The 144179-nt window shown below is 50.3% G+C and overlaps 1 protein-coding gene across 1 annotated transcript; it reads left to right on the forward strand.

Moving 5' to 3' along the window:
• The first annotated feature begins 35997 nt into the window (after window positions 1-35997).
• Window positions 35998-91665, forward strand: PLPP2 (phospholipid phosphatase 2). Its single transcript, XM_085639325.1, has 6 exons — window positions 35998-36832; window positions 83383-83534; window positions 85074-85348; window positions 86570-86627; window positions 87786-87962; window positions 88483-91665. The coding sequence occupies exons 1-6, from the start codon at window positions 36775-36777 to the stop codon at window positions 88615-88617; spliced, it is 855 nt and encodes a 284-aa protein (XP_085495451.1). The 5' UTR covers window positions 35998-36774; the 3' UTR covers window positions 88618-91665.
• Window positions 91666-144179: the final 52514 nt, after the last annotated feature.

Below are 144179 nucleotides of genomic sequence, written 5' to 3' on the forward strand. Positions count from 1 at the left end.
CACCTGTACCTGTAACTGTGGGCAAAGAGCCACGCGCCTCACTTGTACCTCTAACTGTGGGCTAAAAGCCATGCGCCTCACCTGTACCTCTAACTGTGGGCTAAGAGCCACGTGCCTCAACTGTACCTTTTACAGTGGGCTAAAAGCCACCCACCTCACCTGTACCTTTAACTATGGGCTAAGAGCCACGCGCCTCACCTGTACCTCTTAAAGTGAGCTAAGAGCCATGCGCCTCACCTGTACCTGTAACTGTGGGCTAAGAGCAACGCACCTCACCTTCAACTCTAACTGTAGGGTAAGAGCCAAATGCCTCACATGTACCTCTTACAGTGAGCTAAGAGACACGCGCCTCGCCTGTACCGCTAGCTGTGGGCTAAGAGCCATGCGCCTCACCTGTACCTTTTACTGTAGGTCTTAGAGCCATGCTCCTCACCTGTACGTTTTACAGTGGGGTACAAGCCACGTGCCTCACCTGTACCTCTAACTGTGGGCTAAGAGCCATGCACCTCACCTGTACCTCAAACCATGGGCTAAGAGACACACGCCTCAACTGTACCTCTTACTGCGGGATAAGAGCCACGCACCTCACCTGTACCTGTAACTGTGGGTTAGGAGACACGCGCCTCACTTGTACCTCTAACTGTGGGCTGAGAGACGCGCCTCACCTGTACCTCTAACTCTGGGCTAAGAGACACACTCCTCACCTGTACCTCTTTCTGTGGGCTAAGAGCCATCCACCTCACCTGTACCTCTTACTGCGGGGTACAAGCCACGTGCCTCACCTGTACCTCTGACTGTGGGCTAAGAGCCATGCGCCTCAGCTGTACCTCTAATTGTCAGCTGAGAGCTACGTGCCTCACTTGTACCTGGAACTGTAAGATAAGAGCCACACGCCTCACCTTTACCTCTTACTGTGGGGTACAAGCCATGCGCCTCATCTGTACCTCTAACTGTGGGCTAAGAGCCATGCACCTCACTTGTACCTCTAACTGTGGGCTGTGAGCCACGTGTCTCACTTGTACCTGTAACTGTAAGATAAGAGCCACGTGCCTGTACCTCTTACTGTGGGGTACAAGCCATGCACCTCACCTGTACCTCTTACTGCGGGGTACAAGGCACACGCCTCACCTGTACCTCTTACTGTGGGCGAAGAGCAATGTACCTCACCTGTACCTCTAACTGTGGGCTAAGAGGCATGCACCTCACCTGTACCTCTCACTGTGGGCTAAGAGCCATGCACCTGACCTGTACCTCTAACTGTGGGCTAAGAGACATGCGTCTCACCTGAACCTCTTACTTGTGGGCTAAGAGCCACGCACCTCACCTGTACCTCATACAGTGGAGTACAAGCCACGCACCTCACATGTACCTCTTACAGTGGAGTACAAGCCACGCGCCTCACCTATACCTCTTACAGTGGAGTGTGGGGTACAAGCCATGTGCCTCACCTGTACCTGTAACTGTTGGCTAAGAGCCATGCACCTCACCTGTACCTGTAACTGTGGGCTAAGAGCCACGCGCCTCACCTGTACCTCTAACTGTGGCCTGGGAGCCACATGCCCCATCTGTACCTCTTAGTGTGGGTCTAGAGCCATGCACCTCTCCTATACACGTCTCTGTGGGCTAAGAGACACGTGCCTCACCTGTACCTCTTACTGTGGGCTGCGAGCCACACACCTCACTTGTACCTCCTACTGTGGGCTAAGAGACACACATCTCACCTGTATCTCTAACTGTGGCCTAGGGGCCTCACGTCCCATCTGTACCTCTTACAGTGGGCTAAGAGCCACGTGCCTCACCTGCACCTCTTACAGTGGGCTAAAAGCCACGTGCCTCACCTGTAACTATGGGCTAAGACCCCGCGCCTCACTTGTACCTCTAACAGTGGGCTAAGAGGCACGCACCACGCCTGTACCTCTAACAGTGGGCTAAGAGACACACGTCTCACCTGTACCTGTAACTGTGGCTAAGGGACAAGCGCCTCACCTGTACCTCTAACAGTGGGCTAAGAGACACGCGCCTCACCTGTACCTGTAACTGTGGGCTAAGAGACACGCACCTCACCTGTAACTCTAGATGAGGGCTAAGAGCCATGTGTCCCACCTGTACCTCTTCCTGTGGGCTGAGAGCCAGGCACCTCACCTGTATCTTTAACTGTAGGTTAAGAGACACACGCCTCACCTGTACCTCTAACTGTGAGATAAGTGGCACGTGCTTCACCTGTACCTCTTACTGTGGGCTGAGAGCCACGCACCTCACCTGTACCTGTAACTGTGGGTTAAGAGACACGCGCCTCACCTGTACCTCTAACTGTGGGCTTAGAGCCACATGCCTCACATGTACCTCCTACAGTGGGCTAAGAGACACGCGCCTCACCTATACCTCTAACTCTGGGCTAAGAGAGACGCGCCTCACCTGTACCTCTAACTGTGGGCTAAGAGCCACGCATCTCACCTATACTTCTAACTGTAGGCTAAGAGCCTTGCACCTCACCTGTACCTCTTACAGTGGACTAAGAGCCACACACCTCACCTGTACCTCTTAATGTCTGCTAAGAGCCACGCACCTCACCTGTACCTGTAACTGTGGGCTAAGAGCCACGTGCCTCACTTGTACCTCTAACTGTGGGCTAAGAACCACATGCCTCAACTGTACCTTTTACAGTGGGCTAAGAGCCACGCACCTCACCTGTACCTTTAACTATGGGCTAAGAGCCACGCACCTCACCTGTACCTCTTATAGTGAGCTAAGAGCCACACACCTCACCTGTACCTGTAACTGTGGGCTAAGAGCCACGTGCCTCACCTGCAACTCTAACTGTAGGGTAAGAACCAAGTGCCTCACCTGTACCTCTTACAGTGGACTAAGAGACACGCACCTCGACGGTACCTCTAACTCTGGGCTAAGAGACACACTCCTCACCTGTACCTCTTTCTGTGGGCTAAGAGCCATCCACCTCACCTGTACCTCTTACTGCGGGGTACAAGCCACGTGCCTCACCTGTACCTCTGACTGTGGGCTAAGAGCCATGCGCCTCAGCTGTACCTCTAATTGTCAGCTGAGAGCTACGTGCCTCACTTGTACCTGGAACTGTAAGATAAGAGCCACACGCCTCACCTTTACCTCTTACTGTGGGGTACAAGCCATGCGCCTCATCTGTACCTCTAACTGTGGGCTAAGAGCCATGCACCTCACTTGTACCTCTAACTGTGGGCTGTGAGCCACGTGTCTCACTTGTACCTGTAACTGTAAGATAAGAGCCACGTGCCTGTACCTCTTACTGTGGGGTACAAGCCATGCACCTCACCTGTACCTCTTACTGCGGGGTACAAGGCACACGCCTCACCTGTACCTCTTACTGTGGGCGAAGAGCAATGTACCTCACCTGTACCTCTAACTGTGGGCTAAGAGGCATGCACCTCACCTGTACCTCTCACTGTGGGCTAAGAGCCATGCACCTGACCTGTACCTCTAACTGTGGGCTAAGAGACATGCGTCTCACCTGAACCTCTTACTTGTGGGCTAAGAGCCACGCACCTCACCTGTGCCTCATACAGTGGAGTACAAGCCACGCACCTCACATGTACCTCTTACAGTGGAGTACAAGCCACGCGCCTCACCTATACCTCTTACAGTGGAGTGTGGGGTACAAGCCATGTGCCTCACCTGTACCTGTAACTGTTGGCTAAGAGCCATGCACCTCACCTGTACCTGTAACTGTGGGCTAAGAGCCACGCGCCTCACCTGTACCTCTAACTGTGGCCTGGGAGCCACATGCCCCATCTGTACCTCTTAGTGTGGGTCTAGAGCCATGCACCTCTCCTATACACGTCTCTGTGGGCTAAGAGACACGTGCCTCACCTGTACCTCTTACTGTGGGCTGCGAGCCACACACCTCACTTGTACCTCCTACTGTGGGCTAAGAGACACACATCTCACCTGTATCTCTAACTGTGGCCTAGGGGCCTCACGTCCCATCTGTACCTCTTACAGTGGGCTAAGAGCCACGTGCCTCACCTGCACCTCTTACAGTGGGCTAAAAGCCACGTGCCTCACCTGTAACTATGGGCTAAGACCCCGCGCCTCACTTGTACCTCTAACAGTGGGCTAAGAGGCACGCACCACGCCTGTACCTCTAACAGTGGGCTAAGAGACACACGTCTCACCTGTACCTGTAACTGTGGCTAAGGGACAAGCGCCTCACCTGTACCTCTAACAGTGGGCTAAGAGACACGCGCCTCACCTGTACCTGTAACTGTGGGCTAAGAGACACGCACCTCACCTGTAACTCTAGATGAGGGCTAAGAGCCATGTGTCCCACCTGTACCTCTTCCTGTGGGCTGAGAGCCAGGCACCTCACCTGTATCTTTAACTGTAGGTTAAGAGACACACGCCTCACCTGTACCTCTAACTGTGAGATAAGTGGCACGTGCTTCACCTGTACCTCTTACTGTGGGCTGAGAGCCACGCACCTCACCTGTACCTGTAACTGTGGGTTAAGAGACACGCGCCTCACCTGTACCTCTAACTGTGGGCTTAGAGCCACATGCCTCACATGTACCTCCTACAGTGGGCTAAGAGACACGCGCCTCACCTATACCTCTAACTCTGGGCTAAGAGAGACGCGCCTCACCTGTACCTCTAACTGTGGGCTAAGAGCCACGCATCTCACCTATACTTCTAACTGTAGGCTAAGAGCCTTGCACCTCACCTGTACCTCTTACAGTGGACTAAGAGCCACACACCTCACCTGTACCTCTTAATGTCTGCTAAGAGCCACGCACCTCACCTGTACCTGTAACTGTGGGCTAAGAGCCACGTGCCTCACTTGTACCTCTAACTGTGGGCTAAGAACCACATGCCTCAACTGTACCTTTTACAGTGGGCTAAGAGCCACGCACCTCACCTGTACCTTTAACTATGGGCTAAGAGCCACGCACCTCACCTGTACCTCTTATAGTGAGCTAAGAGCCACACACCTCACCTGTACCTGTAACTGTGGGCTAAGAGCCACGTGCCTCACCTGCAACTCTAACTGTAGGGTAAGAACCAAGTGCCTCACCTGTACCTCTTACAGTGGACTAAGAGACACGCACCTCGACGGTACCTCTAACTGTGGGCTAAGAGCCATGCGCCTCACCTGTACCTCTTACAGTGGACTAAGAGCCACACACCTCACCTGTACCTCTTAATGTCTGCTAAGAGCCACGCACCTCACCTGTACCTGTAACTGTGGGCTAAGAGCCACGTGCCTCACTTGTACCTCTAACTGTGGGCTAAGAGCCACATGCCTCAACTGTACCTTTTACAGTGGGCTAAGAGCCACGCACCTGACCTGTACCTTTAACTATGGGCTAAGAGCCACGCACCTCACCTGTACCTCTTATAGTGAGCTAAGAGCCACACGCCTCACCTGTACCTGTAACTGTGGGCTAAGAGCCACGTGCCTCACCTGCAACTCTAACTGTAGGGTAAGAGCCAAGTGCCTCACCTGTACCTCTTACAGTGGACTAAGAGACACACACCTCGCCTGTACCTCTAACTGTGGGCTAAGAGCCATGCACCTCACCTGTACCTTTTACTGTGGGCTGAGAGCCACGCTCCTCACCTGTACATTTTACACTGGGGTACAAGCAACGTGCCTCACCTGTACCTTTAACTGTCGGGAACAAGCCACCTGCCTCACCTGTACTTGTAACTGTGGGCTAAGAGCCATGCGCTTCAGCTGTACTTCTGACTGTGGGCTAAGAGCCATGCGGCTCACCTGTACCTCAAACCGTGGGCTAAGAGACACACGCCTCAACTGTACCTCTTACTGTGGGCTAAGAGCCACGCACCTCACCTGTACCTGTAACTGTGGGTTAAGAGACACGCGCCTCAAGTGTACCTCTAACTGTGGGCTGAGAGACACACCTCACCTGTACCTCTAACTCTGGGCTAAGAGCCATCCGCCTCACCTGTACCTCTTTCTGTGGGCTAAGAGCCACCCGCCTCACCTGTACCTCTTACTGCGGGGTACAAGCCACGTGCCTCACCTGTACCTCTAACTGTGGGCTAAGAGCCATGCGCCTCACCTGTAACTCTAATTGTCAGCTGAGAGCTATGTGCCTCACTTGTACCTATAACTGTAAGATAAGAGCCACACGCCTCACCTCTACCTCTTACTGTGGGGTACAAGCCATGCCCTTCATCTGTTCCTCTAACTGTGGGCTAAGAGCCATGCGCCTCACTTGTACCTCTAACTGTGGGCTGCGAGCCACGCGTCTCTCTTGTACATGGAACTGTAAGATAAGAGCCACATGCCTTACCTGTACCTCTTACTGTGGGGTACAAGCCATGCACCTCACCTGTACCTCTTACTGCGGGGTACAAGCCACACGCCTCACCTGTACCTCTTACTGTGGGCTAAGAGCAATGTACCTCACCTGTACCTCTAACTGTGGGCTAAGAGGCATGCGCCTCACCTGTACCTCTTACTGTGGGCTAAAAGCCACACGCCTCACCTGTACCTCTCACTTTGGGCTAGGAGCCACACGCCTCACCTGAACCTGTAACTGTGGGGTACAAGCCATGTGCCTCACCTGTACCTCTAACTGTGGGCTAAGAGCCATGCGCCTCAGCTGTACCTTTAACTGTGGGCTAAGAGCCACGCGCCTCACTTGTATGTTTTACAGTGGTGTACAAGCCACGTGTCTCACCTGTACCTCTAACTGTCGGGTACAAGCCACGCACCTCACCTGTACCTGTAACTGTGGGCTAAGAGCTATGCGCCTCACCTGTACCTCTAACTGTGGCCTAAGAGACACACGCCTCACTTGTACCTCTAACTGTGGGCTAAGAGACATGCACCTCCCCTGTACCTTTAACTGAGGGGTAAGAGCCATGTGCTTCACCTGTACCTCTAACTGTGGGCTAAGGGACACATGCTGCACCTGTACCTCTAACTGTGGATTAAGAGACATGCGCCTTACTTGTACCGCTAACTGTGATCTAAGAAACGCACCTCACCTGTATCTCTAACTCTGGGCTAAGAGACACGCGCCTCACCTGTTCCTCCGACTGCGGTGTACAAGCCATATGCCTCACCTGTACCTCTAACTGTGGGCTAAGAGTCATGCGCCTCACCTGTACCTCTAATTGTGGGCTGAGAGCTATGTGCCTCACTTGTACCTGTAACTGTAAGATAAGAGCCAAACGCCTCACCTCTACCTTTTACTGTGGGGTGCAAGCCACGCACCTCACCTGTACATCTTACTGTGGGTTAAGGGCCACGTGCCTCACATGCATCCCTTACTATGGGATAAGAGCCACACATCTAACCTGTACCTCATGCTATGCGCTAAAGGGCACATGCCTCACTGTATCTCTTACTGCAGGGTACAAGCCACGCACCTCACCTGTACATCTTGCTGTTGTTATATTTCATATCGGTGCCCTAATATAGGTTTAGAGAACATCGTACTATTTCCCTACATCATCTCTCCTTCATTTCATACGTACGAGCCTTATAAGGACATAACTCCAAATAAGGACAAAATGCCTTATAGGAGCTGAATGCCTTATAAGGACTGACGCCTTTTAAGGATTAAACCTTTCACCTAGTTCCATGCGTAGGGTGGGTTTTTCCAATTGATATTGCCAAGATGTAATCCTTAGCACATATGAATAATTTATGAGAACACTCTCCAGGGGGTATACTTCACCTCTCCTATCTATGCACAAAGATTTAATCCCCAACGTCATCCTCATACTGAACAATGGCTAACACACGCACATAGACTGTATAAATACAGCACCTCTTGCTATCAGTTGTCAGGAGGGACCAAGACTTCAAGGCCGACACATTGACCAGAGACGCTGCGGCTCGGCATGCCATCGCTCCAGCTGACAGTGGTGTAACCATCCCTTGCGGGGTGTCCAACTCAAGTCCAGGACGAAGTCCCACATTCTCACTATTCAGGTAATGGGGTTCGACTAGATCCTAGTGGGATTCTTGACTCTTAGACTCTTAGGCGATTCGACTATTGGGCTCTTAGGCTTAGTAGCTCTTTCTCACCCCCTCACATGCTAGGTACAAGTAGGTACATCTAGACAGGCATCTTAGGAGTATGCACTTTATTTCATGTATGCATTTTATATTCATGTATATGTTCATAACTATTGAAAAATGATAGAACAATACTATTCCTTTTTATTCACTGTACAGAACTATATCTCTGCTACTGTGTTACAGTTGTAGCAGCACATTTGTTTTACATGAGAAGAACAACGGTACAATAAATTCTTATTGTAAAAACGCCCAACTGTTTCTTCTGTGTATCATTCTGAGAGAAAACGAGCAAGCACGATTGACTGGGTGAAAAGTAGTATATTGTTTCCACGAGTCTGAGGAATCAGGGCTTATTGTGTTCTGAGGTTGCCAAGAACTAATCTCTCTGATAGAAGGAGATTCTAGTAGCACTACGAGCTAGCTAATGCAAAAGCATAGGCTAACATACTCGGCGGGGGTGCACAGAGTCAGTCTGCCACCAGACCCACAGTTTATGTTATACGTAAACAGCGCAGGTCCTACACTGTGGGCTAAAGGCCACGTGCCTCACCTGTACCTCCTAATGTGGGCTAACAGCCCTGTGCCTCACCTGTACCGCTTACTGTGAGCTAAGAGTCACGCACCTCACCTGTATCTCTTACTGTGGGGTGCGAGCCACATGCCGCACCTGTACTACCCGGCGGATGTGCTAAGAGCCACGTGCCTCCCCTGTACCCTTAACTGTGGGCTAAGGGCCACGCACCTCACCTGTACCTCTTACTGTGTGCTAAGAGCCACACATCTCACCTGACCACCCGGAGGATGTGCTAAGAGCCACGTGCCTCCCCTGTACCTCTTACTGTGTGCTAAGAGCCACGTGCCTCTCCTGTACCTCTTACAGTGGCCTAAGAGCCACACACCTGTACCTCTTACTGTGGGCTAAGAGCCACACACCTCACTTGTGCCACCCAGAGAATGTGCTAAGAGCCTCACGCTTCACCTGTATCTCTTACTGTGGACTACAAGTCATAAAGTTCACTGGGGCTCCTGTTAAACCAACCTAGATTGCGGGGATGGCGCTGGTGGCTGAGTAGGTAATCGATGGAGGTGGCAGTGCTTGAATGATCCCCGGGGGTTGGTGTTCAGTGTTGAGAGAGCGATGATGCTGTGTGCTGCGTCACCGATGATGCTGTGTGCTACGTCGCTGGAGTGCTCTATTGAAAGTGAGTACGTTCTATGAGCAGAGAGTGGACGCCATACCAGGAATTATGTGACTGCTAATTTACCTTTATATTGTAACTAAAATAAATAGCCTTTTAATACCTGTGTCCAATGAGGTCACATTGTCACCTTGTGGAAGGATCTTACTCAATACTGACACTACAGACCGCACCGGGAGGCTATGAGAAGGACAAGAGGGTGCAAGTGCTGGGAATGCCTTGGAATGAGCGTGGGGGCCAGGCAGGTGTGTGCCATCGAGGAGGAACCTGCAGGGGGCAGCAAAGGCCTGTTGGTGTCGACACAAAGCCTGCTGAAGGCAACAAGAGGCCTGCTGGTGAGACAAGGAACCCACTGGAGGAGACAAGGAACCCACTGGAGGTGATAAGGAACCCACTGGAGGTGGCAAGGACCCCACTGGAGGTGACGAGGAACCCACTGGAGGTGACGAGGAATCCACTGGAGGTGACGAGGAACCCATTTGAGGTGACAAGACACCTGCTAGTGTGACAAGACTTTCCAAGATTGGTGTTGAAGGCAAAGCCCTTGGCTGATAAAGAATTTCCTCAGCAATCGTACTCAAATCATTAACCTAGGCCCTTTCAAATCCTGAGTCATGATACCAGACGAAGGGGTACCTCGGGGCTCCTCACTGAGCCCCACGCTCTTTACCATATATGTTGCTCAACTTGCTCAAGTAGTAGGGTCCTGCGGCCTCAAGGTCATCTTATGTGCAGGTGACACACAATTCATCATTTTCATGGACCCAAACTCTGAATCCACAAAACCCAAATTCTGGGAATGCATGAGGAAAATTGCATCCGGGATGTCCCAGAACTCCCTCCAGCTCAACGGCGATAAAACGAAGAAAGTGCTGTTTGGCAAGGCCACAACTACTGGTCAGATGACTGGTGGCCATCCGAACTAGGCACCGCACCTCATCCCAAAAAGATGGTAAAAATCTTGGCATCTTAATTGATGACAATCTCACAATGAGAGAGCAGGTCGGCTCCACATACGGCACCTGCTTTGGTATTGTGCGCATGCCGAGAAGAGTGTTTCTGTGGCTGCCTCTCCACACAAGAATCTTACGCAGGCTCTTGTGGTCAGCTGCTAAGACTATGCAAACACTCTAATAGTAACAGCCAATGAACCGCTCTGATCGAAACTACAGGTGGTTCAGAACACAGCGGCTCACCTTGTTCTCAAACTTCCTCCCCGCACTCCCTTAGAGCTTACTCTAAGATCACTGCAGTGACTTCCCATTAGGAAACGAGCCATTTTCAAGTTACTATGCCTGGTACACACATCCCTATCAGGAAAAGGCCCGGCGTACCTCCATATCAAACTCCTCCCCTATCTACCCACCAGAAATGTCAGATCCAAGGATCAACTCTTGCCACGCCCACCTTGTATCCGCACAGCCAGACACAGCAGGCCATCCTTTTCCTATATTGGCCCACATTGCTGGAACAGACTTCCACTATATATCCGCACATGCTCTAAATTTGTTTGTTTAAAAAAACTTCTAAAAACCTGACTTTCTAACTTGTGGAAGGGGTGTGGTGCAGCGACCAGGGCAACTGACTCTGGAACCTGGGGGCTCAAGGTTCTATCCCCGGCACCGGCGGCAGATCAGCTCAGCACCATGTGACTCTAGGCAATAGCTCGCTTAATCTTCCAAACGGCCCCCAGCGCCTTGACACCTTCGGGTAATTGTTCGTGCTTTACAATTACTGGACATTTATGTGAGAAGGTGGCCTGATATATGCTGTTCACTAGTTCTAGTGGGCACCTTGTATCAGTCCAAACAACCCCTTACGGTGATAGGTAAAAGACAACCTTTATTGAAAGCTATCCTAGTGGTAGCTATGGAGAGCAGCCTTCAGGCTAAGTCTTGAAGGAATGTAAAGCAGCTTGTTTTACCAGTCTATAATCTCTTGAATGATCAAATGAAAGGACAACCACACCAGGTATATATTCAAAATATATGTATTTAAGATAAAACACACCCCTCTAGTCTCTTTATGAGACTGGAGTTCGAAGTACTTAGTTTACAAGTCAGCAATTATCAGTAATAGAACAATTACACGTTTGGGCCCTAGGGGCGTACCAAACCATATACCACAAAAGTGGTATAAGAACCACGACTGGAATAGACACAAGGCCTAGAGCCTGTAGAATCGCTGGGACCCCAAGGAACCACCCAAGGTAGTGACACAGGGGACCCACGGGGACTGTTTGCAGTGTGTTGACACAACCGTTTACAGATTAGGGACATTTCTAATCGAGTCAGGACCAAACCCTTTTGGACTTAAGAAGTTCTAGGGCTAGCACCCACAAGAGCACCGGAGTACTCAAGTTACCTCACCCAGGGAAGCCGGGTGCATAGGTGTCTTTTGGTGTCTGGTCGCGTCGTCGATTTCAATGGAAGCCTGCAAAGAACTGCTGCTGCCGTGAAGAGGAGAAGTGTCCGAAGAGATCCAAGGCCGGATCTAGGATGGAAGGAACCTGAAAGCAGAAGGGACAGAGTCTGGGTCCCTTGCCAGTGACCGAGGGCAGGATGGACCAAAGCCCACAGATGTCGGGTGATTCAGGTGAGGTGATGGGTGTCTTGACTCTTCAGCCACGCGGTCTAGGAGGCATCGATGAAGTCCACGAGCCAGATTCGAGTTGTGCCACAACGTCTGTCGAGTACTGCGGTGTCGGCAACCAGAATGGACCCAACAAGCCTTGGCAACGGCAAGTCACAGGAATTCAGAGAAAGGACTGCGGTGCAGACCAGCAAGGTCTGAGGGACTCACCCAGCGAGGGTAAGTCAGGGCCCGTCTGGAGCAACCAGGAAAGCCCAATCAGAAGAAGAGTTGCCTTTGTGGGGACCTGCTAGTCAACGGGATAGGGATTGCGAAGGAGCCTCAAGCGGTCGCACTTGAAGCTGGCCCACGGGTCGCTTGTGGAGTGGAGGCCAACAATCTTTGGTGCAGGAGGTGCTCAAGGCTGGGGCTACTCGAAGCCCAAAGCACAACTTCGAGGAGGAACAGGAAGATAGTGTTGCTGCAAAAGTTCTCGGTGTCCAGGGGTCACAGTTCCATGTCACCCACGAAAACCACGGGTCTCAGCTTTGCTGTGGACTCAGGGTAGCCTCTGGGAAGTCTGGAAATCCACCTCTGGTGATGCAAAGACTTCAGCCTCTGGCGGGATCTTCAGCGATGCAGACTGGTCAGTTGCTTCTTTGGTGCCTGCCAAGCAGGGGAGTCACTCCTTGACCCCAAGGGAGATTTCTTCAGTCTTCTAGTTAAAGTAGAACATCGAAGGTCCAGGATATATGTAGCAGAGTTTTGTCCAGGGTAATCTAAAGTCCTAGGTACTGGATTCCTATACTTATAGTAGGTTTAGGGGATGGACTAACTCTAAGGCCCCACCTATGGGTGGGCTTGGAAAGAAGGGTGGTTACACCCATTTCCTTTGTCTAGTTTCACGCCAGAGCAGGGGCAGGTAGCCCCTGCAACCGGTTTGAACTGGACTATGCATAGGGACAGCAAATGTGCCCCCAGTGCAGGACTTCAAAGCACCAGAGAGTGCTCCCGCCCAGCCCCAATACACATCTGCCTGTCTGGGGAGGTGGTCACACCTCCCTTCGACAGGAAACCTATTGTCCAGGCAGCCCCTGCCGGAGTTTCGATCAGCAGCAGGAGGCCAGACCTGTGTCTGTGGCAGAGGCATCCATTTTGTAATGCCAGGGCTCAGGAAAGTCCTCCCGGGTTTAGCCAGTGTGAACATGTCTTTCCCTCTAAAAGGGTGGAATGCTACCCCCGCCGCCAGAACTGGTGGGGGGTAGTATTCCAAAGCGTTTGACACCAAACACGACATGTTTTGATGCAGCCATTCCAAAGTTAGCATTTACCTCGAGGTTATAATGCACTTAAGAGTATATGGTATGGCTGTATCACAGAACAGCCATAAGGAAGTATTTCCGAAAGCAGCAGAGGGGCTCAGCTCATACTTGGGCACCCTCTCACATAAAACCAAGCACTCTGCCTTCAGGATTGTCAAGGCCTGCCATAGGAGTGGCTGATAGGTTTATATGTGTCTGTATATATGTGTGGATATAGGTAGCCTATACCACTGTAAGGGGTGCAAGCTCATCCTTACCCAGGCAGCAGTAGCAGACCTGTGGTGCCATTTTGGAGTGCTTCCCAGGGGTGGCATAATACATGCTGCATCCCCTGGTAGGCCTCTGAGGTACCTATGCCCTAGGTACATAGGATACCATATACTAGGGGCTTATAAGGCACTCCAGAATCCAATTAGATATGTACCTAATGTACATGCAAACCATTTTAGAGAGGAAGCAGCTAGGCTGTGGTCCGGATTAGCAGGGTCACAGCCAGACTAAGGTCGAAAAACATTGAAACACCAGCAAAAAGTGGGGGTACCCATGTGAAGCAGATCCTACTCTCCTACAATTTACCACTCCTCTTTCCCGTTCTTCCTTTCTCTGAGTCTGCGCTCGAGCGCCGAGATACACCTTTGGGGGTGATTTGTCACGCTCCAGCAAGTATAAATAACATACCAAGGAACATACTGGGGGAGATCAGTGACCCGCTTGAGGTGACAAGAAGACCTGCTTGGGGTGAGACAACGTCTGCTTGTGTGACAAGGAGCCTGCCGGTGGGACAAAGAAACTGCTGGGGTAAGCATCAGTTGCTGAAAAAAACAGCACCCAGGGTCATGGTATTCAGTTTAACACTTGCAGCCATTTATGTGGGACCATTGCATGGAGGGGGTTGCATTGTACTGTATTGTAATTGCCTTTATATAGCAGTTACTACCCCCTGGTGAGGCACTGAAGCACATTTTGGTGAGTAGCATGCTACTCCGTAACCCAAAGTTAGTAGTTAATCCAGAGGTGTATTAATTATTGTTGTAAATTTGTAGGTTATTGGGTTTGCGTTGTGCTCTTAGGAAACTGAAGTATTTTCTTCAGTTTTTGTCGGTGGTGGATTAAGTTAACAGGAGTTTGGTGTAAGTATTAGAGTGAGTTCACAAAAGTGGAAAAAGGAGATCCGTAAATAAGGTGGAGGGGCTTAGATAGTGTGAGATTGCAAAGATGGTTTAAACAGAAGGAGAATCTGTGATTTCTGAGAGGAACGGTTAGATTACAGCTGGATAGCAGAGAGTAAGGCAGCAGGCATGTGACAGAGTAAGGTACACTGGAAGGAAGTAAGGCAGCAGGCATGTGACAGAGTAAGGGACACTGGGAGGAAGTAAGGCAGCAGGCATGTGGCAGAGTAAGGGACACTGGGAGGAAGTAAGGCAGCAGGCATGTGGCAGAGTGAGGTACACTGGAAGGAAGTAAGGCAGCAGGCATGTGACAGAGTAAGGGACACTGGGAGGAAGTAAGGCAGCAGGCATGTGGCAGAGTAAGGGACACTGGGAGGAAGTAAGGCAGCAGGCATGTGGCAGAGTGAGGTACACTGGGAGGAAGTAAGGCAGCAGGCATGTGGCAGAGTAAGGGACACTGGGAGGAAGTAAGGCAGCAGGCATGTGGCCGAGTGAGGTACACTGGGAGGAAGTCAGGCAGCAGAGGTGGGAGTGTGAGGTGAGTGCCATTCAAATGGAAAGGTGGGAGAGAGAATAACACCTTGTTATATATTAGGTCAATTTTCATGTAGGATATTTTTAATATTCAGATAGGATTCAATCTTGGGAAGTATAAAGAGTAGAAAAGAAAGGTTGAAAGTTGATGTTTTTGCTATAAGCCATTACTTATCATCCTGATTTCTAATCCGTCGGACCACCTAGAAAGGAAATGAGATGATCCTTGGAGAACTGTGATGGTGTTAACTGTAGGAGCTCTAACGTCCATGCACCTGGAAGCAACAAAGGCATCTGTGAGCTCCAAGCGCCTGGCAGATGAAACATGAGAGAAGGTGGCCTGGTATATGCTGTCCACTAGTTAAAGTGGGCACCCTGTACCAGTCCATATGACCCTTATGATGTATGAGGTCAAAGATAACCTTCAAAAAGATATCCTAGTGGTAGCTATGGAGAGCAGCCTTCAGGCTTAACCTTGAAGGAATATAAAGCAGCTTGTTTCACCAGAACAGAACCTCCTGAGTGATCAAATGAAAAGAGAACCACACAGTAGTTATATAAAAATATGTATTTATTAATATAACACTCTCTACTAGTCTCTATATGAGACTAGGGCACAAAGTACACAATACTGAATCAATAGAACATTCGTAAATAGCAAAATACACAGCAGGTTCCAGGGGGAGACTGAACCATATACTAAAAAAATGGTATAACAACAACAACTTGACTAGACACTGTGCCTAGAGCACGTAGAATCACTGGGACCCCAAGAAACCACCCAGAGGAGTAACACAGAGAGCCCACGGAGGACGGGTGCAGTGTGGGAACACAGATGTGTGTTCCGTACAACTCTATGGGAAAGTCGCGGTTGTAATTTTACAAGTTAAGGACACTTCTGAGAGGACTTCGAGCAAACCCTTTGGAACTTATGAGGTTCTAAGGCCAACCCACCAGTCAGTACTGAAGTACCCGAGTTACCTATCCCAGAGGAGCCGGGTGCATAGGGGTCAAGTGGTGTCGGAAACCTTCGTTATTTTCAATGGAGAGTTGCAAAGAAGTGCTGCTGCCAGGAGGGCGAAGAGTGTCCGGTGGAATCCAAGCCTGGGTTCGAGGTGAGAAAAACCTGAAAGCAGAGGGGGACAGAGTCTGGGTCACTTCAGGTGACCAGGGGTTTGGTAGTCGGATGCCCACCGATGTCGAGTGCTTCAGGAGTGAAGAAGGGTTGCTTGACTCTGCAGCCACGGGGATCAGGAGATGTCGAGGACGACCAGGGTCCAGAGGTGAGCTGTCCCACAAAGGATGTCGAGTGCTGAGGGGTCGATGTCCGGCTGAAGCACCAACAAACCTTGGCAAATGCAACCCCCACGGTCAAAGGATCCGGTTACGGTGTGAACCAGCAAGGTGCAGGGGACTCTCCAAGCAAGGTAGAGTCAGGGCACGTCTGGAGCAACTAGGTAAGCCCAAGAACAAACAAGGTGACCGTTGCCAGGACCCACAGGCCAACGGACCAGGGATCGCGAGGAGACCTCAAGCAAGTTTGCAAAGTACCAGCCCACAGGACACTCAAGGAGTGGAGGCCAGACATCTTCAGTGCAAATACTGCTCGGGGTCAGGACTACACGGAGTCCAATGCACAAGCTCGGGAATTGTCACTAAGCATATGCAACTGCAAATGTATGTGGCGCACAGGAGTTCGGGTTGCACGGTCCCCACTAGGGATACTGGTCTCAGAATTGCTGAGAGGGCAGATCGACCTCAGAGACCTTAAGGAACCTACCTCCTGTGTTGTTGAACTCTTCAGAGTCCTCAGGAGCTTGGGAGAAGCAAACTGGTCAGATGCATTTAGGTGCCTGCTTTTGTAGAGGAGTAACTCCTTTACTCCAAGGGAGATTCTTCAGTCATCCAGCATCGTGCAGGCAGTCGAAGAACTTGGTTTCTTCTTAGCAGAATCTTGTCCAGGTAAAATCTAAAGTCCTGTAGCCAGGTTACCCACTTTATACCCATAGGAAGGGGTTGGAAAGATTCTGTGGAGCCTCCTAAGGGAGGAGCAGGACAGAGGGGTGGCTACACCCATGTTCTTTGTCCTGTTTCGCGCCATAGCAGGAGCAAATGGCACCCAGAACTGGTTTGAGCTGGACTATGCACAGGGACACCAAATGTGCACCCAGTGCAGACTTTCTGGCACTCTCAGAGTGCACCCACCCAGCCCCAATACACTAAACCTTGTCTGGGAGGTGGTCACACCTCCCTGTGACAGGATGCCTATTGTCATGCCTTCCTCTGTTCAAGCTTGGCTCAGTAGCAGGAGAGCAGAATCATGTCTTTGGCTGGCAGCATCCATTTTGTGCTGCCCAGGTCGAGAAAGCTGGTTTTGGGTAGACCGGTGACCCACGTATGTCCCTTTGGAAGGTTGGAATCATACCTCCCACACCAGTTACTGGTGTGGAGGTATGATTCCAAGGTGTTTGACACTAAACACAACATGTTTATAAGCAGCCGTTTTAAAGTTAGCATTTACTACGAGGTTATAATGCACTTAAACATATATGTCTGGCTGCATCACAGACAAGCCCAGAGAATGGCCTCCGATAGATTCAGAGGGGCTCTGCTAATGCAGGGGCACCCTCTCACATAAACCCCAGCACCCTGCCTTTAGGAATGTTAAGGTCTGCCATAGGGGTGACTGATAGGTATTTAAGTGTAGTGATTTAGATAGATATAGTGAACCTATATCTTAAGTAAGTGGTGCAAGCACCAGCTTACACAGTCTGCTATAGCAGGCTTGTTGTGTCAATTTGAATGGCCTCTCGGGGGTGGCATAATACATGCTTCAGCCCATGGGAGGCCTCTGGGGTACCTATGCCCTGGTACATGGTATACCATATACTAGGGACTGATAAGGGTACTCCAGAATCCAATCAGGAGTGTGCCTAAAGTACATGCATTGCAATATAAGGGAGAAAGCAGCTAGGCTGGGGTCCTGAATAGCAGGATCCCAGTTGGACTAGGCCAAAACCAGTGCGAAATCAGCAAAAAGTGGGGGTAACCATAAGAAGCAGATCCTACTTTCCTACAAGACATTTAAGGCGAAAGGACTGGGCTACCTTCTGTAGGATCACTGAGACTCTTGCATCGCTCTAGGGACTGGCTCAGTCATCATAGTGTGGGTTAACCTTGTCACAACCAGACAAACACTTTCTTTGTGAGCAGCGGTGCGTTGTGGGGACAGGTCGGCGTAGTGTGTTTAGGTACTTTCAAACTAGTGTATCAAAAAACTAAAAGCGCAGTTAGATTTGCTTCGGTCCGCTTTATAACCTACGCTCCATTCAAAGAGCACGTGGAGTTTGAATAGTAAATACACACTTCATTACTGTTAATGGCCAGTGCTCATCATAATATGTGTGTGTGTGCACGTGCATGCGTGCGTGTGTGTGTGTACAACGTCTGTGTGTTAGACTGTCCGTCGACGTTATTTTGTAGCGCAGTGAGGACCGGCGTGATAGGCACTGCTCCCTTTCTGTGTGTAAGCTGTGTGTGGTTTTCAGATGCTGTTTCCTCTGCAGAGGGATGTTTTCCTGGTGGTGTTGCATGTCTGTGCTTGCTGAGCTGCTGATCATAGCCCTGCGTTGCTCTGTGGAGGTGTGCTCTTCTTATCTAAGCTTGTAGGAGCTGCACACTAAGGGAGTGCGGGCTCTGCCTGCTCACGTGCTGTTTTTAACTGGTTTTCCTGTGCGAAGAAGGATTTCCAGCCTGTAGTTGTTCCTTCCTGTAGAGGACGAGAGTAGGGGCATGATGTCTTCTCTGGCTGTGCATCTGTGTGTCTAAGCATCATTGCACTAGTGTGTGTATGATCCTGTGAAGCGGTGTTGCTTGTCAGTGTTTCATGTGTTGTTCTTTGGTGCTGCTGTGGTTGCAAGGAGTGTGACACGCTGCCCTTGTGTCTGAATGAGAGAAGTATATGTGAGCTGTGATGTGCTGGCATGTGGAAGGTATCACAACAGTATGTTTTTACTAGATGAGGACAATCATACAGGGCTCCATGCACCCTACGGCTCACTTCAGTGCGCTTGAAGTACTAATTCCCGGAGAGCAAGTTGTGTGGATAAGAGTCATTCATGTGCTAAGATGTCCTGGGCTGGAGACACGTCCTTCCTAGAGGATGGCTCTCACCTGGTGCCGCAGGCGTGTGTGGGTTATGGAGGTCGCCGGCTTGTGGAGGCTGAGGGTTGAGGTGCCACCAATCACAGTTGCATGCACGTCTGAAAGAGAAGGTTTTAGCCTCAGAAGACCTTCCAAGCTTGTCTCCATTATACTTTGCATGTTTCATCCATGTTTCCTTCCCTTGAACCTCTGCCTGACCAGGCTGACCCAGTGCTGACATGGGAGTAGTGGGTAGCAAGAGTTTCCAGGTAGGTGGTCCTGGCCCTCAGAGGGCCCTGCTCTTGGCCTGGTGTGCTGAAGTCCTTGGAGCAGTGTGCAGTAGTCCAGCATGGATGAAATCTGGACTCTCACAATGTGTGGTCCATGGCCAGGCCACAGTTGAGGGAGTACCGCTGCAAGCGTGTGCGGTTGGTGGTGCTTTCGGAGAAGGGTTGGACGGGCTTCAGCCGTGAGATATCCTACTACGGTTTAGCTATTATGGGGCCACGGCAGCACTCAAAGCCAACACAGCCTCCTACAGAAGACATTACACACTACTCTTGGCCCCAACTCTTGGTGGCTAAGTGATTGTCACTTCAGCGGTACATCCGTTCACATATATCCACGCCCCCGTGTACGTGGAACCGCATAAAAGCCACGTAATAGGCAAATGTGGAAAGAAACGTAAGAAGCTGAGACAAACGGCGGACAACGGTACACCCCAGCAGAAGGAAACACACTGGAGCCTCCTCTGCACACACCTACACACACCTAACACACCACACAGACCCGAACAATGCACAACGGTACACCCCAGCAGAAGGAAACACACTGGAGCCTCCTCTGCACACACCTACACACACCTAACACACCACACAGACCCGAACAATGCACAACGGTACACCCCAGCAGCAGTGGCGTAGCTGGGGGGGGCGGAGGGGGGCGGTCCTCCCCAGGCGGCACTATTTTGGGGGAGGACAAAGGCATTCAAATAATGCTCGGCTTGCTTTCGTGGACGCTCGGAGACGGGCAGAGAAGGAATACGACTCGTGCAATGTCCTCTTCTTTTTGTGCTGGCAGCTGTCCCCCGTCTCCTCCTCTTATTCCCTCTCTTGCTGTCTTGCTCCTCACTTACTGAAAACCGTCACTTGAAGAAACGGTTCACAACCTCTCTTTCCTTCTTTCATTTAGTTGCTTCCCTGTGAAATGGATCCAAAAAAGAAAAACACTCTTGCGGGAAATGCCCTTTTTCTGACATTTTTCTATTCCAAAGTGCAGCAGGATGGAGAGAAATAGAAGGTTTTAAATATGAAAAATAAATACATAACTAAATAAAGCAAGACAGAGTGGTTGCAAAGTGGCCAGATTGGTTTTATTTACATCCAAATACATCAGCAATACTTTACAGAGTTTGCCAGTGAAGCGCTACTTTCGTTTTCTCGTCTTTCTTTGAACAGCATTTTTGTCCCCAGGTGGGGAAGTGCACCATTCCTGGAGGGACTGCAATACCTGGTTGATGGGTGGATTGGAAAACAAAATGTGTACCATGGCTCTGTTTATGGATGTGGTCTTTTTAAACCATACTGCTTACGTTTATTAAGGATATAAGCAATGGACATTGAAACAGTTCCTTTCAGGGCCCTGTAGTCATGTCCTTAACTTTTCAGGTAAAACCACTCGCTGATTTCTGAATAGTGAGTGAGAGATCGTTAAGGTAACCATGTTGTTTCTGCTTACATTTCACATGCTTTACTTAATCTTGCACTCCCTAGGAGTGGTTGCTTTTACTTTTTTTTTTAGGCAGCATATTACTCTTATCAAGTGCATAATTTGAATTGAGCCACATCCAAGTGTTTATAGCAGGCACAATTAGGTTGTAGCTGATGGCAGTGCGAGCTTCTCTCAGTGAGGCAGTATGGTGTTTGTTAGACTTGGCCCTTCTGGCAAGTTCACCCCTAGAACTTTTTGCATTATCCTAGCCTTTTTCCTGTGTTTTACTAGTGGTTTTAGGCCTCTAGGCGCTTTCACACTGTGTCCCAGAGGAAAGCGCGTGCGCTCTGTGTATGGTTTAGTGAGACTGACCTGTCCTCCCATAAGAATGCATGGGGGAATGTATGAGTCCCTGGTAGTTCCTGATGCATGGGGAGTGCAGGTGCGAGTTTGGTATGTGCGGACTCGTGTGATGAAATGCTGCGCGATGATGTGTGCGGCGTTACTGTAGCTAGTGTAGAAATGCCACTTCTAGACACTGGCATAAATGTGCAGTGACTGCCTGGCGTGTGATTGGCTGGTGTGCCTGGCCCCCCAGGAGTCAGGATGGGTCTGCCCCAGTGGTGGGTGGAGGGAGCTGCATGTTGCTGAGTGGGAGGGGTATACCTGGGACCTGAATAGGGCTGGGCTTTCCCCCACACAATGCTGGCTCCACCCCCTGTGGTGCGTCTGATGTCCCTGGCCTGTCCTGTGAATAGGGAGAGGGGCTGAGCAAAACAAAGTGCTCAGGAACCAGTTGCATCTGGTTCGCCCCTTCCCTGCACCCTTGAGAACAAAGGATTTGGTGTATAAAAGAGGGGCTGTGACCCCATGAAAATGTTCTTGTGCTTAACTTGAAACAACCAGGGGCGTGCTGCTGCTGGGGCCCAGGGGAAGGCTTGCCTCCCTGGGCCCTGCCCAGCCCCTGGATGCCTGATGGACTTTGTGGGACCTTTTGTTCTGTTGTGGATCTTGACAGAGCGGGGCTTGCTGCTGGTGGGGTCCAGGGGGGACCGCCATGGGGGCTGCCTCCCTGCTGGAGGGCCCTGTGAGCTGGCCCCTGGGCCCTGCATTGCCCCTGGATACTTCAGGACTTTTGTGACTCCTTTGTGCTTTTCTGGCTAAAGGCCATGACTTTGCCAATGCTTCTTGCACCTTAGGAGCGCCACATTCGAATCATGGCCCCAGAAGAGAGGGAGGAGCTGACGGCGTGCAGCGCGCCGCTGCCGGGAACCGAGGTAATCCCGATGTGGGGATTCCCCCCGTGATGCCTGCATTTATCGTTGTTTCGCGGGTGCCCACCCCGCTTTTGTAATGCGGAAGCATTAAGCAGGTGCCCACCCTGCGTCTTCGCTTAATTTTAATTCATGCGTGGGTGCCCACCCCACGTCTTTACTTTTATTGTTTGAGCGGGTGCCCACCCCGCTTTATAGTCTTAATGAAGAGGGAGCCTACCCCTCATGGTGCAAGGAGAACCGCGATCACCGCTGCGGCCCAAGTCGCGGCAAAAGCGGAAGTCAGGCGAGAATGTGCCTGGCGGCGGGCGGTACTTCCGGTTTTGCAGAGGAAGTCCCGCGCATACCCCGGCAGCCTGAGGAGATGTCTGGAGCCCCGTAGGCTGCATGCTGAAGTCCCAATCCCAGGAGAGGGACTGGGCGAAGAGCGGAGTGCCAGCGCTGGGGGGCCACGAGGAGGCCCAGAGGAGTTTGGCACCAGGAGTGAGGCGGGGCTCCCAAGGGAGAGCCCCGCGTTGCCGGCAGAAGGGAGAAGAAGTCCCGGGCCCATGGAAGAGGCCCGGGTGAAGAGGAGAGCCCAGTGGAGACTCCGGTGAGTGGGGGCTGGGTTAGGAGCTCCCGTAGAGCTCCTCCGTATCCTTTGTACCCTTCGCCTTGTTCTTTCAGCTGCCCCACTTGCAGAGGGCAGCTGCACCGAGGGAGCAAGTTCTTTTGGGGGCATGTTTAGTTTTAAGCGCCAGTGCGCTCTACGTTTCAGGGGGCCATTTGATATTTAGCAGTCCCTGAGTGGGACTTGGGGGCATTTGTCGTTAAGAGCCCAGAGAGGCTCCAACGCTTGGGCACCATTATTCTAAGAGCCCCGTGGCTCCAGCATGGGCATAGTGATCTCCAGAGCCTGTGCGTGGCTCCCATGACATGTGCACCAGTGTCTTTAGAGCCTAGGTGGCTCCAACGTTTTGGACATTATTTCCAGGGCCATTGAGAGCCCATGCCTCCTTTTTGCCTTCCACAGCTGCGCAGCACTTAGTGCCAGCTGCAGCGTTTAGGCCCTGTTCTTGTCACCAGCTAGTGGGCAGCTGCTACGTTTAGGTTCTGGCGCAACCTGGACTCCAATGTGATTTATGTGCTAACGTGATTGGGTGTTAGGAAATGTACTGTGTATAGCATGTTTTGCGCACCCTGTGTTTTATACCTCTACATAGGATTTCTGTCTAGGAGGTTGTTCTACCTGTTTAGGTTGATATTAGGGAGATAATGCTTCCCTGTGTGATGTACGCCCCTAGTGTAGTTATACTTAGGTGACTAGGTCTAGTGCGTTAGACTAATGAGAAATTGCATAATGTGTTTATGCCCCTATGATGGATGCAGGATAGGTTTTATACCTGATGCTAGTGTGATGACGCTAAGGTCATTATTGCGCCAGTAATTATTGGTTGTGCTCTACCGTGCTAATTTGTGTTACAGTTAGTATATGTTCTACATGTAGAATTGGTGATTTGTTCTGATTCTGACAGTGGTCCATGTGGCCCTGGCCCGTGTAAATAGTACCTTGTAAAATTCTGCCCAGTGCCAGTTGGCACAGTGTAAATTGTGTGAATATTATCTAATGTGTTTTGGTATAATACAAAAGCTATTTTTATATAATACCTTGTGTGGAGTTTCTTTTGTGGTGGGCCTTGGGTGTTGTTGCTGGGTGCGCGCGCAAACGCTTTACACATTGCCTCCGGGATAAGCCTGACTGCTCGTGCCAAGCTACCAAGGGGGTGAGCAGGGGTTATCTTTGGCGTGTAACTCCCCAGCCCTGACTAGAGTGGTGGTTTCTGCCTGGCTTTGGCGCAAGCCCTAGCCAACCAGAAATCCCATTTCTAACATTGGTGATCAGCGGTGGGATTAGGACTTGCGTTTTCGCAGTACCACAGCGACAGCTGGCTGCACTACAAAACTCTGCATTTAGATAGTCACATGGAAAGGGATTATTGTTCTAAGTTGTTTTAAGTGCCATTTCTGTGGAAATGTGTTTCTGGATTCACCAGTAAGGGTGGGATCCAGTGGTGGCAGCAGATGTGTGTCCAGTGCATGTATTCCCATTCCCAGTTCCCGGGGTAATGGTACCTGTGTCACGTGGTGGTCAGGTTGAGAAATCAGGGGCGGTAGAAACTGTCTTACCAGTCTGGGAGGTGTGTGTGTGGATGAATGGTGTGAGTTCTCTGAAATAAGGAGCTTGCTGAATACTTTGGTGTAAGTTCTATGAAATAAGGAGCTTGCTGGTTGATTGGGTGTGAGTTCTCTGAGATAAGGAGCTTGCTGGTTGATTGGGTGTGAGTTCTCTGGGATAGGGAACTTGCATTGGGGAGTGATTCCAAAAGGAGGGGCTGAGGTGTCTTCCAGCCCAGCGTGGTGGAAGAGGTTCAGAGGAGCCCAGCTAGGTCTCACGTCCTATCTCTGCGGAGAAGGAGTGGGTGGGACTGCGTGTCTCCAGGTGCCCGAAACCCAGTCTCAGGGCCTGGATGGTTTCTTTAGGGAACATCAGGTCGGGGCCTAGGCTGTACCAATAGGTCATTTGAGGGGGATCTCCCAGTGTCTAGAGGACGTGGAGTGTCTGTAATCAGTGCTACAGTAGTCCTGGTGTCTGGTGGTACCACTCCAGTTGGGAGGGTGCGGAAGTCCAGAGGGAGGGGTGAGAGGGGGAGGGATTCCCCAGTAGGAACCAGTAGGTCAGGGACCAGCCGGGAGGGCTGAGTCGCCACTGAGTGACCGTGGTTTCTTCACTTCTCTGTACTGCTGCAGTACTTTTAACGGGAGAGTACCAGCACTTCTCAGCACTACTGAAGAACTTTTAAAGGGAAAGTACCAGCACTTCTCAGCACTGCTGCAGTACTTTTAACGGGAGAGAACCGGCACTTCTCTACACTGCTGCAGTACTTTTAATGGGAGAGGACTGACACTTCTAAGCACTGCTGCAATGTACTTAATGGGAGGGAACTGGCACTTCTCAGCACTTATGCAATACATTTAACGGGCGAGCACCAGCACTTCTCAGCACTGCTGCAAAACATTTAAAGAAAGAGTACTGTCTGGGACTCCTCAGCACTGCTGCAGTACTTTTACGGGAGAGTGCTGGCATTTCTCAGCACTGCTGCAGTGCCTTTAACGAGAGAGTACCAACACTTCTCAGCACTGCTGCAGTACTTATAACGGGAGAGTACCCGCACTTCTCAGCACTGCTGCAGTACTTTTAACGGGACAGTACCGGCACTTCCCATCACTGTTGCAGTACTTTTAACACGAGAGTACCAGCACTTCTCAGCACTGCGGCAAAACATTTAATAATAGAGTACCGGCACTTCTCAGCACTGCTGCAGTACTTTTAACGGGAGAGTACCGGCACTTTTCAGCACTGCTGCAGTACTTTTAACGGGAGAGGACCGGCACTTTTTAGCACTGCTGCAGTACTTTCAACAGGAGAGTACCGGCTCTTCTCAGCACTGCTGCAGTACTTTTAACGGGAGAGTACTAGCACTTCTTGGCACTCCTGCAGTACTTTTAACGAGCGAGTACCGTCACTTCTCAGCACTGCTGCAGTACTTTTAACAGGAGAGTACCGGCACTTCTCAGCACTGCTGCAGTACTTTTAACGGGAGAGTTCCGGCACTTATCAGCACTGCTGCAATACATTTAATAGGAAAGTACTGGCACTTCTCAGCACTGCAGCAATACATTTAACGGGAGAGCACAGGCACTTCTCAGCACTGCTGAAATACATTTAACTGGAGAGTACCGGCACTTCTCAGCACTGCTGCAAAACATTTATGAGAGAGTACCGGCACTTCTCAGCACTGCTGCAGTACTTTTAACGGGAGAGGACCGGCACTTCTCAGGACTGCTGCAATACATTTAATGGGAGGGTACTGGCACTTCTCAGCACTGCTGCAGTACTTTTAACGGGAGAGTACCAGCACTGCTGAAGTACTTTTAACAGAAAAGTACCAGGACGTCTCGGCACTGCTGCAGTACTTGTAACGGGAGATTACTGGCCCTTCTCTACACTGCTGCAGTACTTTTAATGGGAGAGGATTGGCACTTCTCAGCATTGCTTCAATGCACTTAATGAGAGAGAACTGGCACTTCTCAGCACTGATGCAATACATTTAACGGGAGAGCACCGGCACTTCTCAGCACTGCTGCAATACATTTAACGGGAGAGTTCCGGCACTTCTCAGCACTGCTGCAGTACTTTTAATGGGAGAGTACCGGCACTTCTCAGCACTGCTGAAGTACTTCTAACGGGAGAGGACCGGCACTTCTCAGCACTGCTGCAGTACTTTTTATGGGAGAGTTCTGGCACTTCTGAGCACTGCTGCAATACATTTAACGAGAGAGTACCAGCGCTTCTCAGCACTGCTGCAAAATATTTAATGATAGAGTACTGGCACTTCCCAGTATTGCTGCAGCACATTTAATGGGAGAGAACCGGCACTTCTCATCAGTGCTGCAATACATTTAATGAGAGAGTACCGGCACTTCTCAGCACTGCTGCAGTACTTTTAATGGGAGAGTACCGGCACTTCTTGGCACTCCTGCAGTACTTTTAACGAGCAGGTACTGGCACTTCTCAGCACTGCTGCAGTACCTTTAAATAGAGAGTTCCGGCACTTCTCAGCACTGCTGCAATACATTTAATGGGAGAGTACTGGCACTTCTCAGCACTGCTGCAGTGCATTTAACGGGAGAGGAAAGGCAGTTCTCAGCACTGATGCAATACATTTAATGGGAGAGTACCGTCACTTCTCAGCACTGCTGCAATACATTTAACAGGAGAATACCAGCACTTCTCAGCACTGCTGCAGTACATTTAATGGAAGAGTACCAGCACTTCTCAGCACTGCTGCAATATGTTTAATGGGAGAGGACTGGCACTTCTCAGCACTGCTGCAGTACTTTGAACGGGAAAGTACTGGCACTTTTCAGCACTGCTGCAGTACTTTAAACAGGAGAGTACCAGCACTTCTCAGCACTGCTGAAATACATTTAATGGGAGAGTATTGGCACTTCTCAGCACTGCTGCAGTACTTTAAACAATAGAGTACCAGCACTTCTCAGTACTGCTGTAATACATTTAATGGGAGTGTACTTGCACTTCTCAGCACTGCTGCAATAAATTTAACGGGAGAGTACCAGCACTTCTCAGCACTGCTGCAAAACATTTAATAAGAGAGAACCGGCACTTCTCAGCACTGCTGCAGTACTTTTAACTGGAGAGTACCGCCACTTCTCAGCACTGCTGCAGTACTTCGAACTGGAGAGTACCGACACTTCTCAGCACTGCTGCAGTACTTTTAAGGGGAGAGGACCGGCACTTTTGAGCACTGCTGCAGTACTTTTAACGGGAGAGTATTGGCACTTCTCAGCACTGCTGCAGTACTTTTTACGGGAGAGTTCTGGCACTTCTGAGCATGGCTGCAATACATTTAACGAGTGAGTACCAGAGCTTCTCAGCACTGCTGCAAAACATTTAATGAGAGAGTACTGGCACTTCCCAGTACTGCTGCAGCACATTTAATAGGAGAGAACCGGCACTTCTCAGCAGTGCTGCAATACATTTGATGGGAGAGTCCCGGCACTTCTCAGCACTGCTGCAATACTTCTAGCGGGAAAGGACCGGCACTTCTCAGCACTGCTGCAGTACTTTTAACGGGAGAGGACCGGCACTTTTTAGCACTGCTGCAGTACTTTTAACGGGAGAGTACCGGCACTTCTCAGCACTGTTGCAGTACTTTTTATGGGAGAGTTACGGCACTTCTGAGCACCGCTGCAATACATTTAACGAGTGAGTACCAGCGCTTCTCAGCACTGCTGCAAAACATTTAATGAGAGAGTACTGGCACTTCCCAGTACTGCTGCAGCACATTTAATGGGAGAGAACCGGCACTTCTCAGCAGTGCTGCAATACATTTGATGGGAGAGTACCGGCACTTCTCAGCACTGCTGCAGTACTTCTAGCGGGAGAGGACCGGCACTTCTCAGCACTGCTGCAGTACTTTTAACGGGAGAGGACCGGCACTTTTTAGCACTGCTGCAGTACTTTTAACGGGAGAGTACCGGCACTTCTCAGCACTGTTGCAGTACTTTTTATGGGAGAGTTACGGCACTTCTGAGCACCGCTGCAATACATTTAACGAGTGAGTACCAGCGCTTCTCAGCACTGCTGTAAAACATTTAATGAGAGAGTACTGGCACTTCCCAGTACTGCTGCAGCACATTTAATGGGAGAGAACCGGCACTTCTCAGCAGTGCTGCAATACATTTGATGGGAGAGTACCGGCACTTCTCAGCACTGCTGCAGTACTTCTAGCGGGAGAGGACCGGCACTTCTCAGCACTGCTGCAGTACTTTTAACGGGAGAGGACCGGCACTTTTAGCACTGCTGCAGTACTTTTAATGGGAGAGTACCGGCACTTCTCAGCACTGTTGCAGTACTTTTTATGGGAGAGTTCCGGCACTTCTGAGCACTGCTGCAATACATTTAACGAGAGAGTACCAGCGCTTCTCAGCACTGCTGCAAAACATTTAATGAGAGAGTACTGGCACTTCCCAGTATTGCTGCAGCACATTTAATGGGAGAGAACCAGCACTTCTCAGCAGTGCTGCAATACATTTAATGAGAGAGTACCGGCACTTCTCAGCACTGCTGCAGTACTTTTAATGGGAGAGTACCGGCACTTCTTGGCACTCCTGCAGTACTTTTAAAGAGCGAGTACTGTCACTTCTCAGCACTGCTGCAGTACTTTTAACTGAAGAGTTCCGGCACTTCTCAGCACTGCTGCAATACATTTAATGGGAGAGTACTGGCACTTCTCAGCACTGCTGCAGTGCATTTAACGGGAGAGGAAAGGCAGTTCTCCGTACTGATGCAATACATTTAAGGGGAGAGTACCGGCACTTCTCAGCCCTGCTGCAATACATTTAACAAGAGAATACCAGCACTTCTCAGCACTGCCGCAGTACATTTAATAGGAGAGTACCAGCACTTCTCAGCACTGCTGCAATATGTTTAATGGGAGAGTACTGGCACTTCTCAGCACTACTGCAGTACTTTCAACGGGAAGGTACTGGCACTTTTCAGCACTGCTGCAGTACTTTAAACAGGAGAGTACCAGCACTTCTCAGCACTGCTGAAATACATTTAATGGGAGAGTACCGGCACTTCTTGGCACTCCTGCAGTACTTTTAACGAGCGAGTACTGTCACTTCTCAGCACTGCTGCAGTACTTTTAACTGGAGAGTTCCGGCACTTCTCAGCACTGCTGAGTATTGGCACTTCTCAGCACTGCTGCAGTACTTTAAACAAGAGAGTACCAGCACTTCTCAGCACTGCTGCAATACATTTAATGGGAGAGTACTAGCACTTCTCTGCACTGCTGTAATACATTTAATGGGAGCGTACTTGCACTTCTCAGCACTGCTGCAATAAATTTTACGGGAGAGTACCAGCACTTCTCAGCACTGCTGCAAAACATTTAATAAGAGAGAAACGACACTTCTCAGCACTGCTGCAGTACTTTTAACGGGAGAGTACCGGCACTTCTCAGCACTGCTTCAGTACTTCGAACGGGAGAGTACCGGCACTTCTCAGCACTGCTGCAGTACTTTTAAGGGGAGAGGACCGGAACTTTTGAGCACTGCTGCAGTACTTTTAACGGGAGAGTATTGGCACTTCTCAGCACTGCTGCAGTACTTTTTACGGGAGAGTTCCGGCACTTCTGAGCACTGCTGCAATACATTTAACGAGTGAGTATCAGCGCTTCTCAGCACTGCTGCAAAACATTTAATGAGAGAGTACTGGCACTTCCCAGTACTGCTGCAGCACATTTAATGGGAGAGAACCGGCACTTCTCAGCAGTGCTGCAATACATTTGATGGGAGAGTACCGGCACTTCTCAGCACTGCTGCAGTACTTCTAACGGGAGAGGACCGGCACTTCTCAGCACTGCTGCAGTACTTTTAACAGGAGAGGACCGGCACTTTTTAGCACTGCTGCAGTACTTTTAACGGGAGAGTACCGGCACTTCTCAGCACTGTTGCAGTACTTTTTATGGGAGAGTTCCGGCACTTCTGAGCACCGCTGCAATACATTTAACGAGAGAGTACCAGCGCTTCTCAGCACTGCTGCAAAACATTTAATGAGAGAGTACTAGCACTTCCCAGTATTGCTGCAGCACATTTAATGGGAGAGAACCGGCACTTCTCAGCAGTGCTGCAATACATTTAATGAGAGAGTACCGGCACTTCTCAGCACTGCTGCAGTACTTTTAATGGGAGAGTACCGGCACTTCTTGGCACTCCTGCAGTACTTTTAACGAGCGAGTACTGGCACTTCTCAGCACTGCTGCAGTACTTTTAACTGGAGAGTTCCGGCACTTCTCAGCTCTGCTGCAATACATTTAATGGGAGAGCACTGGCACTTCTCAGCACTGCTGCAGTGCATTTAACGGGAGAGGAAAGGCAGTTCTCAGCACTGATGCAATATATTTAATGGGAGAGTACCGGCACTTCTCAGCCCTGCTGCAATACATTTAACGGGAGAATACCAGCACTTCTCAGCACTGCTGCAGTAAATTTAATGGGAGAGTACCAGCACTTCTCAGCACTGCTGCAATATGCTTAATGGGAGAATACTGGCACTTCTCAGCACTGCTGCAGTACTTTCAGCTGGAAAGTACTGGCACTTTTCAGCACTGCTGCAGTACTTTAAACAGGAGAGTACCAGCACTTCTCAGCACTGCTGAAATACATTTAATGGGAGAGTATTGGCACATCTCAGCACTGCTGCAGTACTTTAAACAATAGAATACCAGCACTTCTCAGCACTCCTGCAATACATTTAATGGGAGAGTACTAGCACTTCTCAGCACTGCTGTAATACATTTAATGGGAACGTACTTGCACGTCTCAGCACTGCTGTAATACATTTAACGGGAGAGTACCAGCACTTCTCAGCACTGCTGCAATACATTTAATGGGAGAGTACTAGCACTTCTCAGCACTGCTGTAATACATTTAATGGGAACGTACTTGCACTTCTCAGCACTGCTGCAATACATTTAACGGGAGAGTACCAGCACTTCTCAGCACTGCTGCAAAACATTTAATAAGAGAGAACCGGCACTTCTAAGCACTGCTGCAGTACTTTTAACAGGAGAGTACCGGCACTTCTCAGCACTGCTGCAGTACTTCGAACGGGAGAGTACCAGCACTTCTCAGCACTGCTGCAGTACTTTTAAGGGGAGAGGACTGGCACTTTTGAGCCCTGCTGCAGTACTTTTAACGGGAGAGTATCGGCACTTCTCAGCACTGCTGCAGTACTTTTTACGGGAGAGTACCGACATTTCTGAGCACTGCTGCAATACATTTAACGAGTGAGTACCAGCGCTTCTCAGCAATGCTGCAAAACATTTAATGAGAGAGTACTGGCACTTTGCAGTACTGCTGCAGCACATTTAATGGGAGAGAACCGGCACTTCTCAGCAGTGCTGCAATACATTTAATGGGAGAGTACCGGCACTTCTCAGCACTGCTCCAGTACTTTTAACAGGAGAGTACCGGCACTTCTCAGCACTGCTGTAGTACTTTTAACGGGAGAGAACCGGCACTTCTCTGCACTGCTGCCATACATTTACCAGGAGATACTGGCTCATCTCTGTACTGCTGCAGTACATTTAATGGGAGAGTACTGGCACTTCTCAGCACTGCTGCAGTACTTTAAACAATAGAGTACCAGCACTTCTCAGCACTGCTGCAATACATTTAATGGGAGAGTACTAGCACTTCTCAGCACTGCTGTAATACACTTAATGGGAGAGTACTGGCACTTCCCAGCACTGCTGCAGTACTTTTAACACGAAAGTACTGGCACTTCTCACCACTGCTGCAATACATTTAACGGGAGAGTACCAGCACTTCTCAACACTGCTGCAAAACATTTAATAAGAGAGTACCGGCACTTCTCAGCACTGCTGCAGTACTTTTAACGGGAGAGTACTGGCACTTTTGAGCACTGCTGCAGTCCTTTTAATGGGAGAGTACCAGCACTTCTCAGCACTGCTGCAGTACTTTTTATGGGAGAGTTCTGGCACTTCTGAGCACTGCTGCAATACATTTAAGGAGAGAGTACCAGCACGTCTCAGCACTGCTGCAAAACATTTAATCAGAAAGTACTGGCACTTCCCAGTACTGCTGCAGCACATCTAATGGGAGAGAACCTGCACTTCTCAGCAGTGCTGCAATACATTTAATGGGAGAGTACCGGCACTTCTCAGCACTGCTGCAGTACTTTTTATGGGAGAGTACCGGCACTTCTTGGCACTCCTGCAGTACTTTTGACAAGCGAGTACCTGCACTTCTCAGCACTGCTGCAGTATTTCTAATGGGAGAGTACCGGCACTTCTCAGCACTGCTGTAGTACTTTTAATGGGAGAGTTCTGGCACTTCTCAGCACTGCTGCAATACATTTAATAGGAGAGCACAGGCACTTCTCAGCACTGCTGCAAAACATTTAACTGGAGAGTACCGGCACTTCTCAGCACTGCTTCAATACCTTTAATGGGAGAGTACTGGCACTTCTCAGCACTGCTGCAGTATGTTTAACAGAAAAGTACTTGCACTTCTCAGCACTGCTGCAATACATTTAACGGGAGAGTACCAGCACTTCTCAGCACTGCTGCAAAACATTTAATAAGAGAGAACCGGCACTTCTAAGCACTGCTGCAGTACTTTTAACAGGAGAGTACCGGCACTTCTCAGCACTGCTGCAGTACTTCGAACGGGAGAGTACCGGCACTTCTCAGCACTGCTGCAGTACTTTTAAGGGGAGAGGACTGGGACTTTTGAGCCCTGCTGCATTACTTTTAACGGGAGAGTATCGGCACTTCTCAGCACTGCTGCAGTACTTTTTACGGGAGAGTACCGACATTTCTGAGCACTGCTGCAATACATTTAACGAGTGAGTACCAGCGCTTCTCAGCAATGCTGCAAAACATTTAATGAGAGAGTACTGGCACTTTGCAGTACTGCTGCAGCACATTTAATGGGAGAGAACCGGCACTTCTCAGCAGTGCTGCAATACATTTAATGGGAGAGTACCGGCACTTCTCAGCACTGCTCCAGTACTTTTAACAGGAGAGTACCGGCACCTCTTGGCATTCCTGCAGTACTTTTAACGAGCGAGTACCGGCACTTCTCAGCACTGCTGCAGTACTTTTAACGGGAGAGTACCGGCACTTCTCAGCACTGCTGTAGTACTTTTAACGGGAGAGAACCGGCACTTCTCTGCACTGCTGCCATACATTTACCAGGAGATACTGGCTCATCTCTGTACTGCTGCAGTACATTTAATGGGAGAGTACTGGCACTTCTCAGCACTGCTGCAGTACTTTAAACAATAGAGTACCAGCACTTCTCAGCACTGCTGCAATACATTTAATGGGAGAGTACTAGCACTTCTCAGCACTGCTGTAATACATTTAATGGGAGAGTACTGGCACTTCCCAGCACTGCTGCAGTACTTTTAACACGAAAGTACTGGCACTTCTCACCACTGCTGCAATACATTTAACGGGAGAGTACCAGCACTTCTCAACACTGCTGCAAAACATTTAATAAGAGAGTACCGGCACTTCTCAGCACTGCTGCAGTACTTTTAACGGGAGAGTACTGGCACTTTTGAGCACTGCTGCAGTCCTTTTAACGGGAGAGTACCAGCACTTCTCAGCACTGCTGCAGTACTTTTTATGGGAGAGTTCTGGCACTTCTGAGCACTGCTGCAATACATTTAAGGAGAGAGTACCAGCACGTCTCAGCACTGCTGCAAAACATTTAATCAGAAAGTACTGGCACTTCCCAGTACTGCTGCAGCACATCTAATGGGAGAGAACCTGCACTTCTCAGCAGTGCTGCAAGACATTTAATGGGAGAGTACCGGCACTTCTCAGCACTGCTGCAGTACTTTTTATGGGAGAGTACCGGCACTTTTTGGCACTCCTGCAGTACTTTTGACAAGCGAGTACCTGCACTTCTCAGCACTGCTGCAGTATTTCTAATGGGAGAGTACCGGCACTTCTCAGCACTGCTGTAGTACTTTTAATGGGAGAGTTCTGGCACTTCTCAGCACTGCTGCAATACATTTAATAGGAGAGCACAGGCACTTCTCAGCACTGCTGCAAAACATTTAACTGGAGAGTACCGGCACTTCTCAGCACTGCTTCAATACCTTTAATGGGAGAGTACTGGCACTTCTCAGCACTGCTGCAGTATGTTTAACGGAAAAGTACCGGCACTTCTCAGCACTGCTGCAGTACTTTTAATGGGAGAGTACCGGCACTCCTCCACACTGCTGCATTACTTTTAATGGGAGAGGACTGGCACTTCTCAGCACTGCTGCAATACATTTAACGGGAGAGTACCTGCACTTCTCAGCACTGCTGCAAAACATTTAATGAAAGAGTACTGGCACTTCTCAACACTGCTGCAATACTTTTAACGGAAGAGTACCGGCACTTCTCAGCACTACTGCAATACTTTTAACTGGAGAGGACCCGCACTTCTCAGCACAGCTGCAGTACTTTTAACGGGAGAGTAGCGGCACTTCTCAGCACTGCTGCAAAACATTTAATGAAAGAGTACTGGCACTTCTCAGCACTGCTGCAGTACTTTTAACGGGAGAGTACCGGCACTTCTCAGCACTGCTTTAATACTTTTAACGGGAGAGTACCGGCACTTCTCAGCACTGCTTCAATACATTTAATGGGAGAGTACCAACACTTCCCAGCACTGCTGCAGCACTTTTATCTGGAGAGTACCGGCACTGCTTAATAGCAACTATGTACACTAGGACAGTTTGGTATTTCTATTTGCAGCACTGCCCAATAAAATATTAAAACCACTTTGTGGTTTACGGAAATCCCCGAATCATAAAGGGCTGGCGCCCAGAGTCAGAGGAACAGTAGAAGTAATGCTCATGCGCTACATAGATGCACGTGACGTAAGATAGTGCAGAAGGGTAGGCACGTCCTTTTTAACGCACTATCAAAATGCACGTGACATAGCATATTACAGAAGGGTAGACACGTACTTTTTAATGTAGTATAAATGCACGTGACATCGTGCAGAAGGGGAGACTTGTCTTTTGTAATGCACAATAAATGCCAGTGACATAACATATTACAGAAGGGGAGACACGTCCTTTTTAATGCACTATTAATGCACGTCACTTAACATGGGGGGACACGTCCTTTTTTATGCACTATAAATGCACGTGACGTAACATTGTGAAGACACGTCTTTTTTAATGCACTAAAAATGCACGTGACATAAGGGAGACACGTCCTTTTCAATGCACTATAAATGCACGTGACGTAACATAGGGGAGACACGTCCTTTTCAATGCATTATAAATGCACGTGACGTAACATAGGGGAGACACGTCCTTTTCAATGCACTATAAATGCACGTGACATAGCATATTACAGAAGGGTAGACACGTACTTTTTAATGTAGTATTAATGCACGTGACATAGTGCAGAAGGGGAGACTTGTCTTTTTTAATGCACAATAAATGCACGAGACGTAACATAGTGCAGAAGGGGAGACACGTCCTTTAACGCACTATAAATGCACGTGACATAAGATATTACAGAAGGGGAGCCCTTCCCTCTGTCACACTTTCCTTCCCTCCTCCTGCCTTCTCATTTGTTTACTCACCTCTTCGGCTTGCCACGACTCCCTGCTCCATCCCCTCCCCTCGCACTTCCCCCATGCACCCCCCCCCCCCGCCTCCTCCCTCTGTCTCTCGTTTCCCATTCTCTGCTTCTTTCCAATCTCTTTATCTCTGCCCCTTCCTCTTCTCCTGTTTCCAGCTGCTGGTGCACGCACCCTCCCTCCCTCCCTCCCACGCTCACTACTTTCCACGGCCTCACGCCCCTCTCCCCTCCTCTCGCATGTCCTTCCCTCCCCGCCCACCTCTCCTCTGCCACCTCTTCCATGCCCTCTGTCTCCTCTGTCTCTCTGCCCTCTCTTCTTTCCCCTCTCTCCTCGGCTCCTCTCTCCTCCCTCCCTCCCTGGTCCTCCTCCGGGGTGGCTCCGGGGGCGGAGGGGGCGGTGCCGGGGCTGGGGTCGGTTCTTCTCGGCTCGGCCCGGCCCATCATTCCGTCCGGAAGAACAAGTTACACCGGTTCAGGAGCTGCGAGGAGCAGAGTCCGCAGGGAGGCGCCGGGAGTGGCCGCGGGGTGCTGAGGGGAGGCAGCGGGAGGTGCCCCCGAGAGGACAGAGGAGGCCGGGGGCAGGGGAGGGGGAATCCTGGGGTAGTGAAGCCGGAGGAGAGAGCCAGCACTGGAGGGCAGAGAGCGCACGGGAGTGAGCTCCAGGTGACAGCACCCGGGAGAGACGGCACAGACCGAGAGACTGCACGGACCGTGGAACGAGAGACTGCACGGACCGAGGGTGGAGAGACTGCACCGACCCAGAGAGGACTCCTCGGCGAGATCACCTGGGGAGCCCCCTGTCACTGATCCCTTACGGGACTGGACCTACGAGGAGCCCCCACCCGCCAGTGACAGAGCCTACCTGGCTTCAAAATGAGGCCCCAGGTGGAGACTCCCCCCGTGGACGAGAGATAACCCCGGGAGTACAGAGAACTCTCCGAGGCCCCAGGTGCCAGGACCCCCCCCCCCCCCCCAAACCCCGTAGAACAGAAACTTCCTCTGAAAAAGACCCCTCCGCCCCCAGGAGCCATCTCCGCCCCCGGGAGCCATGATGATGGAGAAGAGGAAGGTGTTTGTGGCGCTTGACGTCCTCTGCGTGGTGATTGGTGAGTGCTCTTCGGACCTCGGACTGTTCATCCTTGCGCAGGTAGCTCTCCTACCTGACCCTGGTGTCTCCTGCCTGACCCTGGGACCTTGATCCTTGCTCTCGTCTGTCTCTGGTCTCTCCTGCCTGACTCTGGTGTGGACTCTTGTGCCTGTCTGGTCTCTTCTGACTAATGCTGGTGTCTTTCTTGTCTGGCTTTTGTGTAGTGCTTGTCTCTAAGTTACTGTCTTTCTGGCTCTGGTCTCCTGCCTGCCTGGCTCTGGTCTCCTGCCTGCCTGGCTCTGGTCTCCTGCCTGCCTGGCTCTGGTCTCCTGCCTGCCTGGCTCTGGTCTCCTGCCTGCCTGGCTCTGGTCTCCTGCCTGCCTGGCTCTGGTCTCCTGCCTGCCTGGCTCTGGTCTCCTTCCTGCCTGGCTCTGGTCTCCTGCCTGCCTGGCTCTGGTCTCCTGCCTGCCTGGCTCTGGTCTCCTTCCTGCCTGGCTCTGGTCTCCTTCCTGCCTGGCTCTGGTCTCCTACCTGCCTGGCTCTGGTCTCCTGCCTGCCTGGCTCTGGTCTCCTGCCTGCCTGGCTCTGACATTCTGGTCTCCTGCCTGACGCTGGTCTCCTGCCTGACGCTGGTCTCCTGCCTGACGCTGGTCTCCTGCCTGACGCTGGTCTTCTGCCTGACGCTGGTCTTCTGCCTGACGCTGGTCTTCTGCCTGACGCTGGTCTTCGGGTCCCGTGCCTGAAGTAGATCTCCTTTCCAGCTCTGGTCTCCTGCCTGACTCAGACCCTCTGGTTTCCTGCCTGACGCTTATCTTGTGCCTGACATTTGCCTTCTGCATGATGCGGCTCTTCTGGCCTCCTGTCAACCTCTGGTCTCCTCCCTGGCTCTAGTCTCGGATTTACCGCTAATCCCTGGCCTGGCCTCTGATTGGGCTCTCCTGCCTACCTCTCCTTTTCCTATCTTCCTCCTGTTACCCTCTTCACCTGCTCGCACTGTCTGGGCCTGTTTGTTTATCTTTCAGTAACTTCAGGCCTCCCCACCATCTGCTCACCCCTATCTCTGTAACCCCTGTCAAGGGTGCCTCTAGCACCAGCTTTCTCACTGGTGTTGTGTCCCTGAGGTGTGCTTTGCTGACATCCCACTTCCTCTCCACATTTGTAGCAGTGTAAGAAGGCTGTCAGTTCTTGGTGGTCGCCCATCAGCTGTCTATACTTGGTGGTTACCCATCACCTGTCAGTTATTGGTGGTCAGCGGTCAGCTGTCAGTCGCCAGTCAGCTGTGTGTTCTTGGTGGTCGCCCATCAGCTGTCTGTTCTTGGTGGTCACCCGTCAGCTCTTGGTGGTCACCCGTTAGCTCTTGGTGGTCACCCGTCAGCTCTTGGTGGTCGCCAGTCAGCCGTTAGCTCTTGGTGGTCGCCAGTCAGCCGTCTGTTCTTGGTGGTCGCCAGTCAGCCGTCTGTTCTTGGTGGTCACCGATCAGCCGTCTGTTCTTGGTGGTCACCCGTCAGCTCTTGGTGGTCACCCGTCAGCTCTTGGTGGTCGCCAGTCAGCCGTCTGTTCTTGGTGGTCACCGATCAGCCGTCTGTTCTTGGTGGTCACCCGTCAGCTCTTGGTGGTCACCCGTCAGCTCTTGGTGGTCGCCAGTCAGCCGTCAGCTCTTGGTGGTCACCCGTCAGCTCTTGGTGGTCGCCAGTCAGCCGTCTGTTCTTGGTGGTCACCGATCAGCCGTCTGTTCTTGGTGGTCACCCGTCAGCTCTTGGTGGTCACCCGTCAGCTCTTGGTGGTCACCCGTCAGCTCTTGGTCGTCGCCAGTCAGCTGTCTGTTCTTGGTGGTTACCCATCAGCTGTCTGTTCGTGGTGGTTACCCATCAGCTGTCTGTTCGTGGTGGTTACCCATCCGCTGTCTGTTCTTAGTTTCACCCATCAGCTGCCCGTTTTGAGGGTAATCCTCCTGTTAATACTTGTAGCCCCCCATAAGCTGTCTGTTCTTGGTGGTCGCCAGTCAGCTGTCTGTTCTTGGTGGTGTACGGTTGGTGTACGGAACCTAGGAGCAGGTGAGGAGACTCTTCAGTCCCGGTGCTGGGCAGCTTCAAAACCCCTAAACAGCATTAACGGGGCGCTGCGTCGTGTTTAACAATTAGAACCTTTTTCTCTTGGAGGGCCATAGCTCCTGTGGCTGAAGTTATACAAAGTGAGAATCAAGTGTAACCAGTGAGGCTCAGTCCCCTGTTGTTGCATACTTTCAAAATCTGTTGAAAGAACAAGATAAAGACTACACTAAGGGAATTTATTAAACGCCCCTGATGTCACATTTATTGTTGTGACCGCATGAAAAAGGAAACAGTCTATAGGGAGAGAAAGATCCCCTTATACACACTCTTTATCTGATATATGTGGTGGGAGACAATGTATGAAATCCTTAAAGCCTGAAGAAGGTGGTGAATCCAATTATACCACCGAAACACGTCGCTTGCTTTGGTTAAGAATAGCACCCAAGTAGTACCTGGTCTGGATAATTAAGGATAAAAGGAAGAGTGTGATACAATATCATCCTAGGGTCATCATAAATATCCGTTTACATACTTGGAGTGTTTTTACAATTTATTTTGTAATTGAAATTGGTTTTAATAAGCTTGATATATTCTCCCTGTTTGTGCAATTAAATATTTTTCATGTGTGATTTGAATATACATATGTTTTTTTAAAGAGACAATTTTTACATTTATTAAATCTATAAAGATCCTAAAAATAAAAACATTTATAGAATTTATATTATGTTTTTGGACTCTATTTGGTGCTAACTAATGGGTTGTTGAAGAATGTTTGAGAGTAATGTTGGTATGTTGTAAGCAAGAGTCCAAAGGGATTGCTTTTTTGACAGAAGTGTCGTTTGTTGGTGTCCTGTCCCTTTGGTTCAGTAGGACCCCTCTCTCTTTATTTTTTTGAATGTGTTCTTGGTGGTCGCCAGTCAGCTGTCTGTTCTTGGTGGTCGCCCATCAGCTGTCTGTTTCTTGGTGGTCGCCCGTCAGCTGTCTGTTTCTTGGTGGTCGCCCGTCAGCTGTCTGTTCTTGGTGGTCGCCCGTCGGCTGTCTGTTCTCGGTGGTCGCCCGTCAGCTGTCTGTTCTTGGTGGTCACCCGTCAACTCTTGGTGGTCAGCTGTCTGTTCTTGGTGGTCACCCATCAGCTCTTGGTGGTCCTCCGTCAGCTGTCTGTTCTTGGTGGTCACCCGTCATCTGTCTGTTCTTGGGGTCACCCATCAGCTGCCCGTTTTGGGGGTAATCCTCACCGGTTAATACTTGTAGCCTCCCCATAAGCTGTCTGTTCTTGGTGGTCACCCATAAGTGGGCCTTTCAGGGGGTACGATGTGGGAGTAGTTGTGCCATGATGATGTGAGTAGTTGCACTATGATAATGTGAGAGTAGTTGTGCTAAGGAGAGTGGGGTGACCCTGTACCCCCTTTGACCAAGAGCTGCCACCAGCTTGAAGTGATTGCAGTCACCACCCAATGGTTGGCCCTTAAAACCCTGAGCCCTCTTTGCATAACTGCGGCACGAGTGAGTCCAACCTGTAGAACCGCGGCACACCCTGTGGAGAGCGAGTGCAAAGAGCGTGCACCCTCCACTGGCCCAAGAAGAGGTGCCAACATTAAAGACCCCCAAGAGGTACACACTGGTCATTGTAAGTGGCGGGACCCCACCTCAGCAGTCTGTTCTTCATTTCTATCGTGAAGATCTCATTGACCCTCTCCAAGGTGCCGCGCGCTATGCCTTGCCTTGTCTTTCACTGCCCACCTGCTGAGCTGCTGACCCCTCACCTCCTCCATGACAGGCTGCTGGTGAATGTGTGCACGCCTGGTGTCCAGTCCCCCTCTTTGAGACTGGGTCCTTGACTGGAACATCTGTCCATCAGATGGTCTACCATGTCCTCCTAAGATGCCATGGATGCTTGCGGTCCGCATGGTACTCTCCCATGATTACTTAAACCTCAGACCTGAGCATCTGCGAGAATGTTTACGCCTCAGTATTGTTCATTCTTGGTGTTTCCACCGCCCCCTCTTCATTCCTTCATGGTGGCCTCTCCTTCCTACCTTGCTCCGTGCTGATGCATCTGAAGTGACACCTTAAGTTCTGCTCTTGCCTTGGAGGTCCCTTGATTCGTAGATTCGGTTCTCTTGTAAGACTGTTGTAATGATACTTCCCTCGGCACCATCAGGGTGGAAGTTGTGCTTACCCCGTCGACGTGTTGGGCTTTGGTATTCTTGGCCGAGGTTAGATCTGTCATGGACAACAGAGTCGTATTTGTGGGTGATCCTCATGAGCCTCGAGGTTGGAGAGGGACCTCTCTTCCTCCTCCTGAGTTAAGATGTTCGCTTCTCAGCCTCTTGACTCCTCTCTCCATCCCTTCCTAACTGAAGTATCTTCCATGCCCTCTCACCTTGCATGTGCCTATGACGTATGTCTTCAGTACAAGTTTCCCACACAATGTTCTCTACAAGCCAAAACTAAGGCCTCTGGGAGATCAGAAAAAGCCAGATGGAAGCGTCAATTCTTGGCAGATGCAAATCCCCAGCTCAGCCCAGCCTACTATTTCCGGCTTCCTCTGCACTGTAGGCATCCCTCATACATCACCCTCACCCTGGGTTCTCTTCTCCTCTTTTGCTGAGGCCTTCTTGGGTTGAAGAGATGCAAGACAACTGTATTGCCGAGCCAAGTTGTGGATTTGAAACTCTGGTGCGTGGTGTGACACACACACTCACACTAAAGTCTGGGCAGTGAACTCCTCTCCGCTCGCGGACTTTGCGGAGATTTCCGCACTCTGCGTTACGCGGAGCTTGCGGAGTTAGAAAAACTCCGCTCCGCTGAGTTTTTTCCCTCGCTCGCGTTTGTCAACGTCAAGTTGGTGAGTGCGAGCAAAGAAAATCGACCTCCCGGCGTGTTTTTTCCTCGTTCGCGATCATAAGCATCAAGTTGGCGAGCGCGAGCCTGGAAAATCAACCTCCTCGCGAGATTTCCCAAGCCAGGCGGTCAGATTTCTCATTGCGAGTGGTCGCGTATGCTCGAGACTGCTCATGTTGAGAAACTGTCCGCTTGCATTGAGAAAGCTTCTGCTCGAGTAAAAATCTACTCGAGCGGCAGAAAGGAAGCAGCGCCTGCTTGCATTCTGCATGGTGCTGTTCACGATAATTGCACAGTGCAGACAAGCCCCTGGCACTGAAAATCACAGCGAACTGCATTTATCCAATGCACTCCGCCGCTTTCGGAGCTCCGCGTAGCGCAGCGGTGTTTTCGGAACTCTGCGAACTCTGCCCAGACTTTACTCGCACTCGCTCTCTCTGTGCTGCACCCCCATTCCTCTTGGTAAGAGCTGAGATGGTTTGGTACCCAGGGCAGGTGTGGACAGCCCTCCAAACAACTCCTGACCATACTGCAGACCAAGGAACCCCAGTGCCGCAGATTCTGCAGCCACCTACAGGTGCTTCGTCGACAATGTGCAAGGGCTCAGGTCTCTGCAGCAGAGTCACCACTCTGGGCTTGATTGGCTTTTTTCATTCACATCTCTTTCTTCTGCCTCTTGCTCTCTTGTTCATCTGTACGCTTTCATTGGCTTACTTCACTCTTTTCGCCTTGGCTTCTCTGCTGCTCTCTTGTCCTTCTGTATGTTTTCTTTTATCCGGAGCCATACAAGCCCCCTAGGATTCTGCCCTCTCTGGCTCTCTTAATGCTCTACTTTTTCATTATTTGTTTAACTTCCCTTCTCTCTTGGACTCTGCACTCTCTTGTGCCTCTGTAATTTTTCATTATTTGAGTCCCTTTCGTTCTCTCTTGGGCTCTGCTCTCTCGGCTCTCTTGTTCCTCTGTACGCTCCCATTTATCGAGAACCTTCACCTTTTGGACTCTGCTCTCTCTCGGCTCTCTTGCTCCTCTGTAATCTCATTGGCTCACCTCACTCTCTTTCCCTTTGAGCTGTATCTGACTCTCTTCTACCTCTGTTCTGTTTCATCCAGTGAGTACCTTCCCTTCTCTCTAGGACTTGGCTCTCTCTGGCTCTGTTTCGTCCATTGAGTACCGTCTCTTCCCTCTGGGACCTAGCTGTCTCTGGCTCTGTTTCGTCCATCGAGTACCGTCCCTCACTTTTGGACTCTGCTCTCTCTCGGCTCTCTTGCTCCTCTGTAATCTCATTGGCTCACCTCACTCTCTTTCCCTTTGAGTTGTATCTGACTCTCTTCTACCTCTGCTCTGTTTCGTCCATTGAGTACCGTCCCTTCCCTCTAGGGCTTTGGTCTCTTTGGCTCTGTACCTGTTTCACTTCCTTCCATCGACTCCTCTTTTCCTCTGCGCTCTCTCAGCCCTACTTGTGTTCTCACCGGCACACCTCTCCCCCTCGGCCTTTGCCTTTGCTGTGTTGATTGCTACAATCTTTCCTCAGGTCGTTGTTCTGATTGGCTCGCCTCTCTTCCTAGATAACTTCAGTTTATGGTAGCTTCTGCAGTAGGGTGACCAACTGGCATTGGTGCAAATTCAGGACGGTGAGTGGAAGAATTCAGGACAAAGGGTCAAAATTCAGGACACAAATTCAGGACAGGAGGTCAAAATTCAGGACAAAACTTCAGGACAATAGATATGTTTTACAGACACATCAGAGGAGGTCGCGCAATAGTATATAAGTAAGCCCAGCCATATCCAAGTAAGCTCAGTCATATTCAAACATATTCAACCATTTGCATACCTATCCATCATGTCTCCTTCCATCTATCATTTCACTCATCCATCCTTTCACTCATCCATCCATCCACCCTTTCACCCTATCCATCTGTACACTCGTCCATCCACTCTTCTACCCATCCATCCATTCACTCATCCATCCAGCCATTTACCCTTTCACCCATCCAGCCATCCTTTCACTTACTCATCCATCCACCCAGTCATTCATCCTTCCACCCATCCACCCTTTTAGTCATCCATACATCCTCCCTTTCTCTCTCCATCGACCCTTTCACTTAGCCATCCTTCCTTCCATCCATCCACCGACCCATCCATCTACTCATCCACTCATCCATTTATCCTTTCACTCCTTCACTCATCTATTCATCCTTTTGTCCACCTACCCTCCCTTTCACTCATCCATCCTTACATCCACCCTTTCACTCATCTGTCCAGCCATTCACCCTTGCACTTATCAATTCATCAATCCATCTATCATTTCACTCATCCGTCCACCCACTCACTCAACATCCACCTTTCACTCCTCCATCCTTTCACTCATCCATCCACCCTTTTACCCATCCAGCTACCCTTCCACCCATACATCCAGCTTTTTACCTTTTCTCTCATCCATCCTTCCACTCACTCATCAATCCATCCATCCTCTCTCATTATCCATCTATTCAATTGTTCATTCATCCATTCACCCTTTCACTAATTCATCCAGCCAGCCACCCATCCCTTCACTTACTCGCTCACTCACCTTTTCATATTAATTTTGAGCTGAGCCTTTTTGAGAAGAGGCCCATCAAGAACTTCACCCTCGCTGCAGAAGCCATTCCAGGACTGGGACAGAAGCCACCCAGGGCAGAGACAGGTTCTACCACAGGGGGGGACAGGAGCCATCACAGGCGGGGGGGGGGGGACAGGAGACACCACATGGGGGGACAGGAGCCCTCACAGGAGGAGGAACAGGATCCACCAGGGTGGGCACAGGGGTGGGCATGCAGTATTCTAGTATCATCTTGGTCTCTTCCAGGGTGGGGTAGGGCTCCTCACCCCCTCCTGGACAAGACAACGAGACAACAGGCTCTCTTTCTAAAATGTTAGTTTTTTCATCCACCACTGTGATGTACAGTACTTAAAGGAGATACTCCAAGAGAACTGATTTAACTGATTGTCCTCCATACTTTGTTAATCAGTGTGGGTGCGATTGTGCCATTTCTTTATTTTATTACATTTTAGACTGCATGTTTGAAGAACCGAGGTTTGCTTACAATTTAATAACCGTAATTGAGCTCTGTGGAGAGAACCACGTGCTGCCTCCCGGTTCTATGATGTTTGGGGCCCTGGGCACAAAGGTAATGTGTGAGGCCCCTCTAAATTGCAGAGACATGACGCATTCAGGGCTGTTTGCATCTGAATAGATGCGCCTGAAGCTGCAGCCCCTCCCTCTGTCACCTTCAAACACCTTCAAACACCTCTTAACAGCTCATCAAAGGCTAAAGGTGTGAGGGTAGCCATCCCGCTGTGCTTCTCCAATGCTGCTGGGTATCTGAGCGTTGGTCCTGCACCGGAGTGTTACACCCGACCTCAAAGGCATCGGAGTCCAGCAGGGAGGTGGGTGGAAGGTGTGCCGGCTTTAAGGTGGTGCGATAAATGGCGTCCGTTAAAGAATCCTTCACGGACAAGGGACAGATGGCCGAAATTACGGACTGTCTGTGAAATTTACAGACGGTTGGTCAGCTATTCTGCAGTGCCATGTTCTAGAGGTACGCACCTGCCAATGGTCAGATAAGGAACACTCCCATGGTGCAACGGGGCGTCCATGGGAGGCTCAGTGGTACGCTGGTGGCCACCTACCTGCAGCAGAACCAATAGAAGTGGCTACTTAAGCAGCGCTCTTTTTGTGGGGGCTACCTTGGGCCTGAAGAGCTGGGAGGTTTTGGGAAGTCAGCGGGCTTTGGCAGAGGTGTCCAGTTTCACTCATAGCGAGTGAGACTCACGCATGTGCAGGTTTGGTTGAGCTTTCATTGAAAACAGGCGAGATGCCACACTTGGTGAGAAGGGGCCCGGACTGACCTTCTAAAAGTGGTTCTGTTCAGAGTTTAGCTGTGAGCACTGTAGCCCCTGGGATCCTCAGAGGCTACAACGAGTCCTCCGACAGCCCCTACGGCTCATGGGAACTGCAGCTTATGGCACATTACAGGACTTCTGCACTTCTTGGGGACACTATGTGGCCCACCTTTAATCTGGATGTCTGTACAGGGCATCAATTGAGTGCAACTGGAGAGCAGCCATAGTGTTTGTCCAAAGTGTTGGTGCTATTTTATTACTTTGACACACATTTATATTTTTTTATTATTTGAATTAGTTACTTTCTGTGTTGTCACTCATATCATAAGTCGTGTGACGCAAGTTCCTATGATGTCATGCAACATTCTGATTAGTACTTCCAATAGATTTCAAAGCTTGAGGTGTTACCGGCTGCAGTGTTACCGGCTGCAGTGTTACCGGTGCTCCTTTAGATCCAGTGAGGAGATGGCGCGTGTGCCCTCTGCTGGGTGTTTGTGGAGATCCTTGGAACCCTACCTGAGGGAGGCGCTCCACCCTGACAGAGTGACACGCTTGTCAGCGAGAGACATTATCCTCCCTGGCTTAGCTGGGGTTGATTCTCATCGTTAACTGATCTGGTTATCCCTGTCTGAGTCAGACGGTCGTTCCTGGCTTAGTTGGGTGAGATGTTCCTCCCTGGTTTAGGGAGACGTTCATTCATGTGGAAGAGGTGTGGCGCAGCGGCCAGGGTGCCTGACTCCGTACCACATGGTTCAGGGTTTGATCCCTGGCGGCAGGTCAGCCCAGCACAATGTGACTGGGCAATAGCCCGCTTAATCTTCCCGATGGCCCACAGCGCCTTGACACCCTCGGGTAATTGTGTGCTTTACAAATACTGGATTTCCTTTAATTTCATGGCTTGGTTGTGTGAGATGTTCCTCCCTGGTTGAGGGAGATGTTCAGTCATGGCTAGGATGAGGGAGATGTTCCTCCCTGGTTGAGGGAGATGTTCATTCATGGCTTGGTTGACGGAGATGTTCCTCCCTGGTTGAGGGAGATGTTCAGTCATGGCTAGGATGAAGGAGATGTTCCTCCCTGGTGGAGGGAGATGTTCATTCATGGCTTGGTTGACGGAGATGTTCCTCCCTGGTTGAGAGAGATGTTCATTCATGGCTTGGTTGAGGGAGATGTTTCTCCCTGGTTGAGGGAGATGTTCATTCATGGCTTGGTTGAGGGAGATGTTTCTCCCTGGTTGAGGGAGATGTTCATTCATGGCTTGGTTGAGGGAGATGTTCCTCCCTGGTTGAGGGAAATGTTAATTCATGGCTTGGTTGAGGGAGATGTCCCTCCCTGGTTGAGGGAGATGTTCCTCCCTGGCTCGTATAAAGGAGATCCTTGTGATTGTCTTACCGTTCCACGTGTGACATCAGTTTTGGGACCTGAAGGGCGGTGTTGATTCAGCCATGAGTAAATATTGGACTGGTGCGGTGCATCTTTACAAGTCTTTCTTTGCTTTCCATACCCTCCCCCGTGTGGGCATCATCCCTGACTTCACCCACGCCCTTCTTCAGCTGTGGTTGGACACCAACCACACCACAGCTTAGGACCTCCTCAAGGGGAACAACATTCAAGGTGGTGAGCGCTTCTGCGGCAGCCACTGCCCCCCGCAGGACTGCTCAGCTGATCTCCTTTTGGAACTTTTGATCAGAAAGTGCAGTTTGTATTTGTTTTTTACCTGATGATGTGAAACATGGGGACCTTACACGTCTTCAGTGACCTGATGGTGCAGACACCAGTGCTCGTGCTGTCTAATACCCAATAGCATAGCAAGGAAGCCATGGACCCTGGTGCAAGCAAGCCAAATGGCCACTCTGACAGCTGTTGGGGGTAGTAATACACATCATTGTCGGGATTCAATTGCCCTTGAGGGCTCTGGGCCCCAGTGCCACTGCACCTGCTGCACCAGTGGTAGCTATGCCCCTGCTGATACCTTTACTCCACCGGTTGACTGTGAGGCGGTGTTCCGTTCCCCTTGTGTGTCAGTGTGCGACACTGCAGCGCATGTCTGCTGCGGGTCCCTTAAATGCTGTAGGTTTGTGGGAAGCAAAAGACACACAATTCATGGACGGAATGCAGAACAAATCATAACATTCACCCCCAGTCAAGAGATCTGGGTTGAATCCATCATTCTTTAGCCCACTCTGCCACCCCAGTTCAGACCTGGCCATATGCAAATCAGTCTTGACCCTGTGCCTCATGGGAACAGTCCAGCCCAAACTGACAAGCCAGGTCTTCCATGGACCGGGAACAAGCATCCTGGGACCGGTTTCGGGGTAGCATCCCTCATCAGCCAAGATAGCTTGAATCCAGTGGCACAATTGATTTAGGCGGTTATCTCTGTACTGGGGTGAATGCATGACATTGTTCTGCATTCTGTCCTTCAATTGTTCTTTTAACAATGAGAAAGGCCCACGGTTTGTGGGAAGGCATCACGTTCAGGGCTGTGTCTGGGCTGACCGTGAAGTACTTGCATCTAGGCTGAGCTGTGTGCGCTGAGGTCATGTGCACCTGGACACATCTTTATAGTGCAAAGAACAGTCCAATGCCCAGGTTGGTCGGTCCAGGACCGTCATTTGGGTTCAGTGAGTGGGTATCCATTTCCCTCTCATTCCACTGGTGCTGACAAGTCATTTTCCAGTCCTAGACGCCCCTCTGTCATCCATTCACTCTGTGTCGGTGCCCTAAAGGCTTTACGTACCCCTTTCCCAGGGCCCGACCGGCGAGGGCCCCGATTTAGTGACCGTGGGGCCAGTTTTGAAGCAATGCTGCAATATTGGCCCCCTGTTACTAAAGTGGGAGCGATGCTTCATGCTCGCAGGCTGGCCCCGCCCCTTCCTAAGTACATACATAACTTTTATTCCATCCCTCCCTGCGGTGCTGCTGGAAGCCTTCTGCATCGCAGCCAACCCATCCCCTGGCTTTTCTTTCCGGGTCACAGCCTGACTCGCTGCCGGCTCACTCTCCCACCTTCCGGTTTTCCCCGGAAGTGTGAGCTGTGTGGAGCTGGTGTTGGCCGGAAGTTTAGTGGCACTGTTTGAGATCTCTTCCCAGAGTACGCCTACAGAGTACTGGTCTCCATGCTGCTTAAGACACCCAGGAGCCTGTTTGAGATGCGAAATGTTCCCCGAACAGCAGCCATCTCTTGTCTTCAGGGTTTGAGTTAATAGCATTTCTGGAGCGCCACGCAACATCCAAGCAGGCGTCACCTGCCGGCACACAGCATGGGGTTGGGGAATTTTACTCTAGGACTGGAGCTACAATAGTAAATTAACCTCCTGTACACTTTGGGAGAATGTTGTACAATTTGGGAGAAAGTTGGCCTTTCCTCAGATATTCTAGGACTGGAGTTAGAATAGTAAATTAGCTGTGTTTACATCCACAGAGCCCTCTGCTACCTGGAGGTGCAACTGAGTGCAAGAAACTCAAGGCTCGGTGCTTCAGAAACTCCTCCTACTAGTAAAGGCTGGACTACAGGGCGGTTTTGGAGCGCCATTGAGTACCCGCCAGTGATGGTGACTTCCCAGGAAAGGCGGCAAGTGAAAGCTTGTAACTCCTCCCTCGTCAGTCCCGGACAAGCTCCAAATTCTCAGACGTGACTCGTCTCGCGGTTCAAGAGACGGGTTAGTACTTGCCAGTTCTGAGCGTGGTCTGCCGCACATGGAGTGTCTCCTGTGACGGAGCGTCTCCAACTTGCAGCCAAGAGGATTTGGACAAAATGTTTGTAATCCGCGATACCCTGAAATTAAAGGTCGTCATCAGAACATCTCCCGCACGTCTACACGTGTGCTTTACAGTTTCCTATACAGGGCCACTCGAATAATGCAGAAGGACAAGGCCAAATTATGTGGCAGAGTTGGCTAAATTATGCGTCAAGAAAAGGCAAAAATATGCGGTGTAATACGACACATTGTGTGACCGTATTACTTCATTCTTTTGTCATTTTTACCCACGTTAATACTATTGCAGCAAAGGTTTCTTCTCATTAGTACCAATTTTACACCCAAAAGCAACAACAAACTACTGAACAGGACTCTTCTACTTGGTGTTATCGAGCACGTTACTATATACGGATAAGGACTGACACGGTTTCTTCACTTATTTGCCACAGTCTATTCCAGTGGGAATTCATATTTTAAGACTTACCACTATTGATGATTACAGAGAGTATTGATGCACTAATCGATTTGATTTGATGTGATTTTGGCCTATTTACTGTGGAGATTTCTCATTGGTTTGACATTCTATCTCCGTTACTATTTACTGATTGCTGGAATCGCGACCAGTCAATTATTAGCCTTGAGGAAGTCATAGTACTTGTCTAGTACGGACGAAACACGTGTTGGCTGTTTTGGAAAAAAATATGGGTTTGGAAACCAATAAAAGAACATATGATATTGAAGCTTTGACGACTTTTCATCCGGTCCGGTGGAACTGGGAATACCTCGCTTTCCTTTAGGACTTTTGTATATTTTGGACTTATCTAGCATCAAACATTGGTCCTTATTTGAGGACATTGTTTACTGAGCATGGGAGTGCGGCAATAGCTGACTTTCTGTTGGCAACAAACTACTGAAGATAATTAGATAATCTTCCTGCAGGGCCTTTCCGTGCTCAGCAGCTCGTGTTGCATTTTTTTTTTTAGTAACACTTGATCTGTTTGAGCTAGAAACATTTGTTGGGTTAAATCTACAAATTATGCAGCATTTGATGGCTTATGAGGCAATTGAGGCAAATCCTTAATGATGTGAAAAACATCACTGCCGCAGAGTCGTATACTTCCAGTGGCCTTGCCTGTAGTATGCAGTTTGAATTCACAGTAACTTGCTTAAAACTCAAATATGGTGGTTGGGAAAGAGCTGAATTGAAGCACCCTCTGTTCAGGTCTATTTCCTCTGTTCAGGTCTATTTCCTAAGGCACAGGCCTCGAATGGATGGCCGCTTTAAAGCATGTTCTTCGAAGAACGGTAGATCAGAGTAGCCCGTTTCGGTCATGTCTGCTATGCACTTGGCCTTCATCTGTTCATTAGCTGGTCAGTGATTGCCGTTGTCTCCAGTATAATATGATTTTCAATGGTTTTCCAGACCTTTTTGTAGCACAGTAGTATTCATGTCTCCCATCACCGGCGTGAAGCCCGTTGCCACTCTAGTGGGTCCCATGTCCGGTATCCACATGTGATTAATTTACCAGGTGGTAACAGCATTCTGATTAACAACATGGCACCTCTTCTCCTGCAACTTGTAAAATTTAAAGAGTTTCCAGAAATGAAGGCGGAGAAGACTTTAAAAAAAAAGATGCACCGATTTAGGATTTTGTAGGGCTGAAACCACTCTTCGAGGAATGGGACGGGCGGATGCAACAGTCGGAGATTGTATGGTCTGTGGCTTCAGACCCCAGTAGCTACAAGACCAGCTGAGGCTGTGTATCTGACTCTCAGGTAGGGGTAGAGAGAATTTTTTTATTCCGCTGGTGGAATTGGAGGAATTTAGCAATCCCACGATTCTCATGTAATGCAGAATTATAATAAATTCTAGGGGTGGGCGGAATTGGCAAAGTTTCATTTTCCAGAATTCCATTCAAATTCTGCCAGATTCCGTGGAATTCCGCAAAGGGGCAGAGTGGGCATCACAATGTGCAGTGCATACCCCTTGGTGCACTTACAAAAAGATGTAAGGGCACCAAGGGGTATCCACCCCAGTGCATACCACTCTGCGGCCTTACATACTTATTGTATGGGCGCTGGGGGGTATCCACTCCAGTGCAGTGTGCAAGTATGTATGGGCACCAAGGGTTATGCACTACACATTGCGGTGACCCCTCTGCCCCTTCTCGCAATTCCACGGAATCTCACATTTCCACATATTCCGCCCACCCCTACTCAGGGCATGTGGGCCTTAAGCTGTTGGGACCAGTTGGGCCCAGGCCTTGGTGCAATGTCTCTCCGGAAGTCGTCGTGATCTCAGGTGGTTTTGAATGTGGAGGGCTCCCACCTGGGGATCCCGCCTTGATCCGAGGAGGCAGAGCTGTGGTTCCAGGTTGGCGTTTTCTCGGGAGGACTGTAAGATGGTAAACGAGGCCTTTCTGGGGTGTTGTATACATTATGTAAGCTATGAGTAGCCGCTGCAGAGCCTTTACTACTCAGAGTTGTAGGCGGAGTAACGCAACAAGTCCGTGCCCTCCGCATTGTGTGTTTACATTTTTTTATTTTAGGTAGTGGAATAAAAATTAAAAAAAATAGTTTTGACTGGGTGGTGAGGCCGGACAGCCCTGGAAGGAACGTCTCGAATGGAAACATCTCGGTTGTGAATCCTTTCCTAATGTGATGTTTGTTCAAAAGTTTCGAAGCGAGACATTTTCCTTCGTCCTGCTTGACATTAGGCCTCAAGAATCTGCACATTTAACATTTTCAGTAAGTCCTCACCCGCCCTCTCTCTAGCTTCCTTTGCTCTCTCTCTCTCTCCCTTCTCCATTTCTCTGTTAAAACAGTTTTTTTCTTGAGCCCATGGAGCACCGTTTTTTCAAAAACCCAGCTTTCAGATCCTCCCAGCGGAGGGCCCAAGCCAGAGGGGTGACCGGGATGTGAACCTCCGCTTCCGGAAGTAGACCCTCCCTCCCGTCCTCACGCCTCCTGTCTGGGAGGCCGGGCTTTACCGCTGCCATTTTTAGACTCTGCGGCTGGCGCGAGGGCGGCAGGTAGATTTTTGTGGCCACACCGGTCCCAAAAAGAAGAAAGCGGAAGAACAGAAACAAAAAATAGAAAAGGCCTGCATATTAGTCGTGATTAGAGGCCGGCCAGGAAGTGCGCTGGGAAGGGCTGTGGTTATTCCGGGGCGGGCCCATGTGGGAATTGTTTGGACTTCCGCCAGCGGAAGCTGGGGTTTATGAGCCTCGCACACCTGAAACCTGCGTGGCATAGTGTGCAGCCCAAGCGAGCATGCTGTGAAGGTGCCGCCATGTGCATCCCACACACACAGCTATCGGACTCGCCTAGAGCGGTGGTGGAATGAAACTTGAGGGGGCCTCCCTGCAAAATACATGCACGGCCAGGGCTGGACTAGCCATAGGGGGCACCGGGCGTTTCCTGGGCTGATTTTGGCCCCCTGGGGGCCGTTTGTTACCGGGGGTCGGCATTATCTGCCCCCTGTTACAAAATCGGCCGAAACCGGTCCTCGCAAACTGCTCGGCTGAACGCCCCCTCACCCTAAGGGGGGGCCGGCTGAGCAGTTTGCCAGGGCCGGTTTCTGTTCCCAGTCGGGCCCTGTGCACGGCCCCCGGACCTTCCAGGTCCAGTTAGGAGCTCTCAGGCCAGGGTCCTGCCAGTGCTGAAGGGGGCCCCTGCAGCTCGGGGGGCCCCCTGCACAGCGGGGACTGTGGGGGCTTTTGTTACGCCACTGGCATAGAGTGCTCGTTCAAAAGGGCATTGGGTTATGCCTGCCACTTACCTGCATAAAAGCTGGCATGCATTACCAGCTGCGACAAGTTTTCCGCAACACAAAGAGATCCCATGTTTGTACCTGGCACTTCACATCCCACGTCCTCACATAGGTCACACCGCTACCAGACCCTCTTCAAGTGGGCATGCAGTCCGCCTTGAATTGCTGGGTGTAGTTTGAGTGCTGTGACGTCACACAAGTGGTGTATAAAGGCCATCTTGTGACTGACTTTTCACCAGCCCTGCTGCATTTTACCGTGGAACTGTCAGCTAGAAAATGGTTCTCCATTCCCGCAACCCCACACCTCTTTTTGGGGGCTACCTGTTCCTTTACACGCCTGCTTCTTCCAGGAGTTGGCTGCAGGCCTCTGTAAAGTCTGCCTGCCTCCCCTGTTACTCCTGCCAGGCCCCCTCTTACTCCTGCCAGGCGACGGAAGAGCAGTGGCGTAACACAGGCCCCCGCAGCCCCCGTGGTGCTGGGGGCCCCAAGCTCCAGGGGGCCCCCTCGGCGCTGCACTCTGGCAGGAGAGCTCCTTACTGAGCCCGGAGGGGTCCCCTCTACGTACCGTGCAGGGAGGCCCCCTCAATTTTCATTACGCCAGTGCGGAAGAGATGTATGCGCTCGACATGAAGAACCCTTTCCTCCTGCTGCCGGTAGCCCCCTCCCCCAACCTGGTCTTACGGAGTTCACACTCCGCAGTCTATTCAGCTTGCGCTCGCTAAATGTGCTCTCGGCGTAGGATTTTCCCCAACGTATCCCTGGCGTTCAGTGCTATTCTCTTAGGACAAAATGTCCCCTCGCGCCCAAAATGGACCCAAGGATGCATTTTACTGTAAGAACAGCGCTAAAGGCGGCAGAACACGAATAGAGCTCCCGGCTGCTCTCGCTGTATGATTTTCCCCCCAAATTACTCTTAATTACGCAAGCAGGAGTAATCGCATTACTATCAGAAATTCCGTCAAAGAGTAACATGACATTTCTGGAATTAGTCTGGCATCATTGAAATTACGCCCTGGCCTAGTACATACTCCAGCGTATCCAGAGGGAAGTAGGGGAGGGGATACGCTTGTTACCACCCCGGAGAGAGAGGGGGCCAGACTCCCTTGCGCACTGGTCACAGAAGCCAGGGTAAATGTCCTCCAAGGTGCGACAGAGCAGCCAGGGCATACACTTGTTCCAGGCATCCATGGGTGCAGCAGGTGCAGTGGCCCACTGAACCCTGATTTTTGCTCCACTGGCTAGGGGCCCCTTTCCTTCCTTGCACTGGGGCCCATGACTCACTGGCTGCCCGCTGCAGGCCGCCAGGGCGCACGGCTGCAGGTTCCACCCAGGAGAGAAAGGACGTAGAGCTGAGGCCGGCCCAGCCCCGAGGGCAAACACAGAGTGCTGAGAATGAGAGAAAGGGGCGGTGTGGACAGGACTAGAGTGTGCTGAGTGGGAGGGAGAGGCGAGAAAAGGAGAGAGGTGAAGGGGATAACGGCAGGCGCCCGAGAAAGAGAAGACGGACTGGCACAAAACAGAGGGAAGGGAGGAGGCGTGGGAAGGGGGGAAGAAAGCAAACCAGTGCGGTACTGGAGGGCTGAGGCAAAAGATGCAGGAAGAGGAGGAAAGACAGGAAGGAGGGAAGTGTATAGCGCACAGATCACCAGGGAGAGTGTCCTGGCGCTATGTGAACATGATGCGATAGTGAAACAAAAGGTTTTCATGAAAAGGGAGTAATTTTTTCCACCTGCCACTGCACAGAACCTACGCCGTCATTACAACACTATTTATGCAAAGTGGTCGTCTCTTAAAACATCCGGGCAGAGTTATAAACAACTCGGCGTTAACTTTTGTTAACTTCTGCCAAGTGCCAGGTGTGGAGCTGTTCCTGACACGTGTTTGTTTGATAAAATCGTCAAATAGTGCACTATATGGTAGTTTTTGCTTTGGAGCCGCAAATTCATATTCCTCGAGTTTTAAAGTATTTTTTTTACCACTGTGCCCCGCCCAGATGCCCCGTAACATAACAACATGGGGTGTATCACGCAGCGGCTGTCGTGTTTGCAGTGCCCTGCCCCTGAGGGGACACTTTGTGGCCTCCAGAGGGGGTGTCCTCGGGCAGGAATGCCAGAGGGTGAGGCCTGGCCTGGGTGTCCAGGCCCCAGGAGGCCTCGCCCTGTTGGCGCAGGCGGCGCAGCGCATTGTCCGCCAGGCTGGTGCATCTACCACACAAAGCCGGTTTGTTTGCCGCTGTGAGGCCGGTCAACAACCTGCTGGGAGGGGGCGCGATCGGAATTCAGGTGGGGCCGGGAGGGAGGCGGGCAGTTGGAAGGGTTTAAGGCAGGCTGCAGGGCAGTTCGCTGTCGGTCAGGTTATTTGTGGGCTCTTCTAGTATATTCGCTTCCAGCAGTTAAAGATGCGCGCCTTCAATTCTTTTATTCTCTGGGCTCTGCATAGCCTTTAACCTTGCATTGGGGCACAGTACAGAAACCTCCGGTGGGCTGCCACCCTGTGGTGGGCGCAGCCCTTAGACACCGATTCTTAAGCCTTGTATGAAGGACACGCAATAACAGGACTCTTTTTGGACAATGCTACCAAAGTCTGGCACTCCTTCTTTTTTTTTTTTTTTCTTCTTTTGTTTTCCAGTCTTTATTTTAGATTTTCAGCACAAACAGTGCAGAGCACGGGCTCAGCCGAGCAGTATGCTACGGTAGTCTTGGAAGGTCTCCATAAGAGCCAACGTAAGGAGTAAGGACAGAAGGAAGGAAACTGCCAGGAAAGTGTGTGTGGGGGGGGGGGGGGGCCTAAGGTCCCCAGCACCCCTCCATGGGACGGTACCAGCGTCGCCCACCCTGGACACAGCCCAAGTCCCAGGGTGCTCTCGGGCGTCGGTCCCCTGCCCAATCACGCATCATCAGCGAGGCGTGAGGCCCAGACCTGCAGGTGGGCGTCCAGTTTACCGTTGAGCGAATATACGAGCCGCTCATAGGACACCATTGTCAACATTTCCATCAGCCATTCTGCATGCGTGGGTACATGTGAGGACCGCCAGTGCCGGAGGATACACAGCTTTACCACCTTCAAGGCCGTGGCAAGGAACCTGCGCTCGTGCCGAGACATCTGGGGGCATTTGTGAGGTCAGGTATGAACACTGTGGTGCTGGAGACCACAGAGGTAAGTAGGAGCCTAGGCCCAGCGCCGCCTGCACCTCTGCTCCGAGCCTACAAAGGTCTGGACAGTCGTACAGTATGTGCAGAACTTCGCAGTTCGGGAGGCGCAACGCCAACAGCGCAAGTGGTGGAGGCGGTCAGCGCACTCCAGTTTGGAGCACACTGAGTACCAATCCTGCATCATTTACAAGAGGCAAAATTTCATCCTTGCCTCCCGTACGCCACCGTCTTCATGAGCGACTGTGGTTGTACTGTCCATGTTAGCCTTCAGGATCTTGGTTTTATCCCTGCGGATGTTGAGGCCAAGTTGTGGTGATGTGGCTGCCACCTTGTTGGTCTTCTCTTGCATCTGCAGATGGGTATGTGAGAGCAGGGCCGGGTCATCTGGCAAGTCCAGGCTGTCGAGCCGCTTCTAAGGTGTTCACTGGATGTCTTCGTGATCCAATCAATGGACAGCAAGAAGAGAAAAGGCGAGAGTAAACCACCCTGGCGGACTCCGGTCCGCACTTCAAAGGCTTCAGTGAGTTGTCCTCCACGGACTATCTTGCAGGTCATTCCCTCGTAACAAGTCCTGGTGATTCTTACAAGTTTACCTGGCACACCGTAGTGGCAGAGGAGTTTCAAATGGTCTCTCTGTCCTCGCTGTTGAAAGCCTCCTCATAATCAATGGAGTTGACGTGGAGGGGTGAGTTCCATTCCATCGACTGCTCAATGAAGATGCGCAGTCTTGTAGTCTGGTCTGTGGAGGACCAATCTTTCCAGAAGCCACCTTGCTGTTCCCGCAGCTGAGCATCGACTTGTGCCTTCGGTCTGTTCAGGATGACTCTGTTGAACACTTTGCCAGGGTTGATGGACGAGTCCTCCCTCTGTGGTTTGCGCACTTACTGAGGTTACCTTTCTTGGGGATCTTGTTCAGATACCCCTCCTTCTAGTCTGACGGCACCTTTTCCTCTTCCCAGATCCTTTCATACACTGGGTAGAGCAGGTCTACTGATGCTTCAATGTCTGCCATCAGTGCCTAGCGGGAATGTTGTCGGGTCCTCCTGACTTCTCACCTCTCAGATGTTTGATGGCTTGCCGTATTTCTTCCTTGGTTGGTCAGCTGAAGTCGAATGGCAAGTCCTTGTCTGCTGGCTGTATGTCTGGAGGGGACTGTGGCACAGGCTGGTTCAGCAGTTCTTCAAAATGCTCCACCCACCTTCGTTGTTGGCCTTCGTTACCCATGATTGTCCTCCCAGCTTTGTCTTAACAGGTCTTTCTGGCTTGCTGTATCTGCCAGAAAGTTTCCTTGTTAAGTCATAGTTGTTTGAAGTTTCCGAGGCTTGTTGCTTCCTGGGCCTTTGTGGCAAGACCATCGATTAATCTTGGCTTGTCTTGTCTTAAATTTCTATTTGCTTCCTTGATGGTTTTGGTGTATTCACTTAAAGCTTTCACTTTTTCTGCTCTTGTTCGGCTGGTATTGCCTGCGGCTTTGTTTTCCTTTCTCCCTTGGATTTTCACTAGTAGAAAACTTCCTTTGAATTGTGTGAAGCCAGTCATGGTGTAAAAAAAATCTAAATAACTTTTATTCTTTTCGAGAGAGTGGATGTAGGAAGGACCATCCCATCGGAGCGTGGCCACTTACAAAAACTTCTTGATATATTATAACTTTTTAAGTTACAGCTGCAAGATTGGTGGCCACCGTCTCATAACAGTAAATAAAAAAAAAATAAAAAAAATAAAACAATAAAATAGGAGCCAGACCCTGGCGTGCGCATGAGGTGACACTTGCATGGGTATACTCCACTATGCAAGCGGCAATTTGTCAGCTTTCCTGTCACTCATTTGCATGCTTCTTAATTGGCGGCTTTCTTTGCCTATCTTGTGTTTGTCCCTCCCTCTCAGCGTAGCCTCTTGACCATCCTCTTGATTTGGCTGACTTGTGTCCATCCACTACTCACTTTTAGGGAACTACTTTTTTCTTTCTGATTCAGCACTTAATCCGAGTGCATGTGCTTTCCAGCTCCCTCCTGTGTGAGTTAGTGAAAATGTGCAACCCCAGCACTGGGAGACCTACGGGTAGCCATTGCACTTTATAAATGTCATTCCATTCCATTCATGCTTGTGTCTTGTGCACTTCGCCCCCTGCCACAGCACTCTGTTCTTTCCACAAGTGCTTCTCCCTGTGCCTCCCATGGTTCTCTCCCCGCCTCCCGGTGTTGCTCTGTCTCTCTCGTACGCTGCTCCCCACCTCCATGGTCGTTTTTTTTTTGTATTTTTTTAATTTTGCGCTAAAAATTCACCAATTTTTAATTTACCAATCCAAGTGATGTCTGCCATTTTGGACGGGGAAATAAATAACAAAACAAATCGTGCCTGCATAATTCCTCTTACTCGTTGTAACTGATAGCCACACACATACTTCATCATGCATAGATGCACCAGAGAAAACAAGCACCTTTTGTTGTATCATCACACCATTTTGTAACTTTTTTTTTGCGATGCTGTTTGCTCACACATTCCCCCCCGCCCCCTTCACAGGACAGTATCACCAATAGGCATTGGCAAAGCCAAGAATTCGTAACTTTTCACAAGTGAGAACTGTTCGCTTTGCTAATGCCTTTTTATCTGCTGATGCTGTTCTGCCTCTCTAAATGTCAAAATAAATAGAAAAGCATTCACATCAATAGCATTCATTGCTGTTTTTGCCGATAAGTCTACATTAGCACGCCATAAAGGAGAGGCCTATAGTTTTGCCAATGCTTGTTTTTGTTGTTGTTGCTGTCAGCAGTCCCCGCTTTGCCCTCCAGCACAGAGGGTATTGTTTGCGGCCGGTCTGTAGTTCAGTCCACTCAGCAGTTCTGCACCCACTAGAATAATCTGGACACCCCCTCTCGTGTGGCCGATCAGGGCCGCGAGCCAACTTCCTACATTTACCCCTGCACCCAGTCTGTGTCTCTGCTGCTGAACCGAGGGAACCCTAATCCCACATCACCTGCCACGGTAGGCTGGTGATGTGTGGAAACCCTGCTGTCCAGACGAGAGCTGGAGGCAGGAGGTGTAAAGGCTCGCTTCCTTCTCACGAAGCAGCTGTTCCAGGTGTGGGAGTCAAACTCACCCCATTGTTGATGACTTTTGGGGTCCAAGTTCACCCCATCGTTGTTGACATTTGGGGTCTCCTCTCATGCACTCTTCAATGCATTCACCTTTTGAAAGTAGTAACCAAAGCTATGACCATGTCTAAGTGCCAAATTACCCATAATGCCCTGTTTGGGCTGGAAGCATTAAAGCCTTCCATACAAGCTCTGTGTTGCCCAGTTGAAGATGCGAGAACCAAGTACCCAGAGAGAAACACACCTCAGAGAAAGAAACTTGGGGAACCCAGGAACGTATCTGGGGGGCACAGTTGTACATGTTTAACCTCCCAGTGCCGTGCTCAGCTCTGTGCGCAGGTTAACCCATGATGCTTAGCTGTACCTTAAAGCCGTTCGCATCGATGGACGTCCCTGCGCCGCGTAACACTGTCTCAATGAAGGATGGTGGACTGACTTCTGTCCCCGCTATCACCACTGAGGACCCCCTTCCATTAACAAGCCCCGCCCCCGAGATGTGATGGACTCTGGAGCTACAGCACCGGGTCTCACCAGGGCAAGATATTGTGTTTGGGTGCTCACATCCAAAACCAGGTGAAAAAGCTCTGTACCAGAGGCGCTCTCCAGCAGCACATCCGTGAAGCTGACATCTGCTCCCCAGAGCGAGCTCTGGTCCTGTCCAGAGAGGCCACTGTGATTGCCGGTTCCGGCATCTTCCCACGTGCAGAGGGCGGGGCTTGGCTGCTCTTCCGGACCCCTCTATTGGTCTGGGTTTTGAGAGTGCAGCTGTCAAACAGGCCTGTGACTGATCATCTACACAGAGCGGGCGAGGGTACACCTCTTTAGGTCTCGCCTGCCCCAGCGCATGCGCTGGTCTGGCGAGACTTATTGAGAGGGCTCCAAAAAGTGCTACCAGGCCAGCATAGAGCTACAGTGCATGAGCGCGGGCGCGCGCGCCGCGCTTTACCGCAATTACTTTCACTTTCACGGCCGCACGGCCGCTTTGATGTTTGATCGGGATGACTTTTGCGGCCGCACGGCCGTTTTGCATAGCCAATAGGTCTCGCTTTTGGGACCTTATAAGTATTTAGTTAGGCAATCTTTGCACGGCTAAACACTTATAAGGTCCCAAAAGCGAGACCTATTGGCTATGCCAATGCTTGTTTTACTATTGGCTTTCTCCGCCAAGCCTCTTTCACCAATGGTCTTGAGACATTCTCAGTTGCCTCTTGGCTTAGCCCAGGGGTGTTTCATCTCTCACCTAATGCTACTGGCTGTTTGGGTGTATCCTTCAAACTCAAGTTCTTACTTTGAACTGTGAAAGGAACTACTTTACACCTCTTACCCTTGTGTTCTGGCTCTGCCAGGTCCCTCACGAGTGCCTTGTTATACGAGTGTGCTAACTCTGCCTGTGTTGATACCTTCACCCATATCTACTGGTTTTGCCAATGCTTGTCTCATCAGTAGCCCCAGGCCTGCTCTGCTTGAAGTATGTCGCCATAACGGCAGTCATATCTTCAGGGGGGCCGGAGTGTCTAACCTACCGGATGGAGACCCAGACCTGCAGAAAACGCGAAATATTCAGCAAGTTTTCTTGAGGGACCTTCTAGGTATCTGTAGTTCACGGCCTCGCCTGTGTACCAGCAGCACCCCTCACAATCTGCAGAAAGCGCCCGGATCACACTTTTGAAGACATTGTGTCTTCACTGGAGAGGTCCTTCCCAACCAACCCACTGCTAGGACACGCAGAGCTCCAAGGCCTGGTCCGCCTTATGCCTACCACTATAACGCGTTAATGACCAGCCGATCACCCACCTTCCATTGATGGCGTAAACTGCGGCACCATCCTTCGAGGCACCTGAGTGACTGCTGTGGATCCAGGTATTTTGCTGTGTGAATTTAAATCTTTGAAGGCAAGTTCAGTCGCCAGAGACACTGCCTTCAGCTACACGGTTTGTTTCCTCTGCTTTGGTTGAGAACGAGAGTTTCTCAAAGGTGTCTTTATGTTCAGGGTAGAGAATGTCTCTGTGTTTTTTTTTTTTCTTCACCGGAAGTAGCCCCGTTGGGCACCCTAAGACATTTGCTGGTGCACGTTACATCTGAAGAAGCAGACCGGTTCTTAAATTCTGCAATAAGTGTGTAGACCTCCTCGGCACGAAGAGGAGGCGAGCTGACGAGTGTTTCTTCCCTGTCCATTGGTCTGTTGGTGTGCAGTTGACCGGTCCATTGAAGTGGGTCCTCAGGATTTGATGGTGCGCAAGGATTCTGTTTTTGACTTCGAGGAATGCGGGCGCTTTGGTGTGCCTTGTGGGTGACCGGGTGAATTGTACATTTTGGCATCTCCTCTAGGGTGGACGTGATGCAGTTGACAGCCATGCTCTGTATTTTGAGGTTGGTGACTACTCACAAGGGAAGGTCTCTGGAGAGGTGAACAGTGGTCTCCAAAAAGCCCAAGTTAAGCTCCTTCCATGTCTTGTCTTATAAGTTTGGAGCAGGACTAGATTTTGTTGTATCACTCTGGTAGCTAGCTGATGAAGGCGGTGGGAGAAGCTCACGCCACGCTTGGCACAGAGCTTTGGAGGCGGCCATGTTGCTTCTGGTGTTGAAGTTTTCTTGCGGATTGCGTCACAAGGGCGCGTTGGGTCTCTGATTAGTTACATTCGTTCCAGGAGCTCTAAAGTACAGAGAACCCTCCTTTTTTTTTTTTTCCATCGATGATACCGTTTTTCAAGCCTTGGGATCGAGTCGTTCAGGATCTCAAGACCTAGACGTCTTGCGGTGAGGAAGGCGGCTATGTCGCAGAAGGTGGCTGCACAAGATGGACCCAGCAGGGGTGTGGGGTGGTGGTAGTTAGTATGAAGAATAGTTGTGTGTGACTAGTCTAGCTTTGCATTCTGTTGCCGAGAGACTGTATAGGTGGACAGAGGGTGTCTCATGATTTTATATCTGGTTGGTCTCGCTTTGTATAGGATGGGGGGCTCTCCTATTGGCTAGCCATGTTTTGTTTATTAATAACCTGTCTAATTCTATGTCTGCTTCAGGCCACTCTTATAAATTCAGTTTTTTGGTCTGATGTTAACCATGGTTTTTGATTTGACTAAACTCATGTATTATATACTTACAGAGGACATAAGCAAGCCCTCTTCATCCATTGGTCTGTTGTCATTCACATTGTATTTCTGTCCACTTCAGCCATTGGTTAAGTTGACTGTGAGTGATGGCATTCTGCCCTTTCACAAGGAGCGCATCCGCACACAAAGTAGTTCTCTTCTGTACTAGGCATTACTATGGCAATGTGTGTTTTTTGGGACCAAAAACATCTTCTTGCCTTCACCCAATTAAATATATTTTCTTTTATATTGATTATGGCCGGCTGCTTCCTTAACAATAAAGGTTTGCAAAAGCCATGACAACAAGCAGTGCCAAAGCCAAAAGACCGGTGGCTGAATAACAGATGTTTATTGTTACTCAACGGGGCTCATTTTATCGACCTCAGATGGATGAAAGGCTGAGTGGACCCACTGGGATTTGAATCTGGGCTCAGGAGGTCGAATACAGGCCCCTTCAGTGGACGCATTAGTCCTCTAAGCCACCAGACCCGGCTTGCGTTGAAGAGCTTGTGTGGTTTAGATGTGATGTGCACATGAGTGCGGCCGATCCAGGGAGCTGAAGACAAGTCCCTGAAGGTAGCGCAAGCTTCTCACGCTCTGTGCATGTTCTCCAGTTCCGTGGCACTCTGCCCATGTGCTTCACGTCCAGTCAGTTGGTGGAGACACCACATGCTCCCTGTGCGCTGCCATCACGCACCACGCTCCCTGTGCCCACACCCCCTATTCCTTTCATGTCCCTATGACCCTACACGTTCTTGGTGCTCTTAACGCTCTGTGCCCTCGCTCCATGTCGCGTGCTTCGCACACTCCATACACTGCCTCTTCGTGTCCCCACGTTAGACATACACTGTCCTTATGCCCCGGACTCCTCGCGCTGTTTGTTAACGTGTTGCAATCACCCCCTAGAGTTAGCTCCTCATGCAATTTGTCCATGAGCCCCGGGCTCTTCATGCTATTGGTCCATAGACCTCCTCATGCTATTGGTCGATGGGCCCTGGGCTCCCTGCACTATTTGACCATGAGCTCTGGGCTCTTCATGCTATTGGTCCATGGTCCTCCTCATGCTATTGGTCAATGGGCTCCGGGCTCCTCGTGCTACTTGTTCATGGGCCCGGGATCCTCACACTACTGACCGCTGCGCTCAAAGGTCCTGTTAAGGTTGGCACCTCTCACTTTTTGTCCATCTGTCTAACACCTGCTCACTTGCCTGGTGCACCTGGGGATGCTATTGGCTCTCCACTCCCACGGTGGGTTTCCACCAGGGACCGCTTTAGTGCTGATGGCCCCTGTTGAGACAGTCTCTTATGGAACCCCCCCCATGACCTCCTTCTCCATGCATTCCAACACTACCACTCTCCAACGGTGCCCCTCACCTCTCCATAGCCTCTCGCCAACATGCACTTCATTTTTTTATAGCACTATTCATAGTTAACTCGTTAGGATTTTAACGTATAAACTGCAACTAACAAAAGGATCTCTCTGATAAAAGCAGTAGCCCACTGACCTATTTACATTATGTGCACTTTGTGATCTGCCTGTTACACGTTCTTTGCAGCAGGCACATTAACCCTCCGTGCTACCTTATGATGAGTCAAAACCGCCAACAGACAAAATTCTGATCTCTCACCAGTAGGAGCATAAATTCCCACTGCTATCTTGACATTTTTATTGTTGCCTGAAAACTGACGGACCCACAATGATGTTCACGCGCTTTTAAATCAATAGTTATTTTTAAACACAGCCCCCCCCATCCAAGTCAGTGCCAGGTGTGGCTGCACCGGTCGCACCGCCCTAAAGTCTGCCCTGGTTTCCACAGTGACTCAAACCTGGCCTATGAATTACGGAAGGACTCTATCTAGGGGGCTGTTTGTCGCCCCCTAGCAGTCTTCGAAGCCAGCGGCATCCGTAGGGGCAGGAAGTACCTGCAGGGAGGCGGAATCCAGCCGCGCCACATCTGAGGGCTATTTCAAGAGAAACCGCAGAGCTGGCGAGGGTGTCTCCCCCTCCACAACTGTCCCAGGACAGTGCAAGGGGGGGGGGGCAGCTGAGAAGGCTGTGGAGGAAGCGCACGACTTCCTCCCTAAACTAAATCTGGACCTTTGTCCCTAAAAACACTAAATCTGTACCTTTTGTGTCTGAAAATACCCACCTGGCAGTGAGTGCGTTTCACTAAATGTGTTTGTTTGTGTCTAAAAACACTAAATGTGTAGGTTTAAGTTTAGAAACGCCCACCCGGGCTCGTTTTAGCAGGCCGTGGGCAGGAGCCCTGCTGAAGCTGTATCCACCCCGGGGCGGGCGCGTGATTACAGGATGTGTTTACTGCGTCGTTTGTCAAAATATACACCTCTTGGTGAAAGGAGGTGCCCTGCTGACGTCACTGTTCCAATCTTAGAATTAATGGCCTCTGCTTCTGTTTTTTAGAGTGAAGTATTTTGGGATGTAGAGCAAACATTGACCTTACTGCTCAGTGACTGGAGGTCACGTCTCAACTTGCCATCAAGTGCGAATGAATGAATGAATGCTTGAATGTGGTATTTCTACAGCACAAACCTAGTCAAAAGGCAGTGGAGTATTGTACAGGGTGAAAGGCAGGTATAAAGTACCCGAGTGGCAAGAGAGGTAGCTGGGAGCAGAAGTGGACTGAGTGCATTACTTAACTGTCTCTAGGCGCTATCAGCCCTAGTGCTGCGTTAGCGTCTGCGCTTTGCACTCTGACATTGTGCGTAAAGAATGTGCACTCAGGCGAGTGAAAGATTTCCGCATGTATTCTTCGAGGGGGTGGGTGGGGGGCAGGACACTGCCCGGCTCACCCATTGACCGTAGGCTTCCATGAAAGAGAGATGAGAGAAGCGTTTCCTGCTCGGTGCAGTTAATGCTGCGACTGTTAAAAGGAGGAGCTGGCTAGTTTTAACAAGTGATGGTCCTGGGTCGCCCTAATTTTCACTGGTGTGACCCCTCTTTCTGTTTCTCTCCTCTCCCTGGCGCAGTCCTCGTCAGGGTCCCCACCTTTCTCCAAGGGGTCATTGGCACAGAGACAATAGTCTAGGCCCCAAATTCAGTCCCAAGGAGAGGCTCACGCTGGCTGAGCTGGGGTGCAAGCACCCCATAGCTTGCTAGGATCACGCCGGCCCCTTGGTACCGTGGGCCGAGCACGAGGCTTCTCTCCGGCAGCACGTGAAGAGTGTGGTAGCCAAGGAGAACTTGGGCCAGCAGCTGTCTCCGTGCTGGCCCTTTCACAGAGATGCACGCATAGCAAAAATAGAACTTCAGCTCCCAGAATGCACCATTCTGTTAGTTGAAATGCCTCAAGTGGCTGAAGGTCCCACAGCGCCTCGAGACCCTCACAGGTGATTTGCCGCACTCTATAAATGTTTGATTGATTGACAGATGTTACGGGACCACACATCTGCTCCCACAGGGATAAACTGTACACAGTATGAATGCACTTCAAATATTCAATGTTGAATGCCCGGATGAGGCATTTAAACATAGTTTTATTCTGACCATCAAGTGTCTTTGACAGGGGTGAAGACTGGGTTCTGATTTAAGGGGGTCGGGCACGTCCAAAGCACAGACGCTGGGGACAAAGGCAAGGACTGCCTAAGAGCACGCGGTTATCCGGGATGACCCAAAGGCAGTGGCGGCCGCCCTTCTAAAGGGCGGTGAGTTGTGGGGGAGCGCGGTGGGCGGAGCTCACGGGGGACGTGTTAATAATAATTAAAAACCATACCTGAAGCCGCTGGCCGCCTCCCGCATCGCTGCTGCTGGCCTCTTCCTGGTCCCAGCAGCCCCTGGGACAGACTCCCATCCAATCCCCGTGCTGCAGCGCAGGGACTGGCCCGAGTGGGCACGAAAGACGCTCCGCTCAGGTCGTGGGGTCTGTGGGGTGTCTCCGGCCCGGCTCCTCGATGCAGCGGGGCTGGAGAAACCCAAGTGTGCGTGGGTGATTTTGTCGGCCTGAGACGGCTGGCCAAACACATATGCGCTAAGTCTTCTATGTCTGCCCACGTCCACTCCGGACTAAACCACGACTAAGCAAGCTGATGAGAAATGGAAACAAACTTGGAGAATTTATTCTTCAAATGGCTGAAGCATCCTAGACAGAACGTGAGCCAAGCCAAAGGGTGGGTTCATCGTGAGCGTTAAAAGCGGATCCCAATATGGCATCCGTTGCTTCTGATTGGCTGTGAATCCTACTTGAACTTTACAGTCAGTGACGTCAAAGAGGCCTCTGCTGAAAAACCAGCGGGCAGTTGAAGGATTCCCCCAAAGGTGCGACCTATTGGCTTTGTCATTGCTTGTTTGAACAGGAGGAGCCCGGAATTAGTTCTCTTCGGCCCCTCATTGAAGTCTGGCAATGTCCGAGAGGCGTGTGTGGGGGAAGGTGTGAAGGCAGTAGACGTCTCCCTGGGAAGGCCAGTCCTGTAGAGAGCTCTTGTATGTACAAACCAGGGATAAGCCCACTCCCTTGGGAGGGCCTGTCCTGCAGAGCGTACATGTATGTACAAACCAGACATTAATCCACTTCCTTGGGAGGGCCTGTCCTGCAGAGCGCACATGTATGTACAAACCAGACATTAATCCACTCCCTTGGGAGGGCCTGTCCTGCAGAGCGCACATGTATGTACAAACCAGACATTAATCCACTCACTTGGGAGGGCCTGTCCTGCAGAGCGCACATGTATGTACAAACCAGACATTAATCCACTTCCTTGGGAGGGCCTGTCCTGCAGAGCGCACATGTATGTACAAACCAGACATTAACCCACTTCCTTGAGAAGGCCTGTCCTGTAGAGCGCACATGTATGTACCAACTAGGCATTAACCCACGTCCTTGACCAGGGGCGGCAGGCACGGCTCGTGGGTAGGAGGGGTGGGCGCGTGGGTGCAGTGGCATAGCTAGGCCTTAGGCGATGGGTGGCGGCCCCTGTGTATGCCACCCACGGCGGCCTGATCGAAGAGCGGGGGGGGTGCTGGCGAGTGATGCGGCCGCGACGGTCACTGGTAAGCGTGGTGGGGGGTTTGAGGGGGTGCTGCTGATTCTTGCATCTGCTGCCGGTAAGAGTGGGTGGGGGAGGGGGGCCGGACGCCGCATCCAAATCTTGTGCCGCTTGGGGTGGTTCGTTTCCCCCCTCCACAGCTACCCCACTGCGTGGGGGGAGGGGTGGAGTGGGGTACAGGTGCATAGAGAAAAAAAATAATAAGACTTACCTTGCTGCCGCCGGGTCCCCCGGGTCTTCTCTCCTGCTCACCTGTGTCTGTCTCCAGGTCGGAACAGTAAGCAGGCAGCTAGGCTCCCACCCCTAAGCCAATCACAACGCAGCAATACAGCATTGTGATTGGTCCGAGCGCTGTGACTTGGCGCTCAGTCGGGGCTGTAGTGGTGGGACATGCACACCCCTACAGTAATGCAGTCTGCATAGAGAAGGGGTAAAGCGCACATGGCTGTTTTGGGCAGCCCGAGAGGGCCAACCAAACAGTCATTATGCACAGGGGTATCTACCGCTCCTCCCCTGCAGCTCCGCCCTGCCTCCTCACGAACTGCCGCTGCAGGTGGATAAAATAATAACATTCCGTAATTATCATTTCATTTTTTCCTTTCTTTTGCTGCTTTCTGGCAGTGAGGCGACCCTCCTCCGCCTTAGCGGAGGAGCCGTCACTGCCCTTGGGAAGGCCTGTCTTGTGGAGCGCACATGTATGCACAAACCAGGGATTTACCAACTCCCTTGGAAGGGCCTGTCTTGTGGAGCGCACATGTATGCACAAACCAGGGATTTACCAACTCCCTTGGAAGGGCCTGTCTTGTGGAGCGCACATGTATGCACAAACCAGGGATTTACCAACTCCCTTGGAAGGGCCTGTGCTGTAGAGCGCACATATATGTACTCCCTGGTCCAGTCACATAGTGATCCTGCCCCTTGCAGTGTCATGGTGGCATTGGCCCATAGCTCCTGGCTGGTTATGGGCACCGTCTTTGAGTTAGAACCTCTGTACTCTGGGCGCCAAGGCACCGGTGAAAGCCGGGTCACAGCCTGGTGCACAGTATGCGCCGGCCTGAGAGAGGCTCTCTGCGGCACGAACTTCAGCTGCTGTTTTAGCCTCTGAGGAAACCAGATCTTAAAACAGGCCCACACACTGCCCTGCCTGACCATACCTCCTGGCACCGCCAGGTTGTCCTAGAAGCCAGACTGAGCCTGGGTGAGGTCCAGACACTCCTAGAAATACCGGGTGGCCCGAAGGAGTGATGCGGACCCTTCACAGGGGTGAAAATCCAGGGATGAGCCAGTGAGCCCTCAAGGCCTCCAGTAAATAGGTTTATGGCTGCAATAATCGCAAGCAAAGGAAGATTCCAGTCGAAAGGTCGGTGGAGGTGTGGTAATCCTGACAGCAAGCTCTGCCTCTCACTGAGGCTTCTAGCCGGCGATGAGTGGACAGCTTGGAAAGGCTCTTGAGCCCTGGGGTGTAAGAGGCCCAGGGAGAAAAATCTCTCTAGTCTCAGGAGTCCCAGAGCTGAGCCACTTGAATTATGCGACTCTGCTGCATTTCCACATAATTATAGATTTTCCACATAAGAAACCATCTGCTGCATAATTTGGAGATTTTAAAAATAGTTGCTAGTTTAATCAGATCAAACGCTGCTTAGAAAAGCATCGTAGGTTGTCGCAGAATGGACGAAGGACAACTGTCTCGAGCGCAACAAGGACAAGACCGAAGCCCTCCTCTTTGGGACCAACACGTTTCCATAGAACCGCACATGGAGGCCTGCTGAACTCGGCCCATCCCCCTCGCCGACCGACCTCGCCAGCAACCTCGGCTTCATCTTGGACAGCAAGCTATCCATGAAGAAACAGGTAAATGCAGCCTCGTCGGCCTGTTTCCACACCCTACACATGCTGCGTAAGATCTTCAGGTGGCTGCCAGTCAACACCAGAAGGACCGTCACGCGGGCCCTCGTCACCAGCAGGCTGGACTACGGAAACGTGCTCTGCGTAGGGATCACCGCAGGCCTCATGAGGAGACTACCGACAATACAAAACACAGCGGTCTGACTCACCCTCGACAAACCCACATCAGGCCCCACCTCAAGAAGCTACACTTGCTCCCGATCCAGAAGAGAGGTCAGTTCGGGATGCTGACCCAGGCATACTGAGCCGTGCACAACGAAGGACTAGCATACACAGCAGCAGCAACTCCAGCGCCTCGAAACCCTCACGGGTGATTTGCACCGCTTTACGAATCCTTGATGGATTGCTTGAGCGGCTGACTTTGGTGACAGCCTATCTGCACATGTTGGCCAGTCATCTGTGGGTTGTGAGTACTATAGGCTGGCGCTGAACTGGCACGAATGAGCCGTAACTCTAGTCTACTGCGCTTTAATGCGTGCTAGCGAGACAACATGGCCAGCGAAGTCTTTCTTCCACAGAATGTGTTCTATTCTGCCACCTTATTTGTTATTTCTGCCACAGAATTAATTTGATCCTCGCTGCAGCATCTCATGGTGGGGGGGGGTGGGAGACAGTAACCCACAAGCGTGCATGCACGCGTGGAGTCTGGGCGGTCCATTGCATACCTGCCAACTCACACGGTGCCACCGTGTGACACACGATATCGGCTCCCATCACACGGTCACAGGTGAGGAGCCGATATCACACGGTGGCAGGGAGGACGAGCTGAAAACTACTGTGTATAGTGCTTTTCTAGCTCGCTTCCGAGGCTTTGAACTGCCAGCGTCCATTGAGGGGCAGCACCAGCAAGCTTTATATTCTTTTGGGAGGAGGGGTTTTGGGGGCAGGGTGGGGTTCAAAAGTGCTTCTTGAGTACTTCTCAGCACGAGGCCCCGCCCCTCTAGCACCCCGCCCCCTCCTCTCACCGTGAGATGTGTGTTCAAGTTGGCAGATATGCCATTATAAAATAGTCCTTGGGCCGGAAATGTGCGTGTGATGCGGGAAAAGCATTTCTAGTGAATGGGGCCCAGGGAGAAAGATGCGGGCCCCGGGATTGTGTGTGTGTAGGGGGGGGGGGGGGGGGTTCTGGGCCAGGGTCCCGAGAGATGCAGAATCTTTCTTTGCACAGACTGCCTCAGCTAGCCAGCTTTGAAACAGTTGCAGAGCCTTAACACCCCCCCCCCCCGCCCCCTCTTCCCTTGTGAGGGTCTCACGTTCTCTTCTCATGGAAAGAACACATTCCACAGTTGGCTGAGAGCTGCAGCTGAAGTGAAGCCATGTGTCTGTGCCACGGAGGCCTCCCTGCTGCTGGAGGACTCCGAGGCCCTGACACCCAATACCCCGCGAGAGTCTGTGTGCCCAGGACCCAGGGGGGTGGGCAAATATTGGGACAGGCAGAGTGCCTGGGAGGAGACGGCTGGGGAGCGTCCTGTGGGGCCACAATGAGATTAGTGGCCTGCAGGGTAATGTGGCCAAAGCAAGCTCCTCCTGGGCCACCGGGGGCTGCTTCTGCTCCAGGGCCAGGTTCGCTCTTGTCCTGTGATGGCTGCTTCTGCTCCAGGGCCAGGTTCGGCCTTGTCCTGTGATGGCTGCTCCTGGGCCAGCCTCTCTGGTCCCTTGGGGGCTGCCTGTGCTCTAGCACCAGGTTCGGTCTTGTCCTGTGATGGCTGCTTCTGCTCTAGCACCAGGTTCGCTCTTGTCCTGTGATGGCTGCTTCTGCTCCAGCGCCAGGTTTTGCCTCATCCTGTGATGGCTGCTTCTGCTCCAGGGCCAGCCTCTCTGGTCCCTCGGGGGCTGCCTGTGCTCTAGCACCAGGATCGGTCTTGTCCTGTGATGGCTGCTTCTGCTCCAGGGCTAGGTTCGGCCTCGTCCTGTGATGGCTGCTTCTGCTCTAGGGCCAGGTTCGGCCTTGTCCTGTGATGGCTGCTTCTGCTCCAGGGCCAGCCTCTCTGGTCCCTCGGGGGCCGCCTGTGCTCTTGCACCAGGTTCGGTCTTGTCCTGTGATGGCTGCTTCTGCTCTAGCAGCAGGTTCGCTCTTGTCCTGTGATGGCTGCTTCTGCTCCAGGGCCAGGTTCGGCCTTGTCCTGTGATGGCTGCTTCTGCTCCAGGGCCAGGTTCGGCCTTGTCCTGTGATGGCTGCTCCTGGGCCAGCCTCTCTGGTCCCTTGGGGGCTGCCTGTGCTCTAGCACCAGGTTCGGTCTTGTCCTGTGATGGCTGCTTCTGCTCTAGCACCAGGATCGGTCTTGTCCTGTGATGGCTGCTTCTGCTCCAGGGCCAGGTTCGGCCTCGTCCTGTGATGGCTGCTTCTGCTCTAGGGCCAGGTTCGGCCTTGTCCTGTGATGGCTGCTTCTGCTCCAGGGCCAGCCTCTCTGGTCCCTCGGGGGCCACCTGTGCTCTTGCACCAGGTTCGGCCTCGTCCTGTGATGGCTGCTTCTGCTCCAGGGCTATCCTCTCCGGTCCCTCGGGGGCTGCCTGTGCTCTAGCACCAGGTTCGGTCTTGTCCTGTGATGGCTGCTTCTGCTCTAGCAGCAGGTTCGCTCTTGTCCTGTGATGGCTGCTTCTGCTCCAGCGCCAGGTTCGGCCTCGTCCTGTGATGGCTGCTCCTGGGCCAGCCTCTCTGGTCCCTCGGGGGCCGCCTGTGCTCTAGCACCAGGTTCGGTCTTGTCCTGTGATGGCTGCTTCTGCTTTGGCACCAGGTTCGGTCTTGCCCTGTGATGGCTGCTTCTGCTCCAGGGCCAGCCTCTCTGGTCCCTCGGGGGCCGCCTGTGCTCTCGCACCAGGTTCGGCCTCGTCCTGTGATGGCTGCTTCTGCTCCAGGGCCATCCTCTCCGGTGCCTCGGAGGCTGCCTGTGCCCTGGCACCAGGTGCGCTCTTGTCCTGTGATGGCTGCTTCTGCTCTAGCACCAGGTTCGGTCTTGTCCTGTGATGGCTGCTTCTGCTCCAGGGCCAGCCTCTCCAGTCCCTCGGGGGCTGCCTGTGCTCTAGCACCAGGTTCGGTCTTGTCCTGTGATGGCTGTTTCTGCTCCTGGGCCAGCCTCTCCGGTCCCTCGGGGGCAGCCTGTCTTCTCACACCAGGTTCGGCATCGTCCTGTGATGGCTGCTTCTGGGCCAGGTTCGGCCTCGTCATGTGATGGCTGCTTCTGGGCCAGGTTCGGCCTTGTCCTGTGATGGCTGCTTCTGCTTCAGTTCCAGCCTCTCCGGTCCCTCGGGGGCTGCCTGTGCCCTGGCACCAGGTTCGGTCTTCTCCTGTGATGGCTGCTTCTGCTCCAGGGCCAGGTTTGGCCTCGTCCTGTGATGGCTGCTTCTGCTCCAGGGCCAGGTTCGGCCTCGTCCTGTGGTTGGCAGCTTCTCCTCTAGGGGCTGCCTGTGTGTCTAGCACCCCTTTAGGCCTCGTCCTGTGATGGCTCCTTCTGCTCCAGGGCCAGGTTTGGCCTCGTCCTGTGGATGGCTGCTTCTCCTCTAGGAGCAGCCTCTCCGGTCCCTCGGGGGCTGCCTGTGTTCTAGCACCCCTTTAGGCCTCGTCCTGTGATGGCTGCTGCTGCTCTAGGACCAGGTTCGGCCTTGTCCCATTGAGACTGCTTCACTTCTAGAACCAGGCTCACTTTGATAGTATGGAGGCCGCTTCTGTTCTAGCGGCAATCACAGTCTGGTCCCATGGAGGCTACTACTGTTCTAGAGCTAGGTGCAGTCTATTTCCGACACAAAGGCTGCGTTGGTTCTAGTGTTAGCTCAGTCTGGACTCATTAAGGCTGCTTCGGTTCTAGAGCCAGGTACAGTCTGGTCACGTGAAGGATAACGTTGCTCTGGACTCATGTCCAGCCCTCTTTCGATAGTCCGCTTCGGTTCTGGAGCCAGGTACAGTCTGGTCACGTGAAGGATACCGTTGCTCTGGACTCATGTCCAGCCCTCTTTCGATAGTCCGCTTCAGTTCTAGAGCCAGGTTGCGACTGATCCCATGGACCATGCAGCTCTTCTGGACTCTTGTCTAGCCCTGTTCCGTGAAGGTTTACTCCGTTCTACAGCCATGTGGGGTCTCCTCCCTCCTGTTCCTGAGAATGGTAATTGGGTGTGTAGCTTCTTATGGGGCAACTGGTGCAGTGGCACCGGGGCCCGAGCAGCACACTGAACCCAAAATATTGCTGTATTTTATCATTCAGAAATCAGCCAGTGGGTTCATTTCCTTTCTTGAATGCGGGCGCATCACGCCCTGGCTACTCTCCTGCCTGTACTAGGGTTGTGTTAAACTTCCCCCAATGAATGGTGCTACATTTCCTCTAAGTAAACCATTCAAGCATTTGATTCCGCTCTGAGAGATCCTTCAGCAGCGCAGAAGCACCCACTGATCAACTATTTGAACATCCGTCCGTCTGTCTGTCATATCTGTGGTGTGTGCGTCCTGCATGGATAGTTTGTTTATATACATGGCTTTTAAATAAAAGCAATTAAGACCCACATTGGGTTGGTAAGGACTGTTACCACAGTACAGAGGGAGGCAGAGGTGGAGGCTAGGTTTATCCTCCTGACAGTTACATAGTTAGACAAAAATTGAGTATATCGAAGAGAACGCGCCCTTAGGGAATTAGATAGGATACAGCAAGAATTCGATGTAATTCCTGGTCTAGAAAAAATACTTTTTTTCTAGAGACTCCTTACCCTCCAGGGTTGCCCCTAGGTGGCATGCTTCATCATTGGGGTTCCTCTCAATCCTCAATGGATTGAGGCATGCTGCGACTTGCGAATTACGTAGGAGCACTTTTTATTGTGGACTATGTGTAGTGTAGTGATGTGAAGTGGAAAGAGAAAGAAAATCTAAAAATACTCAACTAGTTCGCCACTCTTTTATTCCCACCTCTAGTTGGCATGGTTAAAAAATCAGAGGTCATTTACTGAGAAGAAACCTGACCTTAATGAGTCTGGTTGTCTCAGTAATGTGTTTTTGTCAACCTGTTTCGACCTGTTCCCCTAATAGCTCTTCATCAGGACTCCACGGGGTCCAGCCCCGTGTGTACCACTCCTAGTGAATCCTGTAATAAGGACACAAACCATGCACACCTAATGCACACTGTATACATATGATTCTAGTGATTAATCCGTGTTTCTGTAGATGCTATATTATTGCATCATGGTCAAAGCCAGGAGTAGAGGGGCTTGTAGTCACACTTTCGCAAAAGCCCCCTCTGGTACATGAACCTACTTCTCTCCCTAAAGACTGCACACATGGGCTGGACCTCGTGGAGTCCTGATGAAGCGCTATTAGGGAAACAGGGCGAAACATGTTGACAGAAACACATTACTGAGAAAACCAGACTCATTAAGGTCAGTTTTCTTCTCAGTAAACAACCCCTGATTTTTAACCATACCAACTAGGGGTGGGAATAAAAGAGTGGCCAGCTCCTTTTGGTATTTTTAAATTTTCTTTCCCTTTCCACTCCACATTACTGCACCACACATAGTCTACAATAAAAAGTGCTTGTACGTAAGTCGCAGCACGCCTCAATCTGTAGAGGATTTAGAGGAACCCCAATGATGAAGCATGCCACCTAGGGGCAACCCTGAAGGGTAAGGGGTCTCTAGAAAAAAGTATTTTTTCTGGACAACGGATTACAACAAATTCTTGCTGTATCCTGTCTAATTCCCTAAGAGCAGGTTTTCTTCGGTATAATCTATTTCTGTAAGGACTGTAACATGAACCCTCAAACTATTGCTGAATGGACCCAAAGCTGATGAACATGTCATTGTGGCGCCTTATCCACACCTCTCCTCTGAGCTGTGCATTGGACAGGTTCATCAATACAGGCTGACTCTCCACTGCCGGGCACTGTGCCCCGTGATGCTTGTCACAGGGCAGAGAGTCACAGCAGATAGATTGTTACCAGAGGACGGTCCTCACACCAGGCGCCTTACTTCCAGGTGATAGTCATGTAAGACAGATTGTTGACAAATGATTGATACCAGCAGAGACATGCCACATACATTGTTGCCAGATGATTATTACGAGACAGTCACGTATGACACATTGTTGCCAGATACATTGTTGCCAGATGAGTGTCACAGGGCAGCTAGTCACACCACATACAAATTATTACAAGGCATTCAGTCATGTAGGACACTTGCCTAACGAGTGTCACAGGGAGACAGACACGCAGGACACATTGTTGCCAGATACATTGTTGCCCGACACACTGTTGCCTGACTAGTGTCACAGGGAGACAGCCATACTGGAAACATTGTTGCCTGATGAGTGTTACAGGGAGACAGCCATGCTGGAAACATTGTTGCCCGACACATTGTTGCCTGACGAGTGCAACATTGAGACAGTCATGCACGACACATTTGTGCCCGACACATTGTTACCTGACCAGTGTCACAGGAAGATAGCTATGCTGGAGACATTGTTGCCCAACACATTGTTGCCTGATGAGTGCCACAGGGAGACAGCCGCGCTGGAAACATTGTTGTCCAACACATTGTTGCCCGACGAGTGCCACAGGGAGACAGCCGCGCTGGAAACATTGTTGGCTGACACATTGTTGCCTGAAGAGTATCACAGGGAGTCAGCCACGCTGGAAACACTATTGCCCGACACACTGTTGCTGGACCAGTGTAACAAGAAGACAGCCATGCTGGAAACATTGTTGCCCGACCTATTGTTGCCCGACGAGTGCCACAGGGAAGCGGTGCGCTAGAAACATTGTTGCCCGACCTATTGTTGCCCGACGAGTGCCACAGGGAAGCGGCCGCGCTAGAAACATTGTTGCCCGACACATTGTTCAACACTCCGTCCATCATTCCCTTTGGTTTTGCTATGCTCGCCATAAGTTGGCAGGGTATGCTCAGACGTGAGTCCCTTGCTCACTTTGCCACTGGATTCAAGCAAGCCTGGCTGAAGACGGCTGAAATGCCAGAAACCGGTCCTAGGAAGCTTGTTTCCGGTCCAGGGAAGACATGACTTGGCAGTTCGGGCTGGACTGTTCCCATGAGGCACAGGGTCAGACTGATTTGCATATGGCCATGTCTGAACTGGGGTGGCAGAGTGGGCTAAAGAACGGTGATGGATTAAACCCAGATCAGTTGACTAGGGGTGAGTGCTTGCAATGTTCAACACTCCGTCCATCATTCCCTTTGGTTTTGCTTTGCTCGCCATAAGTTGGCAGGGTATGCTCAGACGTGAGTCCCTTGCTCACTTTGCCACTGGATTCAAGCAAGCCTGGCTGAAGACGGCTGAAATGCCAGAAACCGGTCCTAGGAAGCTTGTTTCCGGTCCAGGGAAGACATGACTTGGCAGTTCGGGCTGGACTGTTCCCATGAGGCACAGGGTCAGACTGATTTGCATATGGCCATGTCTGAACTGGGGTGGCAGAGTGGGCTAAAGAACGGTGATGGATTAAACCCAGATCAGTTGACTGGGGGTGAGTGCTTGCAATGTTCAACACTCCGTCCATCATTCCCTTTGGTTTTGCTTTGCCCGACACATTGTTGCCTGACGAGTGCCACAGTGAGACAGCCACGCTGGAAACATTGTTGCCCGACACATTGTTGCCTGACGAGTGTCACAGGGAGACAGCCATGCTGGACACATTGTTGTCCAACACATTGTTGCCTGACGAGTGTCACAGGGAGACAGCCATGCTGGACACATTGTTGCCCGACACATTGTTGCCTGACGAGTGTCACAGGGAGACAGCCATGCTGGACACATTGTTGCCCAACACATTGTTGCCTGATGAGTGTCACAGGGAGACAGCCATGCTGGAAACATTGTTGCCCGACACATTGTTGCCTGACGAGTGTCGAAGGGGAACAGACGCGCTGTTAGCATTGTTGCCTGACACACAGTTGCTTGATGAGTGTTACAGGGAGACAGCCATGCTGGAAACATTGTTCCCTGACCTATTGCTGCCAGGAGATTATTACAGAGCAGACAGTCACTCCCGATACATGGTAACCAGACATGTTTGCCAGTGTCTTCCTATTCAGGATTAGAAGACTGCTGATTGGCCCTATTGCGAACATCAACAGTTGTGACCGCCCCGCATAAGAATGGATTCTAGGCAACCTGGAGCCATTCATATCAAGGCTTGGTCTGAAGCGTACATGCCGCACTGCGCACAGACAGCCATCCTTGTTTAACATGTTGGGGCAACTCGCAGGAGCCGTTCAAGCACATTCCCTGGTGTATGCGATGCGCACACGCTTCAGTGATTTCAGCTGCCTGGTCTTGGATCCTCTTCAGCGTGCCATGGAGTCTCCTAGGAAGCCCTAGGTCAATCATTTTACAATACCCTCCTGGAGCAGTCGCGAGCTCCCTCGTCCCTTGCATTTCCACCCTGGGCAAGTTGCAGGAGCGAGAGTTCCTACCTCAGTAGAAGGAGCAGCGGCTTCATTCCTTTGACCCTGGCTTCGGTTGAGGAGTGAAGGTGTGCTCTCTGACACTCTCCAGTTCACAACATTAGTCGGTGGGTGGAGGTGCTTCAAGGCAGGCGGCCCAGTGAAAGGTGGTGAGTCACAATCTTCTCCACCCGACACCCAGCTCCTGAACTTGGCTACATTCACACAATGGAGGCTGCATCTTTCAGAACACGTGCTCCAGGTGAGACCTGAGGTTGCCTTTCAACCTGCCGAAAACCTGCTCCAGGTGAGGCTGCCTTTCACCCTGTGGAACACCTGTTCCAGGTGAGTACAGAGACTGCCTTGCATCCTGTAGAACACCGGCTCCAGGTGAGTGCTATTGCGACCCATGATCCTGTGGACGGAGTGCTACAGGTAAGTGTAGAGGATGCCTTTCACTTGGTACTAGTCGTGCACTGCTCAAGAGTGTACACAAACACAGGAGAATAGGTGTGTGAAACACCAGCTGTGACTATTGCAGAGACCCTGCAGTACTTTCAGGGTTATTGTGTGGAGACTGGGGTCCTCTATGGTTATTCCAGGGATTGGTGGGTTATTGCGGCCATCATAGGGATCGGTTGCTAGTCGGTTACTGTGGCTATCGCAGGGATTGGTCGCCGGTGGGTTACTGTGGCAGAGATGGGTGGATAGCCGGAAGGCCACGGTTGGAAGCCTTGTGTTAGTGCATCCCCCGGTTCTTTCACTGTTGGATTTGCTCATTTGCTTCACTGAGCCTTTTATGGAATGAATTAGCCGCAAGTGAGTGAACAGTGCCGCAAGCCAATGCTTAATTTCAGCAGGTGGTTTCCGACGCTCGGCCCTGGCACTTAATTGTCGGCACCTGCACTTATGACACGCGCCACATGGCAGCGCTGTTTGTCTAATTTAGAGATGATCAGACCAGCAATTGTTTATTCATTCAGTGTGCATTAAAAACAACTAATGCCTGCCGCCCAAGCTATTTTGACTGCTTTGGGGGCCTGGAATAGACTGAATTGTCCAACGTGTAGCAGTGTGCTGGTTAGTGGTTGTGTTGGCGGCGGGCAGCATGGCAGGGGCAATGTGTGATGCAAGCCGCAGAGGTTTCTGACTGGAGCCCTGGCTCTTTCTTTTTTTACAAAGTAAGCGCTGTCTCAAGAACAAATCCGAAGTCCCCTTTTCATTTCGAAATCCGCACTGGGTTGACTTCAGAATTCCTCCCAGAATGCACTGCCACGGTTTCCGCCCAGTGTTTTGGTTTCCCAGATCACTGGCTGCAGAGGAGCAAGGGTTGTGGGGCTGCGGCCTGTTGTGGTTGTGTTGAGGTCCTCGCGGCCTGAAGCAGCCTCTTTGTTGGTTTGTCCTGGATGTGTTACACACCGCACAAGCACAATACATCCACACACACCAACAGCCTCTTGGCTCCCATCCCGTCAAAATACTCCCGTTTGGAGGGAGTTTGTTTTTCTGGCAGCTGGTGGCGGGCAGTGAGGGTAGCGGGCCCTGGTAGTCCTGGCGGGAGCTGGGGGCCTGGTAGGATGTGTGAGGAGAGATTTGGTGGTCTGTGTGTGAGGAGAGGTTTGGTGGTCTGTGTGTGAGGTTAGGTCTCGTAGTCTGTGTGTGTGTGGAGGAATCTGGCTGCAGGTGAGGAGAGGTATAGAGGGCTGTGCGTGAGGAGCTGAGGCATGGGGGGCTGTGGGTGAGGAGAGATCTGGGGGTGCTGTGTGAGGAGAGATCTGAGGTCTGTGTGAGGAGAGGTGTGAGGAGAGGTCTGTGTGTGAGGAAAGATCTGAGGTCTGTGTGAGGAGAGGTCTGGGGAGGCTGTGTGTGAGGAGAGGTCTGGGGTGCTGTGTGAGGAGAGGTCTGTGTGTGAGGAGAGGTCTGTGTGTGAGGAGAGGTCTGTGTGTGAGGAGAGGTCTGTGTGTGAGGAGAGGTCTGTGTGTGAGGAGAGGTCTGTGTGTGAGGAGAAGTCTGTGTGTGAGGAGAGGTCTGTGTGTGAGGAGAGGTCTGTGTGTGAGGAGAGGTCTGTGTGTGAGGAGAGGTCTGTGTGTGAGGAGAGGTCTGTGTGTGAGGAGAGGTCTGTGTGTGAGGAGAGGTCTGTGTGTGAGGAGAGGTCTGTGTGTGAGGAGAGGTCTGTGTGTGATGAGAGGTCTGTGTGTGATGAGAGGTCTGTGTGTGAGGAGAGGTCTGTGTGTGAGGAGAGGCCTGTGTGTGTGGAGAGGTCTGTGTGTGAGGAGAGGTCTGTGTGTGAGGAGAGGTCTGTGTGTGAGGAGAGGTCTGTGTGTGAGGAGAGGTCTGTGTGTAAGGAGAGGTCAGTGTTTGACGAGAGGTCTGTGTGAGGAGAGTTCTGTGTGTCAGGAGACTTCTGAGGGCTGTGTGAGGAGAGGTATGTATGTGAGGAGTGGTCTGGGGAGGCTGTGTGAGGAGAGGTCTGGGGGGGTTGTGTGAAGGTCTGTGTGTGAGGAGAGGTCTGTGTGTGAGGAGAGTCTGGGGGTGCTGTGTTGGGGGCTGACACTGGCAGGGGCCCACTCCTGGTTGAGAACAGCGCATGCTCTGTTCCTTGCATTGGGATTTGTTCCCATCGCGACGCGCGCATCAACAAATATGTCATTTCCCTTGGAAGCCATCTTGGGAACACATGTGAAGCTTGTAAAATGTTATGTGTCTGGGCTGAGCGGGCAGAGGAGCTCCGGGCCAGGGCTGGGTCTGCCCTCCAGGGGTCTGTTCTTCACTGGTGCCAAACTGGCCCCTCGGCCTCAGAGGGAGCCCAGAAAGAGCGAGCGCTCCTGATTGGCCTGTGCCTCAAAAGGCCTGTAGGGCCGGGGCAGAGTCTTTTAGAAGAGCCGCCCTCGGGGACATTTTCCATTTAGCTTTTTATTTTAGCTGGACTCCTCCAGTGGGAATAAATGAGACAGAACCACTTAAAGGGCAGGCCCCAAAAGTTTCTAGAAGTTCGAGAAAAGGTGTGGAGCTGTATCGTGGCTCCTTCCATCATGTTCACCCCCTTCCATTCAGTGATGGTTGAATCCGTTCTGGGGAAGGGGGCGAATGGAATGCCCGAAGACTGAACTAACTGCCGAGGTGGGAGGGAGAGCTATTTCTAGCAATTAGAAATTCATGTATTCGCCTATAAAAGAATTGATGCGCCAGCTACAAAAAAACGGAGTCAAAGCGGGCAATATTTGTGGCACAGGAGAGGACGCGCCTATTTAATGCAGGGGCCACGCCGCACAAGCGCCCATACAAAGCTGCCTACCAAGAGAAATAACACACGTTTTAAATTCTGTCTGTGCATAATGTCCATCACTGTTCCCGTGCCAGGCCAAACTTTCTCTGCTCCTAATAATACGATGGTAAATACGCCCGGCTGCCAGCGGGCCCGCCAGGTGTGCCAGGGCTCTTCTGGAGTTGACTGGCCATGGCCCATGAGCGATCCCTGATGCTCAGACAGGCGTCAGCTCGCTGCACGAGACCTTCGCGCGCAGGGCTTAATTTGTACACATATAAGTGCCGGGGCCCAGGCGATTCACGTGGGCTCACTGCAGTTGTAACAACGCACGTGGCACTTTAAACTTCCGCTTTAAGTCCGGGTTTTATCATTTAAAAAGAAATAATTAAACAGTTAAATGCTCCACCAATGGACTTTGCTTAGAAATAAACGCACAGCGCCACCATGAGGTAGACTAACATAAATATGTGCATATGTTTACAAAGAAGTGCGGTTGTGAGCACCGGAAAATACCAGCACAAATTAAGCGGGGGGGGGGGGGGGCGGGGGGCAAGAGCTGTTTTTCACGCAGCTAGGAGTGCAGCAAGTTATTTATTTTACAGGGTCGGGCCAGAGATGTCCAAGCTGTCTGTTCAAGTACAGTTGCAACTGTGGTGCAGCGCCTCATCGTTCTAGTGTGAAAAACATACATTGTTTTGATAGGTTATAGATAGCCCCAGGAGTTAAAACAGCACTGCCGTACCACAGACCACATTGTGTGTATCTGTAGATTGCCAGTTTACTGCCTACAAAAAAAGTTTGTAGTGTGTGCAAATCACCACTGTTGTGTGCCGTAAACTACAAAGATTGTGGTGTATGTAAATGACCAATGTCATGCGTGCCACGTACCACATAGGTTGTGGAGTATGTATATTAACACAGCCTTGTATACCAGAAACCACGTTGCCCTGGTGTGTGAGCACCATTGTCATGCCAGGATCCACATTGCCCTGAAGGAAGCCACCAGCTGGCCAGTGGCAGTGCCCGGGGGCATCGTGGTAAAGATACAAAGACGAGGGGCTGCCATTCTGGCTTGAGAAGGTCAGTGAAGGTGGTGGCGAGTTGTATTCTCCGGTCTGAGCCTACAGAACCCAATGGGGTGTGGATATTAAGCTGTGATATTTGTATATGGTCACGTGGCATTTCCCTACAGCAATAAAGGAGCAGTATCGCTGTTACAAGAATTACATGGAGAGCTGACCCATTTTACACTTCAATGTGACACTGCTGTAAAGAAATACATTAACCCTGATGAAGTCCTCCCAGAGGACGAAACGCGTAAGCCAGGCTGTTTCTTTTATATATTAAAGAATAATACGGAGAATTGTTTTGATACTTCATCCCATGTTATTCTGATATTGGAGAAGAATACATTGATATTGACACTATTGAACTATGTGTACTCCGTAAAAGGGGGAGAGAAGAAACAAAGAACAAACTCTACAATAGAATTGTTGGACTCCTGAATCATTCCCTGTTGTGTGATTTTTTTCGTTTTAATTTATTTATGGTTTTGGAGTAGCTTGACCATGAGAGGGTGAGTGCAGGCCACTATTACCCTGTGGAACTAGCACCTGTGCAGCTGTCTTTAGCCAGAACTACTCTTGCTTTGGGATTATTTGTACACAAAGTACAAACTGGATACGTTGTGTATCCTTATACTATAAACTGGGTGCATAGTATTTTTTCCATAGTATAACCTGGCCGCATAGTATTTTTTCCATGGATGCATTGTGTATCCTTATAGTATAACCTGGCTGCATAGTATTTTTTCCATGGATGCATAGTATTTTTTCCATAGTATAACCTGGCTGCATAGTATTTTTTCCATGGATGCATAGTATTTTTTCCATAGTATAACCTGGCTGCATAGTATTTTTTCCATAGTATAACCTGGCTGCATAGTATTTTTTTCCATGGATGCAATGTGTCTCCTCATAGTAGAGCCTGACCCACAGATGAGCATTGTGCCATTCAAAGCACAGGCCTGGTTTCTGACGTCTCCTCCCCTGAGTTGGTTCCTCATATATCCTTACCTTGAATTGGTTCCTGATGTTTCCCATCCCTGGGTTGGTTCCTGACGTCTCCTTCATTTGGGTTGGTTCCTAATGTGTCCTTACCTTGAATTGGTTCCTGATGTTTACCTTCCTTGGGTTGGTTCTTGATGTTTCCCTTCTCTTGGGTTGGTTCCTGATGTGTCCTTGCCTTTGGCTGTTTTTTATTTGCTCATTCCCTTTGGTTTCTTTTCGATTCCTCCTTGCTTTTGATTGGTTCCCAATATCTCCTTCCCTTCTGGTCTTTTCACCATTCGTTCCTTTCTTTCCCATGTCTCTCCCTCTGCCGCTCATAAATGTGACCTCTCCAGGAGGGTCTTGATTGGTTGCTCACCTAGCTATTCTTTTACTTTCAGCTGCTCTGCCTTTCATCATCCTGTCCTTGGTGAACTCTCCCTACAAGCGAGGCTTCTACTGCAGCGACAGCAGTATCCGGTACCCGTACCGCGATGACACCATCACGCACGCCCTGATGGCCGGGGTCACCATCCCCAGTGTGGTCATCATTGTAAGTATTGTTCTATGACACTGTTGTTTACTGATGGCCCACCACTTCTGGCCAAGGCCATCTTTTAATGCTTTTCACAGGATCGATGCACAGGTTACAGATACGCGTTTGTCTGTGCAGCTCTCCTGTACTCTTTCCTGCCTCCTATCAACGGATCAGGCTGCACTAACCCATGGTTTGCATCGGAGTCAGTGACGTGGCGCCGTCTCTCGCATCCACCAATGAAAGATGCAGCAGGGTCAAATTCTATCTGCTCTTGTAGTCCCACCTCTCTTTCAGTTGCCCCCTTAGGCTCACAGCTGCTTGCTAAGGTGACACGTGTGACCGTGTAGAGGGGAAGGCCAGAGGCTTGGGGAGTCTATCTTCTCCATGTGCTTATTTGGAAACTGTAGGTTCTCATATGGTGTGACCTTGTTCACTTACGCTTGAGTTTAGAACAGTTTGTCTTTCCACGCTATGTCTCATCTCACACCGGCTTCTGCTTCTCTCCTCATACAGCAGCGCGAGGCCGGTATTTCTCAATCATGTCTTTTATAAGCGACAATCATTCGCAGAAGATTACCTAGTAGTTAGTTAAATGAGAGAACATATTCAGCCAATGGGGATGAAGCCTCCAAAGCTGCTGAATTTGATTGGGTGCGGGCTTACGTGACAGTCCCTGCATCCGGTGGGCCTGCCCTGGCACTAGGGACAGAGCACTGCCAGGATTCGTTCCTACTTTGTCCTAGGAGCTGTCCTGGGTGTCAGAGGTCCCCCAGCTCTTCACGGGCGATGCTCCCGTAATAAGGTTTCTACAATTGTCTCCCATTTTGAAAACCAGAATACACTGAATGACTCCACTCATCACTGCCAGAACAGGGTTGTGTGCATTTTGCACCCTCCTTGTTTGTTCAGCTTCAAGTACACAAACTGATGTCATCATAGTGCGACAGTGCATTCCTTTTCTCGGTTGGAGAGTGGGCCGTGACACATTGTTTGTTTTCAAACTAAATGTCCTATCGGCAGCACCTGGCAATGCTATCAAAAGGATTATAAAACCCTACTGCATGTTTGCATCACATGACGTGACTGCGTGTGGTCTTGGTTATTGCGTAGTTGTCCCAGGAGTGTAATTACTGGCGCTGCTGTAGCCTAAAGGGGTTTATCATGGCAGTTGACCAGCTGTAACTTGCCTTGTTGCTGGATAATGCTCCATCTTAGCATAAAGACAACCTGAAGCAGATCAGCTAAGTTACCCTGTCTTGGCCAGAAATGCCGAAACATGTTGGTGATTACTGAACCTTATTTCAGAAACAAGTAATGCGACTTAGTGCCAAAAGGCTGAAGGCAAACTCTACTCTTCCCTCAAATACAATCTGCATAACTATGCTCTGCGTGCTGTTTAAACTCAACAAGGTGTGGTGTGGTTTGGTGCGCTTGTGTGTGCCACTTGTGTACGTCTCCAGGAGCGACATGTGATACTTAAGTTCTCTACTGTTACTTTCTCCTTCAAACCCTTACCTGTGTTGTTGTATGATACATATATGTTGGCTTTTGCAGATAACCACTGGCGAGGCCTACCTGGTGTACGCCAAGCGACTGCAGTCCAAGTCTGAGTTCAATACTTACCTGGCCGCCGTGTACAAGGTGGTGGGGACCTTCCTTTTTGGGGCCTCGGTCAGCCAGTCCCTCACCGACCTGGCCAAGTACATGATCGGCCGACCACGGCCCAACTTCCTGGCTGTTTGTAACCCTGACTGGTCAAAGGTGAACTGCACCGGGTACGTGCTCGAGGACATCTGCCGGGGAAGCGTAGCCAATGTCACTGAATCCAGGTAAGTGACTTCACACTGACTGCACCGCACTGGCACAAGGTATCCGTGAAGGAAAATTGTGCCTATTGGCGAAAGTCCTGCATGTAAGCATGCTTGTTCTAGTATTTGCGTGTTTATGGACTCCTTACACCCACTGTATGGCTTTCAGGTGTGGCGTAAAGAGTAAGTTCTTACCCTTTTTGGAAACATTGCCTTGTGTTCCTGTGGGGTGACGAAAACAGTCACTGAAAGATGTTACTCGCACAGAACGTACACAAATTCACTTCTGGAGGTTGGGGTCATAAAACCGACTTTGACCAACGATGGAGCAGTTGCCCACACATAGCTTTTAGATGCAAGACCGAGACATTAACAAGCGGAGAACGCAGAATGCAATTATAAAGTTTGAAAATAAAGTGCTGAGACAGAAAGAAACATCATTCAAAAAACATATGATGCAGAAAATGCAGTGAGAATTCAGAAGGCCTGGAGAACACTGCTTAAGGCATCTAGGTACTACAACAGATTAGGTATCCGGAAGACTGGGTGCGTTATACAATTTTTGTCTTGCATCACTTGGTGTGATCTTGGGCAACTGACCATTGGCTTGCACTCCAAATTACAGCTGATTGAATGCTTTACTGAGCAGTTGGCTACTGGATAAGAGGAGCTTCGTAGAGTTTCCAGGGGTCTGAGAGGGAGGCAGTATGGTTCCTTCACCCCTTAAGGGGTCGGATGCCTTTCATGGGAGCGGCGCGGGGCCGCACGCTTTACCAAAGATGGTTAAGTCCAGTAAGAAGTAGCCAGGGTCCATGTGCACATGGTGAAGTGGTGTATGAGCACGCTCCCCTTCACTTGCCTTCCAGCTGGGATTGTGGGCATGGCCATGTTTCGCTACCACCCAAAGGTGAGGGCAGCGAGTTAGTTGCCTCTATTGAGGGAGGGTACTATCGTCATGAGCTGGCCCCCAAAGGTCTCTGGGACAAGTGTACGCTTGGAGCGGTAGGGCGGCTAACCAGGCTTGTGCTTGTAGGGTGTTCCGCGATCCTAGTTAGGTGAGCCCTCGTTACTGTACATGGTATATACACACATACTGACATACGTAAGAAAGGCTTCTGGCCGGTAGGTGCCAGTTCCACGGTGCCTGCCTGGACTGTTCAGAAGTGTTGCAGGAGGGTGGTTGCTGCAGGGCGGGGCTACCTATGTTGACACTGCTTCTAATTACCGATTGGTTCCTTGCAGGCTGTCATTCTACTCCGGACACTCTTCCTTTGGGATGTACTGCATGCTGTTTCTGGCTGTGAGTATCCACCCTCCCCGCCCTTCCTGCCTCTTTATTTTGCAGGCTGGAAAGTACCCAGTTATTTATTTTCCATGTATGTGGGTCACGCTTTAGTTACCTCTTGGAGGGTTCACGCGTGAAGTGGTTGGATGCATCTCAGGCAGTTTTCCAGTAACACCTTCATGGGTCCATTTTTAGCACCCCAGGGGTCCCCGGTTGGGTGGACATGAAGGTACAAGGGGTGCAAGCTCATAGGCCGAGTGATGGTTTCTGCACCCCAGGGTAGCAGGACTGTTTGGAGACTATGAAGGAGGCCCCAGCTCACTACTATAGTCATGGTTTCTGCAACACGTATGGTGGGGGATGACGCAAGGGGTATCGATTGTTCCTGCACCGTAGTGGGAGGGCGGGGAGCAAGTGGGTTAAACACAAGTGTCATGAGGATCTGAGTAGGTTCATACAACAGTGGTTCTTTATCGTACCCGTTGGTTGGACCCAGGACACAAGGGGTCCGAGATCATTACTGCAAAGTTGATTTCTACACATTATTAGGGTAAGAGCTGGGGCGGGGGAGATAAGTGTCCAGGGGTACTGAGTACTTGCGTACCACAATGGTTCCATTGTATGTTCAAATTGAATAATCCTTTGATGGAAACATCAAGTTCTGGATTTTCAAATTTGAACATTTTTGCAGATCTTCGTTCCCGTCCTGAACACCCCCCCCCCCCCCCATAGTCTACCTCCATTAGGAGAGATGGATACCGAAGAGACCACCCTCCTTGCCTCCCGCCCCCACCAAGAGACAGGCCCTCCAATACTTTTGTTGTTTGTCGGCCACTACTGTTCGTTGGTGTCTATTTGCTCCAAGACATCGGCCAAGAGAGGGTTGTTTGGTAATGGAGAGACTGTGTCCGGCAAAACCCTGTGATCCCCATCAGGGCACGGGGTGGACTATAAGGAAACATCCGTGACCAGATTTGTTGTGTAATGGAGGGGGAAGCTTTGATGAGGGCATAGAATATTTTAAGTTTGCCTGGCTGGGTGAATGGGGTCCTTTTCTGTGTTGGACTCTGATTTGCCTCCCTCACGAGCACCAATGTTGATCCTCTACGTCGACTTGCCCACCCCTGGCATGATTATGTACTAATTATACCTCTGTCTTATCCCTTGCCCCAGCTCTACGTCCAGGCTCGGTTAGCTGGGAAGTGGGCCCGGTTGCTGCGTCCCACCATCCAGTTCTTCCTTGTGTCATTCGCAGTCTACGTGGGATACACGCGAGTGTCGGACTACAAGCACCATTGGAGCGACGTGCTGGTTGGGCTGGCCCAGGGCGCCCTCGTGGCAGTGATAATTGTAAGTAGTGAACCGCTCCGATCTCAGTATGCCTTCTGGCCCTCTCTCTCTCCACTAGCAGTGCGGCCAGTGCTTAATTTGAACCGTTGGTTTTTGGTGCTCAGCACCGGCACTTAATTGTCAACACCAGCACTTATGACAGTCTGCCACATGGTGGCACTATCTGTCTAATTGAGAGATGAGCACAACAGCAGTTGTTTATTAATTTAATATACATTAAAAATGACTGATACCTGCCACCCAAGACATTCTTATAGCTTTGTGGCGAGGAATATTCTGAAATGTCACATTTGTAAGAGTGTGAATGTTGGGAGTTGTGTTGCTGCAGTCATTTGCAGAGCTGGGAGGGGCAATGTGTGACAAAAGCTGCAGCGGCCTCCTGACGAGCGCCCTGGCGTTTATTGTTTTACAAATTAAGGTCTGGCCTCCAGGAGTGCCCTCGCGCTCCATTGCAGCAGTCCCCCTCTGAAAGCTTGTCCTCTCCTTCCTTCTCTAAACTCCATTTCTTCTTTCCCGCCAGGTCCGGTACGTCTCCGACTTCTTCAAGGTGAGACCATCTCGTCTCGAGTGCGCGGGGGATGCGATGGAGAGCAAGCCTAGTCTGCAGCTGAGCGACACGGACCACAACCACTTCGCCTACAGGGGGGCGCCCTGATGGCAACCCGCCTCCTCTTGCCGGCCGAGCGTGGACGGCTGCAGTGCTGCCACTCGCCCGGCAGAGTGGACATGGACCAGCGACTGAATTGTTTGTACAGTTGTCTTGTGAATATCTGGCGCAAGAAGTTCAACCATACGGAACCTGCTGTCTCCTCCGGGGGTCCTGATTGGAGGAGCATTGGCCGCAGTGTACATAGGATGCTAACATGGAAGATTGTGATAATGGTGCATCCCAACCAAGGGTGGCACCATCAGGGCCCTTCGAAGTCAGGACAAGTACCCATGGACATGTCTTCCCTGGCAGTGCCTGCGCTGTACCCCACTATGTTGCGAGCTGTGTACTTCGCGCTTTCTGACCCAACTTTTTCTACAAGCACCTTATTTTACCCACCATTGTGTGTTCTCGGAGTGAAAGTTCACACATGGCTTCTCCACTTATTGGGTCTCTGTGTAATCTGGAAATGCCAGTTCTCCCGGTGCTGCGCCTGTTGCACGGCTGGATGTGGCGTTGCATATAATGGCTATTTACCGACACGCCTGTTTGTGCTGTGATGCATCGCTCGCGGCAGCACGTGACTGATTTTGTTCGCCACGCCTCCACCTCCCTTGAAGTTGCTGCCTCAATCCCGGCAGCCTTGACATGGCTGTGCCTTCCACCCCCTCCCTTCTGCAAAGCATTTCTAAGCCACAAATGTGGCTGTCGTCCATGTGGGTCTTGAGCTCAGGGTGTGGTGCGTACTGCTGGGTGTGCACGTTGGGGTCAAGAGGCAGGAAGCATGGACAGTTGACCAACAGTGGTAGATTTGGGGTTTTATGACCAAGGCCATCATGCTGTGCTCCTGCTGTGCCCCTGCCTGACCTCCGAGGTTGTCGGTCACCTTGGTAGAAATATCTGATGCGAGACGGTCATCATCCCAGGGTGGTCGAAGCATGGCCGCCTCTCCTCGCTGACTGGGTTATTTTTCCCACTTTCACCATCTTCAGCAAGACTCTATACTAGGACATGGTCTCTGCATTTTGTTCAATTTAGTGACGCCCCAACTCAGCCAGGAGAATGATATACAACTACAAATGTTGCTTTTCTCCAGAAAACATCTTTTCCATAATGTGACAAAAACCTTCTGTGATGGGCAGGTGCAGCTTCGTCATTTATCATATCATGCCTCCTCCAGGAGCAAACATCTGACGCAACTTCGAGAACCTCCTTGTCGACCATTGGGGGTGTCCTTTGGTTACTGGAGTCTCACGTTAATGTTGCTGGAGTGTTTGAATCTTATTTTTCCTTCATCTGTGCCAAGAAAGTTGTGTTTCCCTCTTCCACCAAAATGTTGTTCAGTTCCTGGACTATCGAAATATCGTAGGTCTTGAGAATATCGGCAGCCTCCTACCTTCCCGCCAAAAGAAAACTGTTTGAGGTGGATTCTGTATTAACCAACAGTGAAATAGCTCAATTTTAGTGCAGCTCAACTCACAGAAAATAGATTCAAGGAGGGAGAAAGATGGTTGTGTTTTGAATCTAATGTAATTGATCTCAAATTTAGTAAATGCAGAGGTGAGGGTGTGAGGAGGGGGCTCTCGCAGATGATTCCAAATAGGACCTCTCATCCCGGAAGGATAGATCTGGAGGAGGCGGGTCACAGCCTTTCACCTGGAAGCATTCCAGACCTCCCTAACTCTGCTTTTGACAAATCTGATTGGTAGCTAGGGGTTCACTGCTGTGGAAAAGATGGGTTGTGGGTGGGTGTTGGACGGGGGAGGGGTTATTAAAAAAGGAGCTCTGTGTTATACCTGTTTCCACTGCCCAGAGGTTTTCATCTTTCTGTCTCTCTCTCTCTCTTTCTCTCTCTCTCTCTCTCTCTCCATTCATGCGCTTGGCTCCTAGAATTACAACCTTAATGAATTCTCAGAGTCAAATCCGGCCTCTCCGCTTTCACCACTTCCTTTGACGCTCCTTATTGGGTTAGATTTCTCTTTGGTTATTCCTGACGACGGGTGTGGCTGTGCCAGCCCTCAGGGTGTTGAGCAGCTGGAACCTTAACCCCACAACATTTGCTGAAAGCTTTAGAGTTTCCATGGCGTTCAGGAAATGGCCAGAACGACTCTACCGTACAAGGCAGAGACGGATGCGTATTGGTAAGGGTGGTAAACACTGAGGGACATTAGAATCCATAACTTTCCAAAATCTGCGGTATTCATCGACGCCATTTTCTATGGCTCAGGAAGGTAAAACCAGTGCTGTGAGGACACGCACCACGGAGTTGCATTGGCACCCACCACTCACAAAACTACAAGGTACGGAAACAATGTGAGCACACGACGAGCACCAGTGATGTGCTGGTAACCCCCCCCCCCCCCCCCCCAACTATAGCATTCCAAGATGGTACAGAGACATCCACCAGTGACCAAACTCTCCGGCACCAATCATAGCCCAGTTTTGGCTGCAGAGAAAGACTGGTGTTGTGTGGGCACATTCCAAGATGGGGCAGTGGCAGCCAATATCTTGATTTTTCAAGATCAAAAGTAGGTAAAAACCTTTAAGTTCTAGAGGGTGATTCAACTTCTGTTGTTTGAACACAACTCTACTGCTTGATGGTCAACACAGAAACTTGAGATATTAGACTTTGAAAGAGTTGTGATTGCCTAGTTTGGGGGTACAATGCTCCTAGGATGGCTGGTTTTGAGGGGGTCGTGTTCTGGGGATATGTGGTTTTGAAGGGATTTGTTCTGTGTTGCTATGGGTGTAGAGCGGAAAGTTCCTTCGATGGAGTGGGGGCCGGTAACGTGTTCCTAGGAGAGTTTGCGCTCGGAAGCAGCATGCTTCGAACATCAAGGGATTATAATGGCCATTATGAGCTCTCCCCAAAAGTGGGCCAGGATCTGGGGTGCTAGAGATGAGGTGAGGGGGGAGAGTAGGGAGAATGGGTCTGGATGTAACCACTTGTACTAGAATCAGAAAGACGTTGATCGCCAAATTATAAAATGTTGATATTTGTAATAATTCTGTTGCTTTTTTTGGATACAGACATATTAAAAGAATTATTTCTTAGTTGGATTAGTCCACTTTTCATGTATGGTCTCGTTGTTCTCCTTGGTTTCTGTGCATCTCTTGCTGGAGTTCAGTGATCTACAGTTCATGCTCTACTTCTTTAATGTTTTTCACATGAGCACTATCCATGCCTGGCTGGCAAGATCTTGCGAGCTGCTCCCCCATGAACACTCAACAATCCCCCCTCCTATTCTCCTCTAATGGAACCTCCCTGAAGCTCCACTTTGTCTTGCTGTGGTAGACGGAGCGCTGAAACTTTTCAGACACTCACCCCCAGTCACAGATCTGGGTTGAATCCATAGTAATTCGGTATCCCAGTTCAGACCCAGCCATATGCAAATCAGTCTTGACCCTGTGCCTCATGGGAACAGTCCAGCCCGAATTGCCAAGCCATGTCTTCTCTGGACCAGAAACATGCATCCTGGGACCGGTTTCTGGGTGACCCCCCTCATCAGCCAGACTAGCTTGAATCCAGTTGCAAAGTGAGCAAGGGACCCACGTCTGGGCATACCATGCCAACTTAGGGCGAACAAAGCAAACCCAAGGAGATGATGGACGGAGCGCTGAAACTTTTCAGAAACTCACCCGCAGTCACAGATCTGGGTTGAATCCATCATTCTTTAGCTCGCTTTGCCACCCCAGTTCAGACACAGCTATATGCAAATCGGTCTTGACCTTGCGCCTCATGGGAACAGTCCAGCCCGACTTGCCAAGCCAGGTCCTCCCTGGACTGGAAACAAGCATCCTAGGACCGGTTTCTGCGTATTACCCTTCATCAGCCAGGCTAGCTTGAGTCCAGTGGCACAGAGTGAGCAAGGGACCCACGTCTGGGCATTTCCTGCCACTTTGTTCGCCCTAAGTTGGCAGGGTATGAACACTCAGCCCTATGCTTCCCTGGCACACAACCTTGGGTGCTCCCCTAACGCTGGTCATCCTGTGCCCACCCTGCCAGATTCGTGCATAGGGTTATGCATGTCCATCTGTGCGCATTGACGCCTGCATGATCTGTGGACCCCTCCAGCCGTTTTGATCTGTGCGTCTGCACCATATAAAGCTCGACCCTCTTGCCCTTGTCAGGCTTGTTTCATGGAGCAGGTTTTTCAAGCTTCGCACGTTCTCTCGGAGCGCGTGAGATTGACAAGAGGAAAAACAAACCCTCTTTTACCGCCCAGGCCCCCAGCCCCACCCTCTGAACGTCTCCCCCTAGGCTGCTATGTGCCGAGGGGGGGGTGGGGGGGTTGTTTTCATTCACTGTTTAAGAACATAGGTACTACAGCCTCTAGGTTTTCATAGACCTGAAAACTGAAATACCTATACGTCCAGGTCAAAGGTCGCGTCTGATGTCACGCCTTGTGATGGCATGTGCGAGGCGGGGTCTAGATATGTGATTCACAATCTCTACCCCTGTAAATTTGGTTAAGAGACAAACAGACATGCCCACATTGGCACAGCTAGAGTACCTGGTGCCCCTATGCAAGCAGGCAGGGGGGGCTCCTTATATGTAGGTAGCGCGAGCCCCTCCCACCTCTGATGGCACTCACTGCATCTGCGGCGGCGGGGACTTGGGGGTACATGGGGGTACATGGGGGGACAATCTCATTCTTACCCACATGTGCCAGCTATGGGCATTTTTGCGCCCCCCCCCCCTTTTTACCGAGTGGACCTGTGTGTTTAGGCGCGTGCATTGTTTTTATTGATTTCAGATACCTCTGGGCTTCCACTTGCAGTTTTCGTGGGTCTTGATATTGCTGACTCGCCCCCCCCCCCCCCCGAGCCCCCCCACGTCCCCAGAGAAACGAATCCTTTGCTCCCAGATAACTTGGAGCGTACCATGGGAGCGAAAGGGATGTTTATCTTGAGAAATAATTTATTTTTCCCTCACTGGAGTGGTTGGTGTCTGATGTGGGGAAAATAGGCTTTTGGTTCCAGATTATTCTTTTCATACTTTAAGAGAATTCTTTTTTTTTTTTTTTTTAACCACTAGTGAATACTTTGGCAGCTGCGTCCCTGGTCCCTGAACTCTCCAAAATGTTAGGTTCTCAGGGCAAGCAGTTCAGGTTTCTGCTCTGTGGGGACGGGGGTTTATTTCTGGGAGACCCTCATTTGGGAGAAACCTCATCTATAATGGCATCTTCCTTTAATAAGATAATATTTGAGTCAATGGCATGTTCTGAGAAGAGTGACAGCTGCATGGCTGTGGGCGGGCCTCCCAGCTCAGGTATCCAATGGGATCATTCCGGCAGGAGAGGAAGAGGAGGAGCCAGAGAGAGGATGTTGATGCTCTGGGCCTTACCGCATGCAGTTCCTCTCTCCTGTTTATTTGTATTCAGGCTTCTCCTCGGCTTTCTGTGGCCTTAGCTTCAGTGCCAAAACTAGGAAGTGAGGGGATTGTGTACTGCATAATGGGCACAGTTTCAAGTCATGGGCGTTAGTGTGACAACCTGTTGCATCTGGGAATTGTAGTCTTGCTTTGTTTCCTCGGACTTGACTAGGCCGACACACCTGATGGTGATTCTTTGCAAATGGAGAGCCCGGGACTACAAACAGTGCCAGTAATGCCACTGAGAGGGGTGGCCATCCTTGCGTCTGGCACCATTTGGAGGTACATGGTGGTAGTACTGGGGAGACTGTGGTGTAAACGCTATCTTGGGTTCTGAAATAGCATGCTACTGTCTGCAAAGCACTTCAGCGCCTTGTCAGGGGTAGTAAGCGCTATATAAATTCACATTACAATTACAAGAGTGTTCACGCTGGCAGGTGGTTTTGAAAAGGCTGCTCGGTACCCTCTGGCTTCATCTGCTGTGACCTCCCCCCCCCCCCCCCCCCCCTCTCCTTTAAATGAAGTTATGACCAAGTATTGAATGCCCCTCGAGTCCTAGACCAAGCCACCTTGCAGATAAACCCTAGTCCAGCTACGGCTTTAAGACGGCGTCCCATGGACCCCAGGGCTCAACCGGGTGCGGCAAGACGTGCCGGTACCCTCTTGACACACGGTGCGCCCATTCACCCCCTCGGTACCACCCGAGTACTGTAGGACAAAAAGTCCACAGTCACAAATATAGCCCTCTTCATCACTTTTTGAGCCCTGTGAGCTTACCTCTAAGAGTGTGTGTGTGTGGTGGGGGGTGGGGGGGTTGGTGGGGGGGGGAGGGTGCCCTATCTTGTGGCGTCTCCCTGTTCCTCGGATATGTTCTGTTTAAACTTACCTACAGCTCACCTCAACTAACTCACTAGAACCTCAACTAAGTCTCTGAAACTTTAACTGATCCCAATTCACTCACTCAAAACTTTTCCATATATATGATTTTCTTATTACAAAAAACAAACTAAATAATTGTTTCATTTGTAACCTGGTAAATGATGAGCACTGGAAGGGAGCAGGAGACAGAGCGTGTGAGGGTTGGGGGCAGATGGGGTTGGAGTGAAGTCAGGATATCAAGATGTAACTAGCTGACACCCAGGATATCTCCTGGTGACGACAGCAGCACGGCGACTCTGACTTCCCAAGGCAAGAGGCGGCTTGGGTATGGGCGGTGAGGGAGCAGAAAGGGGCGTTACCCCCTGTGATGTAGTGGTGCTGGTGTTAGAACACAGACGAGAGAGGGGCGGGACCTCCTGCAATCTAAATGACTACATTGATGTATGTATGTAACTCATTTCCACCTAACTATAACATCACGTTAACCTTTGTTTTTTTTCAGTGAAAATATATATATTTATTTAAAACTGTTTTAAGTGCAAAGTTCACAAGTGAGGCAGTCTCTTGGCTCCAAACCTTGAAGGGCAGGGGTACTGAAGCTGGTTGGAGAGTAAGGTGAATCTCGTATGGAAAGAGAAAGATGGCCTGTGGTGCTCCGCTGCCAGTGAGGCCAAGCGGGGCTGCTTCTGGTGGAAGATCACTGGTGCGAGTGTGGTTGGGGACACCTGGTGATTAGTAGAGCAGGGAGGTTGGACGTCTGGTGAGTTGTATAGGGAGTTTGGATGCCTGGTGAGTAGTAGTTCAGGGAGGGGGGACGCCTGGTGAGTAGTAGTGCAAAGAGGGTGGACGCCTGGTGAGTAGTAGTGCAGGGAGGTTGGACGCCTGGTGAGTAGTAGTTCAGGGAGGTTGGACGCCTGGTGAGTAGTAGCGCAGGGAGGGTGGACGCCTGGTGAGTAGTAGTGCAGGGAGGTTGGACGCCTGGTGAGTAGTAGTGCAGGGAGGTTGGACGCCTGGTGAGTAGTAGTTCAGGGAGGGTGGACGCCTGGTGAGTAGTAGTGCAGGGAGGTTGGACGCCTGGTGAGTAGTAATGCAGGGAGGGTGGACGCCTGGTGAGCAGTATAGGGAGGGTGGATGCCTGGTGAGTAGTAGTGCAGGGAGTGTGGATGCCTGGTGAGTAGTAGTGCAGGGAGGGTGGACGCCTGGTGAGTAGTAGTGCAGGGAGCAGGGACGCCTGGTGAGTAGTAGTGCAGGGAGGTTGGACGCCTGGTGAGTAGTAGCGCAGGGAGGGTGGACGCCTGGTGAGTAGTAGTGCAGGGAGGGTGGACGCCTGGTGAGCAGTATAGGGAGGGTGGATGCCTGGTGAGTAGTAGTGGAGGGAGTGTGGATGCCTGGTGAGTAGTAGTGCAGGGAGTGTGGATGCCTGGTGAGTAGTAGTGCAGGGAGGGTGGACGCCTGGTGAGTAGTAGTGCAGGGAGCAGGGACGCCTGGTGAGTAGTAGTGCAGGGAGGTTGGACGCCTGGTGAGTAGTAGCGCAGGGAGGGTGGACGCCTGGTGAGTAGTAGTGCAGGGAGGTTGGACGCCTGGTGAGTAGGAATGCAGGGAGGATGGATGCCTGGTGAGTAGTATAGGGAGGGTGGACGCCTGGTGAGTAGTAGTTCAGGGAGCGGGGACGCCTGGCGAGTAGTAGTGCAAGGAGGGTGGACGCCTGGTGAGTAGTAGTGCAGGGAGCCGGGATGCCTAGTGATTAGTAGTTCAGGGAGGTTGGACGCCTGGTGAGTAGTAGTTCAGGGAGGTTGGACGCCTGGTGAGTAGTAGTGCAGGGAGGGTGGACGCCTGGTGAGTAGTGCAGGGAGGGTGGACGCCTGGTGAGTAGTAGTGCAGGGAGTGGGGATGCCTGGTGAGTAGTAATGCAGGGAGTGTGGACCCCTTGTAAGTATTAGTGCAAGGACGGTGGACCACTGGTAAGTAGTAGTGTAAGGAGGGTGGACCCCTGGTAAGTAGTAGTGCAAGGAGGGTGGAACCCTGATAATTCATTTCATAAGGCTTTATTCGGAGCTTAAACACAAAGTCCATAAAAGCACAACATTACATTACAAAAACAACCATCAAGTAAATACAAAAAACAAAATATCAAACCCTAAAACCAAACCTTTACACTACAAACCTCAATCAGATAAGTAAAATACAATTTTAGAAACAGTTAAAAGATCATACTAGGCCTTGCTTTGATGGCTTGAAGGAGAAAGGTAGCAGTAAAAAAGCATACATCAGATGGCGGGTTAATAAACTGTTTCATAGAGTCTTGTACATTTCTAACTCCATACTTCTTAAAAATAGGTTTTAAAAAAGCTGAGCGGAAATTACCATAAAGTTTACACAACAGTAAAAAGTGCATGGTGCTTTGCGCTGTGATATTGTCGCATTGGGCATGGACCAATCGGATGTTTTTTGGTACAGGGGAAGTCCACCAAATGGTGCACTATCCCAAACCGTAGTCTCGTCTATACGAACCGATGAGATGGTCTGGTTACAAAGCTCAAATACGGTTGATAACCTGCCGTCTCACAAAATCTTCTGTAGAGCAAACAAGTAGTTAAATTACCACTGGCCCTCCCACGCCTCTCGGACTTGTGGCTCATAAAAACAGACTTCATCTCATTTTTCGACAGGCTAGAGGCAACATAACAATCCCCTCTTAGATTGAGACCATAAATCTCTGAAAAACAACGGGTAACGAATTTGATCCATGGAATCTTTAGATGGTTATCAATAGAAAGGCAATCTTTAATGATGGCTCTGTTTAGGGCGGTCTCTTCCTTTATCCAGATTGCGCGCCACAGCATTAGTGGTCTGAGGGCGATTAAATCTGAGAGGTGTTGAATTCCAAACTCCCTGTGCACCAAATCGGTAGAGACCGATATAGGTAAACATAGGAGTCTTTTAAGGAAGAGATTTTCCTCCGCTTGTAGACTCCCAGCCATAACATGCCCCCACACACCAGCACCATAAAGGGCAATTGAGAGGCATCTCATTTGATAGATTTTTAACATATCTTTAATCCGTTTGTCCCCTATTTTGGTTGCAAACTTGAACACCCCGTGGGCGCATTTCGCCATTGTAGCCCTAACGTGGGTGATCTCGCTGGTCCAACTACCTGCCTTAGAAAAAGTAATACCAAGGTAGTTGAAAGAGTCCACCGTTTGCACCTTATGCCCATCAATAAAATAAGGGTGGGGTTTATTACGACCCAGACCACATTCCATAACAAAAGTTTTAGTTTTGTTAATCAACAGCTTTCTTTTCTTAATGAACAGGGAAAACCTATCCATTAGGCGTTGTAGGCCGATAGGGGTCCTGGACAAGATCACGGCATCGTCCGCATAGAGTAAAACTGGGACGTAAAAATCATGAATTTTTGGTGCATCTGCCGCAACAGTCTTTAAAACGGAGTCTACCTCATTGATAAATAGAGTAAAAAAGTAAAAGGGCGAGCACACACCCTTGTCTAATGCCACGCCTAATATTAAACTTTGGGGTGCGCTCCCCTCCTGGGCCGTAGCGGACACTTGAACTTAAATTGGCATATAACCGGGCCAAGAAATAGACAATGCCCTCAGGTGCCCCCATTTCAAGTAATTTCACCCATAAGATGTTATGGTTCACCACATCGAAGGCACTGCTCAAATCTGCAAAGCAGAGAAAGAGGGAACCTTTCTTGGCCTTCGTATACTTCCCAATTAATAATTCTAGGTTAAGACACTGTTCAACGGTCCCGCGTCCCTTCCTAAAACCAAATTGAGAATTAGCCAATATATTATTCGATTCGGCCCATTCTTCTAGTCTAACCAGAAGCACCCTACTCATGATTTTCACAGAGGAATCAAGAAGGGAGATCGGACGGTAGTTCTTTGCGTCCCTCCTCTCTCCCTTCTTATAGATAGGAATAATAATGGATTCCTCCCAAGTTGGCGGGGCACCATTACAAACAGCGACATTAAACACGTTAGTTAATAGCGGGCCCCATAGCTCCGGTTCTTTTTTATACACATCTACGGGCACCCCGTCGGGCCCCTGGGCCTTCCCACCCCTACTAGCAGTAATACTATCCTGGACTTCGGCAATGGATATCCCTAAAGGAACGACTGGCCAGCCGTCTCCACACACATCCCTTGGTTTATCCGAGTCAAAAATCGTGGAGAAGTGGGAAACCCAACTTTCCGCACTAACGTTGGCCGTCAATTCGGGCATTTCATCATCCTTTAAAAAAGGACAATTAACTGTAGCCCAGAATAAGGGGGAATCCGAAGTTTTGGCTGCCTGATCTAACTTATCCCATGCCTCTTGTCTTAATTCGGCCTTCCTATGTTTGACTGCAGCCTGATAGGTAGCTCTAAGCTCCCTAATCGCAATTCTATCTCTTTGGTTAGCTGCCAGTGCTGCTTTGAGCCCCTTAAGCGCAATGGTGCTAGCCTGATCAAACCACCCCTTTTGTCGACATGTCTCGCCCTTAAAAAATGTAGTAAATTTATTATCAATGATGAGGTTGATATTAATAAACTTAGGCACAATTTCATCTGATAATTCCTCGCTCTCTAAAATAGCAACAATATCAGTAAAACAGTCTTTAATAATGGAATTAGACAAAATATCTGCTTTATCCCCTTTCCACCTGATTCTGGTTCCGTTTGGACGGTGTGGTTCAATGTTGGCTATTAAACTTGTTTTGGGGCCCTGCTTCACCTTCCAGAGTACAGCCTCGATAGTTAAACAATTATGATCGCTGAGTAAATTATCAACTACCAAAGGGGCTGTACACCACGGGTTAAGGCTTGAGGAAATGCAAATAAAGTCAATCGCAGTATTTGCATTCCTGCCCGTAAATGTGGGAATAGTTACTCCAGAGGCACTTTTCGTATTTATCAGCATCTCCATATCATAAGTCATCAGGATTTTATTCAATGAGTCGCCGTAGGAGTTATGGGGAAAGTGGGAAACACCCTCCCCAAAGCAATTTACAAAACCGCAAACTCTGTGGGCGGAGGAGGGACACGCAACAGTATTAAAATCCCCTAACCAAATGAAATCAAAAACTATGTCATTCTTCGTAACAATGTCTGCCAATGCGGACTCCAAAGCAAGCACTACCTGGTGCCTAGTACTATCAAAAATGTTATTATAAAAATAATTTATTAAAAGGATATTTCTACCTTGCTCCTGATAAAGCCATAGAATCTGGGAATGGACCCCAATCAATACATGTTTCTTTACAATGATAGGTACTTCCACTGAAATCAAAACCAAGAGCCCACCCTTTGCTCTGCCCGAAGTGGAGGCCACAGCCGGCAATTGGTAGGAAACGAAACCATTGTAATTAATAGGGTCCAGACACCAGGTTTCCTGCAAACAAATTATATTGAATGTGTTGATAAAATCGAACCATCCCAGACAGGCATCCCTTTGTAAAAGTCCTGCAGCAGGCAATTGAGCACAAGCCACTATTGGCCAGTAAAATGGTCTTAGTGAGATGGTCCCCTTCCCTGCCGTCAAGGACTAATCTCCCTACTTCACAGCAACCAGAGTCATTATTAGAATTAGCTGTAAAACCGCTTTTACCAATAGACCCCACAATATCTGGCACCCCAGGGATCGCACTGCTCCCCCCCTCTCCTAAGGAAGCATCCGCAGTCCCTGGGTCTGCCAAAAAAGATTCCAGTCAGTCGTTGCAGTCAAGTCTGCTCAGGGACTGGAATCTATTGGACGTGGTAACAGTAAAGCCAGCACGCATATTCAGATCTCTGTTCCCCCCCCCGGTTGTACTCAACATTAGATTGGATATCATAGTCCCCATAGAAGTACCCAAGGGGACGTAGAGAGGTACCTTGGTCTCGGGTAGGGAGTGATGCGGCTTTAAGCAATACAGTGGAGGTAAGTTGTGGATTTCGGAAGTTAATAACTATACAATCTCCTCCACAGTTCTTACGAGAATTTCCTATCCAATTAATTCTTCTAGTACTCAAAATATCCCCTGATAGGGCTACAGGGAAGCCACACTCTCGGTGGAGCCAATCCACGGTCTTATTCTTTAATGAGGAATGAGATTCTCTATGGTCGTTGTTACTTCCAGACTCTCTAACTGGGGGAACGTTGGTTAGAACTGCCACAAAAGGAGCACAAGCCGGTGGTAAATCGGGCTGTGGACTATTTGGACTTTTAATACTAGGTCCCGCCTGATTCCTTAGTGCTGGGCTGGGAAAAGGTTTGGTTCGACCCGACATCTGCATGGGGGGTTAGATGCAACAGATACCTCCTCGCTAGCATCCCCGGGGCAAGGATTTGAATTAGTGCTCCTAGCCGTCAATGTTGCCTTATTAGAAGTTTTAGAAGGGGCCTTAACAAATCCCTGTTCATTATCCTTAGTTTTGGGTCCTGTACAGGCATCAACATGTGATTCCAGTAGACCTCCCAGTCTGACTACTTCATCTGTAATTGTGTCAAGTTTGATCAATAGAGGTTTAACAAGTAAATCACACTTAACATCTATGGCGTTAATCAAGAAGTCAAGTTGCTCATTATCTAAAGTAACCGTGGTGCCGTCCAGTGCTGTTTTTTTATCACGAACAGCACTGGACAATAAAGGGTCAACTCTCTTAGTGGGACGGTTCCCCCCACGTTTTGGCTGATTAATCTTACTATTATTCCTACATGAACGTAATAATCTTTGTGGCCTCGAGGCCGTCACGCTGGGAATCAATGGATCTGAAGTAGTGGCTTGACTAGATTCCAAGTCATTAGAAGCCCCTGGAATTGCACTAACCAGGCTCACTTTATCCATTGGGGCAACCGGGGTGGGACTATCCATATAGTCATGGTGAATACTAACGTCTTGGTTGGAAATAGACAGAGGAATAGATCGATTAGGTGAGGGGGGAGTCGTGGCTTTTGGCCCCGACCGCCCCAAAGACTTCCTCCGTTCATGGTTGATTTTGTCAACCATCTTGACCAGATAATTATCCATAGTAGTAGTCGCTAAAGCAAGTTTGGCTTTGGACATTATGAGCCGGGCTTAGACTGTTGCCTAACTTAACAGAAATAACCCCACAATGTGCAACGCACCTGTTACCTTTCACTGTATTTGGCTTTCAGCCCGGAAAATCACGTTATTCCACAGCGCCAGTTACTAACCTGGTTGCAGTGACACTAATCGATACAGCCTACAGGGTGAACATCAAACGGCATAAGTGTTCTTAGACCCCCGCCTGCCCCCTCCTGTCCCGGACTGTCACAGACTGTCCGCCCTTTGTCCGGGCTTCGTCCTGGGCGTCCCGCGCGCGTCCCGCGCAGCGTTAGATGGAAATATTAATAGGGGGCAGGAACCAATAGGCGGGAGGGCGGACCTCGGTGCAGCTGTGAGCACGCACGGACTCCTGGGTAATTGAGTCCCGTGCGAAGACCTTCCGTGAACACAGCGATGGCAATAGCGACAGTCTTCGCCCCTCCAAGGTAACAACAGCAATGAACACTCCAGTCCCCAGTGGCGAAGCGGGAACCCTGATAATTAGTAGTGATGGGAGGTTGGCACCTGGTGAGTGTTAGTGCAGGGAGTGTGGAAGCCTGGTGAGTAGTAGTGCAGGCAGTGTGGATGCCTGGTGAAAAGTAGCGCAGGGAGTGTGGAAGCCTGGTGAGTAGTAGTGCAGGCAGTGTGGATGCCTGGTGAAAAGTAGCGCAGGGAGTGTGGATGCCTGGTGAGTAGTAGTGCAGGCAGTGTGGATGCCTGGTGAAAAGTAGCGCAGGGAGGGTGGACGCCTGGTGAGTAGTAATGCAGGGAGTGTGGATGCCTGGTGAGTAGTAGTGCAGGCAGTGTGGATGCCTGGTGAAAAGTAGCGCAGGGAGTGTGGATGCCTAGTGGGTAGTAATGCAGGGAGGGTGGACGCCTGGTGAGTAGTAATGCAGGGAGTGTGGATGCCTGGTGAGTAGTAGTGCAGGCAGTGTGGATGCCTGGTGAAAAGTAGCGGAGGGAGTGTGGATGCCTGGTGAGTAGTAGTGCAGGCAGTGTGGATGCCTGGTGAAAAGTAGCGCAGGGAGTGTGGATGCCTGGTGAGTAGTAGTGCAGGCAGTGTGGATGCCTGGTGAAAAGTAGCGCAGGGAGGGTGGACGCCTGGTGAGTAGTAATGCAGGGAGTGTGGATGCCTGGTGAGTAGTAGTGCAGGCAGTGTGGATGCCTGGTGAAAAGTAGCGCAGGGAGTGTGGATGCCTAGTGGGTAGTAATGCAGGGAGGGTGGACGCCTGGTGAGTAGTATAGGGAGGGTGGATGCCTGGTGAGTACTAGAGCAGGGAGTGTGGATGCCTGGTGAGTAGTAATGCAGGGAGGGTGGACGCCTGGTGAGTAGTAAAGGGAGGGTGGATGCCTGGTGAGTAGTATTGCAGGGAGTGTGGATGCCTGGTGAGTAGTAGTGCAGGGAGCAGGGACGCCTGGTGAGTAGTAGTGCAGGGAGCGGGGACGCTTGGTGAGTAGTAGTTCAGGGAGGTTGGACGCCTGGTGAGTAGTAGTGCAGGGAGGGTGGACGCCTGGTGAGTAGTAGTGCAGGGAGCGAGGACGCCTGGTGATTAGTAGTGCAGGGAGGGTGGACGTCTGGTGAGTGGTAGTGCAGGGAGGTTGGACACCTGGTGAGTAGTAGTGCAGGGAGCGGGGACGCCTGGTGTGTAGTAGTTCACTGGTAAGTAGTAGTGTAAGGAGGGTGGACCCCTGGTAAGTAGTAGTGCAAGGAGGGTGGAACCCTGATAATTAGTAGTGCAGGGAGGTTGGCACCTGGTGAGTGTTAGTGCAGGGAGTGTGGAAGCCTGATGAGTAGAAGTGCAGGGAGGTTGGACGCCTGGTGAGTAGTAGTGCAGGGAGGTTGGACGCCTGGTGAGTAGTAGTGCAGGGAGGGTGGACGCCTGGTGAGAAGTAGTGCAGGGAGGGTGGACGCCTGGTGAGTTGTATAGGGAGGTTGGATGCCTGGTGAGTAGTAGTGCAGGGAGTGGGGATGCCTGGTGAGTAGTAGTTCAGGGAGTGTGGATGCCTGGTGAGTAGTAGTTCAGGGAGTGTGGATGCCTGGTGAGTAGTAGTGCAGGGGGTGTGGATGCCTGGTGAAAAGTAGCGCAGGGAGTGTGGGTGCCTGGTGAGTAGTAATGCAGGGAGGGTGTACGCCTGGTGAGTAGTATAAAGTGAATGTGCTTGCTTCCTGCTAGTAAGTGTAGGTGTGATGTCCCTTTTCAGCCAGCAGGAGGCGCTGCTGCTTCTAGGACACTCTGGAGTCTGTGGGTGGGAACAGAACATTGACCGAGCGAAATGTGCTTAATCGATACGGTTTGGTGAGGTGAGGGGTGGGGCAAATATCCTTTGGAATCCAACACTGGGCGAGGGACTATTCTGGAAGAAACATTTCTGACCAGAGTTGAAGTGAGTGAGTAATTTGCAATTATTAAAAATAGAATCGTATAGTTTCCCCTCGGCATCATTCTGACGCACCCTGGTTGTTCCAGCGTAAACTGGTTCCTTCAGAGGGTTTGGGGGGAGTCGGGGGGGGGGGGGGGGGTGACAGTTGTTCTCGGGACCAGCCAGGGTCCTTTCTGACTTAGGGCCTCCACGCCTCCCAAGTGTTCCTGGAAACAAGCTGTGTCCTGGGCTCTTTCTGGCCGCGCCGCCCCTCTTGGCCCCAATCCCTGGAGTTCTCGAAGATTGTGAGAAAGAACCGTGTGTGTTCACACGGTGGTGAAAACACACGAGGCTGCTGGAATGCACTACATGGCCATGTGAGCAATGCCCTCTGTCCATTGACACCCATCCGCGAGCCATCTGGGCCATAAGGCCTCAGACAATGACCACTGACCTCCCAAGCCCGGACCCTTATACAGTGACCTCTCACCTGCCAGCCCGTGGGACAGTATCTGACCTTTCACCTCCGGGACCCGGACTGTGTAACACCTCCCTCTCACCTTCCAGGCATGGAGAGTAGGGCAGTGACCCTCCCTTTGTTTTATGGCCTTAAGTGTGGGGAATATTTACCTCTCACCTTTCAAGCCTAAACTCTGACCCCTCGCATTCCAGGACCGGAAGTGTAAGGTATGAATCCCCCGGTCCTGTGGCAGGCCTGGATTTTTTTGTCTGCGGAGTTTTAATCACGCAGGTGCTGGTTCCACAGTGCTGTCAGGCAGAGGGGCTCTCTCTGGCGGAGCAGAACACACACAGCTCCTCCTTTTATCTTCACAGGAAGCCATCTTTAGTGTGTTCGCGGCCTGTGGTGTGACCTGTGCTTTCGAGTATTATCTGCGCCTATAGTGTGATAGATATACCCTGAAGCGTTCTCATTTCCATGAGGTGTGACGTGGGCCCTTCAGTGTGAAGTGCGCCCTACCGTCTTTAGTGCACCCCGGGGTGTGACGTACGCCGTGCCATGTGACGTGGACCCTGAAGTGTCACGTGGGCCCTGCCTTGTGACGTGGGCCCTGCCGTGTGGCGTGGACCTTGAGGTGTGACGTGGGCCCTGCCGTGTGACGTGCCCCCCGCGGTTAGACGTGCGCCCTGCAGTGGGTTTCATAGCCTCTGCCTGGTGTTTCCACCCTCTCTCCGGCTCTCTGCCCTCTCTCCGCGGCGGATATTACTCAGCGCTGAAGCATCCCGGGCCTGGAGGGCAGCCCAGGCCCTGTGGTCCGCTGGGGGAGGGGCGGTGGGGCTCGGGGTGTGGAAAAGAGGAGGATGCAGAGGCGCGGAGTGCAGAAGAGCTGATTCCATGATTAAATCGTGGCCCTGCCGCAATGTTTTATGGGATTTGTAGTTCGGAGGTTGAATGGATACCCGTAGTTTTGAGTACAGTCCGTGCTTGCAATTGAAAAATTAGAAGTGCAGGTTCTCTCTAACAGAGCCCCTGCTTGTTTCTGAGAAGTGCCTTTAAAGCACGGAGTACAGTAGTTCATGAGGTGACTCGAGTCTACCGTCCTATGGCGCCAGTACCGATGACCCCCAAGATTAATCTTCATACCCTAAACTTCCACCCCCTCACCAGGATCCCCGCCATCATCCTCCAGGTCCTCGTGGTTGCACGTGAGAATCAATAGATCGCTCTAACATCAACATCAATCAATCAATCAATCAATCAATCCTGGCCAGCACCGCTAATATCGTCACCACCCTCACCGCCTATAACATCACCTTCACCATCACACTTAACATCTCTATTGTCATCACAGCCATCACCATCTCTAGCATCTTCCCCTCTAACATCACCACCACGCCTCTAGCATCATCACTGTACGGGAGTGCCCCTTTCGACATGGTCACCCCACTTGCTCCCTATTATCTGATGCAACTTTGACTGAAAGTGTGCTGGGTTCTTGCTAACCAGGCCCCAGTACCAGTTTTTTCCCCCTAAACTGTACCTCTGTTCCACAATTGGCACCACTTTAGACTCAAAGTAAATCCCTAGTAAGTGGCCTCAGAGGTGCCCCCTGGAACTCTACTAGTCCTGCTGTGGTTTCTGACCGGGGAAGGCTGCCAGCCACCACCAGACATGTTTCTGGGCCCCTTCATGGAGAGCCTCTGCTCTCTGGGACCAGAACCCATGCACATTCCGGGCAGAAGCGTCCCACCTCCTCCCCCAGGATGGGCCAGTGCTTGAAGAGGGACGCTTCACAGGCCTGCCGCCTTTGTAATGCGACCCCCAGCCTCTGCTGCTGGCAACGGGTGGCAGCCCCCGGTTCACACCCTCACTTTGGATGGGAAATCAGCAGGAAAACTTAGAAAAATAGGAGGTGGGCCCACCTCTGCCAACTCCACCCCTAAGGTGGGGGAGGCAAGCTGAAGCACATCTTTCGGTCCCTGCCATTTCGAAGATGGGTGAACCCCTCCAATCAAGGCTAGGTCTATGCCCACTCCCACAGGAGGGTGGCATAATAGAGGGTGTAGTCGACCCAGATACATTGCCCATTGGCTCTACCTGCTACTCCCCTACAACACCCCTAAATCTAGTATTTAGGTGGCTCCTCTAGACCTGGAAACTAGATCTGCAATGACCGAAGAAGAAAGAAGATGACGACTGCCTGTCTCTAGCTTCTGCCAGCCTGCGACCAGCCTTGCAGCAGTGACCTCTGAAACCCCTGGAGAGACCGTTGCCTTTGAAAAAGACTCTAATCTACCATGGACAACGGACCTGTCCAGAAGAAACCTACTCCAAGGACTCTGGATCCAGGCGGATTCGCATCTTCTGCCCACTCTGTTCCCGATGTTTACTGTTCGAGTCTGAGTGGCTCACCTGTGCAGTGAAGTCTCCTCAGCGATCCTGACCTCGTGTCAAGCGTTGGCTGACCTCTCCTGAGCTCCACGGCAGCGCCTGCAGTGTGAATCCAGAGGCTCCTCTGACCGACTCCGGTAAGAAGACTCTGACGTCGAAAGGCGCACTAGCCCCCGAAGCCCCTGGGACTTGGTGAGCTGAACCAATGGTACCCCAACAGCCCCCTGCATCTCTGCTGTCATTGGCTTCCCTCCTGCAACCTCCAGTCCCACGCCTGCAGCCTCTTTGTGGCAAGAAGAGTCCCCATTGGAAAGCATTGGGCGCCCAACTTCGAAATCGCACCCTGCACCTGGCTGCCGCTGGTGGTGTATGTTTTGTGCTGCTTTGTGGCCCCCTGTGCTGGTGCTAACCCTCAAAGCCTGACCCCCTTCAATTGATTTACCTACCTGCAAGCCGTGTGACTCCAGGCACCACCCAATCTTTATTGAAAAGCATTGGACCGAACTCTGATTTTGACCTCTGCACCCGGCCGCCCCTGTGCCACTGGTGGTGTAGTTTTGGTACTCACCTGACCCCTGGCCCTTGCTGACTTTGGGCCCCAAAGACTGAGATTGTAAGTGCAGTACTTTCCTGTTTAACTGCAATATTATTTCCCCAATAGGATAACATCGGACTGTGCTGAAAAGTTTCTAAGTGTCGTATTTCCAAAGTGAAAAGTATTTTTAATTAACAATGTACTTACCTTATTACAAAGTTCTTGGTCTTTAAATAAAAATACAAAGAAAGTACAATTTTATAAAATTGGTCTGGATCTCCTTTTTTTTTTTTTTTGCAGAGTTTTATATAGCGCGAACTTGACCCGAATCCAATCAGGTATCAGAGCACTTTACATAGCACCAGTTACGTTACATGAGGACACACATTCATTTTTTTTTGTTAGGCACGGGGATCACAGGATGTTCAGCGTCATTACCGAGACTCGAACCCAGTTCCCCCAGGTCCGAGGTCGACTTGAGTCGTGTGTCCATTGTTGATCACTGTTGTGCAATAAATGTCTTACACTCCTCTGTTAGGCCTTAGGCTGCTTGCCCTCACTACCACTAATGGAGCACTTTAGGTTTTACATTGAGCCCTGCACACTTTTGGGGAACCCCTGGACTCTGTGCCACCTAGTGGCAGTATCAAATACAGAGCCAGCTTCCTACAACTTGTGTGTTGATTGACTGGTCTCGACCAACCAGCCACTGTTGACAAGTTTCTGACCTCCTGAGGTGAGAGCCGTCACTCTCCGAGGCTAGAAACAAAGCCTGCTCAGGGCGGAGGTGTTTACACCTTCTCCACGCAGGAACTGCATTCCAATGCGTGAAGCTTCAAAGGCCCTGCTGCCTCTGTTATGCGACTGCAGGCCTCTCTAGATAGCAGAGATGCCACCCCCCTGTCCTGACACTACATTTTGGTGGGGAAATTAGTATGATAAGGAGGTGCGCTCACACCAAGCCAGCACCACCCCTAAGGTGGACTAGCTGATGTGGACACCACCTTTTCAAATTCCTCCATCTTGTTTTGGATTGAATTAGCCTTCTAGGGTTAGGGTTATGCCCAATTCCCACAGGACTGCCTGGCACTCCCCTTTAAGGCCCCTAAATTGAGCATTTAGGTGGCACCCCTGAACCCAAGAACTTACATTCGATGGATCAAGATAAGAAAGATGAAGAAGAGTCATGGCCAGGAGAGAACTGCAGAAGAGCTGAAGGAAGTGACCCGAATCGGGTCACCTGGGTCACTCACGACCATCTCTCAGCCTTCCAAACAAATGAAGAGTCAGTCAAACAGTAGAGAAAACAAACCAAAGTTATTTATTAGTCATACACTCAAGTGGAGTCCAGTCTGACCAGCCTCCGTGGATTACTGCAGAGGGACTAACCCTCGCCAACATGGTAATACATATACCTTTCCAGTACCCCTGAGGACATGCCCAGACTGGAATTTTCCAGTTGGTAGCTGGTGAACAAAGGAATCACAGAAGGATGAGCTGCAATCCTGAGACCGGGTACATGTGATCTCTGTTTTAAGGTTACTCTGCCCGGGCCCGCCTCTCTAAGGGTGGGAGCAGGCCTATTCTAACGGGAAAGGTATGTAATGACAAAACAGTCTATTCATTAGTGCAGCAAAGCTCAACCTTGGAGCAATAAAATTGAAAAAACATTGAGGCTGCTCTCTGCTGAGGCAAACAGAATGAGACACAAGCTTAGTTTCGGTCATGGTACAATATGCCGGCTGATTACAAAATTGTGCCGCAAATGCTAACTTAAATCGTACAATGCAAGGGGAATTTGCCTGAAAACATTTTTCATTCCTACAGACCCTCTTTTTAGCATTTGGTAACATTGTGCTACTGTTAGTGGCAAATAACTCCTTGTATATCATGAAAGCTACTGCTACAAGTTAATACACGCATTATGAATATTAAAAAATGCCTTTGTATATTGTCATCAGGGCTTGGATACCCTGCATCATCATTGCCGTTGTCTTAGGGTCATGTACTGGAACATTCGGTTAGGGTGTCAGTGTTTTTACACAGTAAGCACAGCAAGCAGGAAGACAATGTATGCACAAGAAACAGGTGAACATTATACCAGCAATTGCAACTAGGAAGATGAGAATCTTCCAACCCCAGGATGCAAATACACCCCAGATCCATCCAGAGAGAGTCCGTGTACCATTTTCTTGGTGGATGTCAGATGCAAGCCTATGAAACTTCTGAATGGCAACATATATGTTAGGGGCGTGGTCTGGGATGTATACACAACAGCTACTGCCAATATTTGATATTTGATATTTTTGGGTATTTGTAGAGCGCAGACATACGCTCCGGAAGGAGCATCTTGGCGCTAAGTTAGCAAGCAGCGGGTACATAAGAGATGGTACGTGGTGAGGAGACTAAAGCTAGATAGCTGCCAATACAGAGGTATCTGATTGTTGGTAAACCCAGGTCTTTAGGAGTTTTCTAAAGGTGCTCTCCTTGTCGGTGAATCTAAGATTGACAGGTAGATTGTTCCATGCACTAGCTGCCAGGACGGTAAAGGTCCTCCCACCCCTGGTTTTGTATTTGAATCTTGGAATGGTAATAAGATTTGTACCAGATGATCTCAGATCTCGCGAAGGGTTGTAGCGTATGAAGCGCTTTGCAAAGTAATGGGGCCCTGAGTTTTTCATAGTTTTAAAAACAGTAAGGAGAAGTTTAAAAAGAATCCTTTTGTGTAACGGTAGCCAATGGAGAGTGTTCAACGCCGTTGAAGCTGATGACCTTCTAGGAAGTCCCAACACCAATCTGGCGGCTGCATGTTGTGTGCTCTGCAGCTTTTTAAGGGTGGACTTTTTTACTCCCGCCATTAAACCATTACAATAATCAAGTCGGGAGAGTATTAGAGCTACCGCGACTGATTTTCGGGCTGCAATGGGGAGGAAGTCAAAGAATTTTTTCAAAGACTTAATGAGTCCAAAACAGCGGCCAGCAGTGATCCTGACGTGGTCATCGAAAGAGAGGAATGAATCGAATTGCACGCCCAGGTTCCGCGCTGAATGTACAGCGCTAGGTGGAGCCTCAGATCCTGTGGGCCACCAGTCCTTCGGGCAGAAGGATATATCTTTGCTCAGCAGTATGATTTCGGTCTTGGCACTATTGCATCTTAGATGATTGTTGTTAAGCCACTGGAAGACATCGGAAAGACAATTTTGGAAACGCAGATCTGCGCTCGTACACTTTTTGTCGATCGTAACGACAAGTTGTGTGTCGTCAGCGTATGACGTGACGAGGATCCCATGGGATTCTATCACAGCGAGGAGGGGGGCCATATAGATATTAAAAAAGAGGGGACTTAATATGGACCCCTGGGGCACTCCTGATGTTATGGGTTTCTCGCTGGATAGATAGGGACCCAAGGACACAGTTTGGGACCTATTAGATAGGAAAGATTTAACCCATGCCAAAGCTGTGTCTGTCACGCCGATCTCTCGCAGTCTGTTGGTGCACTGTTCCTTCGGCGGGGGCGCAAATTGTGCCTAACTTCTCCAGGCACAAAGGGGTCGGGAAAAATGGACTCAGGGAGCTCAGACACAGAGGGGCCAATGAACTGGGACTCGAGTACAGATGAGCCAGTAGAATGGGGCTCCTGAATGGCCCTGACCTCAGGGGGACTTCCGCATTCAACACTGCATCATTCTCATCCTCCGTTTGGGTCCACGTTAGCTGGGCATCCGAAAAGAGGACAAAGTGGGGCACTGGCTCCCACTCAGAGTCCCCAATGCCGTCAAGGACCCAATTGTCACAAGGCAGTGGAAGAGGTACTTTCCGGCAATGCTGGCAGGGGATCCAATTCTTTCGGCCAGCAACCTTGACTGTTGTGCGGGTGGCAAGGAGGACCTGAACTGGCCCCTTCCACCGTGGCTCCAAAGCCTTCTTCCTCTGGAAGTTACACGTCAAGATGTAATCCCCGGGCCGAATGTTATGCCCAGGCCCCTCAGGTGCTGGCGGAAGTGTGTCCTGGAAATGTTGGTGAATAGAACACAGACTTTTAGTTAAATCATACAAATAATCCACTGACAGAGGATATTCAATCTTGGAAAATTTCCAAGGACGCTGGACTCCCCAGACATTTTCCAGGCACCCAAACACGACCTCGTAAGGTGACAGTCCTGTTCTAGAATGAGTAGCCGTTCTTGTAGACAGGAATGCTAATGGTAAAGCATCTGACCACTAAAACCCTGTGCTCTCCTGAATCTCTGCCAATTTCATTTTGAGAGTACCATTGTACTTCTCAACTAGACCCGCTGACGAATCAATCCTTCGTAAACCAACTGTATGACTCTCGTATTAAAGTGGCTTTCATTATCACTCCAAATTAAATGGGGCAAACTGAAGCAAGGAAATAACTCCTTCAGGAGCACCTTTGCAGTCGCTATGGCTGTGTTTTCTTTGGTGGGGTAAACCTCAACCCATTTACTGAATGCGCAAACAACCACTAACACATATTTCAAATTGTTGACTTGGTCCATCTCTATGTAATCTAATTGGAGGACCTCAAAAGGGAAAGTAGGGGGTGCAAAATTGCCAGGTGGTGTAGGGGTACCCTTCCCAGGATTGTGCATCATACACACCATACAATATTTGACCAAATGGGCGGCCGTCTTTGGGATATTGTCATTGTGCCATACAGGATCTAACAATTTACAGATAACCTTTACACTGATATGGGCTGGCCCGTGTGCCATAGTGACTATGGGGAGAACATATGCATCTGGTAACATCCACCTCTTTCCCTGACTTTTCCATCCAACACCCTTCCTCATCCAAACGTGCTGTTTTCCTGCCATACTGCTAATTCCTCGATCGTTGCCTCACTCTGAATCTCCTTGACATTTGCCAACGTATCCTCAAACATAGTAACCTCAGGCACCCACCTAGCTGCACCCCGCTACAAACTTCCTTTTCATCTTTGTTTGGGCTGTCTCCTTAGCTGTCCGGTCTGCAACTGCATTCCCTCTACCCACATCATCAGTTATTGCCTTGTGGACGCTACATTTTATTATCACTAATTTCTTGGGTAGTGTCAGAGCTGACAAAAGCCTATGTATAAGAGGGCCTTTCTGTATCTTCATTCCATGGGAAGTGAGAAACCCACTCTCTGCCCAGAGTCTCCCAAAATGATGGGCCACTTGAAAGGCGTACTGGCTGTCAGTATAAATATTGACAGCCAGTTCCTCGCTCAACTCACAGGCTCGTATAAGGGCAATGAATTCCGCTGCTTGGGTCGACTGATCAGGAACTCGTGACGTCTCAATTACCGTGTGCAGTGTTGTGATGGCATATGCAGCAGTTGTAGTGCCATATGGTAACTTAAAACAAGAGCCATTGACGTATAGTTCCCATTGGGGGTCAAATTAGGGAACATCAGTCAGGTCTACCCGTCCCTTTGTCTCTTTCTCTGTCTGAAAAATCCAATCATGTATATCAACTTCCTCACTATCAGAAGAGAGGGGTAACAACGTGGCTAGGTTTAGAGTGGCACATCTTTTAATCATGACATGCGGTGCAAAGAGGATCAATTCATAACCAGTCATACGTGCACTGGTGTGGTGCTGTGTCTTGGTCTTATTCAAAAGTGTATCTACAGCATGAGGTACCATGGCTGTGAGGTCGGTTACAAGTATGAGCTGAGCCGATTGCCTTATAGAGATGACCACTGCTGCGACCACTCTTAGACAGCTCGGGAGGGCTCTTGTGACAGGGCCAAAAAGAGCAGAAAAATAAGCACACGGCTGTTGCTTACCTCGAAAAGCCTGTGTTAAGTTTGAAAGCACACAAACGGCCGTCTCGTGTACGTACAGCATGAACGGCTTCATATAGTCCGGTATACCAAGCACAGGTGCAGAGCAAAGCGCAACTTTTAATTGTTCAAAAGACTGCTGACAGTCAGGTGTCCAAGGCAGGGGTTCATGCACTTCTTTAGTGGTTAGTGCGAGCAGGGGTTTTGTTAGTAACAAATAACTAGCGATCCATCGTCGACCGTAAGAAGTAATGCCAATAAAAGCACGCACATCCCTCTGAGTTTTGGGGTTAGGCATTTTACCATGGTGCTGATGCGCTCTGGGGTCAATCTCCTACCTTCCTTCGACAGTAGGTGACCTAAATAGGTGACCTCCTGTCAAAAATATTGAAATTTAGAAAGGGACACTTTATGTCTGTGATGAGCCATATGCAGCAACAACTTAACAGTACTGTCTTTGCATCCCTTTTCAGTGTCAGAAGCAATGAGGATATTGTCCACATATTGGAGCAATACATTACCTGAGAGACGCGTGAGGGAGTCCAATTGTGCTTTCAAGGCTTGCCAATATATACTAGGGCTCGCACTATAGCCCTTAGGAGCTCGACTGAATCTAAAGCTTCTGCCAGCAAAGGTAAAACCGAGCAAGTGCCTACTGTCGGGATGGATCGAGATGATAAAGAATGCATTTTTTAGATCAGTGACGGAAAATAATTTAGCAGAGGAAGGAATCATTGTCAGAAGGGCAGTAATGTCCGGGACCACCGAGAACTGAGGAACCACTATTTTATTAACTGCGCGCAAATCAATCACAAAACGATAAACATCTGGGTGATCATCAGAGGAACCTGGAGGTGCCCTCTTAAGGATGGGAAGGATAGGGCTATTACACACATTCACAGTCTTCTCTCCAACTACTCCCGACTCAATCAGGAAAAACACTGCTTAGAGTTGACCACATTTTGACCCATTGTCATGTAAACACATTCTGGAGAACAATAAATTGTCACATGGAACTTCTTCAATAAATATAAGCCCATTACATTTTCTCTGTTAACAAGAATGGTGAATCCACAGTAAAAGGACCTATAGTCAATGTAAGAGGTTTGGAAATGGGGCTTACAACCAGTACACCAGAGAATCCTACCAAAACATTATTATGGCCAGACAGAGCTGCTCCGGGGACCAGTGAACGGGAGATAGAGCTATTCATAGCACCTTTAGGAACCAAAAATTCCTTAGCTGAGCCATGCAAATCTGTAGTAACATAAGGACCGCACTGATCTACAGGTATCTGGACTGGTCCCTCACTCTGTCCCTGACTGTCCTAGCTGTGAGACAGTCCTGTCACCTCATCCAGATCATAGTCATCGTGATAATACTGGCCACCCCTGTTGTCATCAAAGTAGTTACCATCCGAATGATCCTGTGAGACAGCAGCATGCTGGGCCCTGTCCTGTCCACCAGCTCCACGACCCCGTCCACTAGAGCCTCGCCCTCTAGGGGCCGTGACTTTCTGTAACAATATGGGACAAACGCTACGCCAGTGTCCCTCCTCCTTACAATATGCACATTGATTCGGGTCTATAGGCGTAGTATTCCGGTTGGTACGAGGCAGCTCGGGGACTATACCACCATCTCCTCTCCCATTCCCCTGAGAAGCCTGCTGCAATAACACCTTGGGCTTCAACTCGTTGTGCTTTTTCTCCACCTTCTCCTCATTTTCCCTATGTTCATAATACTGTGCCACACTCAATATTACAGAAGGGGAGGAGATAGTCCAAGTGCTCTCTGAAGCCTGCAACCAAGTCACGATCTCAGGAAGCAGGTTTGTAACAAATCTGTTTACGAACCATCGGACGCCGCCCTCCACCGACAAGTCCTGTCCGCTAAAATCCCAAAACGCACCTTCAAATCGAGTGAAAAAAACTGACACACTTTCATCTTTCTTCTGATGACATGCCATTAACTTTTCCCAATCTACCCTTCTTGGCGGAATAAGAGAATGCATATAAGAAATAATTCAGCCAAGCAAGGCTAGTATCTCAGCTTTAGGCTTCTCACCAGGCTTCCTCTCCTGGCCCCATGCTTTCATCTGATCCCAGGTACCACCTATCTCTGCACCGTGGTCCTGTGTGCGTTCCTGCCTCCAAATATCAATGGGGAAAAGTAAACCAAAGAACATTTCAATATCTGCAAGCTTCATCACTGTTGACGAAGCGGCCTCCATCAATTCCTTATAATACGCAGTAGGATTTTTCGTAGGGTCGGGTAACTGGGTTTTAAGGGACAAAACCTCAATCCTCTTCCATGGAATATAAACCCATTGTTCCTGGAACCGGGCCTCTACCCAGGGTCTAGTAACAATGTTATGCTGATCCCGTAGCTCTGGTATTTCAGGGTGATATATGGGGTGGACCTACCTCATCGGGAATTAGGACACTGTCTTCGGGCTCTTCTCAAGTAGCCTACCTCGATAAGCAACCAGTGTTGCGACATCACTATAGACTTTACTAGGTGCCATATCGGCAGCATACACATTGTCCTTAATATCATGAAAAATAATCTGGGGTGCGGCAATCATCGAAACACTGTTCCCATAGGCCAATCAAAGCAGCCGACATGTGCTTATGGGCATGCTGCTGCACAAACGGCTCATAGTCTTTCATCACATTCCACACATCCTCCACACTGTAAATGGGGTGACGAGCCCACTGAGCGGCCTGACTGGCTACCACCGTTTTCTCTTTATCTCCCACACAGACTGTGTCAATATCTGTCCCAATCACTCCCTAGCAGTCGCCCAGTCTCCGTCCCCTAATCCGCGCTCAGGTGTTCCACTACTTAGAACTGTCAGGGAATGGAGGAGCAGGGAAGGAGTAGTAGCAGAGGGAACAGGCATCAAAGTCGCTAACGGCTACATCATAGGTGTGAGGGCTGGAGCGAAAGATGCCAAAGAAATAGGCGTAGCAGGGAGACTTGCAGTCATCGCAGGAGCAATAGTTGAGGCCAAAGAAAAAGCGAGGGCGCTGTAGCCGAAGCAACTGAATCGATAACAGGAGAAACAGCAGACACAGGAGGAGCGGACGACTGAGGTTGTGGAACAGCAGGATATATTTTCTGTGGGGCATATGGGGGTGGAGGTCGAGCATCTAACAATTCCTCCACAAAGTTATAATTTTCTTCTCGGGCAACATAAGACTTTTCACATTGCAACCAAAATTTCCTATCAGCACATTCTATTCCTCTCTCTACTTTCTCTTTAACATACGCCACAGCTTTCTGAGTCACCGTCTCCTTTCTCTACTTTCTCTCTATCATAAGCCACAGCTTTCTGAGTCACCGTCTGCATTTTTTCCTTCTGGGCCTCTTTCTCTGCTTTCATTCATCTCTGTCTAGCTTCCTTTTGCCAAGTTCTGAGGGTATCAAACATCAACTTCCTACTTCTTTTCACAAACAATTTATCCTATAGAAAATTAATTTTCTGTTCATCAAAAGTGCCTGTCAATGGCCACTGCAACTCGGCATTGTCTCTTTGTGATGATCCGTCACCACAGCAGACAGAGCACCCGGACTCTACACTGGACACTTTCCCCCCTTACCTCTCTCCCTGTCCCCTCCTCTTTTTTCAGCCGTCTTGGTCGGAAAAGGTAGAGGACTGTGCCTTTAAGGGATTCGCGCACTGGAACCCGCAGCCCAATCATCTGACCTTGTCACGTGGTACAGGCAGCTGCATGAAGGGAGATGTGGAAGGAAGCGAGAGAGAAGGACCGGGAAGACAAACAGAGGAAGGCGAGCCACGAGAGGAGCGGGAAAGAGTCCGGACCTTCTTCATGCCACCAGGAACCCGTGGAACCGAGAGAAGAGCGTCGGAGCCCGAATACGAGCAGACGTCCAACGCGGAGGACCGCGAGAGGGAGACGGTCCCTATCCAGCAAGACGCAGAGACCAGCCACCTCCCAGGAGGGCCGTGGCTTCACAAGGTACGGGCTAACCTGGGGACTGTCTGGGGAGCACTATCTTCCAAGGACTGGGTGGGTGGGGGCACCTAAAAACCCAAAAGCACTAAGCGCTTTCTGCATGGGCAAAGAAGAAGTGCGTAAACGACAGCGCCGAAATAGCGCGAGCATGGGTGACGGTATCGGGTGATTAGTCCCTCACACCTTGTCCTTAATCACGCCAAAGGACCACAAAGCCACATTCTCATATTTCTTTTTTTTTTCCCCTCCTTTTTCTTTTTGTGTGTTTTTGTCCCTGGCGTATCCATAAAACCTGCTCTCTGAGGTTAAAGAGAAGATGACCACCAAACGTCCAAAAGAAGAGGACTGCCCCTTTTAAACCCCGAGTAAACCAACCTTCCCCAACCAACGGACAAAGATTGTAAAATTCAAAATAAAAGACCCTATTCCTCATTTCAGAGTCTGTCTGTTTCTCCTCTGCGCCACACCCTTGTATATTTGTGCCATAATGTACTAAACATAATAGGTCCAAGGCCATGTTTCACATACATTTTGAAGTTTGGGGTGCCTTCTGGAGGCCCTGGCTGACTTTCTTCCAATCGAGCATCAGTAGAACAACAACAGCCCAAACAAAGCACTTTTTTAAAGCATGTCATCTTCCAAACGAAAACAGGTTCACTATTTATGCCATACAGATATATGCAAATATCTTACCAAAAGTGGTCCTCAGACCTCATCAAATACAAACCAAAGTGGTACCATGTTCACAAAGAACTCAAACAAATTCAAGCGCTTGTCCAAAACCGATCCTCAGACCGTACCAAACACAAACCAAAATGGCACAATAGTCACAAAGAACCAAAGCAAACTCACCTGGGGCACACAGGCCAAACAAATGTATTCTCCACTGCCGACTATTCAGACCAAACAGTCAGATTCAAGGGTTTTGCCATTCAGGACCCCAGCCGGGATGACCACTGGGTGAGGCACCGTCTGGTCAGACAGACGGGGCAGCTGCGAGTACCAGACACTTTCGTGCAGGGATCCCCGGTCTGCCCGTCCTATCCGACATGGCCCCGTCCTCCTCACCCATCCGTGGGCTAGGAAGGGTCTCTCACCTGATGGGGTCCCTGTTAAGGTGCCAACTGAAGGAAGTGACCCGATTAGGACCACACCTCTCAGCCTTCCATACAAATGAAGAGTCGGTTAGACAGTCGAGAATACAAACCAAAGTTATTTATTAGTATTCGCTCGAGCGGTGTCCAGTCTGACCAGCCTCCTTGGATTTCTGCAGACGGATTGACTCCCGCCAACATGGTAATACATATTATACATTTCCAGTACCCCTAAGGACACGCCCAGACTGGAATTTTCCAGTTAGTAGCTGGTGAACAAAGGAGACACAGAAGGATCAGCTGCAATCCTGAGACCGGGTACATGCTTTCAAGGTTACTCTGCCCGTGCCCGCCTCTCAAAGGATGGGAGCAGGCCTATTCTAACGGGAAAGGTATGTAATGACAAAACAGTCTATTCATTAGTGCAGCGAAGCTCAACCTTTTTTTTTTTTTTTTAAAGTTTCAAAAACCTTTATTCAGCATGAACAAACAGTACACAGCCCCCATGCCTACAACCAGCGAGTGGCCGGCAGCGTGATATGAGAAATGAAAGGTGGTGGTGTACACAGCTGTCCGCCTACAACCCGCCAGGGGCCGGCAGCGTCACAGTAATCATCGATTTATAGTATGATAGTCCAAGGGGGCTGCAGAATTATTTGTGTTTTATAACCTGCATTCATCCAATGTTCCGTACAAACATGTACGAGGTGTGCATAGGTTGAAGCCGCCGTGTGCAGTGGCCTCCCATCCCATATCCCAGGTATATAGTACATCAGAGTCACATTGTTATAGCCATAGTTGTCGGAGGAAAAGTGAGGAAGACCCCCAACCCCACCACCCGCCCGCATCACACGTCCGCCCGCTCAAGCAGGTCGCCCCAGTGGAAGTAGTGTTATGGGATCAGAGCAATTAGTTATATGGAAGGCTTGCTACGTCTGTGGATGCGATAGGAGATACGTCGTAAGAGGACTCCAGATATCCACCGGTCTGGATGCAGTAGGCAGTAGCTCCGAATATCTGAGCAGCGTGTCCTGACACTGTACCATGTCTCTGATCCAGTCTTTGAATTTAGGAGCCCAGCCCCTCCCCCACCTGCATGCTATTTGTCTCTTCGCTATGAGAAAAGCAACTGTGGTAAACCTGCGGACCGGTCTCCTGATGGTTTTCGTGTAGCCCAAAAGTGCCTGCGTTGGAGAGGGCGTCAATGGGACGTCTATCATCTCCGAAATGCCAGAGTATACCTGTCGCCAATAGTCAGCAATATCCCGGCAACCCCAGGCCATGTGCAGAAAGTCCGCCGCTGGTGTGCGACAGCGCCAACAAAGATCATCCTCTCGGAGGCCCACCCTACACATGTGAGCTGGAGTACAGTAGAGCCTATGCAGGAACTTATAGTGAATAACCCTGAATCTACTACTGGAGGAGATCTGTTCGGTCTGTAGACAGCAAAAGCTCCAGAGCTCGTCGTCAATGGGCACACCTAATTCTGCCTGCCATTTAGTACGCGCTCTGCAGGGTTCTGGGTCCGGTGTAGTGCGTAGTGAGTGATATAGATTAGAGACCGCGTGTGCAGGGGTAGCAGCCTTGAGCAACTGATGTAGAGGGTCTAAAGTGGGTGGTACTTCAGGAAACCCCTCCGTGCACGAATACCACTGCGAAGTCGAATGTATAGAAATGTGTCCATGGGAGTAGGTGTAAGGTCGGCTAACATGTGTGTCTGTGAACGAAAGCGTCCGTCCAGATATAGATCTCCCCATGTCTTAATATTGAGTTTGGTCATAAATTTCTTAAATAATTGTTACTGCAGAATGGGTAGTAGGGGGTGGTATGCCAAGGGAAGCAATGGAGAATACATCAATGTCGTGCGGGTTTTTTTCGCAATATGCCGCCATGCTAGGACTGAGCTGGAAACCGTGGTATGGTGCGCAGCCCGTGTCTCAGGTGCACTAAATATGGCACCCTCCAATGGGATGGGATCTGCTAACCAATGTTCCACCGCTATCTGTGGCAGAAAGGGAGTGGGGTGGAACCAGTGATGAACGTAGTGGGCCTGAGCGCTGTAGTAGTAAAGTTCAAACTCCGGTAAATCAAAGCCCCCTTGCGCGAATGGACGAGTCAAGATGTCCCAGCTCAGGCGTGGCCGCCTCCCTCCCCAAACCAGTCGAATAAGCTCGGAACGCAAGAGTTGAAAAAAGGACTTGCCCGGATAATATGGGATATTTAGGAAGAGGTAAAGGAGCTTAGGAAGAACTACCATCTTAATGAGAGATGCGCGGCCCGCAAAGGAGAGGGGCAGCGTGATCCATCTGGTCACGCAAGTTTGAATGTGATCAAATGTGCGGCCGTAATTCATCCGCATCAATTCTTCCCGATCGCGAGAGAGCAGTATGCCCAGGTATCGGATCTCCTCTGCACACCACCTCAGAGGGTAATCAAGGTGGAACGGCTGAGCAGCTGTGGTGAGCGGAAATATAGTGGATTTTCCCCAATTAATGTGAATACCAGACATGCCCGCAAAACGAATGAATTCCCTCAGGATAGGGTTAAGGTTAACAGCGGGGTCGCGGATGTATAGCGTGATGTCATCCGCGTACAAGGATATGAGCACTTCCCGCTGAAGACAGCGTAGAGCCTTGTCCCGGTGGTGCTGTCGGAGCCGGGCAGCCAGCGGTTCCATCGCTATGGCGAACAGCAATGGAGATAGGGGGCATCCCTGACGTGTCCCCCTCGATATAGCAAAGGCCTCAGATATCCGACCGTTCACCCCCACACGAGCTACTGGCTGACGATAAAGGATACCGATCCACTGCGTGAATCCGATTGGCATCCCCATATTTCGCAGGATACATTGGAGATAGTCCCATTCTAAGGAGTCAAAAGCCTTAGTGGCGTCCAGAAAGACCGCCACCAGCGGCAAGTCAGGGTCTACAATTTGCAGTATTGAAAAGAGGGTCCAGAGGTTGTGGGAGGTGGCCCTGCCGGGGACGAATCCCGCTTGATCTGACAGCACCAGGCCCCCCAGTAACAACTGCAATCGATTAGCTAACACCTTGGTCAGAATTTTAGCATCACAGTTGATTAATGAGAGAGGACGATAAGAGTCGCAATATTGAGGTGGCTTCCCGGGTTTTAGTAGGGAGGTAATTAGAGCCTCCTGCATGGATGGGGGGAGTGTGCCGGACTCATGTGCCTCCATATAAACCTCTCGAAGCACTTGCGCCAGGATATCTACATAAGCCTTGTAAAAGTCCATGGGCAGACCGTCCAGTCCAGGGGCCTTCCCGGGTGCCATCTGACCAATTGCGTCTCTAATCTCATCCAGGCCTATGGGCTCAGCTAAGAACTCCCGTTGACGGTCTGAAAGCCATCCTAGGGTGAGTTCCCTCAGGTATTTGTCCATATCCAGTTCACCTGCTCTAGTAGTGGAGTAGAGTGCCGAATAGTGTGCAGTGAAGGCAGCCAAGAGCGAGCCTGTGTCTCGCAGAGGTTCCCCTCCGTCACCCTCTAGTTCCAGCACGAAATTTGAGCCACGTGGGGGGCAAACCACTCCCGCCAGGAACCTCCCGGGTCGTTCTCCCTCCCCGTAGGCCCTCGCCCTGAAGTATTTGCCTCGGACGTTGACCTCCCTTTCAGCGGTGGAAGTGTACTCAGACAGCGCCTCTCGGTATTGTGCCTGTACATCTGAGTTAGTGGCATAATCTGGTCGAGTTTCTAGTGTGTGCAATGTGTTTTCCCATGTGTGCAATGTAGTACGTAGGGCTCGCAACACGCCGGAGCTCTTGGAGATACAAATACCCCGCACTGTGACCTTTAGCGCCTCCCACAGAGTGGCAACTCGCTCCACCGAACCCTTGTTATGTGAAAGGAAGTCTTCAATGTCTTGACACAGTTCGGTGCGGAAAAGTTCGTCGAGTAAAATGTTGGGTTGGAGTCGCCAGGAGGGTGGCCTCCCCATTATGTCCGGTAAGCGGAACTTTGCCATCACCGGGGAGTGATCAGAGAACGTGCGGCCCACATGTTGCACCGCAACCAGGGAGGGAGCTAAACCCCTAGACACCAATATGTAGCCCAGTCTGGCCCACGTGGCATGAGCAGTATTCCAGTGTGTACCCTCCGTCCGAGTCGGGTGTAAGTGGCGCCAAGCATCGACGACTTCCTGAGTGTCGCAAATGTCCCGTAGGTATCTGTGTGTGTTGGTGTAGTGTTGTGCAGAAGGAATGGACCTATCCAAGGCAGGGTCAAGCACAGCATTGAAGTCACCCCCCCATATGAGATGTGTCGATCCAACGTCCCTGATCTTGTTCCAGAGAGCAATGAAGCTGCTCGGGTCATCACAGTTAGGGCCATAGGAGCAGGCCAAGGTGATGGTTTCAACACCTATCCTACCCCAAGCTATACAATACCGGCCCTCCCGGTCGGCTGCGTCGCCCAGGGGAGTATAGGGAACACTTCTTTTTATCAGAATAGCGAATAGAGGTGCCTCTCGCATAGGACGAGTAGGGCGCAAATGTAGAGTGCGCTGCCCATCTGGCGGCAAAAGCGCCTCTGCGATGGGGATCCATATGGGTCTCCTGCAAGAATACAACTTGGACATTTAATCTGTCCAAACCACCCAATATTTGTCTCCGCTTCCTCGGATTTCCCAGTCCTCTAACATTCCAGGTGAAAGCGGAGAGCAGTCCCCCACACTAATATCAAGGTTTGCGGCGTGACTCATGTCTGCAGATAGGGGAATAATAGGTCAGGGAGCGCACTGTGCAATTCCTTCCCAGGTGCCACTGTTTACCGAAGGTGTCAGGCGGTGTAACAACACTATGCATGTTGACAGTATTAGTACTAAATTCAAACAAAACAGAAACAACCCCTTGAAAACCACCCCACCCACCCACTCCGACATCCCAAACATGCCGGGCATCTCCCCCGCCCCATACAAACCCACAATGCCAAGTCATTACCCTACTGGGGAACACCCAATTGGGGGACACAAGGGGTCCAGACCCGCCATCCAACTCCCCCGATATTACACCCGCTGTCCGCCGGCATCATTGGCCAGCGGAAAGCACGGGAGGGGGAGGTAGGTGCCAGGGCGAGGTCATATTTAAGCAACATCCAGGAAACCCTGAGAGCAACAGAGCCCAACGATTGGTAGCTCATCGAGATAAGGCCAGGGCACAGATCAGAATACATAGCGAGCGCTAGGGCCCAACCTAAGGTGGGAGCAAAGCAAGGTTATAGTATCATGAGGAACTAGAGTAGCTGTGAAGCCCCTAATCAGTCAAGAGCAGAAGTGGGCGAGCGGGAGCCAGCCCTCTCAGACGGGGATCTGGCAGCTTCTGGGGACCGCTTGTGGTCCTTTAGAGAGAGTTCCACCTGAGAAGGGTCCTGAAAAATGTGAGGTTTGCCATGGTGGACCACCCGTAGGCGAGCCGGGTACAACATGGAGTATTGAATCCCACTTTGAATCAGTCGTTTCTTGACTGACCCAAATTTACGACGCGCATCCTGCACCGATTGTGTGAAGTCTGGAAAGAAGGAGAGCGTGGTGTTTTCAAACTGGACAGGTTGTTTCTCCCGGGCGAGACGAAGTAGGGTATCGCGATCTCTATAGTTCAGTAACCGGATGACGACAGGCCTCGGGGGGGCTCCGGGCACGGGGCGAGGGCCCAGGGTGCGATGGGCTCGTTCCACCGCCAGCTGTGGAGAGAAGGTATCCGCGCCAAACAGGTCAGACAGAAGCTTTTCAATGAAGAGTTCCATTTTGCCTACAGAAGTAGACTCTGCCAGACCAATAAGGCGCACGTTATTGCGGCGCGATCGCGCTTCTAAGTCCTCGTTCTTGTCGGTGATCACCTTCAGCAATCTCTCCATCTGCGACACTTTGGTTGCTGTGGCCGACGCCCCATCCTCCAGCCCAGAAATCCGCTGCTCCGACTCCTTAACTCGCTCCTCTTGTTGGTCAAGTCTATGCACTACAGAGTCTAGGCGTCGAGACATGCCGTCAATTTTCGAGTCAATTGAGGTGAGGCTAGTTTGCATGTTAAGTAGGAGCGCCTTCCAGTCCACCTCTTCAGCGTCCCCTCCATCAGAATCGCCGTCCCCCGGTAGCGGGGCACAGGTTTTTTGCTTTTGGGTCTCAAAGGGGAGCCGTTTTTGCTTAGTGTCTGCCTTCCCCATTATGGCAGGGTATCAGAGTCAGAGTCCCTCGTATGCACACCAGTATGGAGTACTCTCCCCGGAGCTGCCAGGACCTTGGCGTATGTTATGATAGGGAACCAGGTCTGCACCTCTGATCCGCCTACACGGGCATCTCCACTCGTTGTCAGCAGAGCGGAGGGCCCGAAACCATCAGGAAGGGGGAGCCGCCACACACAAAGCACCAAAAACAATGTCTTTTTCTGAGGAGAGATCGCAACTCGCGGCAGCGGTCCCGTCAACCCCACTCTACGAGGCCATCAGGAGCCCAGCGACGATGGCCCGTCCAGCTCAGCGGGAGGATCCACCCACGTCAGTCTCATGTGTCCTAGTCCGCTGGGTGCGCAGTGTGTGGCGATGGCAGCGCAGGGGGGCCAGCAGCGCCACCCTCCCTGGGCCCCCACCAACACTCGGGAGGCCAGCTGATGCCGGAGGGGCCCCCCCTCCGCGGGGTCGCCTCTCTTGTCGGATCCCTATCGGGTCGGGCGTGGTGCGGCACAAATGGTGAGTGTCTCTCCGCTGTGAACCGGGGGGGGGGTGCAGGCAACCAGGAGTCTAATCCTCCCGTGCACCCAGGGTCCGCTCCGGGCGGGGAACGCGCCCCCTTCCCCGACCTCAGAGGCTGAAGCCTGCCGTATAGTGGTAGTCCCGCAGCCCAAAGCCTCCAGCGCCGCTTCAGCCCGCCTCTGCCTTACCGGCACTCCGGGAGGTCCGTAGCAGCCGTAGGAGGTCTCGTCACGAGTGCTGGTCGCCCCCCGTTTTCACCGGCATCGGCCGCGTCTCGCGGCCTGCCGCTCACGTTCAAGCCGCGTTGTTGCGTGCACACTCACGCCAGCTTCCTCGCGCCGAAGGGGTCCCAGCCGCGCCCGCGGGAACTATCTGTGGCTATTTCTTCGGATTCACCAGACAGAATGGCCCAAGATTTGCCACAGGTGAGCTCTGGCCCCAGCCCAACAATCGATGCTGGTCAAATGTGTGTTTCCAGGATGCAGGATGGGCTGATGGAGCAATAACTCGCCCGGCTGGCAAGAGCCTCACGGATGTGCGGCCATGTCAGTCTGGCGCCCTCTAGCGCCCCCCTCAGCGAAGCTCAACCTTGGAGAAATAAAATTTAAAAAACATTGAGGCTGCTTTCTGCTGAGGCAAATAGAATGAGACAGAAGCTTAGTTTCGGTCCTGGTTCAAAATGCCGGCTGAACACAAAATGGTGCTGCAAATGCTAACCTAAATGGTACAATGCAAGGGGAAGTTGACCGAAAACATTTTTCATTCCAACAGAGCGGAGAACTTTTGGTGCAAAACCCTGCCTGCTCATGCATCTCTCGGAAATCTCGACCGAGTAACTAGTTCTGCAAGCTGGAGAGCTACCAAAGCCCTGGGTAGCCTGCCAGCACTTCAAAAATCACTTACAGTCTCCATTTGAGTAGAGGAGCTACTCTCCTGCAGCCCGCAGGCACCGACAAGCAGAGTCCTGCTCTCTGCTTTTCAGCTCCCCGGCCCGACCGATGCCACAGATAACCAGGAAAAGGTACTAATGCTCTGGAAGGTCAGATCTGTCTCCCCACTGAGTGTGAGGACACCAGGACCAACCGCAGCCGTGCAGCACCAACCCCTGGGGTACTGGACGCCCTGCACCAAACGCCAACAGCAAGAGTCCAATCCGGATTCCCACTGCACCATAACTGAGCAACCATCTAGGGACATCTGTATCACTGAGACCCACTTCGGGAGAGGCCCAGCTGTCCTGATTTTGCCTTTGTCAGCTGTTTGTCCCTAGCCGCTAGGAGCATCTTTGCGCCTTAGCCCAGCCACCCTAACCACTCTGCACCTGAGCCACCCGGCCCAGGAGCTGAAGAATCGGCTGTTCCCCCATCCTCCAAATCCCCTTGCGACCCAAGCCCCTGTTTGGGAGCTCTCTGACTTGTTCCCAAACCCTGTGTAGCCTGTTCTCAGATGGCCCTCCTTCACCATAGCACGCCGAGCTACAACCTCACCAGCACCCTACTCCTGGTGAAACCTGGGCGATTCCCGAACAACTTCTGGCAGTACTTTGGACCTTGGCCCACTACAAGTCTAATGAACCCCCGAAACAGACCGTTTCTACCTCAATGCATTTATGACTTTTCCTCCCATAGGATTGCATTGTGCGTGAAGTCACACAGGTTTGAAAGATTTACTTACTTGTAAAAATTACTAACAAAAACGGTACTTACCTTAGAACGAAGTGTGTGTCTCATTTATTGCCTCTGTGAGTAGGACAAATGCTTAGCACTGCCCTCTGATAAGCCTAACTGCTCACCCACATTACCACAAAAAGAGAGTTAGTATTACCTACTTCTTGCCTCTTTAAACCAATTGGGGACCCACTGGACTCTCTGCACGAGCCAGTATCCTACAATCACCACCTTCAACACCAACATAATCATCCATAATCATCCCTATCATCATCTTCACCTCTAACACCATCACCACAGTGGCCATCGCTCTAACATTACCATCACCTCTAACATATCGTCAGCACCACCACCTCTAACATATCGTCAGCACCACATCTCTAACATATCGTCAGCACCACCATCTCTTAACATATCGTCAGCACCACCATCTCTAACATATCGTCAGCACCACCATCTCTAACATAGTCACCACCCTCATTATCTTTCACAGATCCCTCTCCCCCTCACCCCCCCATTTTTATACACTCTGCCATCGCCATCTCTGACATCATCATCGCCACCAACATCATTATCATGACCTCTAATGTCAACCTCATCACCTGTAACATAATCGTAGGCTCTGCCATCACCACTACACATCTAACATCACCTCTATCATTACCCCTACCCCTAACATCATCACTTCTAACTCCATCACCACTTACCCGCCACCACCTTTAACATCATTGTCACTTCTAACTTCATCACCAAGAATATCACCTCTAATACCATCAGCAGCATCATCACCCCTAAGATCCACATGGCCACCATCACTTCTAACACCATCGCCCCCATCACTTCTAACACTATGGCCACCATCACTTCTAACACCATCGCCACCATCACTTCTAACACCATCGCCACCATCACTTCTAACACCATCACCACCATCACTTCCAACACCATGGCCACCATCACTTCCAACACCATGGCCACCATCACTTCCAACACCATTGCCACCATCACTTCTAACACCATGGCCACCATCACTTCCAACACCATGGCCACCATCACTTCTAACACCATGGCAACCATCACTTCTAACACCATGGCCTCCGTCAGCAGCTATAACACCATCACCACTAAGTTCATCTTGACTGTCATCTCCTCTCACAACCTCTCTGCCACCATCACCTTCACCATCATCATCACCCCGACATCTAAGATCGTCACCTATTTATTTTCTATTTATTTAGTGTTTTATAGAGCGCAAACCTGACACGTTAGGGTATCAGAGCGCTTTACAGGAGTCCTAGAGTTATACAAAAGGCTTAGCATCACATAGTGTACATACAGTGCTGGAAATATGATGGATAGAACGACATGTATGTACAGTTTATATTTACAATTACACAAGATAGGGCCCCAGGTATCTTGGGGGGGGAGACTAGGTAGTCAGGGGGGAGGCCAAAGCCGGAGGTTAAACAGGGTCTCAGTGGTGGTTGATGGCAGAAGTTAAACAAGGAATTTACCCATAAGTAAGGTTTTGGCCTCCTTCTTGAAGCGTGACAGAGAAGGGATTCTTCTAATGGCAGGTGGGAGAGAGTTCCATATTCTTGGTGTGGCCCCGGAGAAGGCTCGATTGTATGTTTTGTTTTCCCGAAAACGTGCAGGTTGGAGCAGGAGGTCTCTAGCGGACCGGGAGATTCTGCTTCCTCCAGATATCACAAGTTTCTGTGTAAGATATGCAGGGGAGTTTGCGTACAGAGACTTGTGCATGATGTATGCCAGTTTCAGCTCTATTCTGGCCTCGAGGGGAAGCCAGTTCAGAGCTTTCGGGTGTGGAGAAATGTGGTCGAACTTCCTTGTGCTGATAAGTAGTCTGGAGGCCGCGTTGAGGCAGGCTTTCAAAGGTGCTAGGGAGGTCATGGGTAACCCAGAGAGGGTGGAACAGCCATATTCCAGTCTAGAGATGACAAGGGCTTGGACTGCCATTTTTAGGTCGGGAGCGTCGAGGAAGGGTTTCAGTTTCCTTAGGTAGTTCAGGTGGAACCTGGATTTTGCTGATTTTACGATGGTCGGTGGGCAGTTTAAGGCTGTGATAGACTTTATCCATAACTGAAGCTCAGTGTTGGTTTTTGTAGGGGAAATTAGGAGAAATTCTGTTTTCTTTGTGTTGAGTTTAAGTTGATTGGAGGCAAGCCATTGGACAGTCAGTTTCAGGGCCTTCATTCAGGGAGAGAATCTCCTCGAGAGAAGAGGCATTGATGTAGATCTGGGTATTGTCAGCATACATATGGTAGGAGATATTCGCAGTGCGTAGAACATCGGTAAGCGGTTCTAGGTAAAGGTTGAAGAGGGTGGGGGACAGGGTTGATCCTTGAGGGACTCCGACCGTGACCGGAGAGGGAGCAGACAGGTTACCGTTAATTAGGAATCTCTGTGATCGGTTTTGTAGGAAGAATCTAAACCATTCTAGAACAGAGCAATCCAATCCCATCCTGAGTTTGAGGCGTTAAAGTAGTTTTTCATGGTTGACCGTGTCGAAGGCTGAGGATCGATCTAGGAGGATTAGGAGACAGGTTTTGCCTTGGTCCAGGGCTTGGAGGGCATCATCAACGATGTGGAGCATGGGGGTTTCAGTGCTGTGCCCTGGTCTGAACCCGGATTGGAAGTCATCTAGTAGGTGGAAGTTGTTGGTGTGTTGACTTCGCTGTTGTTGCACACACTTCTCCAACACTTTGGCTAAGAGAGGGATGTTAGAGATAGGTCTGAAGTTGTCGAGGGAGGCTGGATCCAGCGAAGGTTTTTTCAAAATGGGGAGGACTTGGCCGGCTTTCAAAGAATCGGGAATCGATCCCTGCCGGAGAGAGGCGTTAATTATTGCAGTCCAGCTAGGAATAATTGACTGGGCAACGACAGCTAGGCAGTTGGAGGGGAGCAGGTCGTTAAAATGGTTATTAAGGTTTAAGGTGGATAGGATTTTTGAGACGGAGTCTTCTTCATAGAATTTGAAGTTGGTGCAGTGTGCTTGATTTTTAGGTGAAGCCTGAGGGGGCAGCGTGGAAGGAGGAGGTAGGTCAGGAAGGGGTTGAGAGTATGTGGCCGACCTGAGTTCTTTTCCTAAGGCTGTGATTTTGTCAGCTAAGAAAGAGGAGAATTCCTCAGATGAGATTAGAGACTTGGGGGGTTTCTTTCGATGTTTTGGCCAGTTTATTGGATTGGTGTTTGACCAGTTCGAAGAGCTTGTGGGGCCTGTTCATGGCGTTCCCCAGTTCAGATCTGAAGAATTCTTATTTTGAGTTGAGGATGTTCTTGTTATAGGCATTTCTGGCCTGGAGGAGTAATTTTAGATGAGCGGCAGAGGGGTTTTGTCTCCAGATTCTTTCGGCTTGCCGGAGGGATCTCCTTTCATTGTTGAGGGATACAGTGAACCATGGGTTTCTGTCTTTAATTTGGGTTCTTTTTAGTTTTAGTGGGGCTAGATCATCCAGAATGTTCGATATAGTCGTAGAATAGTGATCATTGAGGTCACGGACCGTAGTGGTAAGCGAGGGGGGGGGTCAGATTTGCAATGAGCCTCCAGTTCCCTGTGGTCTACGTTCCTGGTGTATCTGATCCAGCGTTTGGGAATCACCAGTTGCGGTGCCTTTATCTTGAGGGTGCCTGATAATAGGAAGGCGGTGGCGTGGTGGTCATACCAGTCACAGGGTCTATTGAGATGAGCTTGACTGTTGATTCCTTAGAGATGATCCAGTCAAGAGTGGCCCCTTTTGAGTGAGTTTGGAGTGAACTGGCTTGGGTCAGGGCTTGATCGGCCAGGAGGTCTTTGATGGCGTTGACATGAGGTCATTCCAGTGCAGGTTAAAATCACCAAGGAAAATATCTTTAGCGTTGGAGGAAGTCTTACCTGTGATGATTTCCATGAGGTGGTCAGTGAAGGATTCATTCATCCCTGGGGGGTGGTAAAAGATGTGTAGGTTGCACAGATGGGTGGATTTGCTGCAAATGGAGAGGGCGAGGTATTCGCAGGAGTCGGTGGTATCTGTCATGAGTTCCGTGACAAGGAGGTTAGAGCGGTAGATGCCGGCGATGCCTCCTCCTTTCTTGCTAGATTGCCTGTCCAGCCTTGTAATGTTGTAGTTTGGAGGGACTAAGAGGTCCAGGCATGGAGAGGAGTATTCGTTGAGCCATGATTCTGTAAGAATCGCTAAGTCGAAATGTTTGTTTAGGATGAAACATCTAACATCCTCATCGCCTCTAGGCATTATCAGTACCATGGTCATTACCACCTTTGCCTCTTACGTTGTCACCATCTTCGCTTTAAACCCAAGCAACAAAATCATTGCATCATCTTCATCGCCGGCCCCGTAAACCCGATTGTCATCAGCATTGTGAGATTCTTCATCCTCCCCTCTCATAAGTGACAATTCCGCACCCGCTTCACACACAGCAGTAACCCCAGGTTGCCGAATACTGAATACAAACTGTCTCTAAAATTATCTGTAGTTCACAAGCTCTACTTATCAAATCGATTCAAGATCACCCCCCTCCCCCTTGAATGTGAATCCTTAATGTCCAAGGTGTCCCCTCCAGGGGTGGCTGGTGATCTTTGAAAGTGGTGAAGTGTAATAATTGCCAGCAGAGCACCCCATGTTTTCAAAATGTGCCTCACCCATACCCACTTCTGTTCACATTTTCAATTTTTCCCCTTGCTCACTTGAACTCACACAGGGCTTTAAGTGGGATGAAAAAACTGGAGGGTCTCTCAAAGGGGCGTGGCCAATGTAATTAATGGCGTGGCTTGAAAACACTTAAGCTAAAAAATCTATGCTTAGTATAGTGTGCCACCCGACTTGTATTTTGCTGTTTCTGTCATTGCATCTAGATATATAATACAACAAGTAACATCATACCTACAAGTCAGGACTATTGGCTTTGTCAATGGTTGTTAGTTGCATAAGACAAATAAGCAGCAACTATGGCTTGTATATAATATTGAGCAAGCTTCCACTTAAAGCCCTGGTGACACCACGACAATGTTGCTGCTCCTGAGTTTCAAAAAGAGTAGGGAAATCCAGAGAGAAAATTACTCTCTTTAAAGGATTTCCCTTCCCCCTACAAGGCTCACCTGGCATGACGTCATGCAGTAACTTCTCCACTAGTGAGAAGTGAACAGTGTGAGCACGCGCACATTGATGTGCCTGCTGTCACTGCAGTCCGGAAAAAAACGGATCGCCTGTGCCAGGGCACTAAACAGAGCCCGATAGGGACCCGTTTCGAGCCCTCCTTTAAAAAACTGCCCGTTCTCAGACCCGGTGAGACCCGGCTTACTTAAAGCCCTGAACTCACATTCTCACCCTTACTCATTCTCACTCATGCTCACTGTTACTCACGTATAAATGTACTAGTACTTGTTTGTTCTCTTTCTCACTTACAAACACACATGCTCTCACCTTGATTCGCTCACTTGTACTCACTTTCACTTACTCCTTCCCTCAACTTCAGATTCTCACTCACTTTCACTCTCATAAACACACTTTCACTCAATCCCATTCACTTTCAGTCACTCACAAACACACTCTAAACACACCCATACATGAAGAGAGGAACCTTCCTCTTAAATGTTGTACTTACCCTGCTGCCCCCTGCTGGCGGCTCGGAGGCTTCCATGGCAGCAGCAAGGCAGGAACCTGGGCTGGACTTAGGAACCAGCAGGCCACGATTCTCAAAGAGGAGCCGGAATGAGAGGCAGGGCCTGGTCTGACGATGGACAGACCCCGCCCCCCTTTATGTCTCTTCCAGCCTCTTGATAGGACTGGGAGCACAGCCCTAAGAGAGGGAGGATAGAGAGGGGGGTTCAAATCAGTGACTGTCCGGTTACCTCCACAGACAGAGGAAGTGATTGCATTAACCAACCAAAATACTTTTCCCACAGATAAACTTAAGTTACATTTATTTTCGATTTATAGGGATGTAATTTCCATGCAGTTATCTGTGTGCAAAAGGCCAATAAAATGGTTACAGATTCTTTTGTTCTTACTAACGTCTGTAGCCCGAACCCCAACACTTACGGTCCCCTCCCTCATTGCACCCCAGATCACAGTTCCCACACTTGTATTTATCCGTTTGCCGGCCGCGTCACTTTCAGTAGGTTTTGGATAACAGTGGTTGGTGTGGGGGGGGGCAGCTATTTGAAAGATCTCGAAAGCCGCATTTCTACTGGCAATGAAACGGATTTAGGTGCAAGTTCCTTTCGGAACTCCGGGGCATATTATCAAGGCTAAAGCGGCGATAATGGGCTTGATAATATACTTTATGGAATTCCAATTGAAGCCCATGTTAGATGTGAAGGACATCTAACCTGAGCTTCAATTGGAATTCCATAGAGTATATTATTAAGCCCATTATTCTGCCTCTAAAGCGGCGATAATTTTATCGCCTGTCTTGATAATATGCCCCTCCCTTTCTGTACATAAAGTCCTCCACGGTTGGTTGCAGCTCCAAGGGAAATAAAACAGACGCAGGGTAAATACAGCTTGAACTTAAACTGAGGAGCCCTGGGCCATAAAACACACACTGCCCGCCTACAGATGCAAGGTGAAGCACTACCAAACAATAGAAGTACGCACTTTTGTATTTAACTCCTACATTACAGGTGTTGCAGCCCTATAAATAACGAAGGTTGCTACTTCCTGTTGGGAACCTGATGGGGGAGAGAGAGGACGTGGCGTGGGTATGAGCTGACTGGCATGCTACTCTTCCTGAAACACAAACAAAGGGTTGAAGGTGTTTGCTCACATGAGGTGTGTCATAAACAAATTAAACAACCATAGAGTAAATAAAATAAAAACGTAACGGCCCACACCAAGGGAAATTTTTAAATAAATCAATTTTAGAAATGTGACAAAAGTGGCGAAAAGTAGTTCATGGGAAGTTGGAAAATAATACTTGAATACTTTAGCGGGGGTACTACAGTATGAACAAGGAACTATTCCAAAAGTGTAATATCACAAGCATCCGCTAGAGCGCAGCATTTCACCAAAAATGCTCTGCTCGAGGTGGCCGCCGCGCCTGAAGTCAAGGTTAAGTCCTTGCGGACGCATGTTGTTTCTCCAGAGAGATGCAGCAAACTTTCCAGTCAGTTTGATCAGCCAGCTTTGCGCGCTGGTGTCTTCTGAACTAGTTTAGAAAACACAGGCTCCTTTAGAAGATGTAAAGGGCCTCCTTTTATTTTCACCGCGCCTTCCTGGCCCCCCACCAGTCCACTCCACAACTGTTCAAGTTCTTCCCAGGTGGCCATGGGTTCAGGGTCCCAGGAGGGTCTGCCCTGGAGCCTGACTGCACAGCGCTGGAACGAGTCCCTTGGAGAGGTAAATCTGGCCAGAGGTGGGGGGGGGGGGGGCGTAAAGCGCTGTGCTGCCTTCTGCTAGGTTTATGTACATTCATAAAAGTTTCACTTTTTTTTAAAGAAAGTGATGTGGGCTTTCTTCCACCACCTGAGCAGGACACCCTCATTTTTTTCCATTCCACTTTTGCTCAGTGGTTCAGTGGCCCTGGCACGGGTCCTTCTGGGGAGTGAGGTAGTTTGTCTTGGAACATACCCCAAAGCCAGCCTATCTCTCCAACGGCGTCCCACCCCCACTTGCTCTCTTGGCTGACTCTAAGCCCCCCCCCCCCCTAGTTAACTTATAACTTCCCATTTATTACAATTTCATACCCCCCCCCCACCCATTGTTAGCCTAGTGTTTAGACATAATGGGGCATATTATCAAGCATGGAGTTACAATTATCGCCGTTTTAGCGGCAGTAAACTGCCGCTAAATCGGCGATAATGGGCTTGATAATATACCGCAGAGAATTCCCATAGAAGCCCATATTGTCATCAAGACATGGGCTTCAATGGGAATTCTCAAGGGCATATTTTCAAGCCCATTATCGCCGCTTTAGCGGCAGTTTTCTGCCGCTAAAGTGGCGATGATTTAAACTCTGTTTCTTGATAATATGCCCCTCAGTTTGGCTGAGGAGCTGTGCTAAGACTGCAAGTCCTCCAGGTAAGACAGAATTTTGCCAGCTGGAGTGCTCCACATAGGCTGTGGAAAGACCATTTGTGGCCCTTTTGAATACTTAAATGTCCCGCTTCCAGGGCCAGCCTGGGAACCCAAAGCAGCCCTGGCAATTTTGTCAGACCAGCCCTCACCCCGTAGGTGGAGGGGGGCAGCGTGAGGCACTACTGCCAAACAAAATGATGAAAGTAAAGAGCATGCGCTGAAACACCAAGAGCTGCTCTCCTCTGGAGTGCTGAACAAGTCATAAAATGAACCAAGAACAGACAAAAAGTAGTTCCATGGCATCAGCAGTGGAAGGCTACATCCTAGCCACTCAATAGCACGGGTAAACAAACTACACTCCAGGAGAGGAAGAAACACAGTTCAGGTACTAAAGCCACGAATGAGAACCAGGGACCTGAGATAGACAAGAAAGGCATCCAATCATGAGCAAGGGCTGGCTCTATGTAGTATTCCACTGTCTGGAAGACATATACAGCTCTGCCGATGCACCTCAGTCCTGACCTTTAGCACCTCTCGTGTGAGGTACATATACAGCTCCGCCGATGCACCTCAGTCCTGACCTGTAGCACCTCTCGCTTGAGGGACTTATACAGCTCTGCCGATGCACCTCAGTCCTGACCTTTAGCACCTCTCGTGTGAGGTACATATACAGCTCCGCCGATGCACCTCAGTCCTGACCTGTAGCACCTCTCGCTTGAGGGACTTATACAGCTCTGCCGATGCACCTCAGTCCTGACCTGTAGCACCTCTCGTGTGAGGGACATATACAGCTCCGCAGATGCACCTCAGTCCTGACCTGTAGCACCTCTCGCTTGAGGGACATATACAGCTCTGCCGATGCATCTCAGTCCTGACCTGTAGCACCTTTCGTGTGAGGGACCTATACAGCTCCGCCAATGCACCTCAGTCCTGACCTGTAGCACCTCTCGCTTGAGGGACTTATACAGCTCTGCCGATGCACCTCAGTCCTGACCTGTAGCACCTCTCGTGTGAGGGACATATACAGCTCCGCCGATGCACCTCAGTCCTGACCTGTAGCACCTCTCGCTTGAGGGACATATACAGCTCTGCCGATGCATCTCAGTCCTGACCTGTAGCACCTTTCGTGTGAGGGACCTATACAGCTCCGCCAATGCACCTCAGTCCTGACCTGTAGCACCTCTCGCTTGAGGGACATATACAGCTCCGCCGATGCACCTCAGTCCTGACCTGTAGCACCTCTCGCTTGAGGGACATATACAGCTCCGCCGATGCACCTCAGTGCTGCCCTGTAGCACCTCTCGCTTAAGAGACATATACAGCTCTGCTGATGCATCTCAGTCCTGACCTGTAGCACCCCTCGTGTGAGGGACCTATAAAGCTCCGCCGATGCACCTCAGTCCTGACCTGTAGCACCTCTCGCTTGAGGGACATATACAGCTCTGCCGATGCACCTCAGTCCTGACCTGTAGCACCTCTCGCTTGAGGGACATATACAGCTCTGCCGATGAACCTCAGTCCTGACCTGTAGCACCTCTCGTCTGAGGGACATATTCAGCTCTGTCGATGCACCTTGATCTTTAGCACCTCTCATGTGAGGGACATATACAGCTCTGCCGATGCACCTCAGTCCTGACCTGTAGCACCTCTCGCGTGAGGGACATATACAGCTCTGCCGATGCATCTCAGTCCTGACCTGTAGCACCTCTCGCTTGAGGGACATATACAGCTCCGCCGATGCATCTCAGTCCTGCCCTGTAGCACCTCTCGTGTGAGGGACATATTCAGCTCCGCCGATGCATCTCAGTCCTGACCTGTAGCACATCTCCTATTCCACGTGCTCACAAGCGCAATAACAGGCCCTCCCCACAAGGAGCGAGGGAGGCCTCAGATGTGAGGGCAGAGCCTGCACTGCTGCTCCCAGAGCAGTAATTAGAGTCTACGGTGCCCGCCCTGCCCTCGGGCACCCATGCCTTGGCATGGCCAGGTGTGAGTGCCACGCCCTAAACACTTCCACCCGGGAAGCGCGTCTGTGTAAGGCACACACTGTCAACTGAACATGGCACGTTGATTTATGGTTTTTGTAAGGCGCTGCAAGCAGTTAGTATCTGCCTCAGAGCACCGGTGTGTGGGGGTGTGTGTGTGTGTGGGGGTGTTTCTCATGATAGTCTGATGATAAAGCCCTTGTGAGCACTATGTCATCATGTCTGACTGGCTTGTTCTTAAGACATAGGAGGCAGTGGCGGCTGGTGACATTTTGAAGTGGTGAGGCATAAAAGTTGGGGCTGAGTTTTACATATGGAGTGGGAGAAGTGAGCAAGCCCAAGTACGAAGAGATCAGACACAACAGCAGACAAGGCCAGACAAGCATTGGAAGAGCCATTAAATGTCACTGTGACCAACCGTATATGCCTGACACATAGAAAACGCTTGTATGAACTATCAATATCTTGTTTTCTGTGTAAACTGGCAGCAGCTCCTATATTAGGATTTGTAGCGCTGCGGTAACAGGCGCTACCAGCAGACACGATTATTAACCAGCAGACTTATTCACTTTTAAAATGATTATAAAGTACGGCATGGCGATGGAACATAAAACACTTGTTCGTTGTACGTTGGATTAGGAGAGGGGGTGCTCGAATCCAGGTGGGATTATAAGGTAACAGAATTACGTAATCAGACCTTTTATTTGTAGTGTCACAAAGCTGTAACCTGTGACAGTGAGCGCTACAGCTTACACAACTTATTTGTTGTTTTTGCTCTTCCTATTATTATTACAAGTCTGAGGATCCATCCCTGAAGTAGCTACTGAATTGGGTACCATGATCCCGGGTAAACATAACTCCTGTTATTTACAGTGCTTAGAAATGACACGAGGTCCTTTCAATATGGTCACATCCCCACCACCGCCTTCAGAGAGGGATTGAAGCTTATGGTGGGCACCTTGAATACAAGAGAAGTAATTTCTGCTTTCAAAACAACACCAATACCTTGATGGCTCAGTACAAGGCTCCCGCACAAGGGCATTTGGTTGCATCAAAATAAGTTTTATCTGCAAGGCGACTGTCTTCAAAGAGCAAGAACTGTACACAGAAAGCTGCCTTTTACCGTCCAGGCATCGCTAACTTTGGGTCTGACGGAGTTCTCTATACTGTTCTGTACAGTGCGCCTTCGGCCGCCCGCGAGTCATCCATGTGTCACTCACCACATTCAACGCGTGTGGATAATGTCTGAGGACGAGGGGATTACACTACACACAGGGTACCGTCACCCAGACGGACCCCTTTATGGTGTAAATGACCAGCGGGCCGGTGATGGGACACAGAGTGTATGTAAACTGGATTCCTTCTTTCCCTCCCTGGTTCCAAGTCTGTCTGGTAACGCCAATGGATGTTTTCAAAATGAGATAAGCATCAGGATTGGATGGAGCAGGCTAGCCCAGTGCTCCTTTTGCAGCTGGGGGCCTGTGTCTGCAATTCCCTGGCTGTTAATACAGCTTGTGACTGGAGCGGGCAGAATTGCGCATGTCGAACTGGCCGTCGCAAGACAGCCTGCCAATACCACATGTTCACTCCTCACGTTCATGTCATCCCTGCTACTGCCAATTTTTGCCAATCAATCAGTAGCAATCACCCCCACCCTCACACACACCAGTGGCACGCACAATGTAAAAGTTTCTGAGAACATTTTATTAATTTATTCTGTTGCTTTACCGCTGGCGCTCGCAGCAAGCGGGACAACGCTCCGCCGCCCTATCATTAGTTTGCCCTTCTAAAGTGCTCCAATACCTTTGTGTTGCTTATGGATATCTTTTGTCTATGAAATATTTATGAATTTTTCTTAATAAATGCCTATGTGAACTGTATTGTTGTCCCATTTATCACACAAATAGTGCTGAGAATTTTATCTTAGTACACTGATTTTAAAATATTTCCTCAGGGCAGAATCCCCCTGATCAAATTCTGGCTTGCTCGCGCACCAAAATATGTTAGCAGGTCTTACTCCCCACCACTTTCAAATTCCACCAGCCGCCACTGATAGTAAACAGGGATGAGAAACATGAATTGAAATTCCGGACTTCCCCCTTGGTGCACAGGGAAGTTTATATTGTCTGGCAGAGTGTATTATCAAGCTTTGGGGTTACAGCAAAATTGTGGCAAGTAGGTAGCAGTTTTGAAGGACCAGTGTGGTCAGAAAGAGAGTCAAATAAAGGAGATTTCACCTTACAGAGCTGGTGACACTGAAAGGTTCAATTAATTTGGCCTATAATTAGATCTAATCTGTTTACCCGCGCTCATGATGAAACCAGGACACTTCAAGGAAACTACACCGCGTTGTGCAAAGTACAAAGTACAATGAGTCAATGCCAAAGTTTTACACAATCCCAGATAAGAAGCTGATGCCTGTGTGACTTGTTTTTTAGATTAACCTTTACCAGTTTAAAAAGTCTGTTTTATAAAAGGTTTGTTTTAACATGTTTTAGGGTCTCTGTGGTGCTCTTACGTCACTACTCTCCCTCTTCCCTGCACAGAGCATCTCCAGCTGATGGAACCAGCCCTCACACCTGACACTCAGGCTGCGGATGAACCTCCGGTGGTGAGACATCACCCCCAGGATATATACTAGGACCCCCAGCACAAAGCACAATGCAGGCACTAATCTACAAAAGTAGAGCACAGAATCAACCATGGCTAAGACACAGCACTCATTTGTAGATCACGAGCAGCACCGAACACATGCTCTGACAATACCTCTATCCATGGACATTCCCAGGAAGCATTGCCGGTTCAAGTGAAAAGCCTGAGTATGTTTGTTCCGTGCAACACTGAGAACGGCACCGGCAGAGCCAAAAGGCATCCAGCATAGCACCGTCCCAAAGCACAGTTCATTCACATATAGGCGAGCACTACATGCATAGTGGTGCTTCTTGGGGGCTGTCATTTACTTGGTGTCCAGCCCGGAGCACAGGTGTCCTGACTTGCTTAATGAATAGATCTGCTGGAATGTTACAGTTGTGGAATGATGGGCGTTAAGAGGATTGAGGTGTACCTGCCATTAGAACAGTTGCTACTGACTCTTCTCCAGCCCATCAGGAAACCACTCTGTTTATGTAGAGGGCAGCAAACTGCCCAAGCTGTGCCTGTGTGTCTCTGCAGTGCTGGGGGGGGGGGGGGGTGGCAAGAGCTGCTATTTTCCCAAACACTACTTGTAGGGAATTATGGTTTAGAGGCAGGAAATGGAGTTAAAAATAAGTGCCAGTTGCAGCAGAGGCGTTCACGATGAGGTCTAGCTGCAGCTCTTGGAACACCGGTGTATCCATGTTGTCATGCCTGTGTAATAAGAGGGCGATCTCTTGTATGTGTGTACAGGTTTATTATTGTAAGTGTGCAGATTTGTAGTTGGCTAAGTATTATGTTTGTAGTTGTGTGGTTGAGTGTGTTACAGTGTGCCTGCATGCTCATGTATACCATCTTTCTTTGTGTGTTTGTGTCTCTCCCTGTGTTTATGTAAATCAGTGTCTGTGTATGTTTCTGAGACATACATCTATATATATATAAATGTTTGTACGGACTATCTCTGTGAGTCCACTGCATGTTAGTTTGTAAATAAACTCCTTAAAAAATTGCTCTCTTCTGATTGGCTTTGCCATCCGACTTCAATGTGCTCATTGAGGCTTCTGCACTGTATATGCTTATGTCTGAAGATGACTTATTTACCACATGCTTAGGTGTATGTTATGTTATATTAATAATATTTCTTAAGCGTAACAGTTACCCAAAGGTGTCCTGGCGCTGGCTACGTCTTCCGAACAGAGAAATACATGATGACCCATGCGCTGAAAAGCCATGTTTTCAATCCTTTCCTGAATGTCATTAACTCAGTGGTATGAATGACTGTACCAGTCCATTCGGAGTTCAGCAAGCGGCAGAGTGGGTTAGGTCACGCTTTCTGTGCTGATTTTTAGTGATGGGTGTTTGTCCCACGATAGAAATTTAGCAGGAGCGGCACCTTGCGCAGCGCCAGAGGGTGCGGCTTCTTTCTGCCGCTCGAGTAGATTTTCAACTCTAGCAGCAGCTTCCTCAACACGAATGGAAGGTTTCTCAACAAGAGCGTCCCACCATCTGCAATCACCCGCGTTGAGAAATATCGCTGGGCTGTGGTCTGGAATAAGATTTTCCTTGCTCGTGCTCGCATACGTGCGCTAGCCAGGAAAAAACTCCGCTCCTTCGGAACTCAGCACGCAACATGGAGTTCAGAGTGGGAAAAACTCTGCAAACTTCGAGAGCAGAGCGGAATTTCACACCTAGGCCTAATCAAAAGCCAAACGAATGAACTAAATGTGCGACAATGTGTAGCACCTGCCACAGGTGACGCCCATTAACCCTTCTTTCTACACTCACAACATCCCCAGATGGCAGGCTGTCTCAAGATCCTCTGTCCACTAAATTCCTACAACCCTGCATGAAAGTTGACCTTGAGCTCCGTCTCTCCTTCCTTGGAAATGACCTCTCCTCCTACTCCAACCTCCACAGGCCTTACTGTGTTTGAGTGCACCCTACTCCGGGCATGCTCGTCCACCTCACTCTCTAGTGCATTTCTGCAAACTGGCCTCACCTCTCATCACAAACCACAAAGTCTCCTTGTGTATAACCAATCCTTCCTATTTAACAATAACTAACCATCAGCCTGTCGACTCCCCCATCTTCTGTTTGCACACACTCACTCTAGTGATCGCTCCGGCTACTACTGATTGAATCTACCACAAAGAAACTGGAGGAAATGCATGGAGGAGTCTCCTAGGAGCGCTCGACTAACGCCAATCACCAACAATATCTAATATCAACTGGCGTAACCACTAACCTTGGATCCAAAGTAGCGTGCTACCCTCCTTAACGTGTTTCAACACTTCCCTAGGGGTAGTAGGCACTATATAAATGCAATCACAATGCAATACAATGTGTATTTCTGCACATCTTAATAGAGTTCACTGGTGGCTCTGTTTCCTCGCTCTCATCTTCTTTGTGCAGAATGTACCCCTAACTGCTGACTTTAGTCAGGGGGCTGGATTATTATCCAGGATGGGGGGGGGCATGAATTACCCCCAGACCAACAGAGTATGCAGAAGGGCTAATATCTTGGGCGCTGGGAGTGACATGTCTCAAGAGCTGCCTCTCTACCTTTCTTTATTCTCCTCACCGGCCCGCCGTGGCGGATTGCCGATTGTGCAGAGGGCTGGCCTCGTTGTATTAGGCATCTTATTTCCACCCTGTTTGGTTTCTGCTTCCTCCTCTGCGCGCGCACCTTAGTCCACCCGCACTATTTAACCTCTTCAGCGCTGCGCGGATTCCCGCGCAGTGCTGAAAGATCTGAGCGCGGGCGGGGCCATGACGGAACGGTTCCGTCATAAGCACAGCCCAACCGGCGTGCATGACGGAACCGTTCCGTCATCGGCATCGAAGAGGTTAAACAGATGATAACCGATGCGCGCAGCACGCGCGCACAGCCGGCGCGCCAGAGGCAAGCCCGTCTGCGCCCATCAGCGTCCCGGAGGCGTCCGGCGCTGGCTATGCCGCCTATGGTGTAGACGGCGAGCCTCTTCCAAAATGTTTTAGCAAAGAGGACCTGTTGCTCCTCAGGGTCCCTCGCCGACATTCATGTAGTATAGCTGACCTAAGCGCAGAGACTGAAGTCCAATGCAATAACTGCAGCATGCAGGGCCCGCCGGCAGAGGACCCAACCCCCAGGTCCCCCGATGTCGATAATCAGGGTCATGCTAGGACGAAGACTCAAGACATTAAGGCCATTCTCGTCAATTGCCGTTCTATGCAGAAGCATGCGCCTTTCATCCAGGATCTACTACTGGAAGAACAGCCCGATCTATTTATTACCGAAACATGGATGCCTCATACCCCACAATTGCTGAGGCTATTCCCACGGGTTACCATATCCTTAGACAGGATTGTGTCAGTAGAAGGGGGGGTTGCCATAATCTATAATCATACCCTAGTCTGCTCCCTCATCCTGACTGAAATCATTGTGAACACAGAACACCTGGCCTTCCGTTGTATTATAACCCCTCAACAAAGCATTGCAGGTGTTGTAATTTACAGGCCTCCGGGTCCTCCTAAAAATGTTATTATATCTCTAACCTCGGTTATGTCCTCTCTTGCCCACAAATATAACCATTGTCTTATTCTGGGAGATTTCAACTTACACATGGAAAATAGGTATGATCCCAGACCACCTTCTGGCTGGAATCGATGTCGACCTTTAAGATGTCCACATCGATCGTTTCAGCCACCCATGAGAAAGGTCACACCCTAGACCAAATCTTTCATAACTTTGCTTTATCAGTCAGCCCTCCTCTGCCTTTCACCTGGTCTGACCACTTTCTTCTCAAGTTTAATATCCCTCGCCCAGTCTCGACTTCGCGGGGCTGTGCAGGGCCAAAAGCCTTTCACAAAATTCCTATCCCTAAGCTGGTTTGTGCCCTCGACCGCTCCAGACCTGAGTTGTCTAACATCCCGGATGCAGATGCCTCCTTAATTGACTCTTGGCTTCTGTCCAACATTGAGGCTTTAGTTCCGACCGTCTCCCGTTCCTCAAAGAGGACAACCGCTCCGGCCCCCTGGTTCAACGATCTTCTTAGGAAAAAGGAAAGGAAATGGTGCAAGTTTTACCTGCCAGAAGACAGGAAAGAGTATAAAGACATGCTAAAATCTCACTACGCCATGGTAAAAACAGCCAAATCCAATTTCTTTCAATCAAAGATTGACACAGCCAAAAACAAAAGCAAAGAAATCTTCGGTATAGTTAAATCCTTTACTTCACCGAAGGCAGGCTCAAATGAAGGGCCACGCACAGAAGTTTGGGCCAAGCAGGTAGAGGAATTTTTCCACAATAAAATCTCCGTGATTAAACAAGCCTTTGGCAACACCTCGGAAGAGGAATTATCTTTCTATCACAATGCCAATAGCAAATTCCATAATTTGTATCCTCCATCCCTATATGTCTTCCCGGAGCTCCAGCCGGACGAGTCTATGGCCTTGCTTATTAGCATTAGGTCAGGCTCTCCGTCTGACCCTTGCCCAGCCAACATCCTGACGTCACTGGCTCCCATCATTCACTCTCCAGTTCATCAGCTCTTTAATACCTCCCTCTCCACTGGCATCATGCCTAAATTATGGAAGCATGCAAAGGTACTCCCTTTGTTAAAAAAGGCCAACGTAACAGATCCAGCGAATTATAG

The sequence above is a fragment of the Triturus cristatus genome, chromosome 12, assembly GCF_964204655.1.
Source record: "Triturus cristatus chromosome 12, aTriCri1.1, whole genome shotgun sequence".
NCBI classification, from domain to species: Eukaryota; Metazoa; Chordata; class Amphibia; order Caudata; family Salamandridae; genus Triturus; species Triturus cristatus.

What these genes read in the sequence shown, in the direction of transcription:
- PLPP2 (XM_085639325.1), top strand. Translation starts at nt 36,775, where the DNA reads ATGATGATGGAGAAGAGGAAGGTGTTTGTGGCGCTTGACGTCCTCTGC. An exon ending in CGTCCTCTGCGTGGTGATTG is followed by an intron (nt 36,833 to 83,382) that starts GTGAGTGCTCTT and finishes TTTTACTTTCAG; the next exon opens with CTGCTCTGCCTTTCATCATC. An exon ending in GCCAATGTCACTGAATCCAG is followed by an intron (nt 85,349 to 86,569) that starts GTAAGTGACTTC and finishes GGTTCCTTGCAG; the next exon opens with GCTGTCATTCTACTCCGGAC.